The sequence below is a fragment of the Magnolia sinica genome, chromosome 14, assembly GCF_029962835.1.
Source record: "Magnolia sinica isolate HGM2019 chromosome 14, MsV1, whole genome shotgun sequence".
Classification (NCBI taxonomy): domain Eukaryota; kingdom Viridiplantae; phylum Streptophyta; class Magnoliopsida; order Magnoliales; family Magnoliaceae; genus Magnolia; species Magnolia sinica.
In genome coordinates this window covers 54931755-55075933 of record NC_080586.1, presented here as the reverse complement: position 1 = coordinate 55075933, position 144179 = coordinate 54931755, and the positions used below count along the sequence as shown (strand labels likewise).

At 40.3% G+C, this 144179-nt stretch overlaps 2 long non-coding RNA genes across 2 annotated transcripts; both read left to right on the top strand.

Annotated features, from left to right (window-relative positions):
* The first annotated feature begins 65567 nt into the window (after positions 1-65567).
* Positions 65568-68506, top strand: LOC131225601 (uncharacterized). Its single transcript, XR_009161407.1, has 3 exons — positions 65568-65964; positions 66072-66649; positions 68011-68506. It is a non-coding gene; the product is annotated as an uncharacterized LOC131225601 (long non-coding RNA).
* Positions 68507-68621: 115 nt separating this feature from the next.
* Positions 68622-69521, top strand: LOC131225767 (uncharacterized). The gene is made up of 3 exons (XR_009161516.1): positions 68622-68724; positions 69124-69211; positions 69399-69521. It is a non-coding gene; the product is annotated as an uncharacterized LOC131225767 (long non-coding RNA).
* Positions 69522-144179: the final 74658 nt, after the last annotated feature.

The window sequence follows — 144179 nt, the reverse complement described above, 5'->3', positions numbered from 1 at the left end:
GGAGAAGGGATGGAGTGATGGATGAGGGATGGGTGAAAGGTGATGGGTGTACTTTGGTTGTAAGAGAAAGTTGACTTTAGGGTTGCTTGGGGATGGGGTGTGAGGTGATGTGTACTTGACATGAGATGTGATTGATGTGATTAATTTGAAAGCTCTCTCTTAGGTTTTGCAACTGCACGACATTTTTTCTCGAATTGAACATGGGCTCACATCTCTTGGCCTAGGTATCGCCTCGGCGTGTAATATATAGCGTCGGAATCGTGACGACGACACGGTTGGTAGGGTATAAGTCTCGGGCAGAGCCGACTCTGAAATATGGGATACAACTTAAGATCGCGTGCAACTGCTATCTACGCGTCGCGGGTCGTCCGAATTAAACCGGGAGGATCGCGGAAGCCTACGAAACGGTATGGGCTAGGATACAGGCCTTATATAAAGAGTTCACTTTCTTGTAACTACTCTTAGTTTGCTTGCCAATCTAACATGTGCCACAGATCTTTTCTATCTTTTTCAATTTGGGTAAGCCACTAATATGATTTCTTTTGATCAATCTGTAAATATTTCTAAAGTTAACATGTCCAAGACATTTATGCCATAGTTCTATTTCGTCTGTTTAGACCATGTAATATGAAAAGTTAGAAGAGCATGATTCATTGATAATGTAGCAATTCTCAGAAGTTCTACGACCATTTAATATCACACATCCCTTTTCATTTGAAATCTTGCATCTGTGATTTGTAAATTTTATGCCATGTTTGTTATCACAGATTTGAGAAATACTTAGGAGATTGTGTTTAAGACCTTCAACATACAAAACATTCTCAAAAGGAGGAAGATTAGAGAGTTGAATAGTACCTTGGCCTATGATTCTACAATTGCTTTCATCACTAAAAGTAATTGATCCGTCATTTACTTCCTTTAAGTTAGTGAATATCATTTTGTCACCTATCATATGTCTTGAACATCCACTATCCAGGTACCATTTTGAATGGCTAGTGGCTTTGAAGGCTATGTGGGCAACAGGACATGTAACCTTTGGAACCCATTTCATTATGGTTCTAGGTTTAGGAGTTCCATTACCTTTTCTTTGTTTCAAGGAGTTGGAATTTCTTCCCTTTCTATTAACTCCGATTCCATTTAAATTAGATTTTAGAAGCTCTTTTAGTAAGTCCACTATTTTTTCAACTAAAGGAGGTTTGTTATATCTTTGATTTCTATAGCTAATGGCATTAGAATTAATCTTAGAAACTTGAGAAGATTTTGGAATTTTGAAATCTTTTTTTGCTATAGATTCTCAAATTCTTACCTTTTGAATTTGAGGATTCTCCTTTTACAAATATAGGCGATGCATTTTTATTTTTTAGAGAATTATCTTTGATATAGCCTAGACCTAATTTGTCGCCACATTTTCTGGATGCAGTTAATAGTTTTTCCAACTTAGGTTCTCCATGGGCATATCTTCAAGTATCCTTAGAACTCAAAAGAGAAGAAACTTCTAGTTTTAGGTTCTCATTTTCTATTCTGAGTTTTTCTAACTCAGAGGTTTTAAAATTTAAATCAATTTTTGTTTTTTCAAAACAATCTGAAAGATTGGATTTTTCCAATATACTGTTTTCAAGTTCTTCTTTTAATTTAAAATATTTTTTCTTTTGAATTTTTAGTTTGACAGCAATTTTACAACTTTCCTTGTATAGGGCATTGTGGGCGTGTTGAAAATCATCTTCATTTTCATTTTCTGGGTCACTCTTGAGATTTTCATAGTCAGATAAGTTACAGCTATCTGAGGAGGTGACTCTGGCTATAGTCATTAGGGCTTTTACATCATTTGAATTTTCTTGTTTTGATTCATCAGACTCAAATGAACTTTCAGATCCGGATGATTCATCCCAAGTAGCCAACATGCCCTTTCTTTTTTACTTATCCTTTTTAGGACATTTATTCGCCAAGTGCTCGTATTCATGGCAGTTGAAACATTGAATGTCCTTTACCAATTTCTAAGATTTAGATTTTTCCTTTTCTTTTTATCAAAAGGTTTTTAAAATTCTTATCTTTTCTTCTCTTTAAAAATTCTGTAAAATTTCTTAGCAAGTAAAGCCATATCATCTTCAGTATCTTCAATATCAGAATTAAGACTATTTTCTTTTAAAATAGATTTAGATGACTTAAGCACTATGGACTTACCTCTAGGAGCTTTAAAATTTAACTCATATGTTTGAAGAGAACCAACTAACTCCTTAACCTTCATGTAATCAGTATCTCTTAATTCCTGAATGGTGGTTACTTTAGAATTGACTCTCTTAGGAAGATATCGCAGTATTTTTGCACAGACGTTTTCTTTTGGGATTCCATCTCCTAGACCCTACATGGAATTTACTAGATCATTTAGTTTTGTATTGAAGTCTATGAAAGTTTCATTCTCTTCCATACAAATTTTCTCAAATTTTGTATTGAGGATTTGAACTTTAGATTTCTTAACTATAGAAGTTCCTTTATGTGTCATTTCAAGAATATCCCAGGCTTGTTTAGCTGTACATGAAATGATTCTTTTGAATTCATCAGGTGATAGAGCACAAGTTATGACATTTAAGGCCTTAACATTAACACTGCTTTTACTTTTCTGAGCTGTAGTCCATAAAACGTATGCAGTTTCTCTCATAGTTTTAGTTTCATCATTGCCTAATACTTCAGACATAGGTAGTTTCCATTTGGTTATAGTTGCTTGCCACACGCTTTCATCTAAGGATTTTAGAAAAATCCTCATTCCGGCTTTCCAGTATCCATAGTTAGAGCCATCAAAAGGTGGTGGCCTAGTAATAGACAAACTATTGAAATTTGATATAATGAAAGCTCTAGATCTTTTAACTCAAGAAAATCAATCCAAAAAATGAGTAACTAAGCTCTGATACCACTTGAAAAGGGTAAGCTTAACAGTCCTAGATGGGGGGTGAATAGGATTATGCCAAATAAAAATAAACTTGCTGAAATAATAAATAAATCAGGAAATAAACTCTCACTAGTATTGAAAAATTGATTCAAATTTAGTTCGTAGGACAACCTACACCCAAAATAAAGTTTAGGCAGGACAACCTTATTTCACGAATAGTCATAAGGATCAAGATCTCAAACTAAAGCAAGATCCAATAAAGCTGTCTATTACAAGCATTCACCACATTTGCATAAATAAAATTACAATCATTCTCCACATATGCAACAAGTAAACATTCACCACAAACAACAAGAATTATAGTGGTTCAGTGTGTACACCAACTGTTCTCAAACAGCCACACCTACTCCTCTCCCAATAATCATAAACCAGGTGATATTGGCTTTCACTATAAACAAGGTTTTCACATGGTCACACAAACAGAAACCTCACACTGAGATTTTCTGGCTATCTCAATTAAAACTAACACATGAGATTTTTTGGCTATCTTAAAGAAACCAAAATACAAAGAATAGAAATGTACTTATCTTCTCCTTGAAGACGTTCTTGATGTAGCTTGTAGAACCTCTTCACTTAAAGTAGAATGTTCAATGTCCAGTAACACAAAAAGGGGTTTTAGGTTCTAGATTGATTTTAAATTAATTCAAACTAAAGGCTATTTGTTTTAATTCCTCAAATCTTAAAGAAGAGTGATTACTCTCTCGAAAAAAAATAAGATTCATGAAAAGAGATCAAGGAATTAAAACAAAAATCTGTATAAATAAAATATTAAAATACCATGCAATATCTTGAAGATAGTGGGGACTTCTCTCTCTTGGTGAAGGCTTTTACTAGCTTGGATGAGTAATTTTGGATTGAGAGAAGGCCTCTATTTATAAGCTAAAAAGTTGTTGCTTTGACTCGTCTAAGGTCTCATTCAACTCATTTAAGATCTAACCAAATTTCAAATTTTGGGCGCAATCGGATAAAACTGTTCTTCGACTGGTCGAGGGTGACTGATTGTAGTTGCTGGACTTCGAGCCGAGCAACCCTCGATTGGTCAAAGGTCCCTCTTCGGCTGGTCGAGAAAGCAATAAAAATATCCATTTTTTAGAATTTCAACTTGGACTGGTCGAAGATTTTATTAGACTGGTCGAGCCACAACTTAGACTAGTTGAACTTAAGCCTAACCAAAGTATAAAAACCCATATAAGTTGTCTTTTGAAAGCACCTAAGTCTAAGGTCTTTTTAGGGTCTGTTATACCTGAGAAGACTGGACATTGAAGTTTAAAGCTTGTTCTTCTTCTTGAATCTTCAATAGAGCATAGTAGATCTTCTGCTTGAAGTGTATTGAAGGTAGAGCTTGATCTTCTACTTGAAGTATAGTAGAACTTGAACTCATTTTAGCTTGAACTTTCTAACTTCATGACTTGTACTTAAGCTTGAACTTTCCAACTTCATGATTTGTATTTCAATAAGGTGACTGACTTCATGACTTGAACTTTCCATCTTGATCCACATTATGTGGACTACAATACAAGCTGTTTTGTCTAAACAAAATTTGACAAACAATGGTGTGCTTTATACAATAACACTTACAGATATGCTTCGCTCACTCTCCTAATTTAGATGATGATTAAGGAGATAAATGCCTTGCTTGATGCTACGCCAGTACTTAAAGTTAACCGGTGAAGGCCATAATTTGAGAAATCGCCCCAAACCGTGTAGTGCCTCTACTGTCTAGCCTCAAAGCACCGAAGCTTCACCTAAAATCGTTGTCTGCTGATCTTAAATATGTCTACTTAGGTCAAGATGAGACATACCTGATGGTGATTTCTTTTCACCTAGAGAAAGAACAAGAGAGTATGCTTATTTCTACTCTCATTGAGCATAAAGGAGCCTGTGGATGGTCAATTGCGGACCTCAAGGGAATTGATCCTTTGATTTGTACTCACCACATTCATCTTGAGGATAATGTGAAAACCTCCTGACAACCACAACGTCGACTTAGTCCAAATATGAAAGAAGTAGTTAAGGCCGAGGTACTTAAGTTGTTGGACATGGATACAATATACCATATATCTGACAGTTAATGGGTGAGTCCAACTCAGGTGGTTCCTAAGAAGTTTGGAATTACCATCGTAGCTAATGCTAACAATGAACTCGTACCAACTAGAGTTACTACTGGTTGAAGAATGTGCATTGACTGCAGAAAATTGAATATCGTCACAAGGAAGGACCACTTTCCCTTACCCTTTATTGATCAAATTTCGAAAAGGCTAACTAGTCACTCTTACCATTGCTCCCTTGACGGCTATTCGGGCTATAACTAGATTAAGATAACCCTTGAAGATAAAAAAAAGACAACGTTCACATGTTCATTTGGCACATTTTCTTATCGAAGGATGCCATTCAGACTGTGTAATGCCCCTGCCACTTTTTAGCAATGCATGTTAAGTATTTTTTCTGACATGGTAGAGAAATATTTAGAGGTCTCCATGGACGACTTCTCTATCTTTGGTCCATCCTTCAGTGAGTGTTTGGGAAATCTTAAATGTGTGCTGAAGTAATGCAAGGAAAAGAATTGGTTCTGAATTGGGAGAAATGTCATTTCATGGTTCCTAAGGGAATTGTTCTTAGACACATAATTTCGTCCAAGGGAATTGAGGTCGAAAGGCTAAATTGATCTTATCTCTAACTTACCTCCACCCAAGAGTGTACGTGACGTGCGATCCTTTCTAAGACACGTTGAATTCTATAGACGATTCATAAAGGACTTTAGTCATCTCTCTTATCCTTTATGCAATCTACTTCAAAAGGATGTACATATAAGTGGACTGAACATTGCTAAGAAGCTTTCACTAAGGTCAAGGGCATGTTAACTACCGCATGTATCATGCAGCACCCGATTGAAGCATCCCTTTTGAGATTATGTGCGATGCATCTGACTATGATATTGGGGTAGTGTTAGGCCAGAGAAAAGAAAAGAAGCCCTACGTTATTCACTATGCAAGTAGAACTCTAAATTCTACCCAAGTGAACTATTCTACCAGGGAGAAGGAACTCTTAGCCGTAGGTGTTCACTTTAGACAATTTTAGGTCCTAATTGATCGGATCCAACATCATCATTTACATGGACCATGCGGCACTAAAGTATCTTCTTTCTATGACGGATGTCAAGCCTCACCTGATAAGATGGATCATCTTACTCCAAGAATTTGATATTGAAATACAAGACAAAAAAGGACTAGAAAATGAAGTGGCCAACCACCTTTCTCGACTTAAGATGACACCGCTAAATGATGTGTTCCCTGATGAATAATTATTTAAACTCTTCTAATTACCTTGGTTTGCTAACATTGCGAATTATCTTGTTATAAGTTTCACACCAACATATTGGACTACGCAAGATAAGAAAAAATTCTTCGTCGAGGTACGTAAGTTTTTCTGTGATGATCCTTATTTGTTTAAATATTGCCTAGATAAGATTCTAAGTAGATGTATGCCAGATAATAAACATCAATGTCATCTCCTTTTGTCATTCTCAGGCCTGTGGTGGTCACTTTCTGTTAAAAAGACCACGACCAAAATTCTGCAATGTAGCTTTTACTAGCCCACGATGTTTAGAGATACTCGTGAGTTTTACAGAGCTTGTGAGCATTATTAGAAATTAGGAAGGTTGTTGTAAGGCCCGTATCGTAGTCTGTACCGTTCCATAGACTTCCGCGATCCTCCCTGTCAAATTTTGGTAACTCGTGACCTGTAATTGCTATTTACGCGTGACCCTAAGTCGCATCCTATATATCTGAGTCAGCTAAACTCGAGACTTGTATCCTAGCGACTGTGCTGTCGCCACAGTTCCAACACCGTATCTCAAGCATCAATGCGCTACCCAGGTCAGGAGTTGTGGGTTCGCGTTCATCTCGAGGAAAACACCGCACGTTACAAATTTCGAGAGAATCTCTCCCACCTTTCATATCAATCAAGTCAAGTACACAACCCATCCCTCTCTTACACAAGCCTTACCTAAGTCAATGTGGGTGTTGGTGGAGCTAATGTCACAAATAAAGAAGAAAGTGATTTACCTCCAGATGACATTAACATGGATGATATTTTTGATGAGATCGAATCCGATTCAGCAGATGATCCTGATTATCAGCCATCTGACTTTGATACGCAGTTGCACTCACTTGGGGAGAAGGTAAAAAACATGAATGTGTCCCATGATTTGCAGTTCAAATATATACGCAAATATCTTAGTTTCCTTGATAAGGGACTTCATCAACTTGATCCTACCATACATGCTCCTTCTTCGAGTTCTGATTAGTATTTTCTCATGTGGTTTGTAATAACTTTAATGATACTTGGATTTCTTTTATTTTCTGGGTTGAACTTGGTTGATCATGCTTGAACAATGCTTGCTTATGGAATTAATATCTTGACTATCTTGATCATTTATTCCTCATCACTCTTCTTATTCTTCCTTGTTTATCTACGTCTTATTCCATTTATTTCTTCCTTTGTCATATTGTGACAAAAAGGGGGAGAATTTTGTCATGCTTGTGATATATGACGTGAGGATTGCTTTTGATATATGGCATGTGGATTGTGGATAGGTAAATGGCATGTGGATTGTGGATAGGTAGCCTTTTTTTTGTTAAGGGGGAGTAAGGGGAAGTTTTGTAGTTTTGTTTTTGACACGAATTTTTGACCTGTTTATAACTGGTGCATGATTCTTTGTGCATATAATGCTTATGTTATTATGAAGTGTGTTTTGTCACAAATTTGACAAAGGGGGAGATTGTAAGTGCTATGGTATCTAGCTCCTATGATTGTCAAATTTTGTAGTGCCAAAACCTCTTGGAATCTATGTCTTGTGTAACGCATCTATATATACTAGACAGGGTATCTCATGTATAAGGACAAAGGTCTTTACTTCAAGAACTTCAAATGCAAGATTACATGTTCATGTTCAAGTACAACATTAAGTGTGAATTCGATCTTTCAAGCTTCAATAGTTCAAGTTTTCAAAGCTTCGTTCAAGTCAAGACAAAGTTCTTATACTTTAAATCTCAAGCTCAAGCTTCAATGTTAGTCAAATTCAAGCTTCAGAAGTCTCAAGTTCAAGCTTCATCATATGACAAGATATCAAGCTTCGTGACCTTCAAAGTTTAACTATCAACTGAAGCAAAAGAAGATTCAATGTTCATACATCATGTATAAGGTATGAATGACCTTAAATTGACCATAGGGTAGGTCATTTTGAATACATAATTTAAATTAGGTCACGTTATAAGTGTATAGACTATTTCTCGATTAGTCTTGGACTAAGTTCGACTAGTCCTATCACTGGCTCAACCAGTCTATGAATTCCTCGACCAGTCCTAAGTTTGTTACTTATTTTCGAGAATTTTTGTTAAAGCCTCGACCAGTCCTGGAGACTGCTCGACCGGTCGTATGAACAGTGCTTGACCTGAGCTCGATTAGTCCGGCAGGCTCGACTTAAAGTCCAGCAATTAAATTGGGTTACACACGACCAGTCGTGGACAGGACTCGACTGGTCGCGGAGGCCACTTGATCGGTCAAGCAGGTCCTTCGACCAGTCGTGAAACGACCTTATCTTATCGCGCCCAAATTTTCAAAAGTTTTTTGATCCCTCAACTAGTCATGCCGACCTCAGGACCAGTCGAGAGTATGATTTCTGCACTTATAAATAGAGCACGAATTTCAGAGTTTGGTATCCAATTCAAGCAAAATTAATACACCACTCTGAGAGATAGTGATATTCTTAAGCTATTCAGTGCTCATTTTATATTCTCTTTAATTAGCTTTCTTTGCATTTGATTTTGTATTCCGCATTCTAATTTTATTTGAAAGAGCGATTGAAGTATTCCCATTTTTTAGAATCAAAATCAAATCAAGCTAGCCCAAGGTGATTTAATTTAAAATCAATTTAGAACCTATAACCATTTCACAAGTGAGCGTGAACATTGAACTTCTACGTTGAACTTCTACTCTGAATTAGTTCTTCCGGGCTGCATCAAAAGGAGAATATCAGATAAGTATTTTACAGTTTTGTAAATTCTTTAGTTTGGTTTCATTGAGATTATGCCAAAAAAATTTCTTTATTTTGGTTTGTCTGAGGTGATCCAAAAAACTCGGAGTGTGGGGTTTTTGAATTGTGTAAGCCCACTTAAATGACATAATTGTGAGGGTTTTAGGTGAACCTTAAGAAACCTATTTTCATAGTGAACGCTAATATCTATTGTGTGAGGATATTAGGAGTGGAGTAATTGTGTGGTTATTTTACTAAACAATTGGTGTACACACAAGAGAACCACTATAATTTCTAGTCTTGTGGTGATTAATTGTTTATTTTATTTTATGAATGTTGAAATTTCCCTTTATGCAATTGTGGAGAATGTTGTAATTTCTTTTATGTAAGTGTGAGAATGTTGTAATAGCTTAGTTATTTCCTTTGTTATTTATTTCTTTATTCCTCTGTATCAGTTTGAGTTTTTGATACACAGACCGTTCTGAGAATCAGTTTGTCCTACCATAAACCTTTGGTTTTTGGTGCAAGGCTGTCTTTAGAACAACATTTGTATCAACCTTTCAATACTTATACTCTTGAGGTTGTTTTACATTTCTGCATTGTGGGATTGTTTATTGCTATCAGTATTTATATTTGTTCATATTCCACTTTTATTTTTTAATTTGGTATAGTCCTATTCACCCCCCCTTTAGGACTCTTAGTTCGGCCTTTTTAAGTACTCTGTTAACACAATCATACATCGCATTGCATTAGTTAGGAGGTGTGTTTTGCAAGGAAGGGCACTTGAGGGAGGTTGTCATGCGCAAATCAGGTTAACGGAGTTACTTGTGAGGGAGTTTGTGCGAGGGCATACATCATTACTTGCACACCATTCCTGCCTTAACAAGAGTAGTTAGGAAGTGATTGTTGTATTGCTTTGTCATTACTGCTTGATTAACTTGATAACATGTTAACCTTTACCTTATAGTACTACTTAGTTGATCACCCACTCCCACCCTGGGACGGTGTTTTAAAACACCAACCAGACTATGGTTTAAATGCAGGTGTAGTTGATAATTGTGTTATGGAGTAGGATTTCATGGATGAGGAGGAAGAATTCTCCTATTTTCAATTATCAGGTGGGTCGATGTAGACTTCGTGCTGATACGCAGGGACACTAGGATTATTGGCTTAGTTGAACACTTTACATTTCCCCATTTTGTATATTTTGAAACAATACTTGTACATGTTCAACCTAGATACATACTTATACTCTGGAGTTGGTAAAATACATGTATATTTTGATTACACATTTCAGTCTTTCGCTTGCTTAATTTTAATTATATCCGGAGTTGATATGCTGTTTTAGTATAATCTCACTCATGTTTGACTCATTAATATGGACGAAATCTAAACATTATTATCTATGTTGCATAAGTGATGTGCCGGATCTCGGGAGTAGAGCTTTGCTTGACCCTCAAAATCTGGGGCGTTACACAATTTGCAATGGGGAATTCATGAATAAAAATGTCGATGATGTGTGGGACTACTTAGATAGACTTGCTGAAAATGCACAATCATGGGACACTTACCTAAAATCAAGCACCACTTCTAGGCCCACTCAATCAAAGGAGAGAGGTGAATTATACCTTCTAAAAGAGGATGATGATATCAATGCTAAAGTGTCTAATCTCATAAGAAAATTGGAGGCCATGGAATTAAAGAAGGATAAGGTTAAGGAAACTGTTTTCGGTATTTGTGCTTGCAATGTTCACACAATTGAAATTGTCCAATAATACCTGCCTTTCAAGAAGTGTTGAATGAGCAATCTAATGCCGTGAACAATTACCAAAGACCTTTTAATGGATCTACCTCCAATACATACAATCCTAATTGGAGAAATCATCTGAACTTCAGTTGAAGGAATGGACAAACTGCTACTCCTCAAGGTTTCTTTAATCAAATTCCAAATCAAGTGAAACCTTAAGAGGGTCCGGTTCTAAAACATATTCAAAACCAAGAGCTTATCACTTAGGGTATATTACAAACCTTTCAAGGCATTTCAAAGACCATACAAGGGCGTGAGATAAAAAATTCAATTGGGGAAAAAGGGATTCTTCCAACCCAACCTTTCCCCAATCCTAAACTGCAATACGAACAAGGGATCCAAGCTCTTCAAATCAATTGGAGCAAGCTAAGTCTATCACCACTCTTAAGAGTGGGAAGATAATTGAAAAATCTATTTTGGTAAGGGCTGAAAAGCCTAAGGATCCAGAAGAGGACAATGATGATAGACCTAGCACTGCTCCATAAGAGTTAGAACCTAAAATTTAAGGCAAGCCGGTTGCCCCATTTCCCTAATGGTTGGTTGCACCGAAACCTCTCTCTAACTCTCAAGACATTCTAAAGGTGTTGAAATAAGTGAAGGTCAATATTCCTCTACTAGATGCGGTTAAATAAATACCTTCATATGCCAATTTTCTGAAAGACTTGTGTATGACCAAAAGATGAAAAAATATTTAAAAGAAAATCTTCTTAACTAAGAAAGTGAGTGTCATCCTAAAGCAAGATGTGCCACAGAAATTCAAAGATCCCGGTAACCCAACCATACCTTGTGTAATCGGGAATTACCGAATTCAACACGCACTTTTTAACTTAGGAGCGAGCGTAAATCTGATCCCTTACTCGGTGTATAAACAGTTAGGTTTGGGTGAATTAAAACCCACCTTAACCACATTACAACTCGCCGATCACTCTGTTCATGTGCCGAGAGGGATAATTGAGGATGTTTTGGTACAGGTTGATAGATTCTACTACCCTATAGATTTTATTGTCCTGGATATCGAACCCATTAGTAACATGAACACTCAGATTCTCGTCATTCTTAGTCGCCCATTCCTTGCCACTTCAAGCACAATCATCAATTACAGGAATGGAGTCATGAGTATGTCTTTCAGGAATATGACATTAGAGTTGAATATCTTTTTCAACACAGGCAGATAATTAGAGGATGATGATGATTTTCATAACATTAACATGATTGACTATTTCGTAGAAGATAGAACACCTTTAACCTTATCCTCTAACCCTCTAGAGACGTGCCTGGCCCACTCCCATGATTTTGATGATGACATGATTAGGGAGATGGGAGCCATGCTTGATACTATGCCGGTACTTGAAGTTAACCGGTGGAGGCCACAATTTGAAGAGTTGCCCCAAACTGATGAAGTGCCTCTACCATTCAACCTCAAGGCACCGAAGCTTGACCTAAAACCTTTGCTCTCTGATTTGAAATATGTCTATTTAAGTTAAGATGAGACATACACGGTGGTGATTTCATCCCACCTTGAGCAAGAACATGAGAGTATGCTCATATCTACTCTCATTGAGCATAATGGAGCCCTTGGATGGATGATTGCGGACCTCAAGGAAATTGACACTTTGATTTGTACTCACCGTATTTATCTTAAGGATAATGTGAAGACCTCTCAGCAATCACAACGTAGACTAAATTCAAACATGAAAAAAGTAGTTAAGGTTGAGGTTTTTAAACTATTGGATGTGGGTATCATATACTCTGTATCTGATAGTCAATGGGTGAGTCCAACTCAGGTGGTTCCTAAGAAGTCCGGAATCACCATCATAGCCAATGCCAATAATGAACTTGTGCCAACTAGAGTTGCTACTGGTTGGAAAATGTGCATTGACTACAAGAAGTTGAATATCATCACGAGGAAGGACCACTTTCCTTTGCCCTTCATCGATTGAATTTTAGAAAGGCTAGCAGGTCATTCCTATTACTGTTTTCTTGACGGGTATTCGGGCTACAACCAGATAGAAATAGCTCCTGAAGATCAGGAAAAGACCACGTTTACATGTCCCTACGGCACCTTTGCTTACCGAAGGATACCATTCGGACTATGTAATGCCCCTGCCACTTTTTAGCGATGCATGATGAGTATTTTTTCTAACATGGTGGGGTAATATCTAGAGGACTTCATGGATGACTTCTCTGTCTTCGGTACATCTTTCAGCGATTGCTTAAAAAATCTTAAATGTGTGCTAAAAATATGCGAAGAAAAGAATTTTGGTACTCAACCAGGAAAAGCGTCATTTCATGGTTCATAAGGGAATTGTCTTGGACGTATCATCTTATCCAAAGGAATCGAGGTAGATAAGGCAAAAATTGACCTTATCTCTAACCTACCTCCATCCAAGAACATATGAGACATGCGATCTTTCTTAGGATATACCAGTTTTTACAGACGATTCATAAAGGACTTTAGTCTCCTCTCTCGTCTTTTATGTAATCTACTTCAAAATGATGCACTATACGAGTGGACTGAACAATGTCAAGAAGCTTTTACTAAGCTCAAAGGCATGTTGACTACTGCACCTATCATGTAGCCACCCGACTGGAGCTTTCCTTTTAAACTTATGTGCGACGCATCTAACTATGCTCTTAGGGTGAATTTAGGCCAGAGAAAAGAAAAGAAGCCTTACGTTATTCATTATGCAAGTAGAACTCTAAATTCTGCCCAAGTGAACTACTCGACTACAGAAAAGGAACTCTTAGTCGTAGTGTTCGCTTTGGACAAATTTAGGTCCTACTTGATTGGATCCAAGATAGTCGTTTACACAAATCATGCGATGCTTAAGTATCTTCTTTCTAAGAATGATGTTAAGCCCCACCTAATAAGATGGATCATCCTACTTCAAGGATTTGATTTAGAAATAAAATATAAAAAGGGAGTAGAAAACATAGTGGCTGACCATCTTTCTCACCTTGATCTCCCTAATTCCCCTGAGATGACACATATCAATGACATGTTCCCTAACGAACAACTGTTCAAAGTCTCCCATTTACCTTGGTTTGCTAATATTGCTAATTATCTTATCATAGGTTTTACGCCAACATATTGGACTGCGCAAGATAAGAAGTAATTTTCACCAAGGTACGTAAATTCTTCTGGGATTATCCATATTTGTTTAAATATTACCCAGACCAAATCTTAAGGAGATGTGTGCCAGATGATGAACATCAGATTGTCATATCCTTCTACCACTCACAGGCTCGTGGTGGTCACTTTTCTGCTAAAAAGACCACGACCAAGATTCTGCAGTGTGGCTTTTATTTGCCCACTATGTTCAAGGACACTCATGAGTTTTGCAAAGCTTGTTAGCATTGTCAGAAATTGGGAGCATTATCCCGTTAAAATATGATGCCTTTGAACCCTATGCTTATCGTAGAAGCATTTGATTACTGGGGCATCAATTTCATGGGACCATTCTCCCAATACTTTAGAAATTTATATATTTTGCTTGTTGTGGACTATGTCACTAAATGGGTTGAAGCGATTCCGTGCCGAAACAATGACCATCAAACAGTCGTTAAGTTTTTAAAAGAGAACATCCTTTCGTGGTTCGGAACGCCTCAAGCTATCGTTAGTGATGGAGGCTTACATTTTCGTAACAAACCATTCAAGAATTTAATGAAGAAATATGGTATCTCTCATAAGGTGAGCACTCTATACCACTCACAAACAAGTGGGCAAGTTAAGATTTTCAGTAGGAAAATTAAACATATCTTGGAAAAGATGGTTAACCTTGACCATAAGGATTGGTCAATTCAATTGACCGATGCCTTATGGGCTTACCGTACCACATTTAAGACTCCCATTGGAATGTCTCCCTTTAAACTTGTCTATGGGAAAGCTTGCCACTTGCCTGTGGAGTTAGAACATAAAGCCTACTGGGCGACCAAAAATCTGAACTTTAATCTAGATAATGCTGGCTCGCTACATAAACTTCAATTAAATGAACTCAAAGAAATCTAGAATGATGCGTACGAAAACTCAAGAATTTACAAGGACAGGATGAAAGCGTTCCATGACCAACATATTCTGCGAAAATCATTCACGACAGGTCAGAAAGTCCTTTTGTATAATTCTCGATTACATCTCTTTCCGAGTAAGCTCTGATCTCGTTGGACCGGCCCTTTCACTGTTAAGCTCTGATCTCGTTGGACCGGCCCTTTCACCATTACCAATGTTTATCCTCATGGGGTTGTCGAGATTCAAAATCCAGACAATGGCAATGAGTTTAAAGTAAATGGACATCGATTAAAGCCATTGTCAAGAAATTTGATTCAAAGGACATGTCCATACCTCTGACGGATCCCGTGTACTAAGATTGATCTCCTAGTCTGATGGAGGTATAGGTATGTTACTGCTTTCATAGGACTAGGGTAGTTTGCTTTATGTCGTTCTAGGATAGTCGGCTTTATGCCGTTAAGATAGTTTGCTTTCCAGTTATTCTAGGATATGTTGCTTTTTGTTGGTTTAACTCTTGTGCTGATCCACCTTCACGCTAAGATCCTTTTAAAAAAGCCGTTCAATTCCTTCATCAGGTACTATCTTTCCATCACTTCTCCTTTACGTTCGTTGTCTCATGTGCATTGCATGCTTATATCTTTTACAATGAGGACAATGTAAATTTTAGGTTGGGGATGAGAGATTAGGTTACCTAATCAGTGTTTTCTTAATCTTGAGCAAAAATTGTGAATTTTTTTTTAAATTAGTGTTTTCTCGGTCTTGAGCAAAATTTGTGAAAATTTTTGAATTTTTTCTGAAAATTTTGTGAATTTGAGTGATTTTGAAGAATATTCTTGATGTAAGAAGTATAAGATATGTAATGTTAGAGATTTTTGACTCTTGGATTCAGTTACCTGTTAAACTTCATAATTAAGTTTGGATTATTACTCCATGATTAGAAGTTTCAAACATTGATTGAGTCATGATTTCACATGTCACATCTAGCTTACACATTAAGGTTTCAGTTCGATATTGAAGGGTTAACTTGGTAATCACTAAGCATAGAAGGAACCAACCTGGGAAATTTGTCCATCATGTTCACTGGAAAAAAAATACCCAGCTAAAAAGTAGTTGTCATCGAAAATGGCTACTTATTAAAGATCTTTAAAAAGGTTGACACAGAGTGAAGCCATTGATGGAAAGATTAAAAGCTAGAAGAATAAAAAGGCTAAACTGAAAGGCAAGTTTTGGTTTAGGTTGGGTTATCCGGAATGCTCTTTTTGGTTACCAATGTTATCATGAAAGTTGACGATTGGATCTTTAATTGTGATAAGTCGAGGTTGCACTATACACCCATGGAACTCAATGTTTAGAATTTTTCTAATTGATGGATTAATACTTTGAACTTGACTATGAAGTTTACCATGTGCTCGAGTCTAGGAGAAAGTAATGTACAACATTCATGAATCTTAGAATTCTAATATCTGGATAGGTTTTTAAAAATCACTTGAGTTTATAGAAATTTTCCCATAATTCTCAAAATATTTTCCGCATACTTTACTCAAGACTAGTGAAATGCTGGTTAGGGATTGTGTTAAGGGTCAAATATTGCATATTAGATCCCAGTTATTACTTGATTTTATGCACATGACAATGTTTAACACCAACCAAGGCAAGGGACAAAACTTAGGGGGACCGAGATTAAAGAATTCGCTTGCCAAAGATCTGAGAAAATCAAGTGATTAAAGTTAAAGGGGCCTGAAAATCATCTCGAATGCAAGATCACAGGGTCCCCACCATCCGTTTGTCTTGACACTTTATATCTGGCCCGAGGACCCTAAATTAACAGTACACTTCGAAATTCAACCCTTGGTTCTTTATGGAAGTGGCCCAACGAACAGATCAGCCACTAAATCACTAATTTAGGGCTTACTTAATATCTGGATATGCTTCAATTTTGGTCTCAACCCCTCAAATTAGATGATAAAATGGATGGATGGAGCTGATTTCTCATGAACATCACAGCGGACCCCACTTTGGGGTGCGTGCACATACAGTGCACGTAGTCTCGTATTGCACCGAACTGGAAGACCGATCAAAAGTCGGTTGATCCTACCCCATCTTCTCTTACGCACAGCGTCCACACGTCCAGACGCTGTGACGTGTAGTGGGCCACCACCATCGTCCCAATGGATAATCTGAACCATCTATTCAATCCAGGGGGCACCGACCATACCCATGAAGTCCTTTTGCTCCCATGCACGTGTACACACATAGATCACTGTCAAATGTAAGATGAACGACAGCGTGATTTGAAAAAGTGGGCCTCACCAAAACTTGACCAAAACCACCCATTTTCGACCGAAATCATGCCCGGAATCCAATGGACGGGGTGGATTTCTCCGAAAACATCATTGTGGGGCCCACTGATCATCACAGTGCACGAAGATTGTATATGGCTTGCGTCTGGGAAAATCGAATTTTCACGATCGTTCTGCGATCAAGATCACGACCGGATCTATGATTCGGACCATCCATATCACTTCCATGGGGTTACCAACTGCCACTAAGGAGCCTGAACGAGTCAGATGGCCGAAACGGATTGGCTATCTGCTCCAAAACGGGTCCAATGCAAGTCATTCTGGGTTTCGTTACGCATGGTGCGAAAGCTGCTACGCACGCCTTGTTCATCGACTGCAGCATCCACCGACTAACTCCAGCCTCCCAACCGACTTCCTTTATCTATAAAAGGAGAAGAAAGAAAGAGGGAGTGGAATTCATTGGACGTGTGAAGAAGAGAGAGAGAGAGATCATGAGACATGTGGCCGACGAAGCTCCATCCAGCGTGGAGTTTTCCTCTCCTTCCTCTTCTTTTCCTGTAGTTTTCTTCATTAATGTTTGTTAAGCGATTTTAGTTTCATCATGTTTATAAAGAGTTAAACCTCTTAGCTATGGCTAAGAGGTGAAGCTTGTAGTGTGATGGGAATATTTTCTATGGTTTTGATTCATGTTTAAGTTGAATTATCTTTGATTTTAGTTTGATTATAAGAGATACTTTTAGCTTTTAATGGTTTGTTGTGACTTAAATTACAATAGATTTGCGATAGTTTTGAGTATGCTCGTTGCATTATAGGGATAGTGAACTTAGGAATCCCGTTGCCCACCATCGTCCCATGGGCATGGTTGGATGATGGAATCCTTCCTAACGTTCATAACTCTCTCAGATTGGTTGTGGATTGGTTAAATTTTGTTGTTTACTTTGTCTCATGGGCATGGTTTTGTGATGGAATCCATTCCAGTTCTCATTCCTCTCTTCCATTGAAAATTAGATCAACGGAAGTTCAGAATTGGTTTTTAGTGAAATATCTTCCAACTGGATGAAGATGGGACTTTGATTCCAGTTGTATTCGTGAATCAAGCATAGATCTTCCTGATCTCTACAAGTGAATCCTTGAAAACCCTAGTTTCCCACCTTTGAATTTTACAAGTTTTAGTTTAATAATTCACTATTATTCTCTTACATTCTCCTAATTTAGATTACATCTTCTTCTAGTTCTAGTTATAGTTACTTTCAGAATACGTACAAGGTTCAGTCCCTATGGATTCAACCTCGGTCTTACAGAGATTATTACCACAATGCGACCCTATACTTGGGGTGGTGAACAATAGCTAATAATAAAAATGAATTTAACACCTTTAAATAACCCTAAACAAACCCTAAAAATGTAATGAAAGAGTTCTAATCAAAATAGGAAACAAATTTAGAAAATCACTCAAATTTCCCACATCCATTGACCTGTCATCTATAGGTTGAAACAACCAAAAAGTGTGCAAAGATTTAAATAAAAAATTCTATGATTTTCGACTTGTTGACCTAATCTTTCAACCTATCGAATAGTTTTTTGACCAGTCTGAACTAGCAGAAATTAGCTAACAAGCAATCTAAAATTTCTAGCAGAATTTTGACCTGTCAACCACATAGATCATCGACCTATCGAAACTATGCTGAATTTTGTCAATTTCTCCTTGGGCTTCTTCCAGTCCATGTGTGTTAGGAATGTGTTTGATCCTTATCCTACATTAGACCCCTCAACTTGAAAAAAAAAAACTCGTCCTTGAGTTTGGTTCACGGTATGTGTTCAACTTCCTCGAGTTCTTTAACGGATTCGGTTCACAATACTTACACCAGACTTCTACATTGAAAGTCCTCAAGATCTTCATTCCCTCCAGAAGATTAAGAACAAAGGCGTTATCATTGATTTTCGTAAGGATCAGAACAGGGATTATCTTTTTATTCACCAACTCCTTATACTTCACGATCAAAAACTTTTCCTTGCGTAAGTAAACTAGCACATTATCATCCACTTGAAACACCTTCTCGCACTAATGTTTGTTAGCATCTTCCTTGTTTTTAACGTTAGACTCCTGAGCTAGCACTGAACTTACACTCATGCTCTCCTTAACTTGACCCTTATGGATCGGTTCCTCCACTTGTGCCTACCAGATCTCACATTCTTTCTGATAATGCATACAATTAGGCAAACTTGTCCCTGAGACAAGATCAATGTGGTTTTATAGATCTCGTCTAGAAGGCAATTCCTTAGGAGGTTCATCGAGCACAATTACATTGAACTCCTGCAACATTGATTTCAAATTCTCTGGGATGTTCATGAGCTCCACATCTTTGTCCTTTTCAATTAATACATTTACATCCCTTGTTTGCTCAGATTGTTTGACGAAATCATGTTCAGTTACGAGAGACTGTCCCTCCACCTTAGAAGCCTTGGGTTGGTTCTCCGTTTCCACAGGGGTCACACTTATGCTACTGATGAATCCGACGGCCTGTCGTGACTCCTCAACCAGGTCACCTCTCACCGAAAAATAATTAGATTGCTTTGTGTAACCCCTTACCGATTGGGTATCTTCACCTCTCGCCGACAAATAATAGGATTGCTATAAATAATTTATCACCGATCTGCTATTCTGCCAACAATTGTGGTATTAGAACAATGCTTAATCGTAATCGCTGGGGAGGAATCGTGTGCGTAACAATTGCTTCATCCGAGGCCACGTACGGATTAGTGCCTTCATTTGTCTCGTCATCTTGAGTTGAAGTTGTTCCCACCAAGTTGAAGCTCGGCCCTTCAACTTGAATGCCACAAATTTAGCTTTATTCTCCTAAGGGATTTCCATGTAGTTGAAGAAGCGTTCGACTTCAAGTAGCCAATCAAAGAAGTCCTTGTGTGGAGTTAGCCATTGAAACAAGAAAGATCGATTTTCATCCTGAATTCTTGATCCATCCGATCTGCCTGATCGATGCCTTATCTGGATGTTGGGGAATCATATTGCTGGATCTTACCTTCTCGGGTGCAATTCTGCGATTCACCATCGGCATCGCCCTACGATCAGCGTGATTATAAATTTCAATGCCTACCGGGGGCGGATCACAACCACGAACACGGAGTTACCCCAAAGACTCCATCATGCTATCGATGGTAGCCTGCAACCCTTACAAGAGCTACCGATTCTCTCATTGCACAACCTTGAAAGCCGCCACCATTAAAGGATAATTCCCTAGAGCACTATAACGTTTCGGAAGAATCCTTACAAAGATCCGAGTACCACCTCAGGCAGAAATCACTCAGGACCAAATCCTTTAGAAATTAGATGAAATTAACTAAGTGTTAAACTAGATTATCCATGAAATTAGCTTGAAACACTTTAAATATGAACTGCAAGACCCAAAATGTGTAGAATCGTTGACGCTATATTACCCTGAAATCTAGGATCAATCTCTAAAACCAGTTGCCCTCGGGAGCACACAGAAACTCCGTATCAGACCTGGACCGCGCATCAAAAGTCTGATTACTGCGAATCCATATGGTTAGGACCGCCTTACTAGACTTGACAAACCACCTCGAAAATCAAGTCCTAATAATACCTAGAAACACACAACTTGAGCCCGGAGTGAAGTGTGTGAGAAATGTGAATATCTTTAGAAAACGAAGTGAAACTTAAGTGAATTGAGTCGTTCACTTGGAGGCTAAATCTAAGGATTCAGACCATCGGAATCTGACCCAACTACACCCTCTGATCAAGAAAAATTTCCAACACATGTCAGTGCACTCGTGGCCCTGATCCGTTGAACTGAAACTGGTCCTCCATGGTCGATCTGTAAATCTGATCAGACCAAAAACTTAACTCAACCTAGATCTAATGACAGGAAGCTTAAGTCCGATCGTATGCAGAAAGGGGCCTCCAGATGTGCTCTGTTGGACCGAAACGGCCAGTCTTTGGCTATAACCTAAGTATATCATGGCCCTGGGCCATTCCCATCTGTTCTGGGCCTATATAAGGGCCTTAAACCCTCTCTCTCTCATTTCATACGAATTTGGAAAAACCTAAGAGAGAGAAGAGAGAAAAGAGAAGGAAACAGAGAGAAAGTGAGGGAGAGAGAGAGTTGGCGATTGTTCCTAGGATTCAATCCTGACACTCCATGTATTTAACTACCACTTCTATATCATTATTTTGGTGATTCCGACTCCATTCTTGGGTAAGAAATCCTAATCCTAATCTATTTTAGGGTTTCAAATGGATTAAATGATGATGTGGCTAACCTATTTCATACTATAGGTTACTGTTGTGCTGTAGACGAGGACTTAGTGTTTAAACTGAGTTCATTACGAGTTTACTGGCAAAAAGTATGGACTATAAATGTTTAGTTTATAGTTTTTAAGGCTTTCTATGTCAGCAATGATTTATGTCTGACTTGATTACTATCTCACATGCTTAGATACGATGTTTTTCATACACACACATACCTGTAAACTATGTTGATTTTGAAATGCATTCCATGTGTTTGTTGAAATGCCTGAACGAATATGAAATCTAGATTTGTTCTTGCGATGATTATAAATTGTCATTATATGATGGTTGTATGTTTGACAACTCCTTTGTGAAAGGACTTGTCAAAAATAAATGTTATAACTAGTATATTACATATATATGGGTATGCATAGTCTAAGTGTTTGATAAAATGCCCAAGTGAGAAAATGTTTGTTTCAATGCATGTAATGAGGGTGTTGAGATGGTATTCTTAATCCCTTCAGCCATGGTTATAGTTTCCTTTATGTGACCTATCTTGCTACTATGCGATATATGGATGGAATGCCCATGTTTGGTTTCATGTGTAGCATGTGTATATTGAAATGCTCAAATAAGATTTTTTTATCTAGATCTAGTTGTCGTATGCTATCTTGACTATCACATGTGAATGAAATTGTTTTGAAGTGTGATTGGGGCTATAATGTAGTCCAGGTGATCGGTAATGGTTTACGATCAGTGTCCGAACTATTTTAGCCACGACGGATGCGTTCGACGAATTTAAGTCGCACGTCATTTGACAACAGTGGTTAGGCCACGCAGAATGCTTATACACTCTATGTCGATTAAATCAACGTGCGCTCATACTATTTGAGCTTATCAAGTAACTCGGTTGACCTGATGTATGTTCACCATGTATGGACGCCACTATTTGAATCTAAGATACCAACTTACCAGTGCCACAACCTGTTTAACCTTGGTACCTCGATCTGCTAAGACTCATGAGGTGAGCATGGTGGTATGGGACATCGTGGTCTAGCTGTCGGCCTACGCTGGGGCGACAAGCCTCCCCATGTGTCCAGTGAACAAATCAACTCGTGAACCGAATACGATGGTATGAGACACTGTATTCGAGCTATTAGCCTACGATCAGGTGACGAGCCCGTAGTGACCTTGAGTATACACTAGGACTACGTTAAGGCGACGGGCCTTTCCGTAGTAACCTTGAGTATAAACCAAGCCTATGCTGATGGTGACAAGCCTCTCCATAGCAACCTGGAAACCATCTATCGTATGTGACTACTAGGATTGATGACCCTAGATGGATCAATGTTTGGTTATGATATAAAGGGAGGTGCCTTAGATTCCCAATCCCATTGTATGAATATGTCTAATTAAGAACTTGGCTAACACAACCCTGCATCACATTACACGATGCTTTGGTGAGGAAGTGAACAGAGGAAGGGGTGCATGCCGCGATTGTAAGACGTTGTCGTAAGAGGGAGTGTAGGTGAGGGCATGCATCATTAATACACATCATGTTCGCATTAACCAAAGTACTTAGGAATGTTTGATTGTATAGCTTTTTCATTATTGCTTAGTTGAATTGATAACATGTTAACCTTTGCTTTATAGTTTCACTGAGTTGATCACTCACTCCCACGTTCTGGGATGGTGCTTAAAAACACTAACCAAACCCTGTTGTAGATGCATATGATGGTGATGCTCACCAAGCGGACCCGGACTTTTTCGATGACGAGGACGAATTCTCCTGCATGCAGTTATCAGGTGGGTCTATGTAGACCGTGTTCTGATTGATGGGGCTTACAGGGATCTGACTAGATATCATTACAGTCGTCATAATTATATTTTGGAGCACAAATGTATATTCATTTTGTACATTTGAGGAGTATACATGTATATGTTTAACCTGGTAACATGATCACACTTCGGAGACTTACTGCAGTTCATATATCTTTAATATCTATTACAGTCTTCTGCTAGCAAAATTCACTTGTCTCTGGAGTATAATATGCTGTTTTGGTAAAATCCCATTCATGTTTAATGCACTAATATGGACAACATTTAATCATCATTATCCATGTTGCATAAGTGATGTGTTGGAACTCGGGAGTCGAGTTTATACTCGACCCCCAATTTTTCGGGCGTTACAAGTTGGTATCAAAGCATGATTTGGATTAAACTGGACCTGTTGTATGGTCACACAATGTACACTGATGTACTTTGACTTAGGAGGGAGCGTTAAAACGTAAAAACTAGCACAGGATTCCTAGTTTCGCCAATTGGCGAAACCAGGCAAGATTGACCATTGAATTCGGGCCCGTAGGCCTCTGTGACCATGTGAGAGGGTCTCCATTCATTTCTAGACCATCAATCAATGGGTTTAGACCCTAATCCAATCTATTCCACACTCAAACAAACCAAAAAGTGTGAAAGTACGCGAATTGGGACCCGAAACGACTCAAACGGAGTGGGAGGCCTACACGGTGCAATTCGGGGGGACCCAAAGTGGACCTGCATGTTTTTGGCACCCCCCGGGGGGGGGGGGGGGGGATGACACCGCCTCTGGGGTGAGCCATCACCGGGGAGTTTAGGGACTTGCGATGGCATCGCCTGATCGGCGAGGCCTCGCCTGTCGGGCCGGGCGGGCTGACGCCTGTGGGATGCTGTGGGGCCCACGAAATCATGTGGGACCCCCTCTATTTCTTTCATTTGCTCCTCTCTGCCCTCTTACACATGTCCAAGCTCTCCCTTTCTTAAAAAAACCCTTTTTTCCTTCTAAAATCTCCCTTCCATTCCCAAAAATTTCTCTTTTTCCTTCATTTCATACAACTCTCTACCGTTTTCATCAAAACCCACCTCCCATCTCTCTCTTTTCCTTCCATTTGAAGGCACAAATCCTTCTTGGTGTCCCAAAAACCTCAAGTCCAACAATCCCTTTTATCTCCCCTTTCCATTTCACTCTCATGGCTCTTTTTGAGCTTATGGCGGCGATTTTCTCAATTTCTACACTTTTTTCTCATATGGGGAAGAAGATGACTTCCACGGATGAAGCCGGGCCTAGCCGCCCTACTCGTTCAAGGAGACCAAAAAGCATCATCGCGGGTACAAGCATCAATCGAGAGATTAGGACAAAGGGGGACCTCGATCCCCAAGCACCCCTCAAGAGAGCTCTACTGGTGGATCTGTCCCATGAAAGATTCGAGGGCCGTAGGGTCCTTTTTGAAGCGCACGTGGATGAGAAGCTCTTTAGAGAATATCTAGTGATGGACCACCTGGTGGATGCCGGGTGGGGTCCCATATTTGAGGAAAAGTCTCGTGTGAATGTGGGCACTGTCCGAGCCTTCTATGCCCATATTTGAGATCTGACGCTGGAGCCTTTGCAATTTGAAATCCCCATGGGAAGGCGGGAAGTCACAGTTGATGTGGGCTTAATAGCCCGACTCCTGAGAATGTCGCTTGGCAAAGTCCATGCTAGCGAGAAGAGTCTTCGGAGTGCACGTGAAAGGGATTGTCGCACACAATTCCTTTATGGCCAACTAGCCCATTGGAATCCAAACAATAGCTTCCTAGCATCTAATATGACCGACGACTTCTGCCTGCTCCACCACATCTTCACGTACAACTTGTACCCTAGGTGGGCAATTATAGCGAGTGCATGCGCCTGATGGTGGACTTTTTGTACCGAGCTAAGCAGGGAGAGAAGTTTTGCGTGCCTACGTATGTACTACTACAAATAGTGCAGACTACGCGCTCTTCTAAGACATCTATTTCGCTCCCCTTCGGTCGACTTATATGCAAGCTTGCGTGTGAATTTGCTTACAGACTTGGCACAGAACTTCCTGTACTGATCCATTTCATCAACGACACCACTCTTAACATCATGGAGATTGGGCCACGACAACGTCAAGCTCGACTCGACGAGAGTGAGGATGAGACGGAGAGCGAAGAAGAGGAGAGTGATGAAGAAGGAGATAAGATAAGGGAAGAAGGAGAGTAGGAAGAAGAAGAGGAGGCCCAGGACACTGATGAGGGCTCTCCTCCTGCTACACACGAGCTGATAGTGATCGGGCTACATCAGAAGCCCACTGGGCTCGAATCAAGGAGGGCTAAGCCTCCCTGCGACAGGAGGTCGGCCAGGTCCGGGCTGAACTTAGAGAGACTCGAGCTAAGCTTGAAGAGAACGAGGCCTTCATGAAATGAAAATTCAAGAAGGTGTCTCACACCTTGAGGGCTATCCTGTGCTATGTACAGGACATGGGTGCACCTCCACTATCGTCGGATTCTGACGACTAGTCATGCATGTAGTTGTCTTCTGGTTGTTTTGTTGTTTGTTTACTTGTATCTATGTATAGCCTTGATAGGCTTAGTTGTTTAGTTGTATGGTAGGGTTAGTGGTGTGTTTTAGTGTTTAAAGCTAGTTTAAATTAGCTCACATGCATCTTTTGTCATGATTCATGTAATACTATATCTCATGTATTGTAATAAATTTTGGTAAATGAAAAGCATGAAGCTTCTTGAATTTGAATGCGAGTGATGTGTGGTTGCGTGTATGATCATGTGCTGAATCTGACACGGGTTGCACTCTATGTTGTATTTAGGGAATGCCACCTAAGAGTACGCGCACCTCGGCACGTCTCACCTTTGGCGACTCGATTAACGGGGCTCCTCCCTTAAGCGATAGCTACATGGACCCCAGTTCAAGCCCACCTCACGAGACTATGCCAGATACTCAGCCGGCCACTGGCCCCACTAATGGGCCGACACCTGTTGCACCACCAGTTCCTGAGCAGAACCGCACGTCTACCTTGATGCCACACACACCTCAGTCAGCTCCTACTGATAGGTTGGAGCAGATGATGCTCTTGATGCAGTAACATCAACAACAGCAGCAACATCAACACTAACAGTTATTAACCACCATTGCGGGGGTCTTTGCCTAGAGTATGGGTGTGGCTACACCTACACCACCTGTGCACCCTGCTGGGAACGCGAGTGCCAACGGCACATTCGAGTGATTCCATCGCTTGCAGCCTCCTACTTTCGTAGGTAGTCTTAGATGTTAAACCCAAGGAGGTCGAGTATTGGCTTGACCGCATCTCTAAGATGTTAAACCCATTACACTGCACTGAGGCAGAGCAGGTTGAGCTGGTCACCTTCATGTTTGAGAAAGAGGCCAACTTATGGTGGGACAACGTCCTGCGGACCATTGCAGTTGGTTACGTGTGGATGTGGAAGGCCTTTGAGACGTGCTTCCATGAGAAGTATTTCCCTCTCACATACCGCCATGAGAAGGAGAGTGAGTTCCTTTGCCTCTAATAGGGAGGCATGTCAGTGGCAGAGTACGAGAATAGATTCACAGAGTTGGATAGGTATGCTCCTTTGATTCCCGCCGATCAGCCGATGAGGATACGACGCTTCTCTGAGGGCTTGCGGCCTGAGATACGCTCTAAGATGTGTTGCGCTAGCATATCCACTTATGCTGAGCTAGTGGGCATGTCTTTGTGAGTGGAGTAGGATGGGAATTGTTTATCTCGCACACGTGCACCCATGGGTCAGAGGCCTCGACCAGATCTACTGAGTCGGCCATTCCTTGGCAAGAGGCCCCGCACAGACTCGCCTCCCAGGATCGCGGCTCCACCAGCCCCTATGATCGACCAGACTTGTGGTGCACATACTGCAAGCATGTGGGCCATGCAGATACTTATTGCTTTACCAAGATGAGGGACAACGACTTCTCGCCACCTCAGAGGATCAATCGCCAGCCCCCACATGTTATTACAGCTCCACCACTACGGTCAGCACCAGCTCATCCATCTTTCCGGCCACCAACACCTCGCTTTAGGCCCCCTCAGCGACCCATGGTACATCAGCCGAACCGTCCTCAGTAGGCACGAGTACATGCGCTTGCAGCTGAAGCACCTAAGACATCAGCTGTAGCACGATGGCTTTGAAGTCACGGCTCATGTTCAAGGTACACCCGTCTTCTTATTGGTGGACACCGGGTCCACTATCTCGATCATATCATGCACAGCAGTCAAGCGACTGGGATTGGGTACTGGTCCTACGAAGGGAGTGAGAATCCTTACCATTATAGGGACCTTTTCAGATGTTACCCGGATTTGTGAGGCTTACTCAGTAGATTTGGGAAGCAGGACAGTGCTCGTCGACCTTATTGTCGCCCCACTATGGCACTACGACGTTATCCTCGATATAGACTGGCTCACCGAGATGAAGGCAGAGATTGATTGCGATACCCGGGTAGTGATAGCCTACGGGCCTGAGGGCACGGTCTTTACTTTTCCAGTGTAGGTCAGTTGGCCCTGCCATGTTGGTTATTACTCTACCATGTTAGAGCAGGATGATGGCCTAACATCAGGGTGCACGCCAGTAGTTCAGGATTTTCATGTTGTGTTCAGGACGATTCCTGGACTACCTCCTCAACGCGAGATCAATTTTACTATTGATTTAGTGCCTGGTGTGACACCCATTTCACTGCCGACATATCGCATGCCTCCATGTGAGATGGAGGAATTGAGGAAACAGATCGATGATCTGTTGGATGTAGGCTTCATACGATCGAGTGTGTCTCCTTGGGGAGCACCTGTGTTATTTGTGAAAAAGAAGGATGGATCACTGCGGTTGTGTATTGATTACCGCAGGTTGAACCAAGTGATGGTGAAGAACAAGTATCCTCTGCCCAGGATAGATGATCTGTTCGATCAGTTGAAAGGGGCACATTATTTTTCAAAAATTGATTTACAGACAGGGTATCATCAGTTGCGCATCAGAGATGAGGACGTGCAGAAGACATCATTTAGGACTAGCTTTGGGCACTGTGAGTTCCTTATGATGTTATTTGGACTCACGAATGCACTGGCTGTGTTCATGGACCTGATGAACTGGGTGTTTTGACCATACTTGTACTGATTCGTCATTGTATTTATTGATGGCATTTTGATATACTCCAAGAGTCGGGAGGAGCATGAGGAGCACCTGCGAGCAGTCTTTAATACTCTCAGGGAGAACCAGATGTTCGCACAGTACAAGAAGTGCGACTTCTGGAAAAAAGTCAAGCTTTTAGGACATGTGGTGTCCAAGGAAGGGATAGCTGTGGACCTCGCTAAGGTAACCGCAATTTAGGACTGGGAGCAGCCTAGTTCGGTTACTGAAGTAAGGAGCTTTCTTGGTCTAGCAGGTTACTACCGTCGATTCATTAGGGACTTTTCCAAGATTGCCAGGCCGTTATCACAGCTGACTCGGAAAGATCTGAAGTTTGCCTGAAATGAAAAGGCAGAAGCACTTTTTAGGAACTGAAGGACAAGCTGACATCCACCAATATGCTAGTATTTTCAGAGTAAGGGGTTAAGTATACAATATATATACTGACGCATCTCGTGTTGGTTTGGGTTGTGTTCTGATGCAAAAGGACAGGGTTATTACCCTACACACGACCTCGAGTTAACGACCGTCATATTTACACTGAAGCTCTAGAGACATTACCTCTATGGAGAGGAGTTCGAGGTCTTTTGCAACCATAAGAGCCTTAGATACATATTCACCCAAAGAGACCTGACTATGAGGCAGCGGCAGTGGATGGAAACCTTGAAGGATTTCAAGTTCGAGGTCTCCTACCATCCTGGCAAGGCCAACCTTGTGGCTGACGCGTTGAGTCGCAAGAAGGCGTTAGCATTTGCAGCTCCGTTAATGATAGTAGAGTGGGATATGGTAGAGTTTGTGCGAGACTTTGAGCAGAAACTTATGGTAGAACAACCGTTCGAGAGCATCATACATATTCGGGTTCAGCCACTTATTGATGATAGGATCATCGCGGCTCAAAAAGAGGATGAGCTATTGGTGAAGACGAGAGAGCAGGTCAGTGACAGTGAGGACTCGGAATGGAGAGTTGGTATGGATGGGGGCTTAGGTTACCGTGGCCGCCTATGCGTTCTAAATCTTCATGACCTGAGAAAGGAAGTTCTCAAGGTTGCTCACAATTTGAGGATGGCAATGCATCCTCGCAATACGAAGATGTACCACGACATGAAGCGTTCGTATTGATGGGACAACATGAAGGCCCACATAGTAGGTATGTGTCACGTTGTCTCACGTGCCAGTAGGTCAAGGCCGAACATCGCCGACCTCCTGGACTACTTCGGCCCATGCCTATAGCTGAATGGAAGTGGAATTTCATCTCAGGGCTGCCGAAGACAAGGAAGGGACGTGATTCCATTTGGGTGATTATGGACCGGTTGACGAAATTGGCCCATTTTCTTCCTATTAGAGTTTCGAACTCGGCAGACGATTTAGCCAGGCTATGCATTAAGGAGATAGTACGTCTACATGGAGTTCCTATAGAGATCGTGTCGGATCGAGACACGCGATTCACATCTATATTTGGACTTGTATCTAGGAAGCAATGGGTGTGAAGTTGAAGTTCAGTACCGTGTTCCACCTATAGACTGAGGGGCAGACGGAACGGGTAAATCAGGTGTTCGAAGATATGATGTAAGCTTGTGTACTAGATTTACAGGACGGTTCGGACAACTGTCTTCCTTATGCTGAGTTCGCCTATAACAACAACTTTCAGGCAAGTATTGGTATGGCCCCCTATGAGGCATTGTATGGGCGCCCCTGTCGAGCACTGCATTGCTGGGCAGAGGTTGGCGAGAAGAGCTTGATTGGCCCAGAGTTAGTTCAGGCGACCTCAAAGAAGATCGATATTATCAGGCGTCGACTTCTTGCAACGCAGAGCAAATAGAAGAGTTACGACGATACGAGGCGATGACAGTTAGAGTTCGAGATTGGGGACCATGTGTTTTTGAAAGTTTTCCCCATGAAGGGAGTACTTTGGTTTAGAAAGAAAGGGAAGCTCACGGTGAGATTCATTGGCCCATTCCAGATACTAGATCAAGTGGATGTGGTAGCATACCACCTTGCTTTGCCCACACCAATATATTTCATATATCTATGCTGAATAAATACGTTCATGATCCTTCCCACATTATCAAGTGGGAGCAGGTGCAGTTGAGTGAAGATGCTACTTATATACTGCAACCGACGCGTATTCTATATAGGAAGGAGAAGGTGTCACGTAGTAAAGTGATTCCACTTGTGAAGGTTCTATGGACGCACCACACCTAGGAGGAGGTTACTTGGGAAACAGAAGCCGATGTTCGCAAGAACTACCCTCAGATTCTCGAGGAGTACGAAAAGGTACTAAATTCGAAGATGAAATTTTTCTTTAAGGGGGGTAGATTATAACGTCTCAGAAAAATCCGTACAAAGACCTGAGTACCACCTCAGGTAGAAATCACTCAGGACCAAATCCTTTAGAAATTAGACAAAATTAACTAAGTGTTAAACTAGATTATCTGTAAAATTAGCTTGAATTACTTTAAATACGAACTGCAAGGCCTAAAACGTGTAGAATCGTTGATGCTACATTACCTTGAAATCTAGGATCAATCTCTAAACCCGGTTGCCCTCGGGAGCACACCAAAACTCCGTATCGGACCTGGACTACGTGTTGAAAGTCTGATTACTACGAAAACATACAGCTAGGACCGCCTTACTGAACTTGACAACCACCTCGGAAATCAAGTCCTAATAATACGTAAAAACACATAACTTGAGCCCGAAGCGAAGTGTGTGGGAAACGTGAATATCTTTAGAAAATGAACTGGAACTTAAGTGAATTGAGTCGTTCACTTACAAGCTAAATCTAAGGATTCAGACCGTCAAAATCTGACCCAATTACACCCTCGGATCAGGGAAAATTTCCAACACATGTCAGAGCACTCGTGGCCTTGATCGAGTACCGGTGACCGTTGAATTGAAACTGGTCCTCCGCGGTCGATCTGTAAATCTGATTGGACCAAGAACTTAACTCGACCCAGATTCAATGAAAGGAAGCTTAAGTCTGACCGCATGCAGAAAAGGGGCCTCCAGATGTACTCCATTGGACCGAAACGGCCAGTCTTTGCCTATAACCTAAGTATACCATGGCCCTGGGGCCATTCCCATTAGTTCTAAGCCTATATAAGGGCCTTAAACCCTCTCTCTCTCTCTCTCATTCCATACGAATTTGGAAAACTCTAAGAGAGAAGAGAGAAAAGAGAAGGAAAGAGAGAGAAAGTGAGAGAGAGAGTTGGTGATTGTTCCTGGGATTCAATCCCGCCACTCCACGTACTTAACTACCTCTTTTATATCGCTATTCTAGCGATTCCGACTCCATTCATGGGTAAGAAATCCTAACCCTAATCTGTTTTAGGGTTTTAAATGGAGTAAATGATGATGTGGCTAACCTTTTTCATACTATAGGTTGTCGTTATCCCGTAGACGAGGACTTAGTGTTTAAACTGAGTTCATTACGAGTTTAGCAGTGAAAGGTGTGGACTATAAATGTTTAGGTTATGGTTTTCAAGGCTTTCAATGTCAACAATGATTTATGTCTGACTTGATTGCTATCTCACATGCCTAGATACGATGTTTTCCGTACATACACATACATGTAAACTATGTTGATTTTGAAATGCATTCCATGTGTTTGTTGAAATGCCTGAATGAATATGAAATCTGGATTTGTGCTTGCCATGATCATAAATTGTCATTTTATGATGGTTGTATGTTCGACAACTCCTTTGTGAAAGGTCTTGTCAAAAATATATGTTATAACTAGTACATTACATATATATGGGTATGCGTAGTCTAAGTGTTTGATAAAATGCCCGAGTGAGAAAATGTTTGTTTCAATGCATGTAATGGGGGTGTTGAGATGGTATTCTCAATCCCTTTAGCTACAGTTATAGTTTCCTTTATGTGACCTATCTTGCTAGTATGCGATATATGGATGGAATGCCCATGTTTGGTTTCATGTGTAGCATGTGTTTATTAAAATACTCAAATAAGATGTTTTATCTAGATTTGGTTGTCGTATGATATCTTGACTATGATATGTGAATGAACTTATTTTAAAATGTGATTGGAGCTATAATGTAGTCTAGGCGATCAGTAATGGTTTACGATTGGTAGCCGAACTATTTTAGTCACGACGGAGGCGTTCAACGAATCCGAGTCGTATTTCGTTTGACGATAGTGGTTAGGCCACGTGGAATGCTTATGCACTCCATGTCGATTAAATCAACGTGCACTCGTACTAGTCAAGCTTGTCAAGTAATCCGGTTGACCCGATGTATGTTCACCATGTATGGACGCTACTGTTTGAATCTAAGGTACCAACTTACGAGTGCCAAAACCTGTTTAACCTTGGTACCTCAATCCGCTAAGACTCATGAGTCGGGCATGGTGGTATGGGACACCATAGTCGAGTTGTCAGCATATGTTGGGGTGACAAGCCTCCTCATAGTATCCAGTGAGCAAATCAACTCGTGAGCCGAATACAGTGGTATGGGACACTGTATTCGAGCTATCGGCCTACGATCAGGTGACGAGCTCGTAGTGACCTCGAGTATACGCTAGGACTACGTTAAAGCGACGAGCTTTTCCGTAGTAACCTTAAGTATAAACCAGGCCTATGCTGACAGTGATGAGCCTCTCCGTAGCAACCTGGAAACGATCTATCGTATGTGACTATAAGGATTGACGACCCTAGATAGATCATGTTTGGGTTATGATATAAAAGAAGGTGCCTTAGATTTCCAATCCTACTATATGAATATGTCTAATTAAGAACTTGGCTAACACGACCATGCATTGCATTGCACGGTGCTTTGGCGAGGAAGTGCACAGAGGAAGGGTTGTATGCCGTGATCGTAGGATGTTGTCGTAAGAGGGAGTGTAGGCGATGGCATGCATCATTAATATATATCATGTTCACATTAACCAGAGTACTTAGGGATGTTTGATTATATTGCTTAATCATTACTGCTTGGTTGAATTGATAACATGTTAACCTTTGCTTTATAATTTCACTGAGTTGATCACTCACTCCCACATTCTGGGATGGTATTATAAACACCAACCAGACCTTGTTGTAGATGCAGATTATGGCGATGCTCACGAAGCGGAGCCGGACTTTTTCGATGACGAGGAGGAATTCTCCTACATGCAGTTATCAAGCAGGTCTATGTAGACCGTGTTCTGATCGACGGGGCTTACAGGGATGCTGACTAAATATCATTACACTCGTTATAATTGTATTTTGGAGCACACATGTATATTCATTTTGTACATTTGAGGAGTATACATATATATGTTTATCCTGGTAACATGATCACACTTCGGAGACTTACTACAGTTCATATATCTTATACATCTATTATAGTCTTCCGCTTGTAAAATTCACTTGTCTCTGGAGTATGATATGCGGTTTTGGTATAATCTCATTCATGTTTAATGCACTAATATGGACAACATTTAATCATCATTATCTATGTTGCATAAGTGATGTATTGGAACTCGGGAGTCGAGTTTATGCTCGACCTGCGATTTTCAGGGCGTTACAAGCACCGTCAATGGAATTGTAACCAACCCATCATTAGAAGCCACTGATCCAAGGAAGAGCCTCACTTTAATACCAATTGACACAAGGGAGACAGTGATGAGGTCGATCGCTATCTTCCTCGATTGATAAATACCTTGAATCCACAACATAAAATCTCGAATTCACGAGTTTTAATTGATAGTTGATAATAAAACAAGTTTAACACCTTTAAATAACCCTAAATGAACCATTAAAATGTAATCAAAGAATTCTAATCAAACTAGGAATCAATTTCAGAAAATTAAGCAAATTTCTTGCGTCAGTCAAGCTATCGTCGACAGGTCAAAACAACCAAAAAGTGTACAAAGATTTAAATAAAAAATTTTATGATTTTTGACCTGTTGAACAGTATTTTGACATGTCTAAACTAGCAAAAATCATCCAGCAAGTCATTTGGAATTTCTAGCGAAAGTCAACCACAATGGTCAACCTGTCGAAACTATGTTGAATTTTGTCGACTTCTCCTTGGGCTTTTTCTGATTCTTAGGAATGTGCTTGATCTAGGAACATGTTTGATCCTTATCCTATATCAGAACTCCAATGGCTCTCTCTCTCTCTCTCTCACACACACACACACACACACACATAACAACAACAACAACAACAACAACAGATCTTGATACCGGCCTTAGAAAAGAGTATTTGATTCGTGGGCCCACTTCTATGGCTCACCTATTGCTCAGTTTTATGTGAGGATCAACCCTAAGCTTTAGTGAGATGGCTTAATACTAAGATCCACTCTTATATGCCGACCATTTGAATGTTTTTTTAATGAATTACTTCTCTAAATTGTTTCAGGTGTGAATACACAATTACAGGATATAAACCATTTGGAAGTTATCCAAGCACTGTAAATCATTTACTAGTAAATCATTTACAATTTAAAGACAAATAGAAAGGTTGTAAATCATTTACAACTTAAACCATGTACCAACATCCAAATGACCCCTTCTTCATTAAAGAAATTAGCAACATAGGATGACCATGGATAAGGCATAGATGAAGCACCATTATTTTTTGTCATTCCCTCTTGATTGAACTGAGTGGACATTCACAATTCATGAGCATCCAAACGCAATTCAAATCAATGCATATTTGATTCATCTTAAATAGAAGTTTGTGGTTGCCATAAAGAAGAACAGAACTAAATTCTAGCACGTTAGTGCCTTAAATTTCAAGGAAACCATGTGACTCCCTCTCTCTCTTTATCACCTAGTCACCAATGACAGGAACCTCTCCCTCTCCCTCATGAAGATTGAGTGCTTTCACTTCGCCAGAGTTTTTAAGCTCGAAGAAATCAGAAACAGCAGAAGCATCAGAAGAACGAGTAAAAGATGGAGAGAAGATGAGAGAAGATGTTGCAGTGAGGATCGAAAAGGCTCTCCTTGTAGCATTACTGGTAGTAGCAGTAGTGGTATAAGAAGAAGAAGAAGAACAACAACAACAACAAGAAGATGAAGAGAAAGGAGAAGAGAATTTATAAAGGTCTTAGCGAAGGAAAAGAAGGTTTGGCTGAAAGGAGACGGAAGATGGTGAGAATGGATTACAGAAGCTCATCTCCACAACTTTACAACAAGGGGAATACGAAGGGCCATACCGTGTATGTTGAAGCTTCAAATTAGCGGGTACCACTTAGGGGCCGTATGGATCGTGAGTTACTTTGGATAAGCTACTTATGTGCAGCTTATCTTGGTTTCTACATATTCAGCTCATGAGTATGGTTGGTAAGCAATGTACTTGTAAGTTAAAAAGTAAAAAAGCATGGTTGGTTTCTAACATAATGAGGAGTTATCCCTCAAGCCTTTTTGGTCCCCCTCACATCTACCATCCATCATGTGGGGCGAACCTTTGATGTGGACCATTCATTTGTGTGGGCCCCATCAGAGGGTCGTCCATCATACACGGCACGCCTTGGATACGGGCCATTCATCATTATGGTATGACTTTTGATGTGGACTGTCTAACATGTGGGACTTACCTTGATGTGGATCATCCATCATGTGGGGCCCACCATTGTTAATTACCCATCATGCGGAGCCCACCTTTGATGTGGACTGTCCATCATGTGAGCCCAACCTTCAATGTTGGATGCCTATCATGTTGGGCTGACCTTGGATGTGGGTCATTCATCATTAGATGTCGACCTTTGATGTGGATCGTCCATAATGAGGGGCCAGCTTCAATGTCCATGGACCTTGTCCATCATATAGGCCCCACCTTTAAAGTGGGCTGTCCATCATTCCAACCCATTTGGATGTGTGTGTGTGTGGTTTTTTTTTTTCCCATTATGGGCCAACCTTTGATATTAACCATTCATATGTCGGCCCACATTAATATGGGGTCATCCATCATGTGGGGCCCCACCTTTTATTTAGACCATCCATCATGTGAACCCCACCTTCAATGTGGACGGTCCAACATGTGAGGCATACTTTGATATGGACCATGAGAGAAAGCCTCCTTTGACATGGACCATGAGGGAGATAAGTAGAAAAGTCATAAGTTAAAAGGTAAAAATAAAAAATAAAAAATGCTTATTAAGATAAGTAGCTTTAAGCACTTAAGTTACTTTTACAATAATACCTACCGAATTAACTTAAGTGAAAAAAGTAACTTAATTACTTAACAAAAGTTTTTTTTAAGTAACTTATTTGGTGGTATCCAAACGCGCCCTTAAGATAAGTTACTTATGCCTATAGTAGTATATATTGGTTTCTACTAGGGGTGCACCTAGACCGAACCGTTCCTATCGGTTCCAGGAAAACTAGAATGAAATTGGACCGTATTCATCCTAGAACCAAATTGGAACCTGACCGTAAAAAACTGGTTTGGTTTCGATTTAATTCTATGGTTCTAAGCTTGTTATAATCCAGTCGAATTACATGGTTTGTTTTTATAATCCAGTCCAATTACATGGTTTTTTTCATAATCCAGCCCAAGCTCCTCTACTAAAAATTTTCACAGAGAGTAATCTTGTCATTGTTTGTTTTTATGACCCTTTCGTGTTCCCAAAATGATTTTACTACCAATGTCTATTCGTGTTGTAATCCATTTTATGAATGGTCGAATTTTTTATATTTTAAAAAATAAATATTTATTGACCAAGGGGTCCAATTCCAAGGTTTGGTTCTATAGAACCTCAAATCGAGAATCGAACCAAACTAACCGGTTCTTTGATTTTCTGAACCGAAATCTATGCACTTCATAACCGGACTAAATTGTGTGGTCTGGTTGGTTCCAGTCCAGTTTACTGATTCTATCGGTTCCGTGTGCACCCCTAGTCTCTACTTTATTTAAGCTGAAGTGATTAACTTTAAGTAAAAGAAGTTGCTTATAATTGATCTTAAACCAAACTTATGTCAAATAAGTTATTTATATAATGTTGTCATTATAAAAAAGTAACTTACTTGGTGGTATCCAAACAACCCATGGGCGTAGTTTGGTTGGTGACCTAAACGCCAACCAGCTAGTTGGTGTCAAAGTTGTGGGCCCCACGATGACGTACATGCTTTATCCATGCCGTCCATCCATTTTTCTAGCTCATTTTAGAGCATGGACCCAAAAATCAGGCAGATCTAAAGGTCAAGTGGAGCACACCACAAGAAATAATGGGGAGAATGATGCCAACCTATGAAAACTTCTTATGGTCCGTGGTGATGTTTAATTATCATCCAACTTCTTCATAAGGTAACAACAATGTAGATGAGGGCAAAACACAAATTCCAGCTTGATCCAAAACTTTTGCGGCCCAAATAAGTTTTCAATAGTAAGCATTCAATTCCCACTATTTCCTATGTTGTGGTCCACTTAAGGTTTGGATCTGCCTCATTTTTTGGCTTATGCCTTAAAATTATATGAAGAAAATGGATGGACAGTGTGGATAAAACACATACATTACAGATTTTTGACACTAGCTATCTGGCGGGTGCTAGGTCACCATGTTGCATCCCATTTAGTAATTCGTTGAGTGACAAATCTGCAAATTTACTGCAAGACATTTAGATTTTAACATTTTTCTCATGATATTATAAGAAAATGTCATTGAAATAAAATGCCATTTTTTTTACTATAAATTACTAAATAAAATAAGTTGAATATTATTTGAAATATTTTAGTTTATAAATAACCTTACCATTAAAAATGTTAATGCAAAAATCTGGTCGTCCTCCTTAAACCACTTACGACCTGCAAGATAAGACAAAGATGGTGACCCTGGCTGCTGTAAGGGATCCTCCGATGCCAAAGTCAGGTAGGTAAGCTAGGTTTAATAGAACATAAGGTTTTTGAGTGTGAGATTGTGCGTACCTTTCACCATTGATGGTGTCCCTATTTATAGTTGAATAGGAGTGGTGGCATAGGGGGTGTTTTCCCTATTTAGTAGGTGTGAATTGTAGAGGGTTTCGAATCCTGAACATGTCGTGAGAATCTTCCTAGATCCTCGGCTGAGATCTCGGCCAGATCTGTGTCGTAGTCGTCTCCTAAGATCCTCGGCTAGGATATTGGGTAGATTCCGTCAAGACCAGGTTAGCACTAATAGAAGCGCGTAGTAGTCGAGCTTTACCATTGATGGATAGTTGTTTCGAAGAGAGGTTACGCTGGCCTAGATCCCTTAACGAGTAGTAGTCGAGTTTTACCATGGTGTCGAACAAGTTACTGACCTGCCTTTGGGGTATGTGGCCGAGCACTAGGGTCGAGCTCTTTTCCTTAGTAGGATACAGATGGAATATCGGGGATGACCATCCTCTTCATCTTTTCGTACGACAGAGGTCGTACTTTAGGCCTCTTTTCTAAGGGATGTTCCAATCATCAGCTCAGAAATATATGGGTCTATGGAATGGCTCAATGTTTGGGAAGGCTCAATGTCGGTTGGAGGAGGGATTCTTTCTACCGATGGGCGAGTTCCTCGTACTGTGCATATATGTCTGAGTTGGTTTTTCCTTAGTTGCTGGTCCATTTTTACCCATAACAGTAAGCCCTCTACTTTTGAGCTCACATAGTGAGGTCAGAAAGTAAGTTATCTTTGGTGAGGTTAGACATTCTTACACCTAGGGCATCAGGTTTGCTTGTCATTATTGTAAAGTAAGGCGGTGTGCATGGGAGTCGGGGCATATCTGCAATCATGATATGCCACAATCGAGGTGGCTTGCTTTATTAGGGCACCTGTTCGGTCCTCGGCATACGGGGTGGTGATGCGTGGAGTGCTTTTAAGAGTCAAGCTATGCAATGAGTGGTAACTCTCCACGTGTCTGGGCGCGGGCATGGAGGGGCCATTTTGGCTAGAGGTGGGCATCGAGTCCAGTCGAACTGATTTAGGTCCAACTTAACTCGATCCGATTTTTCCAACCACCTGACCCGAACTCAATCCGACTTAGGAACGAGTCTAGTAGGGCTGACTCGATCCGAATCGATTCCTGGCTGGCCTGACCCGAACCGAGTTTAACTCGATCAGGGAAACCAAGTCGGATCAAGTTGGGTATGATTCAGATCAAGTTTTTTTATTTTAATTTTTTTAAAAAAAAAATTTAAAAAAAAAAAAAATATATGGAAAATTTTAAAAAAATTGTTAAAATAGAGAAGAAATTAAGGGTAACTTCCTGAGACAGGGCGAGCCACCAGTAGCTTAAATTACTGAACTCAAGGTCTCGAGCCAGGGTGAGCCACAGGCGGCCTACACGGCTGCACCCGAGGTCCCGAGCTCTAATCAACACAGAAAAAATATATAATTAACATACCTGATGAATGGACAAGGATGACCGGTGAAGATAGGGTACTGGGCTACTGATTGGCCTGGATTCAGATCGAGTTCGGTGCGACGCCGACTCGAATAGGGTTAGGGTTCGGATCGGATCGAGTTGCTACGTGACTTGAACTTGACTTGGTTGGGCTTCAGATCTAAGTGGGTCTTCTCGATTCGACCTGACCCTGGCTTTCAGTTTAGGTCGAGTCGGATCCAACCAGTTCGATAGAGTCGGATCCAATGAGTCGAGTCAGATCCTGCCCACCTCTAATTTTAGCAATGCATTAAGTGCGAGCATTAAATGTCATACAAGTGAGTTTGCTATAAAAGGGGGGAAGCCCTAATTGTGGAAGGGCTATTTGCATTGTTGCTCCTCTCTGCCCATTTCTCTACTCACCCCATACTTAGATGATTTTGGAGCAATCTCTTAAATGTTTTCTTCTCTGATGAGCTCCATTTTCGTCTTCCTCTCCCCGCTCCCCCTTTTGTATTCTTTCTCTTGGGTTCCTAGCTTACGACGGTCTTTCCATCTAAACGATATTTTAAGATCGTCAGACCAGTCAGGGGAGTCATCTTGGTGTGATAGTGGGTTAGATGATCTTCACCCCATGTCAAACCCACCCTCACCGTTGGTGATGATGAATGACAGGGACTTCCAAGCATCCCATGAGTCGAGGATCGCTGCCCGATCCTCGGTCGAGTGGCTAAGGATGCTAAGAATGTTGTCCCGACTACAGAGGATACTAGTGGATCCTTGTCGAAGGTAGATGTCATGCCTTAAATTCGAAAATCGGGCTCACAAAATTTTCGATCACCGAATCTGGCACCGACAGCCTCCGTAGAACCCCATTCTCGGCTCCCAGCACCCATTTACCAGGTTCCAATCCTGAGATCCTACAAGGAGGGTTTCTAATATCAATTGAATTCATAATGAGCATAACTATAAGCATAACCCACGAACAATAACCACAAGAACACCATCACAAAATCCACTATGATAAAAAACTTTTAAGAACAATGTGTAAAAAGGGAAATACAAGATGCAAATAACGGAAACTCCAAAAGCTCGACTGCACGCTCCAACTCTAACGAGGCTACGGCTGCGTCCTGGCATCACCTGCACGCATCAATCATGCATAAGCTTATATAAAGCTTAAAGGGTGGTGTAAGTGTGTCCGCAATACGAGCATGCTCAGAATGCAAGGTTAGGGTGATGCGAAATCATGCTGATAAGTTCTTAGATGCAATCAGCCACACCAAGGCTATGCGATGCAAGATATGAATGCTATCGGTCATGTCAAGACCATGCGATGCAAGATGGAGCTCAAGCATGCCAATCCTCATCATATATCAGTACAGTTCTCATTCAGGATAATCACTGGGGTTTAGTATACTCCAAATCGCACTACCGCTCTCCTAGCCGCACAGTCCAAGTAAGCATAAGAAACCTTACTATTTGCCTAGCCAATAGTCTGCCAATACCTATCCGGCACGTCAATAGCGGACCCATTTACGAGCTGGTCAAACTCAGCTTAATATTGCCCCCCACCCTCGGGTGAGTAAGGCCACACCCCTTTCCAACCGACCACGACATAGTGAGAGACGTGGCCTCCTGGTATTCAGCCCTCATGCGCTCATATATCTACTCAGTCTCAATGCTGGAGTCATCCTCTTGTACCATTGGGTTTAGGAATTTTTACCTAGGGACATCTATGGCGCCCCGATGCTTAATAATAATATTTCCAGTATCCAATCCAACCACTCACGATGTATTTGTGGAGGCTATGACCATAATGTCACTAAGGCATACAATAATCACAATCACACAAATGTAAGTGCATGAATCATGCTATCAGACATGCAACAATCTTGCACGTACCGAGCGCTTATGTGGGGCAACTCCGCCTATCAAGGAGCCCATAAACGATCTGCCCAAAGGCATATGCTATGATCAGTCACTTCTTATATCAGGCATACATATGATGCGTATGATCATGAATCATGGATCTATACTATACATGTTATGTGATGATGGGCTCTGATCAAAATGAAGATAGGCCTACGGCCTATACACTACAGGTATGGGCCTATTAATGGGCCCTAGGGAGAGAGTGATAATGTGGACATTTAACCAATATCATCCTTACAATGTGGACATCAAACCATCATTGCTCCCAAGGCATGGCCTGCTATTGAGATCGTCACCTAAACCATGGTAGAAACACAATATGATGGGCCTTATGTACATCCTGTTGGGCCTCGAACCATGGGCCTCCAATACATCAAATGGGCCTCAAACCATGGTCTCATATATATCAAAGTGGGCCTTAGTGGGTGGCCACAAATACATTAAGATGGGCCTCAACAAATGGCCTTATACAAATCAAAGTGGGCCTCAATGGACGGCCCACAAATACACTAAGATGGGCCTCAACACATGGCCTTATACAAATTAAAGTGGGCCTCAATGGACGACTCACAAATACACCAAGATGGGCCTCAACACATGGCCTTAAAATAATCTCCAAAATGGTTAAATAGTTTGGATGAAACTCATGCATCATGGTAGGTCCCATACGGATGGAAGGCATAGATAAATCACATACTTCATGGTGGAAGTCCACACTGATGAAAGGTGTGGACACAATACATTCATAAGTGGGGCCCACTTTAATGTTTATGCACCATCCAAACTGTTCATAAGGTCACTTGGACCTTGGGCCCACTGTACTGTTTATTTGCATCCAATCTGTTCATAAGGTCGCGTGGACCTGGGGGCCCACTGAAATGTTTACTTTCTATCTAACCTGGGGCCCACCATAATGTTTATGCGCAATCCAAACTATTGACAGGGGCCCATGGACTAGGGGCTACCGTAATGTTTATTTATCATCCAATCTGTTGACGAGACCACATAAGCATGGGGCCCACCGTAATATTTACCTGCCATCCAACAGTTCATAAGGTCACGTGGACCTTGGATTGAGGAAAAACAAATTTCATATTGATACAAAACTTCCATGACCCATAAAAGGTTTCAATGGTAGGCGTCCAATCCTACTGTTTCCAGTGGTGTGGGCCACCTGAGCCTCGAATGAGGCTGATATTTGGAGTGGGGCTCACAGTGAAAGGGGCCCACCCAATGGACGAAGTGGATATCCCATATACATCATGGTGGGGCCTACGGCTGGGACCGTGGGTCCTTGCCAATTCGTCCGCCCGTCCTTGTCAGCGGTAGTAGCAGATACTGCTGCCTTTGTTATTTTTTTGAAATCACAATTCCTGTGGTTTTTGGTAGGTGGGGCCCTCCTCAGACAAATCCAACCCAGCCAATGGTCCCTATGGCTCGATACAAACGTATCAAGACCAATATTGGATGGTTTTTGATGTACAGGAACATCAGGGAGTATATCAATGGTAGGAACATTGTTTTCTTCACCATCGCCCGCCAGGAAACCAGACCAGCCTCACTTTTTAGCTCAACGCCTAAAATGATCTGAGGAAGAGGATGGATGGCTAGGATTATAAACATTCATCAAGATGGGGCCTGACAAAAGAAAGGTTAAATGTTTTTTTTGTTAGCCGTTAGTACACATCCATGTCAGTATACACACTCCATATTAGCCACGCCCGTCCATCATCCAGAGACGCTGGGGCATGGATATAAAACAAGCACCATAATGGGCTTCGCACACTACCATGTTGGGGTCCACGTGACAGCCCACCAAGGTTTGGATTAGCTGATGTTTGTGTTTTCCTTCATCCAAGTTTGGACAACAAGGTGGGCTCCACCAGAAGGTTATAGTGTGGTCCACTAAATGGACAGCATGGATATAATATATATATCATCAGGTGGGCTAACAATGGAAGTGTGTGTGTGTGTGTGAGAGAGAGTAATAAAAATAGATCGGTGGAGTGGAGGGACCCCGCCACTATGGGCCTCTCTTTAATCACAAACACATACATCAAGTGGGTCCTATCATAAGTGGGCCCTTAATGAAAATTAATGGTGGATCACCCACCTTTAGGCCTTCTCCTTGCTTTCTTAGGCTCCTAAGCTCCTTGCCTTCAACTTTGATGGAGGTTGATGGGGTTTTGATGGTGGGGATGAGAGATGAGAGGGTGGGCCACACTTAGCATTTGGGAGAGAGTTTGGGGAGGCTTGGACATGTAGATTTTCTTGTTGCTTGAGAGAGAGTTTTTAAGAAATGAGAGAAATGGAGAATTAATGGATGGAAGGGATGGATGGAGTGGTGGGTGTAAGGAAAAGAGATGGATGGGTATGGTTTGGTTTGAAAATTGGTAAAAGAGGGATGAGTAGGGAGAGAGAGAGTTGACTTATGGAAAAGAGAGAGATGGGTTGCATGTACTTGACTTGTACGTGAGGTTTGAAGTGTACTTGATTGATTGATGGGACATGTGGTAGAGATTCCCTTGATAATCGCAACGCACGGCGTTTCTTCAGAATGAACGCAGGCCCACATCTCCTAGCTTGGGTATCGGTTCGGTGCGCGAGTCACGGCATTGGAATTGCGGCGACGGCGCTGTCGCTAAGATACAAGTTTTAGGTCGAGCCGACTTTGGTATACAGGACTTGGCTTAAGATCGCGCACAAATGTCGGATACGGGTAGAGGATTGCCGAAATTCGACCGGGAGAACCGCGGAAGCATACGAAATGGTACAGACTAGGATTTGGGTCTTACAGCAGAAGAAAATGGGCTAGTTGAGTCAACACTGATAGAAGTTGACCTGGTACAGATTAGGTCGGGGTACCATATCCCAGACTCTGTGGTACTCTGAGCTCCCACACTTGGTGAGCTTATAGGTGAGCCCCAAGCCGACGAAGTGACCATGTTCCTGGTCACCCTCCAGTGCGGCTTAAGGCTTCCTCTTCAACGTATAGTGAGAAAAGTCCTCTCATGTCTGGAGTTGGCTCCTGGGCAAATAATCTCAAATGCATGGAGGGCGTTGGTGGTGTCATTCATTCTCTGGTTTGAGCTCAACTAACCCGAGTTGATTGTGAATGAGTTTCTGCACCTATACCAGGTGAAGTCCAACCCCTTCCATGAGGGTTGGTATTATTTTTCCGCTTGGCCGAAGACTGGCAAGGCCTTAATCACAGACACCTCGACCTCGAACAAGAATTGGAAGAGTAAGTGGTTTTGGGCATCGTGAGATTGGGAGGCTCAAGGAGCTTCCGGGCTGCATTATCGGGTTCCGACCCGCTTCTCTAAACCAGGTCGATATGTCCAAATTGCATTTTCCTTAACTCATTTTGTTGTCATCTCTAATTGTGATCACTTTTAGCAGTTCTGCCCAAGTACCCTACTGGAGTGGGCGAGGAGGAGCGCACTCAAATAGTTGGGGTGAGGTTGGCAGATGCTGAATCAATGTCTTGGAGATGACTGATCATGCCCGTGCTGCTTCTTAAATCAAGTCTTGCCTTATTCATATTAAACATATCCTTAGGAGATAGTAAAAAAAAAAAAAAACTATTTCGTTCTCATCCGCTTACTGACCATTTCTTTTTTTTGTGTAGAGTTGCCTAAGCAAAGCCGGTCTAAGCGCAAAGCTCCCTTTACGGCCGAGCTAGCCTAGAAGAAGTAGAGGTTGGCTTCGAAGAAGAGGGTTGTTGCCCCCTCTATGGCCGGTCAGTCGGGCGTGACTACCGACCCCGCTGTTGTTCCTGCCACTACTCCTCTAGACCTGCTAATGATCTCCATTGTTCAGGCCCAACCTTCCGCAGTTCCAGTGACTTCTGGCTGTGAGGCCCAATCCCTATCACCTCAGGTGGGTAGTGTGGCCGGTGGCCAAGGTGATGAGGCTTGGGGGTCCCTCAAATCGATCACTGCCATGACAGAGGGTCTCCTGTCCTGGATAGCTTAACACATTTCAGATGTTGAGTTTACTAAGGTGATGGACTTGCCTCCGATAGCTGTTACAGGCTAGTTGGTGGAACTTTTCTATAGGGTAGGTCGTTTCTTCTGCAATGGTCATCCTTTATCACTTAACAAATTTATTTATTTTTGTCTTGCTAACGTAGATCTATTTTTAGTTTGCTCCCTCCCTTTTGAACGTACATCGCAAGATATTGTGTGGCGAGACGAAGTGCAAAGAGGCGGAGGCGGCTCTACTACAAAAAAGTTTCGAATCCTAGCAGCTTCACTCCAAGGTCGCCACTTTGAAGGCCCAGGCAGAGGAGGCGAGGACCGAGCTGGAAGCATCAAAATCACTTCTTAAGGATTCTTGGGAGAAGGGTACTCAATGGAAATACGAGCTGGGCGATGTGAAGTACAGCTTCCGAGTGAAGCTGAAAGAAGTTGAGGCAGCTATTTCGGTGGCTCAGGTAGCAGCCGTGAAGGATTTCAAGCCCTCCAAGGAGTGGGAGGAAGAGAGGGATGTGCTCTAAGAGTCGAGTATGACAAGTGCCTTGAGGACGTTAAGGAGACATACCCCGAGCTCGACTTGTCCTCTTTCGAGGATTACTTTGCTGAAGATCTGACTCCACCAGAGGTTAAGGACTTGCCTTCCAAGCAGCCAACCTCATCAAAATCCTAAACTCCCTTTCTCTTTTTATATTTTTGACTTCTTTTTCATTTGCTTTCATTATGTACTCCTTTCATATCAATGAAAAACAAAGTACTTTTTGTGGCAACTGTGCAGGTTTTTAAGTAGATTTTTCATATCAGCTTATCGCTTACTAGTAGGTCGGTCAAATGGGAGCTTGGGGGTTAGCTATTGAGCCCTTTCCTTTATCAAGGGATTTTTACTTTTGAATGTTGAATGGTCAAGCTGCAATGGTCCCTCCATATAGGGCTTAACAGTTTACTTAGGAGGGTTGTTTTCCCTTGTACTAAGGGGATACCTTAGTAGACCATGGAGTAAAATAAATTAGTGGTTTGATCTCTTCTTTAAGGGTCTGACAACTGGTGAGGACCACTTTTCCCTTGTTCTAAGGGAGGTCCTCGGTAGACTATGTAGTTCGGCTATTTGTTGATAAGTAGAATGCAAAAATTTTCCAGCTTCGGGATTTTTATTAAAAAATCCGATCAGTAGACATGTAGATTATGACCCAATAGGTCAGTTGTTTGTAGATTTTGAACTATAGATACTTAGACTTCGACTTAAATCTTGGTCAGGCTTCATGGGTAGTAGATCTTCAGATGTTCAATGTTCTATGGATGTGTAGAGGTCTTCCCTCCATATCTTCGAGCCGATAGGTTTCGGGTCGGGTGGTGCCCATGATATTATAGGGTCCTTTCCAGTTCGATCCCAAAGTCCCCATGCTAGGTTCCTTAGTGTTTTGGAAGGTCTGTCGGAGGATTAGATCTCTAGCTCGAAACATTCTCATTTTTACTTTGGAATTGTAGAACCGGATGACTTGTTATTGCCGAGTTACGACTTTGAGCTGGGCATGTTCCTTTTTTCTTCAAGCAAATCGAGGTCTAGTGCCATCTGCTCGATGTTTTGATTTTCAGTCAATTCAATGTATTTCACTGTCAATTCCCTTCACTTCACGGTTAATTCCATGCATTTCACGGTCAATTCCATTCACTTCACGATCATTTCCATTCATTTCACGGTCAATTCCATGCATTTCACGGTCAATTCCCTTCACTTCATGGTCATTTCATGGTTAATTCCAGCGATTCCCCTTCACTTCACGATCAATTCCATGCATTTCAGGGTTAATCCCTTCACTTCACGGTCATTTCCTTTCATTTTACAGTCAATTCTGGCGATTCCCCTTCACTTCACGATCAATTCCATGCACTTTACAGTCAATTCCCTTCATTTCACGGTCATTTCCATTCATTTCACGGTCGATTCCCTTCACTTCACGGTCAAGTCCATGCATTTCACGATCAATCCCAACAATTCCCCTTCACTTCACGATCATTTCCATGCATTTCACGGTCAATCCCCTTCATTTCACAATCACCATAACATTTATTTTCCATCCAATCTATTCATAAGGTCACAAAGACCTAGGTGAAGAGGAAAAAAAAATTTCATAATGATCCAAAACTTCTATGACCCCTAAAAGGGTTTCAATGGTAGACGTTCAATCCTCCACTGCCTTTTACAGTGTGGTCCACTTGATAGCTAGATCTATCTTATTTTTCGTCTCAAGCCTTAATACGAGTTCGCCAAATAGATGGACGGTTTGGATATAACACATACCTCATAATGGGACCCACAAAAAGCGGTGGGAATTACAACAGGGGAAAAAAAATAGCTAGCAAGTCGAGGTCGACTGGGTCAGTGGTTAAGGATTATAACTGTAGCCATAACCGTAGTGCCACGGTAGTCTGTGCACTTTTTTTTAATACATGGAGAACTTTATTCTACCTACATTTTTCTCTAATACATATTTATATAAATATGTATATATAAGCATATAAAAAATAATTTCTCTTTTTTTTTTTTCATTTCTTTCTTTATTCATTTAACAAGAATATCTTCTAAACCAAAATTAGTTACTTGGCATACCATATATGATTTTGAGGTAGGAGAAGCTACTTTTGCCAACCAACCAGGTTATTTTCCAAGATTCCAATAGGTCAATGTTCGAAAATCCATTTATTTACTTCGCGGTCAATTTCAATCAGTTCGGGGTCAATTTCATTCACTTCACGATCAATTTCATTCACTTCGCGGTCAATTTCAATCAGTTCGCGGTGAATTTTGTTAACTTCACGGTCAATTTCATTCACTTCATGGTCAATTTCAATCACTTCACAGTCAATTCCCTTCACTTCACGGTCAATTCCATGCATTTCACGGTCAATTCCCTTCACTTCATGGTCATTTCATGGTTAATTCCAGCGATTCCCCTTCACTTCACAGTCAATTCTAGGCATTTCAGGGTCAATCCCTTCACTTCACGGTCATTTCCTTTCATTTTACGGTCAATTCTGGCGATTCCCCTTCACTTCACGATTAATTCCATGCATTTCACAGTCAATTCCCTTCACTTCACAGTCATTTCCATTCATTTCACGGTCAATTCCCTTCACTTCACGGTCAAGTCCATGCATTTCACGGTCAATCCCAACGATTCCCCTTCACTTCACGATCATTTTCATGCATTTCACGGTCAATCCCCTTCATTTCACAATCACCATAACATTTATTTTCCATCCAATCTATTCATAAGGTCACAAAGACCTAGGTGAAGAGGAAAAAAAAATTTCATAATGATCCAAAACTTCTATGACCCCTAAAAGGGTTTCAATGGTAGACGTTCAATCCTCCATTGCCTTTTACAGTGTGGTCCACTTCATAGCTAGATCTATCTTATTTTTCGTCTCAAGCCTTAATACGAGTTCGCCAAATAGATGGATGGTTTGGATATAACACATACCTCATAATGGGACCCACAAAAGTGGTGGGGGATTACACCAGCAAAAAAATTAAAAATTGATGGCAGACTGGGTCAGTGGTTACGGATTTAACCGTAGCCATAACTGTAGTGCCACGGTAGTCTGTGCACTTTTTTTTAATACATGGAGAACTTTATTCTACCTACATTTTTCTCTAATACATATTTATATAAATATGTATATATAAGCATATAAAAAATAATTTCTCTTTTTTTTTTTTTCATTTCTTTCTTTATTCATTTAACAAGAATATCTTCTAAACCAAAATTAGTTACTTGGCATACCATATATGACTTTGAGGTAGGAGAAGCTACTTTTGCCAACCAACCCGGTTATTTTCCAAGATTCCAATAGGTCGATGTTCGAAAATCCATTTCATTTACTCCGTTGTCAATTTCAATCAGTTCGGGGTCAATTTCATTCATTTCATTCACTTCACGATCAATTTCATTCACTTCGCGGTCAATTTCAATTAGCTCGCGGTCAATTTTGTTAACTTCACGGTCAATTTCATTCACTTCATGGTCAATTTCAATCACTTCACAGTCAATTCCCTTCATTTCTTGGTCAATTCCATGCATTTCAATGATGAGAATCATTACCACCACTGCTTCCTCTGGTGGGGTCCACTTGAGCCTTAGATTTATCCAACTTTGAGTAATACTTGATAAATTGGCACAAAGAAATGGATGGATGGTGTGGATAAAACCCACACATCATTGAGGCCACCAAAATCTCCTTCCCGTTCCCAGCTGCAAACTGGAGGTTGAGGAGGGGGTAGGACACAATCCGCGTTCCTCTCATCGCAGGCTTTCCATCTTTTAAAAAAATAATAAAAAGAGATAGAGTTGTCGCAATCGTAACCTCTCTTTCTACACGAAACAAAATGGTAAAATCCTCGCAATCGTAACGTCTCTCTCTACACAAAACAAAATAGTGAAAAATTTAAATTCCCTTCTCTCTCTCTCTCAAGAAACAAAACGGAAAACCCTCCGTCTCCGAAACCCACTACCTCCCTCACCACCCTCTCTAAGAAGTAAAAACCCCCTCTCTCTCTCTCAAAAACAAAATCTCTCTCTTTTTCTGAGAAACAAAACAGGAAACCCTCTCGATCTCGATCGATCGGTCGATTGCCCGTCGATCCCTCTCGCCACCCCAATCTCCCTGACATATGTCTCTCGGTCACTCTCCCCACTCCAATTTTCCTCACATCTGCCTCTCATTTGCTCTCCCCACCCAATTTCCATATCATCTATGTGGAATAAGGTTGCTTCTGGGAGATTGGAGGATAGGAGCATTTCATGAGGAAATGAGCATTTAATCTACTATCATGGTGTTGCCGCATAATCTGTTTGGGCTACAATTTCACATTATGTCATTTGAAATAACCTTAGAGACGTACAAAGAGAAATTGGAAGGGATGAAACCTGTTGTACCATCTGAGAGAATTTTGGATGGGATACCTTTAGACAATGATACATGTGAGGTAGATGGGAAGGTTTATCAGTCTCATGACAGAGCAGCAAGACAATACTATTGATAAAAGGATTCTTCCATGCTAGAGTTTGTGAAGGGTTGCATTACTTGAGACAGGTTTGAGGTTCTCAATCTGTTAGCTTGATCTTCTGCCACCCACGTCAAGAAGATGATTCTTTTGCTGATGAGGTGCAGATCGTTCCAAATTGATGGCTTTGTGGCCTGTCTCTAGAAATTGTTATTGCTGGTAAGCACCCTTTATGATGTGTATTACAATTCTTCTAGACTTCCAAAGGAATCTTGGTAAGCGTTTAAGGAAATGTGTTTACATTGGATTTCTGTAGGTATTTTCCCAGAATAAATCTATCTATTCATCTATTGAAGATGCATTCATCACAATTAATTTAATGAAAAACCTTACAGAAACTGTTGTGAGTCTGTTGAACCTTGATATAGAATTCAGTATCAGTGATCTAGCAGCTCTGGAATTTATAGTTGGTTCCTTGGCATCTAAAGGGGATATTTCTACTAGCATGGTATGTTTATTCGATTTTCATAATTTCAGGTTCTGCTTCTATCAATATGATTCACTCACTCTGCTAGAAGCTTTGCATCAATGTTCTTTTTGCATCCTTTCACATGCATGGTTAGACTAAGAACTAAGAGTGCCGATTTTTGCACACAGAGAATCACATTCATGCCTGTGAAAAATTTGAAAGTTGAACAATGTCTTATATCACATAAGAGAAGTACACCTAAACTGCATCAGGAAGCACATTAGGTATCGTGGAAAGAGCTTAAGCATCCTAGAATTCTGTATTTTGTCCTTAAATGAATTACATCTTTAAAGATGAATCACATGCTGAAGTTGTTTAAGTAAAGAGGTTGAGGACTTTTAAATTGAAAGGGACAACACACATATCAAGATCAAAACTCTTGGACGTTCTAAACTGGAGAAACAATGAAAGGTGATGTTAAATGTGTTTTCAAAGATTCCAATATCATGATGTTTTATAATAATAATTGGATGCCAATGTGCCAAAAATCGCTTGCATTGGAGGAATCTAGCAATTGAATATTGGATACCAAACCATTGATATGTTAAGGTCCATATTCATTAGTCTAGTGAGTTTGGGGGATTCAGCCCTTGAGGTATGTAGAATAACGACTTTGATTGGTCTAATACATCGATATGAATGGGCTCATTATATTAAATATAAACCATTCATATGGTTGGCTGGCCCATATTTAGCAGTCCAAATCTTTAATACGGTAGTGGTTGTTGTTGTTTTTCTTTTTTCTTTTTATTTTTTACAATGATGTCATCCCTTGATGTGATTCGGCTTATTTCTTGTGATCCAAACCTTTGACATGCTTGGTTCATTTAAGGGGATTGAAACCTTTTACATACTTGGGCCACTTTGGTGGGTCCAAACCATTCATGTGATTGTGCTTACTCGGTGATTCAAATGCTTCATATGATTGGAGACCCTTCAATGATCTGTATTCATCATATGATTAAGGTCGTTTTTAGTGACCCAAGTGACTAGGGTTCATATAAGATGCAGGACATGAAATTAAGCATGGAGTGCAAGAAATCAAGTTTGTGATTATGCCAATATTAAACAGTCACAAAATTCCATATCCTACATATTATCAAACATTCAAGAACGGGAATCTATGGGGGTCCAAGCCTACATAACCATTAGGGCTAGACTAAATAAAGTTACAAGCCAAACAAGCCCAAAGGAGTGTAAGAATCACCCATTCTTGCATAAGATTGTTCTCGACTTAAGAGATTCACTAAGTTTCAATTTGGTGGAAAATCTAGGGTTTAAAAATTAGGAAAAATTGAGATTTCGGACCCTTTTGGGTTATGGATTTCAGATTATAAGGTTTTCTAGATGATAGTTAGGGATCAGTCAAGGTATTTGAGGTTACAGGGACTGATTTAGCAATTTTCAAATTTAACAATTACGTTGTACCACATGTTAATCATGTTTAGGAGTGAATATTAGGGGTAGATCTAAGGGGGTTTAAGTAGAGGATTAATGGGGATCCTATGGGGAGGTTTTAAGCCAAAAAAATGAAAGAAACAGAGAGTAAAAGAGGACTTGGGATAGGCCACGCACATTGGACAACAAGTTGGCCTAGATGCACGTGTGTGACTGGACGTCCGTATGCGTGTAGGGCCCACAAAATCAAAAAAGGACTCCTAGTCTAGGATCGGCCAGGGGTGGGTTGTTTCCATACTAAAAATTACTTCGATCTGGCACATGGTTTGTGCATAGTACACAGCTGCAGTTTCAGCCCCAAAGACGTGCCAAAATCTGAAAACCTTTTTGTGCACCACTGTAGGAGAGGATTTTGATGCGAAAATTGGTGAATCTGATGGTGGATGGGGTGTTAAGGATGATGGATGGGATGCAGAAGAAGATGGTGATGATTTGGAGCAGGTGTGGCCAGTGTTTGAAATATCGGTATCACACAATGTATCGCACCCTTGGGATATATATACATATTGGTTATCGCACGGGATATATCGTTTGTATCGCATACTTTAACGCACTTTTTGGAAAATATGGGGAAACATTGAGAAAATGATTGAATTTTTCAATGAAACTTCAAGTATTGTTAAAAAATATCTTAATACATACTTTTAAATCATAACATTAAAAAAAAAAAAAAAACAAAGTGCACACAATAGGTTTACTTTATATAGGGTCCTAAGTTATGCGATGTCTGATTAAGCTAAGACAATTATATTAAAATATAATGCATAACATTTATAAATGTATTAAGACATGTATATTCACACCATCCATCTGTTTTACCACCTTAATTTACTGTACCATCCCAAAAATGAAGTAGATCCAATTATCTAGTGGACCATGCCATAGGAAATAATAAGAAACAGTGCTGATTGAAGACCCTACCATTAAAACCTTCTTAGGGGTCGCCTTAATGTTTTTATAGTGTTTAGTTACCATCCAATCTGTTGATAAGTTCATGTAAGCTTGGATGAAAGAAAAAAAAAAAAAATATATGATTGATCCAAAACTTTTGTGGCCCATTAATAATCAATCACCACTTTTTCCTTTCGTATGGTCTACTTGATAATTGGATGTGCTTCATTTTTTGGATAATACGCTAAAATGATTTGGATACACCATTAATTCATTTTGACAAATCATTTTAGGTATGGGCCAAAAAATGAAACAAATCCAAATCTTAGGTGGACCACACCACACAAAAAAGCGATCATTGAATGGCAACCATTAAAAAAAAATGGGGGCTACATAAGTTTTGGATCTAGCTAATATTCATGTTTTCCCTTCACCTAGGTCTATTAGACCTTATGAACAAATTGGATGGCAAATAAACTTCATGATGGGCCTTAGGAAAGCTTCAACGGTGGATATCATTCCCACCATAGCTTCCTGTGTTGTGGACCACTTGAGCCTCATATATGGCTACATTTTGAGCTCATTCCCTAGAATGACCTATCAAAATGGATGGATGGTGTAGATAAAACAAATATATCATGGTGGGCCTTACAGAGTTCTGACAGGACTATCCATATCTAGGCTCCCAATGCTCCATAACATAGCACCCTAATTACGGGGTTCTCCAAACATATCGTTGTTGATCCAAATTGAAAGCGGGGCCCGCCTCCTCCTTGAATATGTGCGTAGAGGGGGGCGTGTGCATGAGATCCCCATCAACTCTCCTCAGCTGTGAAGGTTTCACCACTAGTGAAACAAAGCTCCCGAATAGCTCTGAGATGTCTGAATCAAGTCTCTAAAGCTCCTCAATGAGCCACGTACTATCTAAAACTGGGTGTGACTTCCACTTGACAAGGAAATTTTGAAAACCACCATCAGCATTGATACAATCTGATGGTCTCAGGGTATCCCAAATCGGTTACGTTTTGGCCATAATGGCCGATACGTAACGGTAACGGCATTAACTGTTACGCGATTTGGCCTCGAAACGGGGCACCTCTATTTTTTTGGGTTCGTAAACGGCCGTTATGGTGTTGTTATAGCCGCGATATGCCTTTTTTCTCTTATTCAAAATTGTCATTCATAGAATCTTGTTCTTTCTTTGTTTCTTTCTTTGTTTGTTTGTTTCTTTCCTTCTTCTTCTTCTTCTTCTTCTTCTCTCTCTCTCTCTCTCTCTCTCTCTCTCTCTCTCTCTCGGTTCGGTCCCCTCTCTCTTCTTTCCCTCTTTTCTTTTTATTTCCCTCTCTCTTCTTTTCTTTTTCCAGAAAAAATGAATGGAATGGCATGGTTATTTCACAACCACGCAATTTTCTTTTATTTTTTTCATAACCTGCAGTGCATGTTGCATAGTGCACACTCACTATTTTATTACGTGGGGTGGAGCCCACCTTGATTTATCTATGGTAAATCCATGTCATCAATAAGTTTTCAAGTTCATTTTAAAGCATGATCCTTGAAATGAAGGGATCAAAATCTCAATTGGACCACGTAGTTGGGATTGAATGCCCACCGTTAAAATCTTCTTGAGGCCCATTTTGTGATCCACCTAAGATTTGGATCAGCCTCATTTTTTGGTCCATGCCCTGCAATAAGTCGGCAAAAAGGATGGACCACATGGATATTCAACAAATGCATTGAGGTGGGCCCCACTTTTAAAGGCATGCTCACTAGTGGTCCACTAAAGATTTAAATCTACTTGAATTTTTGGACCATTTCTTAAAATGAGTTGGCAAAATGGATTGATGGCATGGATATAGAAATATATTGAGGTGGCCCGCCTTGCCCACTAGTGGTCCACCTAAGATCTGGATTTACCTATTTTTTTCCAATACCCTTAAATGAGTTGACAAAATGGATGGATGGCATGTATATATAATACATAATCGAGTGAACGGCATGTACATGGCCCTAAAAATTTATACATGAGGTATATATCAACTCAAAATTAACCAATTAAATTTTGGGACCATTGTTGGTAAGTCACAATCCCAAAATTAAATTGTTTGAACAATTTTCACTATTAGTTTGCAAACACTTGTTTTTTGAAATAGGACAATTTGATATTTTTCATTTTTCATTGTCCAATAAATGTCCACCAATCTATTAGTGGGATAAGTGCCAATAGATTGCATTAATTTGAGGCTAGTTTAGGGCAGCAAACGGTCCCCTAATCAGCTCTGAATTGACAATACTATTTACCCCAAATTAATTAATTAATTTTTTTTAAAAGATCTATTGAGGAAAATGATATCAAATTGTTAGGTATATGAATTACATAATAGGATACAAAAGTCCCTAAATCTATATTTTGAATTGAAATGTATGTCAGTCACGAAGTATGTAATGCTAAAATTCTTTTATTGGTTTTAAGTTTTATTTAGGCAAAAAATACAAAATGAAAAACTAGGATATATATATTTTTTTTAAGGTGAAAAGGTAAGAACCTAAACAAAAGATGGTTCTTTAGCAAGATTTCCAAGTCGATGAAAATTAAATAATGCCCCATAAGTTTTGTTGGAGTGACTTTTATCAATCAATGTAACTCCATATACGAATTAACTTCTTGATCTCTGAAAAATAGATTATTTGAAAATTCCACTTATGAATGGTATTTTTGTTCGAGGCAAACTAATCTTCATGCTAAGGGTCTTTCATGTTTTAAGATACTCTTGATCTTAGTAAGCTTTGACAATTTACACATATAGCTAATTATGCCCTAAGTACACAATACAATACAACTTCACTAAATGTCAAATATTATTCAACTTCATTGACTTTTATCAATCAATGAAACTCCATATACATATTAACTTCTTAATCTCTAAAAAATATATTATTTGAAAATTGCACTCATGAATGGTATTTTTGTTTGAGGCGACCTAATCTTCATGCTAAGGGTCTTGATCTTAGTAAGGTTTAAACAATTTACACATATAGCTAATTACGCCCTAAGTACACAATACACAACTTCACTAAATGTCAAATATTATTCACTTCTAGGATAGTCAAATCCATACTCAAGGATGAGCCTACCCAAATCCTTTTTTCTCCTTTTACTTAGATCTAAGGATTTAAAAGATGTGAGGTTTCACTTCCCAAAACCCATTACGATTTTGGGCGAACGGTTTTGGTTTGCTCCCCACAGACATAAGTGAGATTCCCCTCCATGTGGATTACCTGTCATGAGTTTGGGTGAACCCCTTTGGTTGTGGGTTTGCTCCCCATAAATAAGAGTTAGATTCCCCTCCCCGTAGCTTACCCGTCATGAGTTTGGGTGATTGATTTTGGTCATGGGTTTGCTCCACACCGACACGAGTTCAATTCCCCACCTTGTGGATTACCCATCACAAGTTTGAGAGAATGGTTTTGGCCATGAGTCTTCTCCCCACAGACACAAGTTCGATTTCCCACCCCATGGATTACCCGTCATGAGTTTGGGCGAATGACTTTGGTTGCTGGTTTGCTCCCCACAAACACGAGTTTGATTCCCCTTCTCGTGGATTACCCATCATGACTTTGGATGAATGACTTTGGTCGTGGGTTTGTTCCCTACGGACACGAGTTCGATTCCCCTCCCCCTAGATTACCTGTCATGAGTTTGGGCAAACGGCTTTGGTTGTGGGTTTGCTCCCCATAGACACGAGTTCGTTTCCGCACCTCATGGATTACACATCATGAGTTTGGGCAAATGGCTTCAGTCTTGAGTTTGCTCCCCACAGACATGAGCTCGATTCCCCTTCCTGTGGATTACTTGATGCACGTGGTATATATATGTAAGTAATTCTTTCTTTGTATATTGATATGTATTCATTTCTCTTTATTTGCTTTTTTATTGTATTTATTAATTTATATGTCTATATTAATTTGTTTATGTATATACATATTGATATGTATTAATATATTTCTTTATTTATATTTTTACATATTGAGTTATATATATTGATATATGTTTATTTATATCTATTTCTTTTTGTGCTTGTTTATGTATTTGTATTTACCTATTTGTTTATATTAATGTATACATATATATATTTTTATATATTTATTTATACATATTAATGTATTTAGCTTCGTATATGTGTAAATATTTACTTATTTATATTTATTTAAGGATTCTTAATTCTCTTCTCTTTTCCTAAATTCTTTTTCCCCACTCTCTTTTTGTTTTCACTTTTTATTTTTTCTGCTCTTTTTCTTTTTATTTTTTTTTTTTATTTTTGTTGCTGACTCTCTTTTTTTGCACTCTTTTTCTATTCACTCTTCTTTTTTTTCCCCCTCCGTTCTTTCTTTTTTTTTCGATTTTTTCTTTTCTTTTTTTTTTTTTTCCTTTTTTGGTATTCTCGCTTTTTTTCCCTCGCCTTTTATTCACTTTCTTTTGGTGATCTTGATGGTGGGCAGTTTTCATGCTACCAATGCCTTACTCAAGTAGCATGGGGGACAATACGTTACCATGAGCTAGCCCTCAATTTTATGGGCTGGAACTGTCACACCCCAGACTCGGTAACCGGAATCATAAGGAACCTGATGGCCGGTTCTGGCCATACTAGCCTCCATAGTACCCCATTCTCGGCTCCTAAGGCAGGTTCTAATCTTGGGATCCTACGAGGAGAATTTTCATAATAGTATAATCATTTCCAGTACGAGCATACCCAAGATCACAGCAAGTACATCTGAGAAAAACAAAGGCACACATCACAAAATCCATTATAAATTTGAACTTTTACAATCATCCATAAGGTCCAAAAGGACATACATGAGAATGAAAGGAAAAGAGAAAGAAATCAGCAACACTGGAGTCCTCACTACTCAACTCTACTCCATGCTCTGCTGCTACGGCGCCTACCTAGAGTCTCCTGCACGCATCAATCGTGCATAAGCTTATAGAAGCTTATAGGGTGGTGAAAGTATGTGTTAATGGTGTACAGAAGAATAGTAGGAGGTATAAGGAGAGAAACATGATTAATGAGCATATCATTAGCCTTATCGAGGCTTACTATGAACGTGATGCAATGAGTAATGGGTATCATACCAAGGCAATGCATGAAGGGGCTTGTACAGCCAATGCTAATGGGATGTAAGTAATGCCAGTACCTATATCCAAACCATATATCGAGTACATTTCCAATCCTAAGAAAATCACCGGGGTCTATTACACTACTGAATGACTGCCGCTCTACAGACCCCGTGTAGTCAAACGAGCGTAAGAGACCTCACTACCCGCCTGTAGACAATCAATCACCAGCAAGGCCTGAAGGTAGCGGACCCATTTACAAGCTGATCAGACTCAGCCTAGAAATGCCTCCTCACACCAGGCAGGTAAGGCCACACCTCTATCCAACCGACTACACGATAGTGGGAGTCGTGGCCTAACAGTATAAGGCCCTCATGCGCTCATGTATTCTACCCGGTCACGGCGTTGGAGAAGATCCTTGGTACCATGGAAGTTTTGAGAATTTCACCCATGGGCATCCTATGCACCCGGTATGCTCAACTAATATTTTCGGTGTCCACACATACGGCCATCCATGAATATCCCTGTGGAGGCAAGGCCCTGATGAAGTAAGGGCGAATATCCACAAGCTATGCAATGCCAGATGCATGAATCACATAATCACCCATGGATCAATCCCAAGCATCCATCGCTAGGGGAGATACTAACATGTCCTACACAATGGCACAACCATGGCCAATCATACCTCAACCAAGCATACATATGATGCATATGAGAGTGGACCATGAAGATGAATAGGGGTGCTAATGAGGTGAAGATGAACTCTCTACCTAACCATGAAGGGTCTAGGTACTTAACCAATTCCTTATAAGGAATACAACCTTTAGTGGGGTCCATATACCTGGGGTAGCCCACGAGACTAAGGAGAATAATGGTATGGGCTTAAATAGATGAAACGGGCCTAGCAAGGGTCTATGGTGGGCCTTTAACCACCCATAGAAGCCCATGGGCCTACCTTAGGGCCACCAATGTGGACATCCAACCACAATTGGTCCCCAAGAGGTAGCCCATTTCTAATTGATCATGGATCATGGCCCAAGGCCTACACAACATCAGAAATAAGAAACGGGCAGCCATAATCATACCACAAACACTCATGTTGGGCTTCAGAAAGGCAGCCCAAGGCCTATCCAAAACATGGGTCCAAGGGAAACACACATAGCCCAACCCATATATACCACTATGGGCCCATAGGGGAAAGGTTAGGGCCCAACAGAAAGGCCACTAATCCCATATATTGTGGTGGCCTAGTGGGCAGCCCATTGCTTAAACCACATGGGCAAATGTCATGCTCTCAGTCAAGTAAGTTGGGCCTACAACCCAGCCTAAGTATTAAAGTTGATTTGGTGGGCAACCAAGGGCCCATCTACTTGTGTAATCCGGCCCACTAACCCAACACAATAGTATGGTAAAAATGGCCCAAGAGTTCAATGGGCCTATCTGGAAAGTTCCAGCCCAATTGGGTATAAAGAGTTCAACAACTAGCTACATTCATGGACCCAAATAAATTCAACTGTGGTGGGCCTCAAAAGTGTATTTATTAAGCCCAACATTTAAGGAACCAAAGGTATAAATTATTCTCTCTAAGCTATTCATAATATGGTGGGACCCACCACATAGGGTTACATTATATGACACAAGGGAGTAGGTGGGCCACACTGCTAGACCAAAGTCCAGCAAGTAGCCCACATAGGGCGTCCCATATGGGCCTGGGTATTTGGCCCAAACTAACCCAAATTTACAGGTTGTACCACGGTCAGCTCGAATGTTTGTTGGGCCTAAAAGTTTGTAGGGTGATACCTCCATTAGTGATCCATATTCCCACAAATTTTCAAAATTTTTAGACATTCATAAATATTTTAATTAATTTAAATGAAAAAGTCTATCCAGAAAATCAAACTGACCTAGACGTCCCAATGTGGTGGGCCACTCCGGCCTTTTCCATGGTGTGCACAGGGGTTCATTGGCCTTAAAAATTGGTAGGTGGGTCTCAAAATGGGTGGAACACCTACCTGTAAATTTTCATAATTTTAGGACACCCATAAGTATTTTAATTAATTTGAAGGATACAATTTGTACAGGGTTGAGTATTGCTGGCATATGACTATCCTGAATTTGGGCCATTCCAATGGGTGGGTCCTGGGCCTCCAAAATTCTGGAAATTGAGGGCCAAGGTCCCTTATCATGTATACAATAAGAAAAAACTAAAAAAGGTATCCCACCATCATCAAAATAATTTATGAATTTCAGTTTACAACAGTCTACATTGCTGGACTGCACAGCATAAAATCAAGCTGACCACCCCTTTTGGCCCACCCTTTTGGATAACCAAATGGAGTCAGTTGGGGCTGAAATTTGGCATACTTATAGGTGGGGTTCACACCTTTAAGAAACATATATTATGTGGGACCAAACACCCCTCTAAATGCCCAAATATCTGGCCTCAAGATTACCCAAAAATCTATCCAGACAGTTCTGGACAGCAACATATAACTGAAAATAAATAAATATAAACACTATTTAAAAGGAGATTTAATCCCAGAAAATCATGGTATGGAACACCCCAGTGGGCCCCACAAACATCCAGACCCTTCCTATTACAAAACACCCCTTACATGTGCCTCATATAGGTGGATTAGGGGGCTCCAACGTCCAAGGGTGGACTGTCATGGACGTCCACCCTCCATGGATGGTCTGGATATTTTTAGTCCACAAAGTGGGCCACACACTCATGATCAAAAGGTTATTAATAAAGAAAAATAAGGATTTAGCTACAAAGGAAGGGTCTCTGCCACATTAAGGCCCTTCCCCTCATCACTCATGCACACACATTCCATTATCACAAGATATAGAAGATCTATATGATCATAGGATTTCTACTTGAGATCTATGATGGAGATGCAATCTCCACCAAGGATCAAGGGTCTAAATGACCCAAAGATCCCTGATCAAAGAAGGAAAAGCCATGTAGGAGTCCATGAAGAATGACCCCTTGCATGGAACATGCATGTAAGTAAGATGGGCTATGAGCCTCATCCATGAAATCTTGGGGGCCACCACAATCATTTGATGGGCCCCACAAGCTTCAACATAAAAAAAGGGAAGAACAAGTAAGAAATGGAAGAAATCTGAATTTTCAATTGCATGCATACCCACCTTAAGATCTCTATCAAAACTTCACTCCAAGCTTTTAACTATCCAAGGAAGCAAGATGAAGGGTTGAGATGGGTTTTCAATGGAGGGATTAAGGGGAAAAAGGAGGAGAAGAGGCTGAAAAAGAGGGAAAATGGGGCTGGATTTATTTTTTTTGCAAGAGAGAAAGAAAGAGAGAAGAGAGTGGAGAGAAATGAGAGGGAGAGTATGGAAATTTACTATAAGAGAGAGAGAGGGAGAGTCATCATCACTCTCTCTCCTAGATAAGAGAAAAATCATCATAGCCTATGGTGATATAAACTATGTTGCTAGGTTAGAGTAGGGATGGGTAGTGTGTGGGTGGTGGGTGGTGTAGGATATGGGGGGTTTAGGTAGTGTATGGGTGGTGTGTGTTGGAATTTTCATAAAAGAGGGTGGCTACCTTGAAAAATGTGCCCTCCACACTAGGTGGGCCACATGATCAAGCTCAAAGGCTATAAATGAGATGCACACAACTTATGATCCACACATCGGATGGACGCACAAGACGCATTGTTGGAATCGTGGCGACGATGTGGTCACAATGGCATAGGTCTTAACTTGATCCGAGTCGGGTCTTCGTGACTGGGCTCATGGATGACCGCAAACACAATCCAAGGGTCACGGGTCACCGGGATTCGACTGGTAGGACGGCAGGACCAAGATGGATGGAATACATACTTACACCCACATGCACACAAGCAAACTCGGGTCAGGTCTCATAGGAAATTTCCAAGATTATCCACTTGTAGGTTGCAACTTCTTTCATGCTTGATTTTCAGCCTTTCTTTTACCCCTGTATTCTTTATAATGATATATCCCCTGTTAGTTGTTTTCTTCAATTTTCCAGGTTGGGCTATAGTTGATGCTTTCTTTGTATAATAACAAACCAAATGGGATACTGGCAGATGCTTGGCAAGATTGCACAAGTCACTTTCTCTTCTTAGTTTCATAGCTCAACTAATTACGTTGCTTGTATGGTCTTTTCTTATTTAACATTGACTGAATAAAAATCATCAGAAAAAAGGTTTACATTTTTGTGCCCCTATTCTGTTAGTTGTAGTTTTGTTGTGGAATGAACCAAGTTGCTAGCTGATCTCCTATTAGTCTTGGTGAAATCCAAGTCGTAACATTTTGGCAACTAGGAGCGACACTCCAAAACCAAGTTGGAATTTACTACAAACTATAGCTAAGGGTATGTTTGGGTAGGGAATCCCACATAATTGGGATTAAGTGTGATCCTAGTTATGACAAGCTCATGCCCTCCACATCAAATTTTACGCGTATGGAACCTGGAGCTTACTAAAATTAGAATTATGCTTAATCTCGATTTTGTAAGATCCTCTCCAGAAATAGACTCCAAGGTATTATAGTATTTGTATTTCGATATAGAATGCATAGCTCCATTATATTTTCAATAGAGTAGCTAGTTGACATGCCCAACTTCTTTAGGAGGAGCTTTGATGACTATATAGTAGTACTTGAATAGAATTATATAAAGAAAAACTAACAAAAATTTGTCCCAGTAGGTCATGGCATTGATAGCTTATTTATTGGGAGTTGAAGGGGAATTATGGAGCCCATCTTATACTTGTTCGCAGTGCTGTTATGGTTAATTGGAAGGTTAGAATCTTGGTCAACATTCATGCTTTTTCTCTTTTTAACAACTAACTGTATTTTCTAGACTGAGCTTATATACTCAAATGCTAGCCTGCATCATGTATATTTTAGAGGATGATCTTGCAGGGAAAGATTGTTATATGGGGTCTAATTGACAGCCTCATACGAAATAACATTCAACAATATAAGATAGAAATGACAGATGAGGTTATAACTACAAGGTGTTTTGACTAGCGAACAATGCATAAAGAAAGGTGAATAACCTTGGAGACATTGTTGCATGGCAATATTTGTTAGGTGGTGCAATGAAGAGGAAATGAGAAGGCTACCTATCCTCCAACTTACATGTCCAATCCATCCAATAGGTTGGCCACATCATGAGGATCACCTAAAAATCAGTCACATCCACACACATATTTTGCTATTTATGAATGGTGGAATATTGTTTTCTATGGTGTAGATTAGATTTTTTTTTTAACGATGAAAGGGTTATATTTTGTATCCATATGACCCGTAACTTGTGGTCCAACAACCTTGTGAATAAATTTGTGAATAACTTCTTATGTTCCATGCTATGGTTGAACCTAGTGGATAACTTCCAACTTTTCATGTGTGCGAGACATAACCTGTCCATTAGCTTCACTGCATCATGAGGTCCCTTTGTGCAAAAATTAGCCTCCTCCAATCATTGAGTGGACCAAACTTTTTTTTTTCTATTTATCAATGCCTGGACATTGTTTTCCATGGTGTGACCCACCTGATGGACGTAGATTGCGTCCTACCCCCTCCCGCCTCTAACTGGGAACGAGCAGGAGCTTTGAGCGGCCACTATGATGTGTGGGTCATCATATCCACACCGTCCATCCATTTTTTCATATCATTTTAGGGTATAAGCCCAAAAATGAGGCAAATCTAGAGCTGGGCATCGGACCGAGTCGAATTGGATTGGGTCCAACTCGACTTAGTCCGAGTTCTGCATGGCCTGACCCGAACTGGATCCGATCCGGGACCGAGTCTGGGTTATCTGACTCGATCCGATCCTAACCCATGCTGGCCTGAACTGATCCGAGTTCAACTCGGTCAGGAAAACTGAGTCGGATTGGATTGGGCTAGGTTCGGATCAGAATGAAAAAAAGAAAGAAAAAAATGTTCATATATCCTCTCATCTAACGATATGAAATTATCAAGAATTTTCGAAACAAGGCCACAACAAGAGAAAAAAGAGAATAGGAAAAGAAAAAAGGATGGAGTTTTTACCTAAAGCAACATACCCAATGGATCCCTTCACCGCAATGGAGTTGGTTTTGTTTGTGGAGTTATCATCAACAACCACGGAAAGGAACCTTGCAATGCCAAAATCACTCACATGGGCCACCATGTCATTGTCTAGAAGAACATTACTTGGCTTCAGATCACAGTGAGAAATAAGCATTTGGCAATGGTGATGAAGATAATCCAGAGCATAAGCCACATTAATGGCTATGTTTAGCCTCTGAAGAGCGAAGCACAACAATAATGAAATCAAACACAAAATAACAATGATGACTGGTATGATTACTTTCAGGCTTATGACCTGAGTGAGTGGCCTAAGGCTGGTGAGCTGTCGGCCTGCCTACGTTAGGGTAGAGAGGGTTTGGGGATTTAGGGTTCGGTGCGGCGGGCATTCATGTAGAGAGGGAGGGTAGGGTAAAAGGTAAAAATAAAATAAGTTAATATATATAGGTTAGGGTAAAATAGTAATTATACATACTTATTATAGATCTGGTCCAGTCCGGTCCGAATCGGATCGGTTCCAAATGGATTGGATTTCGAATCGATGCAGTCCGATTTAACTTTGACCTACCCTGACCAAATTAACGGTCGGATCTACTTGATCCTACTCGAACCTGAATGATCTAGGCCATCGGTTTGGCTCGAATCAGGTCAGATCCACCGGATTGGGTTAGGTTTGCCCAGCTCTAGGCAAATCAAGGACTGAAGTGGACCACACCATAGGAAGCAGCGATGATAACGATTCTCGACGTTGAAATTTTTTTAGAGTCCACCGTGATGTTTATTTGCCATCCAACATATTCATAAAGTATGGAGAGAAACACAAATATATGATTCATCCAAAACTTCTGTGGCCCCCAAGAAGTTTTCAACGGTAAGAGTTTAATCCCCATTGTGTTGTAATCCACTTGAGCCTTGTATTTGCCTCATTTTTGGGCATATACCCTAAAATGTTATAAAAAGTGGATGGACGTTGTGGATAAGACACACACATCACGGTGGCCACTCAAAGCTCCTGCCCGTTCCTAGCTAGAGATGAGCGGGGGTAGGACACAATCCACGTCTCCACCTGATGAGTAGATCGAGTTGACTTTTGCATTTGGAGATCCTTATGGTAGAATCAACCTATTGGAAAGTTTGGATGTGACTTAAACATTATAGGTTGGAAGTTATTCGCCAGGTAGACCTCAACAACTTGTGTTCAACTGATTGGACATGAGACCTTTATATTAATTCTGTACTAAGAATATATTTTTTAAATTTTTAAATCATTTTTTAATAGTTCGTTAAATAAGAATGCTTGAGTACTGCTCAGAGAAGGAAGCTGTTGCTACACAGATTCCAAGAGAAGCATGCATCACTAAAGTTCAAGTGATTTTTAGCCTAGTACTATACTATCATATTCCTATTTGATCTTTAAGCTAATGTGCTTAATGTCCCATTACTATGTGATCTATTAGCCAATTTGCTTCTCATTGTTGCTATTTCTCTAGGTGCTATTATGCTACTTTGCTTCTGCTTTTGTAAGTGAGTTCGAAGCCGTTAAACAAGAATGCGTGAGTCCTGCTCAAAGAAGGAAGTTGCTGCTACACAGATTCCAAGAGAAGTATGCATTACTGTCCCATTACTATTTGATTTATTAGACAATATGCTTCTCATCGTTGCTATTTCTCTAGGTTTTATTATTCTTTTGTAAGGGAGATTTAAGCAAATGATGATATACAAGCTGAAATTAACAAGTAACAATGAAGTATTAGAGATGGGACTGTAAACTTGAAAATTTTTGTTTCAAATCTCAGGAATGATTGGAGAAACATGATTCATAAAGCTAACCCAAATAGTTGTGACAAAGCTAAGATGATGATACACACATGTAACGTGCAAGAATTTGAAAATAACTTTTGGAGAGAATGGAATGCAAAATTAGAAGAGCAGAAGCTTGAAAAAGTGGTTCACACAGCATTTGTGGCCCACCAGATGCCTAGACTGCCCTAATTTTCAAGCCATGGGACACCACCTGAACTTCCTGGATCTTACATAGCATGGGAGAATGATTTGAAATCCTACTCATGTAAGTCACTATAGCAATTCTTGTTTTAATTTCTTCTCTTTTAATTTTATAAAAATATATGTTATTGTCTTTATCAATGTCAAAAAATTACTTTGATAGAATCTTTCTTTTATAAAGATAAATTTGAACAGGTCATGACATATTTCCTTTTTTTCTTTTTTCTTCCGCTTTTTTTTTTTAATTTTTATTTTTTTAACAATTAGACAGGCAGTGTAACATAACATGTTCTATTGGTATTGTCAATAATTATGACTTACTTTTTTTTTCATGTTGGGGCTCAATTGTTAATTAGAAGGGTAGGAATGCAAATTGCATGTGGCATTCCACATGAACACAGGGCGCATATATTTTAAGGGTTTCTAGAACTTATTAAACCTAACCAGTTTATCAGATTAAAGAGTGGAGGAAACAGGTTATTCCCCTCCAAACTTTCATAAAAACAACAAAACAAAAAACTGAAAGAGGAAGATGGTTCAAATGTAGTTGGGCTATGGATGTCCTGACTACTTTGTTCAGGCAAGTAGATGTGGATTGGATGGTTTTTCTTTTTACAATTCTTCTTGACTACTTTAAACTTGAGACTGTGAACAATATTTTCATTTTGAATTGCAAGCATGACATAAAAAGAGCTTAATATGTTTACAGTTGAGTGCATGATTTTCTTTTCAGATCTTATCTAATAAGTTATTTTGATTTTTACAACCAATGTGGTTTAGCTGTTTCCAGCACAATGAAATTGGCTTCTTGGGAATATTCTTCAGATAAAATGGTATCCCCCTATCAACTTTGTTTTTAACAGTATTTCCAATCTTCCTTTAGAGTCTTAGATTCTGCTCAATTTTTATCCTTGGATTCAAGTCTTAGCATAGGGAAGAAAATGTCGATCTTTTCTCCTTTGCTATGGAACACTTCCTAACATTCATGTGCCCGAACATGCACAAGAGAGGTATGCACAACCACATTCAGTCACAGGCATGCACATGCACAACCACATTCAGTCACAGGCATACATGTGCCCACACATGCATAAGAGAGGCATGCACAACCACATTCAGCCACCGGCATGCATGTGTCGTGCATGCAACCACCCATTTTCTTAACCAATTTGGCTGTACACACACAACACATGGATAAATAACAGTTAAGCCCTCAAAAGTTATCGAGATTTTCCTTTAAAATGCTTGTATGTGGTGCGATGGATAGGGATTGCATGATGCAAGTGGCAAACATGGGCTAATCAGGATTGTTGATCTAGTGGGCCATTGTGTGGATCAACTCTGCTAAAAATCTCAGTGATTGAAGGCTTTGACCATCCAATTGTTGTGAGTTTTAATCCAATGTTCTAACTGTTCCTTCTGCAGGTCACTTGCTAGATGGATTCAACAGTGCACTCTCATTGTGAAGGATCCATAAAAGGCAACCTCTAAGGCCGAAAAGAAAGTCCATATGCCAAGCTCTTGCTAACTTTGAAACCTTAACAAAAAGGATCCATAAATGTAACCATGATTGTCAACGATGGGAAGGAAGGTTAACTGCAATCTAGCATTTTTATTTATTTATTTATTTTTAAAATATAAAAATCTCTCCTTGTTGATCTATTAAGGGTTTGATTAGAAACTGGTATATCTTTCTAAAATTTGCCCCTTACCTCTCCTTTGAAACTATTCAATACATTGTTAAGGCCTGGTTTCATTAGAATTCCCCTCACTACAAGAAAGTGGAGAATATCCAGTGAATTTTTACCAGTGGCCATCACCAACCGCCGGATGCTCGGACGACTTAAAATGAAAAGCCCTATCTCTCTGTCTCTCTTTACTTCTCACTATCTCTCTCTCTCTCTCCCTCTCCCTCTCCCTCTCCCTCTCCCTCTCCGTTGTCTTGTCTCTCCCTCTCCCATCCTCGATCTTTCTCCCTCATACTCTCTCGATCTCCTCCCTTCCTCTCCTTCCCCCTCTCAATCTCCCTCTCCTCCTCTCTCTTGATCTCTCTTTCCCTCATTTTCTTCAACTTGTTGTTCCTTCTTCGATCTCTCTCCAACAATCGAAGAAAATAGAAGAAAGAAGAGAAAATCGAAGGTACTCTCTCTCGATCTCTCTCCCTTCATCTCTGTCGCTCTCACTTCTCCTTTCGATTATCAAAATTTGGGCAGCAACCATCGCAAAGGCAGCCATATTTGCTGCTGTCCATGGCCGCCGACATCTGCATGCTAGTTGTTTGAAGAAATACTTCAACCGATAACGTGTACCATTGTTGTACATTTAATCTCTCTATTTCTTTCATCCTTTTTTGGTCCATCCATGAGTGGACTAGCCTGATATATGGGAGGGGAACAATCAACATTGATCCACCTCATTAGAGGCAGTGATCCCACACATATACCACTTTAGACCATGTGTTTGTGCGGATAGGGCATTCCTCCTCTGTTTATTCACTTCGATGAATGTAACTAAGAAATACAGATGGGAACATTACAGGTACAAATTCCAAATGTAGTATGGATTGATCGGATGGTCAGTGGGAGCGACACTGGGTTATGCACAGACTGCAAAGATCAACCGTTGGGTTTGTATTATTCCATTACATTCTATTGTTTGTGCATTCTTTCATCGGTCAATAAAGTTTGGATGTTCCCAACACTTAAGTGTTTAAAATTATTATCCTTTGTTGTGTTAACTTTGAATGTAAATCTTAGTGCTGCTTTTTTTATTATTTAAATTATTATTAACTTTTCGAACAACTAGTGCTACAGATGGACTTTGCCTTTCATAGTAGTACCAACAGCTATTGGAGCTTCCCTAGATATAAATCTGAGCAATGTGTCCCTTTTTTTCATATTTGTGACATTTGCCACCATGGTTGGTCTGTTATTCCCTCTATTTTTATGTTCTTATGAATCATTATCTTCTGATTTTGAATTGAATACTAACTAGTTCGCAAACGGGACAACGAGATTTCTAATGTAGAACGATATTCTTCTATCACATTCTTTCTTTGCAGTGTAAATCCACGTCTCCAATATTTCTTCTATTTGCTTTTGCTTTTAAGTGAGTTTTTAATAGATTGACCTTTATTTTTTATGTAACCTTGCCCTTGCATTCTGGTTTAGAATAATATATTATATAAAGCTGTTTTTCTTTCTTTTTCTCTACATTACTAACATCTCTTTGTACAGGTGTTGGCATTGGATTTACTTAAGTGTATGTATGTGGTGGGCCCCACAGTGGCGAGGCCCCACCACTTACATGATCTCTCTCTCTCTCTCTCTCTCTCTCTCCATCTCCCTTTGCTTCAATCCTTGCCCATCTCTTTCTCTGAAATATAGGGCCCACAAAGTGGGCCACGATGAGAGACAACATGCACCCCAACTTGTGGGGTCCACCATGAATTTTTATATGGTCTGACCTATTTATTAGGTCAGTCAAATATGGAAGAAGAGAAAGTGCATATGTCAGCATGATCAAGAACTTCTGTGGGCCCACACCGTGGGGGCTAACATAATGTTATTTGTTATTATTCTCAGATAGTTGGATGAACAGAAAACACAAATATCAACTTAGTTCTCAAATTCTGTGGGCCTCAAATTTTGTTAAAAAACTATGGGATCTGGACATCCCCGGTCAACCTGGGGGCCAGGGTTAAAATCCATGCCATACATCAGGTTTTGGCACGGGACTCATACTATCCAATGTGGACACCCCACCTTATTGTTAGTGTATGTATGCAGTGGGCCCCAGAGTGACGAGGGCCCACCACTGACACGATCTCTCTCTCTCTCTCTCTCTCTCTCTCTCTCCCTCTCCCTGCCTCTCTCTCTCTCTCTAAAATATAGGGACCCACAAAGTGGGCCACGATGTGAGACAGTGTACACCCCACCATGTGGGGTCCACCATGATATTTTTATGTCATCTGACCTATTCATTAGGTCACTTAGATCTGGAAGAAGGGAAAGTTCATATATCAGCATGATCTAGAACTTTTGTGGGCCCACGCCATGGGGGCCCACATAAGTTGTTTATTATTCTATGGGCCTAAGCTGTGAGGCCCATCGTAATGTTGTTTGTTAACGAACTTGTTGATGAGGTCTCACATACATGTGGATGAACGGAAAACACATATATCAACTTGATTCTCAAATTATGTGGGCCCTAATTTTTGTCAGAAAACTGTGGGATCTGGACATCCCCTTGTCAGCCTAGGGGTCGAGTTCAAATCCATGCCTTACATCAAGTTTTAAGGCGGGACCCATACTGCGCAATGTGGATAGTGGGGACAACCCACCTTATTATTAGTGTATGTATGTGCAGTGGGCCCCATAGTGGCGAGGGCCCACCACTGACACGATCTCTCTCTCTCTCTGTGTTTCTATTCCTGTCTCTCTCTCTGAAATATAGGTGCCCACAAAGTAGGCCACGATGTGATATAGTGTGCACCCCACCTTGTGGGGTCCATTGTGATATTTTTATGTCATCTGACCTATTCATAAGGTCACTCAAATCTAGAAGAAAGGAAAGTACATATGTCTGCATGATCTAGAACTTATGTGGACCCATGGTGTAGGCCACCCACCATAGTAATGTTATTTGTTATCCAACTTGTTGATGAGGTCTCACATACTGGATGAATAGAAAACACAGATATCAGCTTGATTCTCAAATTCTGTGGGCCCTAATTCTTATCAGAAAACTATTGGATCTAGACGTCCCTGCCAACCTGGGGGTCAGGTTCAAATCCACACCATACATCAGGTTTTGGTACGCGACCCAAACTATCCAACATGGAGAATGGAGACACCCCCACCTTATTGTTAGTGTATGTATGCAGTGGGCCCCATCATGGCGAGGGCCCACCACTAACATGATCTCTCTCTCTTTCTCTCTCTCTCTCTCTGTGTTTCTACCCCTGCCTCTCTCCCTCTCTGAAATATAGGGTCTCACAAAGTGGGCCATGATGTGAGATCGTGTACACCTCACCTTGTGGGGTCCACGGATATTTTTTTTATGTCATCTGACCTGTTCATTAGGTCACTCAAATCTGGAAGAAGAGAAAGCATGATGCAAAACTTCTGTGTGCCCACGCCGTGGGGCCCCATCGTAATGTTATTTGTTATCCAACTTGTTAATGAGGTCTCACATGGATGAACTGAAAACACATATATCAGCTTTATTTTTTTCCACACAAGCACACATGCCACCACACACTCACACCGTAGTGGGATTTCACCACCTATGGGTACTCGAACCCTCAACCAAGTGTTGAAACTCCTGAGTGTCTACCACCAGAGTAAGAGCAAGGACCCAACACATATATCAGCTTGATTCTTAAGAAATTGGATTGCGTACTGAGTTAGTATTCTCTCATCGTACTGAGTAAACTCAGTTGGGCTCACCTTGAATGTATGTGATCTATCCACATCATCCATCCGTTTTCCATCTAATTTAAGGGGCTGAGCCCAAAATTGAAGCATATCCAAAGATCAAATGGATCATACCACTGGAAACAGTGGTATAATGATTTCCACTGTTGAAGCCTTTCTAGGCCCCATAATGATGTTTATTTGTCAATTGTCATCCAACCTATTCATAAGATAATACAGACATGGATGAAGGAAAACACAAATATAAGCTTGATCCAAAACTTCTGTGGCCCCCAAGAATTTTTCAACGGTAGATGTGCATTCAATTCAATTGTTTCCTGTGGTGTGATCCATTTTAACATTTGATATGCTTCGCTTTTGGGCTCAGGCCCTAAAATTATCTGGTAAAATGGATGAATAGAGCGGATAAAACACATAAATTATAGTGGACCTCATAGAATTTTCTTGGTACTCTGAGGGTAACACATAAACCACAGTGGACCTCACAGAATTTACTCAATACACGTAATGAGTAACTCACTACAATCCGCTTCCGATTCTCAAATTCTGTGGGCCCCAAATTTTGTCAAAAAACTGTGGGATCTGGACATCCCCTTTCAACCTTGTGGTCGGGCTCAAATCCATGCATACATTAGGTTTTGGGGCATGACCCGTACTGTCCAACGTGGAGAGTGGGGACACCCCACCTTATTATATGTGGTGGACCCCATAGTGGCAAGGGCCCACCACTAACATGATCTCTCTCTCTCTCTCTCTCTCTCTCTCTCTCTCTCTCTCTCCTATCCCTGCCTCCTCTCTCTTTCTCTGAGGGGCCTATGGCCACGATGTGAGACAGCCTGCACCCCAACTTGTGGGGTCCACCGTGATATTTTTATGTCATCTGACCTATTCATTAGGTCACTCAGATCTGGAAGAAGGGAAAGTACATATGCCAGCATGATCTAGAACTTCCCTAGAGCCCCACCATAATGTTATTTGTTATCCAACTTGTTGATGAGGTCTCACATACTTAATGGAAAACACAAATATCAGTTTGATTCTCAAATTCTGTGGGCCCCGCCGTGGGGGCCTACCGTAATGTTATTTGTTATCCAACTTGTTGACGAGATCTCACATACTTGGATGAACGGATCAAATTCTATGGGCCCCCAAATTTTGTCAGAAAACTGTGGGATCTGGACATCCCCTATCAACCTAGGGCCCACTGTGATCATTCTATGATCTGGCAAGTAGATGATATTAAGGTTGACTTGCGATTCAGGTGTGCCACACCAAAGTAAAAAAAGTTAAGAGAGGGATGTCCAATCCATGAGTTATGTGTGGTGTGGAGGGTAGGTGTCTCGCACACATTTTTTACTTGTGTGGTCCACTTGAATCATAGATGGAGCTGATTTTTGGGCCTTGGGCCATTTGACGTGTCTAATGGTCACATAGATGCACATGTACTATAGTGTAGTCTAGCCCAGCTCGGTTTGTTCACATGTACTATGTCATGAGGCAGGAGACCACCAAAATCTCTCTCACTGACCAACAGAGAAAAATTGGAGGGCCAGTGTCCCCCTATATACTTGTAGCCCAGTTGATTCAAGATTTTGTTGACTTTCGACTTCTATGTCTACTCCATGTTTGGAGTAGATTTAAAAAATACAAGACAGTGTACCACCCGATTATATCTTTTGGTTAAATAACCTTTAGGTCATTTGACCAAAACTTTCTAAGACAGTGATGCCCCTTAGCATTGGGGCACCTTAATATATGTACTCTATATCTAATTTTTCAAATCATTTTATGGCCTGAGACCAAAAATGACGATCCAAATCTCAGGTTAACCATAGTATAGGAAACAGTGGTAATTGAAAGCATTACTACAAAAACTTCCTCCTAAGGGCCATCTCTATCTGATTGTAGCCCAAATATCTGCCAAGGAAATAGTAGTAAGAATGACCAGCTAGCCTTTCCAAAATTTGATCAATGAAGGGCAAAGGAAAGTGGTCCTTGTGACGGTATTCAACTTTCTGTAGTCAATGCACATTCTCCAACTAGTAGTGACTCTAGTTGGCATGAGTTCGTTGTCAGCATTGACTATGATGGTGATTCCGGACTTCTTAGGAACCATCTGAGTTGGATTCACCCATTGACTATCGGATATAGGGTATATGATGCCTACATCCAACAACTTCAGCACTTCTCCCTGAACCACCTCTTTCATGTTTGGATTTAATCGACATTGTGAGTGTTGGGAGGTTTTTTGCATTATCCTCTAAATGAATGCGATGAGTACAAATTAAAGGATCAATTCCCTTAAGATCCACAACCATCCAATGATTCCTTTATGCTCAATGAGAGGAGAAATAAGTATATTCTCTTGTTCTTTATCAAGGTGGGAAGAAATCACCACCGGGTATGTCTTATCTTAGCCTAAGTAGACATATTTGATATTAGCGTGCAAGAGTTTTTAGTCAAGCTTCGGTAATTTGAGGCTAGACGATAGAGGCACTACATTGGTTTAGAGCAATGTAAGTATTGTGATGTATAAAGCACTCTTATTTGTCAAATTTCGATGGGACAAAACAACTTATGATGTGGTTCACACAAGTGATGGAAATTTCACCTTCAAGTGAATCAAGATGGAAAGTTCACCTTTAAGTGAATCAAGATGGAAAGTTCACCTTCAAGATCAATGCATGAAGTTGGAAAGTGCAAGTTTAAGAGCAAGAAATGAAGATGGTTACTTTAAGTTCAATTTATTCAAGCTCTACTTCACTTCAAGTTCAAGATCAAGCTACAACTACAAGTTTACTTCAAGTAGAAGATCCACTGAACACTAGTAAAGATTCAAGTAGAAGTTTCAAGGTATATACTTCAATGTCCAATAATTTCAAGTGTAATTGACTGTAGAGAGACCTTAGACTTAGGTTCTTTCATATGCTAAACATATATGGGTTTTTATACTTTAGTTATGCTTTAGTTTGACTAGTCTAAGCCTTAGTTCGACTAGTCCAAGCTTTGGTTCAACCAGACTAGGGAAAGTTTCTACCAATCCAAGATTTGAACTGAAAAATGGATTTTTTCTGTCAATTCCTCGACCAGTCGAGAAGGGTGCTCGACCAGTCAAAGGGTACTCGACTTGAAGTCTAGTAACCATTTTAAGGCAACCTCGACTAGTCGAAGGCTATGCTCGATCGGTCGAATAGGGCCCTAGACCAATCGAGCAGGGCCTTCAACTAGTTAAAGGACAGTTTTATCTAATCGTGCCCAAAATTTGAAATTTAGTTGATTCTTAGACAAGTAGAAGGAGACCTTAGACTAGTCGAACCAACAAATTTTCAGCCTATAAATACAGGCCTTTTCTTACTCCACAGTTACTAATTCAAGCAATGGAAAGCCTTCACATTGAGAGAGAAAAGTCTTCATCTTCTTCAAGCTATTGCATAGTATTTTAAATCCTTTTTAATATAACTTTTTATTTTTGTAATTCCTTGATCTCTTTTATGAATCTTGTGTTATAAAGGGAGTTTATACTCTTCTTTATGAGATTTAAGAAATTTAAAACAAGTCACCTAAGGTTTGAATTAATTTAAAATTAATTTAGAACCTTGAACCCTTGATTATGTTATTAGACATTGAACATTTCTACATCAAGTGAAGCGATTCTACGGGCTACATCAAAGAGCATCTTTAGAAGAAGATAAGAATTATTCTTTATTCATTTTTAGTTTATTTAAGATATCCAGGAAATCTCATGTATTAGTTTTGACTGAGATAGCCAGAAAATCTTAGCGTGGGGTTTTGATTGTGATAGCCCTTCTAAAATCACAACTGTATAAGGTAAACCCGAGAAAACTTTGATTATTAGTGAACGCCAATATCACGTGGGTTGTGATTATTAGGAGAGGAGTAGGTGTGGCTATTTGAGAACAGTTGGTGCACACACCGAACCACTATAACTCCTGGTGTTTTGTGGTGAATGATGTATGTGATGTATATGTGGTGAATGATTGTAATTTTTTTATGTACTTGTGGTGAATGGTTGTAATAGATAGCTTTCTTTCCTTTTTCTCTTATTTTAGTTTGTGATCTTGATCCTTACTAAGTTCATGAAATCAAGTTGTCCTACCTAAAACCTTGGTTTTTGGTGTTAGGTTGTCTTATGAATATAGTTTAAATCAATTTCTCAATACTATTACAATTGAGATCTATGATTAGTCTTGATTTATTTAATCTTTCAGTTCTTACATGTGGTATCAGAGCCAAGTTGGTCAATTTTTTATTTTTTTTGGATTAGGTTCCTTGAGTTCAAAGATCTAGAGCTTTCATTATGTCAAATTTCGATAGCTTATCTACTACCAGGGCATCACCCTTTGATGGCTCAAATTATGCTTATTGGAAAGCCAAAATAAGGATTTTCTTAAAATCCATATATGAAAGTGTGTGGCAAGCCATGGTAACTAAATGGAAACCACCTGTGTCTGAGGTTCTAGGCTGTGATGGAACCAAGTCCATTAAAGAAGCTCCATTTTACTTATGGACTACACCTCAAAAAAATGAAAGCAGTGCAAATGCTAAGGCCTTAAATGCCATTAATTGTACTCTATCACCTAATGAATTCAAGAGAATTATTTCATGTGATACAGCTAAACAAGCCCGGCACATTCTTGAAATGATGCATGAAGGAACTACTATAGTCAAGAAATCTAAAGTTCAAATCCTCACTACAATGTTGGAGGAAATTCGTATGGAAGAAAATGAAACTTTCAAAGACTTCTATACGAAATTAAATGATGTAGTAAATTCCATGTGGGGTCTAGGAGATGGAATCCCAGAAAGTAAGGTCTGTGCTAAGATACTGCAATCACTTCCTAAGAGGTTTAATTCCAAAGTAACTGTCATTCAGGAACTAAGAGACACTGATCTAATGAAGGTTGAGGAGTTAGTTGGTTCGCTCCAAACATGCGAGTTAAATTTCAAAGCTCCTAAAGGTAAGTTCATTGCTCTTAAGTCATCCAGATCTATTTCAAAAGATAACAATGTTAATTCTGATATTGAAGATACAGAGGATAATATGGCTTTACTTGCTAAAAAGTTTTATAGGATTTTGAAAATAAGAAAAGATCCGATTTTCAAAAACCTTCTGATCACAAGAGAAAGAGAAAATCTAAAACTTGAAAATCTATAAAAGACAGTCAATGTTTCAACTGCCATAAATATGGGCATTTAACGAATAAATGTCCCAAAAGGGATAAGTAAAAAAGAAAGGGCATAATAGCTACTGGGGATGAATCATCCGGCTCTAAATGTTCTTCTCAGTCAGATGAATTAGAACAACAAACTTCAAATGAGGTGAAAGCCCTAATGACTATAGCTAGAGTCACCTCCTCAGATAGTTGTAACTTATCTGATTATGAGAATCTCAGGAGTGACCCTGAAAATGAAAATGAAGATGATCTTCAAGATGCATATAATGCCCTATACAGGGAAAGTTGCAAAATAGCTGTCAAGTTAAAGATTCAAAAAGAAAAATTTCTTAAACTAAAAGAAGAACTTGAAAATATTGTTTTGGAAAAATTAAAAATTGATTTAAGTTTCAAAACTTCTGAATTTGAAAAACACAGAATAGAAAATGAGAATTTAAAACTCGAAGTTTATTCTCTATTGAGTTCCAAGGATACTTAGAGATACGCCCATGGAGACCCTAAGCTAGAAAAATTATTAATCACATCAAGAAAGTGTGGCGATAAATCGGGTCTGGGCTATATATCAAAGATACTCTCCTGAAAAATAAGAATGCATCTCCTATATTTGTAAAAGGAGAATCCTTAAACTCGAAAGGTAAGAATTTGAGAAATAACAACCAAAACAATTTTAAAAATTCAAAACCTTTTCAAGCTTCTAAAGTTAATTTTAATAACATTAGCTTTAGAAATCAAAGATATAACTCCTTAGCTGAAAAAATAGAAGACTTACTCAATGAGCTTCTCAAATCTAACTTTAATGTTATCAGAGTTGATAGACAGAGAAATTCCAACTCTCACAAGCCTAGAAAAACCAATGGTACTCCTAAACCCAGAACTATAATAAAATGAGTTCCAAAAGTCACTTGTCTTGTTGCCCACACTGCCTTCAAAGCTTCTAGCCATTTAAAATGGTACCTAGACAGTGGATGTTCTAGACATATGATAGGTGACAAAGATATATTCACCAACTACAAAGAAATGAATGATGTTCCAATTACTTTTGGTGATGGAAGCAACTACAGAATTATAGGCCAAGGTATTGTTCAACTCTCTAACCTTCCTCCTTTTGAAAACGTTTTATATGTTAAAGGTCTTAAACACAATCTTCTAAGTATATCTCAAATCTACGATAATAAAGATAGCGTAAATTTTACTAATCAAGGATGCGAACGATTTCAAATGAGAAAGGTTGTGTGATATTAAATGGTCGTAGGACTTCTGAAAATTGATATATTATCAATGAATCATGCTCCTCTAAATTTTCATGTTACATGGTCCAAACAGATAAAACAGAATTATGGCATAAATGTCTTGGACATGTTAATTACTGAAACCTCTTTAGACTGAGCAAAATTGATCTTATTCGAGGTCTACCCAAATTAAAAAAGTTGATAAAATATGTGGCGCATGCCAAATCGGCAAATAAACTAGGAGTAATCATAAGAAAGTGAACTCCTTAGCCACAACCAAACCTCTTGAACTTCTCCAAATGAATTTAGTTGGACCAACCAGAATGGAGAGTAGAGGCGGAAAGTACTTTCTAGTTATTATTGATGACTTTACCAGATTTACATGAGTAGCATTCATGAGAGAAAAATCTAAGACTCTCGATGAAGTCAAAAGAATACTAAAACGAATTCAGACTGAAAAAGAAATGAATATTATCAAGATCAGAAGCGATCATGGTACTGAATTTGAAAATAGCAATTTTGAGAAATACTGTACAGATCATGGCATATTGCATGAATTTTTTACACCTAAAACAACTTAACAAAATGGGATTGTTGAATGGAAGAATAGAGTGCTACATGAGATGGCTAATGTTATGCTAAATAACGTGAACTTGCCTAAAAACTTACGGGCTAAAGCTATAAATACTATATGTTATATTATAAACCATGTGTATATAAGAAAATCAAAAGATAAAACAGCTTATGAGTTATGGTTCAATAAGAAACCAACTGTCAAGTACTTTCAGATTTTTGGAAGTAAGTGCTTCATGTTACGTAACCATGAAAACTTACGAAAGTTTGAAGTTAAATGTGATGAAAGAATTTTCTTGGGGTATGCTCTAAATAGTCAAGCATATCGTGTTCTTAATAAAAGAACAGGAGTGATCCTAGAATTCATTAATGTTATAATTGATGATCAGTTGATCACACCCACACCTAGTCTAGAAGATGATGAGGTTAATTTAATTGAGAAACCTAACTCTTCATCTAGTCTAGTTAGTACTGAACTAAGATCAGTCAAAAACCATCCTACTGATCTGATATTAGGTAATCCTCTCACTGGTGTGCGAATAAGAAAAAAATTAGAGAATATTTGTAATTATGTTTACTTTGTAAGTGCTATGTTTTCTAGCTCCTATAATTGTCAAATTTTGTAGTGTTAAAATCTCTTGGAATCTATGTCTTGTGTAGCTCATCTACATGTTCAGGACTGTGCATCTCATGTACAAGAACAAAGGTCTTTACCTCAAGAACTTCAAATGCAAGATCAAGAGATATACATGTTCAAGTACAACACCATGTAATAGTTCACTCCTTCAAGCTTCAATTCAAGGTTTCAAAGCTTCATTTAAGGCAAGACAATAGTCTTTACTTTGGTACTTAAAGGTCAAGGTGAAGTACAACTCAAGTACCTCAAGCTCAAGCTTCAATGTACTTCAAATTCAAGCTTAAAAAAGTCTCAAGTTCAAGCTTAATCATATGTCAAGATATCAAGCTTTGTGAACTTTAAAGAACAACTATCAACTGAAAGAAAAGAACATTTAATGTTCATATATTGCTTATAAGGTATGAATGACCCTAGATTGACCATAGGTTCGGTCATTTTGAATACATAATTTAATTAGATCACTTTATAAGTGCATGGATTATTTTTCAACTAGTCTTAGACTATGTTCGACTAGTCCTAGTACTGGCTCGACCAGTCCAAGAAATTTTCAACCAATCCTGAGTTTGTTACTAATTTTTGGGATTTTATGTTATTGCCTCGACTAGTCTTGGAGCCTGCTCGACTAGTCCAGTGAACAGTGCTCGACCGGTCCAGCAAGCTCGACTCAAAGTCCCACAACTAAATTGGGTCCTACACAACCAGTCGTGGACAGGACTTGACTGGTCGTGGAGGCCACTCGACAGGTCGAGCAGGCCATTCGAGTAGTTGTGGAACAACCTGATCTTATCGCACCTAAATTTTTAAAAGTTTGTTGGTCCTTTGAACAGTCGAGTTGTCCTTTGGGCCAGTCGAAGGAGCAATTTCTACACTTATAAATAGAGCACGTTTCTCAGAGTTTTTCATCCAATTCAAGCAAAATCAAGACACCACTCTGAGAGATAAGTTAGTGATATTCTTAAGCTATTTAATGCTCATTTTATATTCTCTTTAATTAGCCTTTTTTACATTTGATTTTGTATTCTATATTCTAATCTTATTTGAAGAAGGGATTGAAGTTTTCCCATTTCCTGGAATCAAAATCAAATCAAGCTAGCCCAAGGTGATTTAAATCTAAAATCCATTTAGAACTTAGAACCATTTCATAAGTGAGTATGAACATTAAAACATCTAGGTTCAACTTCTACTCCGAATTGATTCTACCAGGCTGCATCAAAGGAGAATATCCAGATCAGTATTTTACAGTTTTGTAAATCTGTTCTTTTGGTTTCTTTAAGATTGTGCTAGAAAAATCTTTCTTCTGGTTTGTCTAAGGTGATCCGGAAAACTCAGAGTGTGAGGTTTTTAAATTGTGTAAGCCCACTTGAAAGACACAATTGTGAGGGTTTTATGTGAACCTTGAAAAACCCTATTTCATAGTGAATGTTAATATCCACTGTGTGAAGATATTAGGAGTGGAGTAGTTCTGTGGCTGTTTTTCTAATCAGTTGGTCTACGCACAAGCGAACCATTATAACTTCTAGTCTTGTGGTGATTATTTAATTGTGTCATTGTGTGGATGTTGTAATTTCCCTTTATGCATTTGTGGAGAATGTTGTAATTCATTTTATGCAAGTGTGGGAATGTTGTAATAACTTAGTTTCTTTCTTTGCTATTTTATTCTTTATTCCTCTGTATCGATTTGAGATTTTAATACACAAACCATTCTAGGAATCAGGTTGTCCTACCATAAGCCATTAGTTTTTGGTGTAAGCTTGTCCTTAGAATAACATCTGTATCAACCTCTCAATACCTGTACAATTGAGGTTGTTATTCATTTCTGCATTGTGAGATTGTTTAATTGTTATCTTTATTTATATTTTTTTAAATTTTGCATTTAATTTTTAATTTGGCATAGTCCTATTCACCCTCCTCGCCCCCTTTAGGACTCTTAGCTCGGCCTTTTCATGCTTTACTTCTCAAATTGAATCAGCCAACATAAAAGAAGCACTTACCGATGAAAATTGGATTGTAGCCATGCAAGAAGAGTTAAATCAATTTGTAAGAAATGATTTCTGGTATTTGGTTCCAAGACTAACTGATAAACATATAATTGGAACTAAATGGATTTTTAAAAATAAATCTGATGAAATGGGAAATATAATTAGAAACAAGGCTAGACTGGTTGTACAAGGGTACACTCAGATAGAAGGAATCGATTATGATGAAACTTTTGCGCCAATAGCTCACCTTGAACCCATCATATTGTTTATATCCATTGCTTGCTTTAAAACATTCAAGATATATCAAACGGATGTTAAAAGTTCATTCTTAAACGGTCATCTACACGGCGAGGTCTATGTTGAACAAGCTAAGGGTTTTAAGGACCCTAAACGCTCAAATCATGCATATCACCTTAAAATGACACTTTACGATCTAAAACAAGCTTCCAGGGCATGGTATAAAAAGCTGACCAAGCTCTTACTCGGTCACAATTTTATCATGGGAAGTGTTGATAAAACTTTATTTGTTAAAAAATACAATGGACACATACTGATTATACAAGTCTATGTTGATGATATTATTTATGGTTCTACAAGCACCACCTGTCCATTGAGTTTGCAGAGCTTATGAAATCCAAGTTTGAAATGCGTATGGTTGGAGAATTGAATTACTTTTTATGCTTACAAGTTAAATAGCAAGAAGATGGTATCTTCATTTCTCAAACCAAATATACCTTAAATTTGGTTAAGAAGTTTTGATTCAAGAACGGTAAGAAATTTGATAGGCCTATGAGTACAACTCTTAAACTTTTAAATGATGAAACTCATGCCCCAGACTCAATAACCGGACTCACAAAGAACCCGATGGTCAGTTCTGCCCACAACAGCCTCCGTAGTACCCCATTCTCGGCTCCTTAGATAGGTTCCGATCCTAGGATCCTACAAGGAGGATTTTCATAATAATATAATCATTCCAATATGAGCATACCTAAGATTACAACAAGTACATTTGAGAATAACAACGAGCACACATCACAAAATCCACTAAGAATTTGAACTTTTACAAGCTTACATCAAGTCTGAAAGGACATACATAAGATAATGGGAAAAGAGAGAAAGGTCAGCAACATTGGAATCCTCAAATCAACTCTATTCCACACTCTGTTGCTACAATGCCTGCGTAAAGTCTCTTGCACGCATCAATCGTGCATAAGCTTATAGAAGCTTAGAGGGTGGTGTAAGTGTGTGACCAAGGTTCACAGAAGAATAGCAAGATGTACAAGGAAAGAAACGTGCTCAATGAGAATATCACTAGCCTTACCAAGTCTTATCATAAATACGATGCAATGAGTGCTGGACGCCATACCAAGGCAATGCATGAAGGGGCTTACACAGCCAATGCTAATGCGATGCAAGTAATGCTAGTGCTCATATCCAAACCACATATCAAGTACATTTTCAATCATAAGGAAATCACCGGGGTCCATTAAACTGCTAAATGACTGCCGCTCGACAGACCCCTCATAGTCAAACAAGCGTAAGAGACCTCACTACCCACTTATGGACAGCTAATCACTGATAACGCCTGAAGGTAGCGGACCCATCTACGAGCTAGTCAGACTTAGCCTAGCAACACCTCCTCACACCAGGCAGGTAAGGCCAGACCCCTATCTAACCGACTACACGACTGTGGGAGTCGCGTCATAATGGTATAAGGCCCTCGCGCGCTCATAGTTTCCACTCGATCATGGCGTTGGAGCAAATCCTTGGTACCATGGAAGTTTTGAAAATTCACTCATGGGCATCCTATGAACCCGGTATGCTCATGTAATATTTCCATTGTCCACACATACGACCATCCATGAATGTCGCTATGGAGGCAAGGCCCTGATGAAGCATGGGAGGTATCATCATGAAATGCGATGCCAATGCTTGAGTCACACACACATATTATGCACAAGCTTCAAACACTCAATGTGCACAAAGGGAGAAACTTCATCCCTCAATGACCACCACACAATGCAATCAATTCATATAGATGATGCATATGGGTTATAAGAATGTAAGTGTGCTTCCTATGGAACATGGAATCCTCCGTCCTAAGGAGGGATAAGGTTTAGGCATATAGATAGGTGTTCTACAGAGAAGAGAAGTACTCTGGTGGGGGCCCAGTACTTTGGGATGACCCACAAGCTAAAAGAGTCATAACCCTAAGGAGGAACGGTCCTAATCCGACCCAAGGTGGGCCTTCAACCACCTATAACGGCCTCTATGAGCCTACCTCTTAGGTCCGCCAAGGAGGACATTTAACCTCAACTGGGTCCCAAAAGGTAGCTCGCTATGCATATAATGTAAGGTCTAAGGCCTAAGCAATGTATGTTCTAATGGGCCATACACCAAGCCCAATCTCATTGACCATATAGTGGGCCCTCAAGTGAGGTTTGGGCCCAACCGTAAGGGTCATAAACCCATATGTTGTGGTGGGCTTCATAGGCAGCCTGGTAGTTCATTTACATGAGCAATTCTCATATTTAATACAAGTGAGTTGGGCCTCACTTTTTAGCACAAGTATAGGGTCAATTTTAATGGGTGGCCAAGGGCCCAACTTCTTGCATATTCTTGTCCCTAAGCCCATCACAATAGATGGAAGAGTATAGGCCCAAGATCAATGGGCCTATCCAAAAGGACTTAGTCTACAATGCCTAGTTACCAACACAAAAGGGCAGCCATGCATATATATATATATATAATATATATATATATATATATATATATATATATATATATATATATATATATATATATATATATAATATCACATAATGGGCCTTGAGGAAATAGCCCAAAAATAAAAGCCATTCATTTCATGCTTTATGGTGGACTTAGAGGGCAGCCCATAAACCCAAAAATATACATGGGCAGGGCCTAAACCGATAGTGTGGGCCTTGCCATATTAGCCCAAAGACTTAACAAGACCCTCTACAATATGCATCAATGTGGGCCTTGAAAGTCAGTACATAATTAAGTACTTCATGAGGGCATCAAGGCCCATATTACATGATCGGTTTATAGATAGCCCATTGGGCTTGCAATTCAATAAGGTCAGCCATTCCACAATGTTGGGCTCATGGAAGAGGTTTAAAGTCCATTGGGCCTATAAAACTACGTTAAAAATCTAGTTAAGGTTACCCTACAATATCACCACAAAGGTGGGCCTTAAGAGGCACTAATTAAGCCCAAAAATGTCTAAGGAAAGAAGGTAAAGAGTGTGTTCAACACTCCCTTAAATTTGGTGGGCCACAACATCTCCAAAACAATCAACCATGCAGCAAATTTGGGCCCCTTGCTGGGATTCCAGCCCACCCATTTCCTGGGTCTGCTGGAGTCTTGAAATTTATTTAATCTAGATGGGTTACTGACCCATGATGACCCACACATATCATAGCGGGCCCCACTAGATAAGAAGGGGGGATATACAACACTTTCTTCAAGTGGGCCATGCCTTTGGAATGCAGGCCCAACAACCCAAGCTAGGGGTGTCCCATGGTGGTTAGTCCTATGGGCCTAGGTATTTGGCCCAAAACTGAACCATATTACAGGCCACACCACGGTCGGTACAGGGGCCCGATGGCCCTAAAAATTTGTAAGGTTTCTGTTCCATGGGTGGGTCACACCTCTAAAAAATTTTATGATTTTTAGATAACTAGAAGTATTTTAATTAATTTATAGAAATTAATCTATCCAGAAAATTAGACTGACCTGGATGTCCCAACATGGTGGACCAGTCCGGCCCTTGCTACGAAGTTCACAGGGGTCCATTGGACCTTAAATTTTGTAGGTGGGTCATAAAATGGATGGGTCACATCCCTGTAAATTTTCATAATTTTTTAGTACTCAAAAGTATTTTAATAAATTTTAGAATTCCAACCTGTCCAAGGTGGAATGGTGCTGGAAATATAGCTGTCCACTATTCTGAATTTGGGTCATCCAAATGGGTAGGTTCTAGGCCTCCAAAATTCTTAAAATTTGGGCCCAAGGTCCCTCATCAAGCCTTAAACAAGGTCAAATATGGCCCACCTTTTGAGAAAATATTTTTAAATTTTTGTTTTTATGGAACTATGCTGCTGGACTGCATAGCAGAAATTTCTGGCTGCCCACGATTTTAGCCCACCCTTTTGGATGGCCAAATGGGGTCCATTGGCCCTGTATTCATATACTACTGAATTTTAGAATTCATATAAAATATGGACAGCGAGGTTCAGAAATAATTCTTGTTGAAACTTGCTGCCCTTGACTTGTGCACCCCATTTGAGTGGGCCCAGATGTATGTAAATTTGGAAAAATGTAAGGCCCATCTACCTATACAAGTATACAGTAAGGTGAGGTCCCCAAAGGTGGCCCACCATTTCAAGATCAGGCTGATATTTATGTTTTTCCAGCAAACAGTGTGGCTGGACAATCCATAAAAATCTGGACTGTCCACCCTCCTTGGCCCACCCTTTTAGGTGATCAAACAGGGACATTTGAAGGTGAGGTTTAACATGATTTCAGGTGGGGTCCATACCTCAAATAAAAGTTTAGGAAATCAGGGAAAAAGAAGCCACAAACAAAGCCTACAACCCATACATTACAACGTAAAAAAAAAATCCAGCAATCTGGACAGCAACATGTTGTTGTCTAGATCAGCCCATAAAATTACTAAAAGGGAAATAAATTACAGATCCCATAAGGGGGTCCACCCTAATGTGTCACACAATCCTCAGGCCCAAATCCCTTCCAAAATAATCCTTAAAATCAGGCCCAAAGGCCTTCCAATATCTAGCAACAAAACTAGGCAGCACAGTTGGGCCTGGGCGTTCAGCAACTTAGGCCTGGAAGTCCCAAAAATCTAAAAATCCTAGTTGCATGGCACATCAGGTGGACCACACAATCATCACATCCAAACCATAAAAGGGGGAGAAGAGAAGAAGAAATGAAACATGCCGGCCATAGGGAGGGCTTCGCTACTACGAACCCTCCACAATGAAGGAAACAACATGTACATGCATGATCAAAGAGGATCCCATACATGCATGGGCCCTATAGCTAGGAATCTAAGGTCTAGATGACCCATGATGCATAGATGAAAGGAAATCTCATCAAGATGGGGTCCATGGAGAATGGCCCCATCAAGATCACGTGCATGTAAGTGGTGGCTAAAGACTACATCCAAGAAATGGTGTAGGACCTCCACCATTGAGGTGGTGAGTCCTACACTCTCCATATGAAACAATAAAAGATCTATGAAGAAAAACAATGTAATCTATTATACATGCTCACCCACATGATGGATCTTCAAGATTCTTCAACCACCATACTCCTCAAGCTTCAAGGAAGAGGATTTTATGGTGATGATGTGATTTAGAGGGTTGGATTAAGGGGGAAGAGAGAGGAAAGAGGGCTGGAAATTTCAACAATGGTGGATGTCCAAAGCTTAGCAAGGAGAAGAAGAGAGAAATAAAGAAAGAGGGAGAGAGATGGGAGAGTTGTAGCCATGGGAGGAAATGAATGGTTAAAAGAAATGATGGGTTTTGAGAAGAGCAAAATACTCATTGCTCATGGGTAGGGTGAGTCATAATTGCCTTGAAAAAAACATAACTCATGATTATTTGTTGGAGAAAGAATTCTCATGCTTGCTTAGTGGCTATATGTCCATAGACTAGGCCATAGGTCATCATGGAAATGGTGATGTCATCACCATTAGCAAAGGTGCACATGGGGAAATGTGTAAATTATGTGGGTCCCACCAAAAATGTGATCAATGGTACAAATGATGCATGACCCATAACTTTTGATGGACATATCGGATTTACGCATAAGATGTGGCATTGGAACCTCGGCGACGATGCGGTCGCAATGGCATAGGTCTTGGGTCAATCCGAATCAGGTCTACATGTCTGAACTCAAGGGTGACTGCAATCACTATCCGAAGGTCACGGGTCACCGAAATTTGACCGGTAGGACCATGGGACCAAAAATAAATAAAATGCATAGTCACACACACACGCACACATGCAAACTCGGGTCAGGTCTCACATAAAAGTATAAACTCTCGCTTATATCGCAACATGATTGGTAGTCTCTTAATTGTTAATAGACCAGATATTACTTTTAGGATTGGAATCTACTAGGTATTAATATGATCCAAAAGAATCACATCTTATTGCTGTTAAGCGCATAATTAGATATGTCACAAGTACTGCTAACTTAGGCCTTTGGTATCTGCATGATACAAATATACAACTAGCTAGATATATAGATGCTAACTGGGCAGGGAACATTGATGATAGAATGTCTACAAGTGGTGGATGTTTCTATGTTGGAAATTATTTAGTTTCCTAGCATAGTAAGAAAAAGAGTTCGGTATCTTTATCTACAGCTGAGGTTGAATACATCGCAGCTGGTAATGCATGTACCCAGCTGGTTTGAATGAAAAGAATGTTAACCGATTATGGAATTGCACAAGATACAATGATCTTGTATTGCAATAACTCTAGCGCAATCAATATTTCAAAGAATCCCATCCAACATTCTCATATAAAGCATATAGACATTTGTTATCATTATATTCGAGAATTGGTTGAAGATAAAAACATTTCTTTAAAATATATCTAGACCGAAAATCAGCTTACTGACATTATTAATAAACCACTTAACAAGAATAAATATTCCAAATTAAAACATGATATTGGTATGTGTATTTCAAATTAATTAAATCATGTTATTTCTGCATTTTTTTGTTTATAATTTTTATGCAAAAATTTTGAAAAATTATAAAAACTATTTGAACTTTTTAGTGTAGCACGACCGGTCGAGCACATCCTCGACCAGTCGAGCCTTAACAGGTCAAGCATGTACTCGACCAGTCGAGGTGCATGGGTGGGCTTATCTAAAAGAAGGAAAAACCACTTTTTCCTCATTTTTTTATCTCCCGCAACAAGCTCTTGCTTGACTCGTCGAACCCATCTCCATAAAGTCATTGTAAGTGCCACCTTTTCGATTTCCTTTTAAATTTGGGTTCTTGTATGCATCGTAAGCTTCATTTTGTTGTCGATTTGAGATTTTCACTCTTATCATAGAAGGTTTCTGGGCAAAAACTCTTGCTTGACTCGTCGAACCCATCTCCATAAAGTCATTGTAAGTGCCACCTTTTCGATTTCCTTTTAAATTTGGGTTCTTGTATGCATCGTAAGCTTCATTTTGTTGTCGATTTGAGATTTTCACTCTTATCATAGAAGGTTTCTGGGCAAAAATATGATATTAGCCAAACCCATCTTTTCTATTCTCTTATGCATTCTCTACATGGAGCATCGGTCTAAGAGGAAGGCTTCACATAAGATCTCTAGTGGCTCCTCCTCCTGGATGACTCCAATTAGGGTGAGAACCCTGAGAGCTCCTGAAGAAGATTTGGAACATGTAAGGGATTTCCTCACAAGAGATAAAATAAAAAAAGATAGCTAATCTCGATCACATTGATCTATTTAAACTGTTGCCCATCTTGTCTGCCGTTGGTTGGAAAAATATTCTAGGTTGGGGTAAAATAGCTTACCACTCCATTGCTCAAGGTATGTATGCATCAACTAGAGAGTTGTCCCTTGAAAATCTCACATTTTCTATCAACTTTAGAGAAGGGATAATTCCTGTAGATAGGCACCTGATTTCAAGTTTGCTTTATATAAATGTTAATGATGATGGCATACCGATTCATCCATTTACTAATAGGATGTTTGAGTCTGAGCATCAGGAGATTACATAAAATTATGTCGGTTTAATGCCGAATGGAGTGGCAGTAATGCTCTACGTGCCACCCAGATGATTCCTCATTTCTGTGTATTTCATCGATATTTACATCAAATGTATATCCACGATTTAGGAATAAGTCTGAGCTTACTCCTTTCATGGCTCGTATTCTTCATGCCGCTGCATCCGACATCTTTATTTGCCTCACTTCTTTAATTTACTACTTAATCATCTAATTTCGCATTCATCCGGGTCATGGTTCCATTCCATTTGCCTAGTTTATGATGACACTTGCCATCCATTGCAATGTTGTCATTCCTTCCACTGAGGCTCCTGAGGCAGTCCTTCCGTTTGACAACTTTAACATTCATAAGATGAATCTAGACTATCTCCCCAGTCAACGAGACGAGGATGATGTTGAAGAAGAGGAAGTGCCAATGCCTGCAGATACATTTATGGACGATATATTTGCAAAGTTAGAATCAGATGATGAGGCGGATCTTAACTTTCAACCATCTCAATTTGATGATCGTCTTCGATCTTTAGAGGAGAAGTTGGTTGAATAGAAAGTTTCACGGGGCAATCTGGCTGAAAGTCATAGGTCTTCGATGAAGTACATGCAAAAATATTTTCATTGCATTACTAAAGGATTTCACCAGATTGACCTATCTATCCCACCTCCTTCCTTTGGTTCAAACTAGCTTGATTTGATTTTATTTGGGAATGTATAAATTTACCTTGTGCTTGGGTTGTATAACTTGGATCATACTCTTAGATATTGCTTTCTTTATCTTCTCATAATATTATCCATATTCCTGATTTTCTCTTAATCATATTGATTATCTTTGAAAGTGCCCTAGTTTGTCAATTAGCATGATTGTTGAGTCAGCTAGACAGAGGAGCCCCATAGGAAGATCGATCGAGCGTCTGCCTCAACTGGATGTGAGCCCGAACTCATCACAGGTAAATCTTAGCCTGACATCCCATGTCCCAAAACAGCAAGTAATTAAATCCCTTAAAATTGATTAGAATATCATAGGGTTTTTGGGTTAGAAAACTTTTTCATACTTCAGGAAAATTTATAAGTTTTCTACCGTTGTCAATTTATTGATAGACTGATCAATATAATCAAATAGTGTTGTCAATGTCCTTGAAATTCAATCGATATTATCAAAATGAGGACATAAGATGTCCAACAACCGCATATGCCTCTAGACAGAATTATCGATGTATCGATAGCCATATCGACATCATCGAAATTTGAATCTTGAGTCTATTGAAGTTGACTTGATAAAAGTGACATCATATATGTTGTGTCCAAAGTTCTGCTAAGGCAAATCATGTAAACTTCGATATATTGAAGTGCTCCTCGATATCCTTGAAATTCAAATTTTGATGATATCAAAAGCCCTTCGATGATATCGATTTGGACTCACATTTATCCAGCAATATTTTCAGGTTGTTTTATCTTGGATCGAGGGTCACTAGATAGAATCGATATTTAAATTTTAATGATATCGAGGCTGGGTCGATTACATCAAAAATGGACATAACTGTTCAGCAAGCTTAACTGAAAAATCCTTTGGATTTATCGATGCATTGACACGTCTATCGATACCATTGACATTCAAATTCCAATGATATCGAGTTTGCCTCGATCATTCTTTTAACCTAAAATATTTCAAATGCAAGTCTCTCTCATTTTCAAATGTCGAGGAATCGAACCTCATGTCGATGAAATCAGAGTTTGAAATCTGATGACATCGACGCATGTTCTATTTCCTCGACCAGCTGGCAAAAGGTTTCAAAAGCGTTTGACATTTGAATTCATGTCATCGAGCAGTCAGTCGATGTTATCGAGAGTATATGCTCGATGATATCGACCCTACTCGATGATATCGAACTCTGTAAAAAATGTGACCATTTTATATCTGTTGGCACTTTCTGCCTATTTATAGAGAGCTTGTCCTTAGTTGCTAGTAGAGAAAAAGAGAGAGTGCTTTTGTGTGTTTAACCCTAGATCATTTACCCTAAGCCTTTTTCTCTCATGGGAATTCATCCTTCAATCCACCCTCATCATTGACATTCAATAGAGTGAATTAGGGAATGAACTTCCGCATTCAAGGATCCTACAGCTACCACCTTAATGGCAAATCATTATGTTGGGATGCCTTGAATGCATAGATGATTGGAATCACTCTATATCCCTTATAGGAAAACATTTAAGAGAGTAGGATTCCATCATAACCACCCAACCCATCGCCATATATTGGTACATCTTCTGAGTTGCCGTTTAAGGAAGCAGAAGATTCTTCATCAACAAAGGAGGAGATCTTCAACAACACATTGAACAGGGCTCATCTACTTATCTATAAGTCGTTAAAGTTCAAAGGACCCTTGTGATCATTCCTTCTGTAGGATTGGGTCTAAGGTGTTTCTCACCCCTTCCAAGCCCTCATAGGAGGCCTCTAGCTGGAGTGTACATGGTGGGTGCTTTATGTTGACCCTTGCTCTGTGGAGAGCATAAAATTTTAGATCCTTGTAGTAGGTCCTTAACCAGGGTGGTCTAAAAGTTGGGTGCTTTGTGTTGACCCTTGCTCATGGGAGCATAAACTTGTGAGGTTCCTTGAGTGGATCCTTGGCTAGTGTGCCTAAAATCGGTGCTATGTTTTGAACCTTGCTCATGGGAGCATAAACTGTGTCATGTGGACACGCTATGTCAGCCTAGGTGTAGGTTGTACTAGTTAGAGGTGAACCTGATTTAAAACCTCCAATTTGAGGTGAACCTGTTATGAAACCTACTTAGTGAAATTCGGTACACTCAAGGGTTGAGTGCGTTTGCCGGGAGTGGAGTAGACAAGTAGTCGAACCACTATAAAAATGACTGTGTTTGTAATTGCTATTATATTTCATTCCTTATGTGATTATATGCTTTCATATTTAATTATCTGAGATTACATTTCACACACAGTCACATCCATCATAAACTCTGATTCACATCTTGTTTATCTTTCAAAGTAGTTTTGCGATTAAATCATCTATTTGGCTTGGAAGCCATTAGAGTTACTCTAAAAGAATCCTGATACATGCTTACTTACTCATGATAAGATTGATAGGATTTTAAAGAACCATAAAATATTTAAAAAGTCCTATTCACCCCCTCTAGGACATATTGGCACATTCCTACTTCAACTGAAGCGGTCATTACCATAATTTCAATATTGTCATTCAATTATCTATTTATATCGTCGTTCTACCTTCCTTTGTCAACTTGTGACAAAAAGGGGGAGAGATTTATGGTTATAATTGAATGAAATGTTGTTGTAATGGATTGTGTGGATTGTATGTTTGGAAATGTTTGTTAATACAGGTATTCTACACAAGGCCAAGCTCAGATTGAGGGGGAGTAGATTTTGTCCTCATAGTGAGGGAGAGTATGTGAATTTTGTAGCATTGCAAGCAAGGAAGAAATTTTGTATTTATATTTTGTTCTAAGTATGTTTTGTCATGAATTTGACAAAGGGGGAGATTTTAAGTGAAATTGTGGTAAAGACCACTATAGTAGAAGTAGGAATAGGTTAAAGTGTCCTAGAGGGGGGTAAAGAGGACTTTACAGACTTTTATGACAATTTAAAATCCTATTAACCTAATCTTGATCTAATGTGCAATTATCAAGATATACTCATTTTAACTCTACAGGCTTCTAAGCTAAGTAGAGGATCCAATCACAAGACTAGTCAATATTTAAACAAGATATGGCACTTAGTCTATGATGGATGAACTATGTGAATGTGTGTGGGATGTGAGTCTTGTTATTTCCAGATATTCATATTGTCATGCTTTCATATGATCATTCAAACTAAACACAATAAGTGAATATGCAAATATCAATCCCAAATACAGTCGTTTATAGTGGTTCGGATATGTGCCTACTCCAATCCCGGCAAATGCACTCAACCCTTGAGTGTACCAGTTTTCACTAACAGAGGTTTCAAATCAGGTTTACCTCAAACCTTTACAACCTACACAAGGTTGACTCTAGGACCTGCACAAGGTACCTAAACATGCCTACACAAGGAAAACGTTTATGCCCTACATAAGAGCAAAGGTCCTACACAAAGCACCTAAGTTTTATGCCCTAAACAAGAGCAAAGGATCCACACAAGGAACCTAGGTTTTATGCCCTACAAAAGAGCAAAGGATCCACATAAGGAACCTAGGTTTAGACCACACAAGCCAAGGATCCATACAAGGAACCTAGTTTAGGCCACACAGGCCAAGGATCCATATAAGGAACCTAGTTTAGGCCACACGGGCCAAGGATCCACACAAGGACCCTAATTTAGGCCCCACAAGCCAAGGACCTATATAAGGGACTTGAGTTTATGCCCTATACAAGAGCAAAGGTCCTACACTAAGAACCTAAACGTACTCTCCCGGCGGAGGCCTCCTATGACAGCTTGTAAGGGGTGAGATGTACCTGTGACTCAATCTTAAACAAGGAATGATCAACAGGGTCTCAAGACTCCAATGACTTATAGATAAGTAGATGAGCCCCGTTCTGTACATTGATGAAGATGATCTCCCTTGATGACGGAGATTCTTTAACTCCCTTGATCTGCAACACTTATGATGCTCCAATGTAAGGTGATGAGTTAGGTCAAGGTTATGTTGGAATCTACTCTAATAAATATTACTCATTTGAGAGACGAAGTAATTCCAAGCTCTTAATCATTCAAAGGATCCTAGCTCAATGATTTGTCATTAAGTTGGTAGCTGGATGATCCTTGAATGAGGAAGTTCATTCACCAATCCACTCTATTTAATATCAATGATGAGGGTGGATTGAAAGATGAAATCCCATGAGAAAAAAAGGGCTTAGGGTAGGTGGTATGCAATTACTCTCTCAAAGCTCTCTCTTTTTTCTCAATACAGCAACGAAGAACAAACTCTCCTTATAAAGGCAAAAAGCCCCAACGGAAATAAAACTATCAGTTTCTGATTGTGTTCGATGTCATCGAACTTGATTCATGTCATCGGACATATACTTTCGATCGCATTAAATATCAGTTTGATGATACAAACTCAACTAAAAAACATTCTGGGGACCTTTTTGAAAGAAGATCGATGTTATCGAACTTGATTCAATCTCGTCGAATTTTAAATTTCGATGTCATTGATTCCTAGTTCGATTCATCAATCTTTTCAGAATATATTCCTTGAAAGCTCACTGGACACTTCTTTATCCTATTTCGATGTCGTCGAGGTTTCCTCGATGTCATTGAAGTTTAAATTTCGATGATATCAAGTATATTGCAATTCCTCGAGCATTTGCATTTGATTTTTCTTTCAAGCTTACTGGACACAGACTTGTCCAGATTCAAAGTTATTGAACCTTGCTAGATGTTATTGAAATTTGAATTTAGATGACATTGAAACTAGTTCGATTCCTCAAGCAAAGTCAGAATATTTTCCAAGAATTTTTGCTGGACAATGCTCTAAGTTTTGCGATGTCATCGACTCACATTTGATGTCATTGATTACTGATGTTCGATGTTATCGAAGGTATGTCTAATTCATCGAATATTCTGTCCAGATATTATGTGGTTGGTGGACATAAAAGGTCTCATTTCAATGTTATCAAAGTTTATTCGATGTCGTCGAACATGAGTGTTTGTTATTGATGTAAACTCGATGTCATCGAACTAAGAAGAAAACTTAGAAAATTTTCCTGTTTGAAAACAACTTTTCATACATTTAACTCATATGTTGTTCTAAGGCTTCTAAGGATTTATTTACCTAGGTGTTTCGGGATATGTGATGTGAGGCTTAATTTACTTGTGACAAGCTTAGAACACACATCCGGTTGAGGCAATAGCTTGCATGATCTTCATATGGGGCTCACTTGACTCATCGACTCAACCCTCATGTTAATTGATAAACCAGAGCACTTTCAATCTCCCCCTTTGTCAATTACATGACGAAACAAAAAACACCTAGAACAACTCCCTAAATTGTGTGTACATGAACTTTACATAATTTTATAAATATTCTATTGAGTTCATACACAACATTGAGTCTTCATGTAGCTGTTCCCCCTATCTCCTTGCAGGTGCTCCCCTTATCACCTGTATCACCATGCATATAAACCATACACACAATTGTTCTAATGGTGGGATTTGTTCTCCCCATTATTGTCAGTCATTGGCAAAGGTTATTATATACCAATCGTAAGTATATTGACTGAAGTTGAATTTGAAGAAACTAGGAGAATCAATATGACAGGAGGGACATGTGGGGATCAATTCACTGCAGGGAAGCTATCAATAGTTCATAAGTTGTTAAGCATATATCTCCAAAATGTATAAACAATTAACATTCCATAGATGGCATTGTATACACAAATATGCATTTGAATATAAAGCACTAAGATCATTATTCCTCAACTGAATTAAACACTTCCATAACATATCATTCATCCCACAGTCAGTTAATATAAAGCTTAGAAGGATCATCGTTAAATAATAGGAGCAATCGCCCTAACTGCCCAAGCTTGGTAGTAATTTAAGTGGTTAAACCATAAAAAAAAATGTCATCAGGACCATCCATGTCCATATGTCACCACAAAAAGGAATATCCAACCACTTTGCCCATCCAAGGCACACAACAAAACAATGTCAACACAGACTGACCAACCCAGCACATAGGCACCGATTATGGTGCCCTAGTCTCACCATCTATCAACAAGTCAATAACTTGTTGCATAGTATGTTGTGATTAGTGAGAGTCTCCTCGATCCTGGTCAGGCGCGACTCGCAACGTTGAAGACATTCTTCAATGTCGGCTTGTCCATTCAGCAAATGTCTCCCAAGCTCATTCTGACTACACCTTCGCCGATTGCTAACGGACTCTGGATTATTGAGCAGCGTGCGATTAGAACCCCATGGCGTCGAGCGCTGACTATCTTTTGTGCCACGGGTCGGAGGATGAGGACTGTCCCGTTAGTAGGAGGTGGTCAGATACAAGTGCTGAAGTGAAGCATCATCAAACCAAACTTTCAGTTGCATTGTATTAGATGTGGGTGGCAATCCCATAAAGTGTGCTAGCTTGCATGTGAGGGATGGGAAAGGGAGTGTATCAAGGTGTTTCCCATTGACTATTCAAGTCAACTGCCCTAGAATTAGGTTGGCAAGCACACGGGAACCTCTTGGTAGATGTTGTACAAGACATTCAGCATAAGAGGAGAGCGATCCTTTCCCATTACATCACAGGGATACACATTTCTACTGAAAATATCATTGATAATCTTAAATGTGATTTCAAGATACTTAACATGAAGTACATTCCCTTTATTCCAAGGAATAGTGGCCCCTTTGCACAGTGCGCGTGTCACTTCCCCCCATACTCCTAGTGCATTCAGATTTCGCTCAGTGATAGGTATCCGTGTAACCTCCACACCCAAGAGACGCCCAAGCAACACTAGATTGATGAGTTTGGTTTGATGCATAAACTCTAGGCTAATACACGGTGGATCTTCACGGACTGTGTGACAACAATTGAAGAACTGGTGAATCAAATCATATTGGTATGGACCACCAAGATTGAGTATATTTTGCCATCTAATTGTCTCCAGCATGAGGTCCACCCCATATGGATCAACAACATTGTTAAGGACAACACAGTCGCCTACGATGACTTGCTCCCAATCTGGGCGTTTGGGAGGATAACCACATGTCACTGGTTTGTAACTTCTAGATTTCTTTGTTTTAGAAGATTTAGCATAAAGTAGTTCCTTACCTTTGCCCTTTACCATGCTTCCTTCCTTAGATGAGAAGTATCAAGATAGAAGGATTGAAGGAAGTCAGAATTCAGAGAAGATGAGAGGAAACAGTTTTGGATTTCTCACACTCTCATTGTCCTTTTATAACACAGATCATCGATGACATCAAATCTGATTCGATGTCATCAAATACAGACTTGTAGTGGCATCGAAGTCTATTTCGATGACCGTTGGAAAGAACTAATGGATATTCTCAGGATACAATGTTTCATATACACGAGAATCTTCAATGTCATCGAGTGGTTTCAATGTCATCGAAGCGTGCATCTGAACGTTTCATTTTCCATAGTGACGGTTCATGTTCCAGACGACTTCGATGACATCGAGATTGACTCGATGTCATCGAATATGTCAAAAAAAATTTAAAAAAAATTGAATTTTGATCTTCTTTGACATACCAAGTGGGCATTGGTTAGTACATGAAAATATGCCTATTTTGCATATGTACATTTAACCAAGACCAAGGCAACTTCAATGTTCCCCTTTTTCAAAAAGGAGGACCTTAGTCCTCATATGTGCCTATTTGGTTCATTTTGACCATGCGTTCTATCAAATTGCACATAATCCAATGTATTTTTGGAGATCACCAAATATATTCACATCAAGAGCTTTTGTAAGGATGTCAGCAAGTTGTCCTTTTATAGACACATAATCTAGTACAATGATTTTGTCTTCAACAAGCTCTCGAATAAAATGGTGTCATTTGTCAATATGCTCAGTCCTTGAATGTTGAACTGGATTTTTTAAAATATTGATGGCGCTTGTATTATCACGGAAAAGAGTAATTATGGATTGCTCAATCTTGTAATCCAGCAACATTTGTTTCATCCAGAGGAGTTGTGCACAACAACTACCTGCTGCGATGTATTCGGCCTCGACAGTGGATAGGAATATCGAGTTTTGTTTCTTGCTCTGCCAAGATACCAAATAATTTTCGATATAAAAATAGCCACCACTGGTTGATTTGTGATCATCTAAATTACCAGCCCAATCAGCATCGGAGTATCCGACAATGATGGTAGATGTTTCGAATGGGTACCATAACCTAAAGGTGGTTGTTCCAACCCCATATTTGATGATTCTTTTAACTGTTGATAGGTGTGATTCCTTTGGATCTGCCTGATATTGCGCACATGCACCCATGCTAAATGATATGTCTGGACGGCTGGCTGTGAGATATAGTAGGCTCCCTATCATGCTTCGGTATAGATGTTGATCCACACTCTTGCCATTTATATCTTTGGAAAGTTTGAGTGTAGTACTCATGGGGGTATGATAAGTACAACCCGATTCAAGTTCAAATCTCTTTACTAAATCTTTTGCGTACTTGGACTAACATATAAATATTTCATTGTGCATTTGCTTCACCTATAGTCCCAAAAAGAAATTCAACCCACCGACCATACTCATTTCAAATTCAGATTTCATGAGTTCGACAAAGCTATGAGCAGTATCTTCACATGTAGAGCCAAAGACTATATCATCCACATAGATCTAAGCAATAAGAAATGAATTCTTTGTCTTTTATGTGAATAGTATTTTATTGACACTACCCCTATAGAATTTATGATCCAAAAGAAATTACGTTAAACGTTCATACTAAGTACGAGGTGTTTGTTTGAGGCCATAAAGTGCTTTCCTCAACCAATAGACATGCTGAGAATACTTAAGGTCTAAAAATCCCTTAGGTTGTTCTACATATACTTCTTCCTTAAGTACCCCATTGAGAAATACACTTTTGACATCCATTTGAAATAGTTTAAATTTTAATGCACATGCAATAGACATGAGAATCCTAATTAACTCGTGGCGAGCTACATGAGCAAAGGTTTCATCGAATTCAATGCCCTCTATTTGTGAATATCCTTGTGCTACCAATCTTGCCTTATTTCTAACACATTCCCTAATTCATCAGATTTATTTTGGTAGATCCAATTGGTTCCAATGATATTTGTATCAAGTGGTCTAGGAACAAGTTGTCACACCTCATTTTTTGTAAATTGTTGAAGCTCTTCTTGTATAACATTGATCCAATATTCATCTTGAAGTGCTTTTGCAATATTTTTGGGCTCAATCTTTAAGGTGAAGCAGAAATGGCTATAAATGCTTTCTATCTGACGTTGAGTTCTTACACCATCATTAAGAGCTCCAATGATTTGATTAAGGGGATGATCCTTAATGATGGGTATGTTAGTTGATAGTTGAAGTTCATTAGAGGAGGGGATTTTGTTATTTGATTTACATAGAATGCATGAATCCACATCATCCTCTAATTCATTCAAAGGACTTTCTCCTTCACATGAACAGATTCTTGAATGGTGAGTCCTTAGATTGTATACTTTATAAGCACGACTATTCAGGGCATACCTTAGAAAAATGTCGTTGTCACTTTTATATTCAAATTTTCCTAAATGTTCTTTGTCTTTCAGGTTATAACATTTACTACCAAAGACACGGAAGTATTTCACACTAGGTTGTTTTCTGTACCATAGCTCATACGACGTTTTATTTAAACTTGCTCTTAGATATACTCTATTTAGTATATAGCAGGCAGTATTGACTGCTTCGGCCTAGAAGCTTTTGGCCATATCTTTTCCATTTAACATAACTGAGCCCATTTCCTGTAGTACTCGATTCTTTCTTTCAACAACTCCATTTTGCTATGGAGTTTTTAGGGCTAAGAATTCATGTCGAATTCCATTCTCATCACAGTATCTTTGAAACCGATCATTTTCAAATTCACCACCATGATCACTCCTGATATGATTTATGCAATATCCTTTCTCATTTTGGAGTCATTTTGCTATAACTACAAATTCATCAAAAGCATCAGATTTTTCTCGAAGGAAGGCAACCCACGTAAATCTGGAGTAATCATCTACTACCACCAGGAAATATCTTTTTTCTACCATGGCTTTCAACTTTGGTGGGGCCCACCAAGTCCATGTGTAGCAAATCCAATGGCTTAAATGTTGCTATGGTGGTTGTCTTTTTGTGTCCAACTTTTATCTGTTTGCCTTTTAGACAGTCACCACATACAATCTTCTCTTCCTTTCTAATCTTGGGAAGTCCTCTCACCAAATTCCTTGAACTTAGCTTGGCTAAGTTTCGATAGTGGAGATGTCCTAGCCTTTAGTGCCACAGTTTAAACTTGCTCTTCATGGCCATATGGCATTTTGTGGATAGTACATTCTCCCTACTAATTTCAATAACGTAGCAATTGTCATTAGTGCATAGACCCTTCATGATAGGTTTTCCTATATGATCTAAGATTCTACACACATCTTTTGAGAAAATGACTAGGTGTTTTGTCACAGATCTGAGAAATACTAGAAGATTTTGTTTTAAACCATCTACACAAAGAACATTTTTTATTCTGGGAAGACCTAGGCCGACTATTGTTCCATGCACAATTATTTTGGCAGAGTTCCCATCTCCAAATGTGACTAACCCACCATCAAACTCTGAATACTCACAAAAGTGAGTTTGGTCACTGGTCATGTGTCTGCAGCACCCACTGTTAAGATACCACTTCGAACTATTGCCATCCTTAAGATTAGTATGGATCACTAGGAAATTGTTCTGACTATTTCTACTTTTAATACTACCTAGTAGTTTAAGAGTTTCAGTGTGTAGTTGGTTTTGGATATTTGCAGTGTTATCTTTTGCACCCTCTAGTCCCACACTATTGGCCATAGTTTCACAACTTCAGTCAAGATCACTCTTAAGGCGATTAAACCCTTAAGAGAGACCCGCTTTGATACTAATTGAAATTGCGGTAAAGACCACTATTGTGGAAGTAGAAATAGGTCAAAGTGTCCTAGAGGGGGATGAATAGGACTTTACAAACTTTTATGGCAATTTAAAATCCTATTAACCTAATCTTGATCCAATGTGCAATTATCAAGATATACTCATTTTAACTCTACAGGCTTCCAAGCCAAGTAGAGGATCCAATCACAAGACTACTCAATATTTAAACAAGATATGACACTTAGTCTATGATGGATGAACTATGTGAATGTGTGTGGGATATGAGTCTTGTTAGTTCCAGATATTCATATTGTCATGCTTTCATGTGATCATTCAAAGTAAACATAATAAGAGAATATGCAAATATCAATCCCAAACACAGTCGTTTATAATGGTTCGGCTATGTGCCTACTCCACTCCCGGCGGATGCACTCAACCCTTGAGTGTACTGGATTTCACTAACAGAGGTTTCAAATTAGGTTCACCTCAAACCTTTACAACCTACACGAAGTTAACTCTAAGACCTACACAAGGTACCTAAACATGCCTACACAAGCAAACATTTATGCCCTACACAAGAGCAAAGGTCCTACACAAAGCACCTAGGTTTTATGCCCTACACAAGAGCAAAGGATTCACACAAGGAACCTAGGTTTTATGCCCTACATAAGAGTAAAGGATCCACACAAGGAACCTAGGTTTAGGCCATTTAGGCTAAGCATCCACACAAAGAACCTAGTTTAGGCCACGCAGGCCAAGGATCCAGACAAGGAACCTAGTTTAGGCCACACAGGCTGTGGGATCCCGATCTTTTGCAGTATCGCTCATGTGCACACGTGTCCCAACTCGCACCATTGATAAACCATACATTTCACCCTAGTGCACTTAGAAAACACAACCAAGTGATTTGTTCCAGATGATCTTGAGACCTTTATTATGTGGATCATGTCGTCGTTGCGATCGCAATGGTGTAAACCGCACATCAATCCGATGCTCCGTTAGTGAGATATGACTCATTGAATGGAAGGCCCAAATTATGTATCCAATAACACAAGCAACCTTTATTATGCTAGGCCCATTGGACTTGAGCTCATGTGGGCCTAAAGCCCACTTTTAGAACATGGAAATTACTAACAAATAGAAAAATTGCTACATGACAAAATAAGAAGCTAACACATATAAGACAAAATTGGATTCTATCCCAAAACTCATCATTAGCTCTCTCCCCATGCCTTAGAAACTAATCATGGCACATGTACACCTCATCATATACATGCATCCAATGTATGACTTGATTTGTGTCACATCACTTCAAACAACCAATTACAACACTCCACTTAATCATCCATCATGCATTATCGACAACCCATAACCCTTATCCATCCGTTAGCTAATGCATGTCTACATTTCTTCCACCTTAGCTAATACATGCTTAGCACTATCCACCTCATCCATCCACTACTCATACTATACATCACATTCCACCTCACTTTTAATACCAATAAGATCTCATAAACTTGTCACATCATCTTGCCACTTCAACCCCCAATTCCCTATATAAGAGTAGGAGCTCTCTTACACTTATTCTTTTCCTATACTTAGAAAATTTTTAAGATTTTTAGAGAGAGTGAGAGAGAGTGGGGCCAAGGTGTAGCCCACCATTGATCAATAGGGAGTGGACCACACATCATCATCCAACCATCCATCCATTAAGGTGAGTCTACACCCCTCCTCCCATCCTCCTCATCCACCTCTTTCTTCCTCTTTTTATTTTTTTAATATGTGTCGCCCCATTAGTGTGGAGTTCTTATGTGCATGTATTTATGGCTATGGTGGTCAGTAAAGTGGCCCATGTCAGTATGCTCTACCATGATGCATATTGCATCCATACCCTTCACATGTAATCCCATTTTTATATCTGGACAACAACTTGTAAAATTCATATAAAATTGATCATGTTAAGATCAGAGTTGAAACTTGGCAATAATATGAAATACAATATGAACTAACTCTAGACCAAATTTCGTAGCCATCTAATGGTCCAATCATCCATAACATCAAGTTCACTTGGCTGCTATCCAGCAGCACATGCAGGATTCCAATTTGCCTAAAACGAACCCATTTTTAATTCTTTTAATAATTGTATTAAATACGTATATTCTATTGGATTCGTAAAAATTCAAACTAACTTTCCAATAGTATATAATAAACCTCAATCAGAGTTCAAACAGCTAAGATCTTGGCCTTATATGAAAGATGTATTTGAGAACTTGTTATGACCATTCTTGTGTGGGCCATATCTGTAATTCCAACAGTCAGATGCATTTGATATTTGTTCTTAACTTACTTGAAATATTAAATAATCATATGTATGGTCCCTATGATTAGATTCTTTCATAATAAAATTTAGAAAATTTTGAACCGACAAATACTTCCATAAGGATAAATCTTAAATTATTTTGTATGGTCCAGATGGATCCAAGGCTCTGTATGGTTGAAAACCTATATATAGCATAAATGATGTATTACTGAGCCATCCATTGGATCAAATTTTCCAATAGAGAATTTGATCATAGAGATTTCATCAATATATTTCATGTGCTACTTGATGAATATGTTGGATCTATGTTATACATAACAATTATCCTTTCATTGACCCACTTGGGTGTGGGATCACTTGTGATTTATACATTTTAAATGGACACCCATGCACATTGCTGTGTGTTCCTTATTTATACTTCATTAGCGTGTGGACCCCACTTGCCATTGGATCTATTTAATTCCCTTTATACTTTCTGTTTGTTGAAAATTTTCTAAGTACTTGACTATATTGCATGTAGGCCTCTTTGACACCCTGTAGTGGGCCCCACACTCTGTAGTTAAGGGTCCCACTTTGGGGGATGTTTAATCTTTATAAAAATGAGCTGGGATGTCTCACCTTTTTGTCAGGAATGATCCATAAGTGTTTGGAAATTGGGCCCTAATTTGTGACAGACCCCATTTCTGAAAGTTGTCTGATTATTTGTGTTTTGTACTAACTTTGGGCCTCTGTAGTGGACCAGATGCTAAAGATATGAGTAGGCCACCTGTAACGTCCTGAATTTCGAGGGTCAAGCAAGGCTCTACTCCCGAGATCTAAAACATCACTTATGCAATATGGGTAATGATGTTCAGATTTCGCCCATAATAATAAGTTAAGCATGAGTAGAATTATACTAAAACAATATATCATACTTCGGATATAATTAAATTAGGCAAGCAGAAGTCTGAAACATATTTATTTAAGCATGGAAGTGTTTCACAAACCTCTAGAGTATGAATATATAACCGAGCTCGATATATACATGTATTGCTTCTAAATAAACAAAATGTGGAAAAGTAGATGTGTCCAATTAAGCCAAAAAAATTCCCAATGATCCCCACGTATTAGCATGACGTTTACATCGACCCGCCCGATAACTGAAAGTAGGAGAATTCCTCCTCCTCATTCATAAAGTCCTGCTCCATCGCATGGACTTCATCAGCACATGCATCTAAATCAGAGTCTGGTTGGTGTTTTAAAATACCGTCCCATAGTGGGAGTGAGTGGCCAACTCAGTGGTACTATAAGGCAAAAGTTAACATGTTATCAAGTCAATCAAGCAGTAATGATAACGCAATCATAACAATCACTTCCTAACTACTCTTTTTAATGCAGAAATGGAGTGCAAGTAATGATGTATGCCCTCACATCGAAGCTCTCTAACAAGTGACTTCGACAACCTATTTCGCATATGACATCACTGCCTCCGGTGCAACTTCATCGCCTTTAATGCACATCCTAACTAATGCAGTGCGATGCATGGTCATGTTAGCCAAGTAATTAATTAATCTTATTCATACAATAGATTTGGGAAGCTAGGGTACCTCCCTTTATATCATTAACCCAAACCGAAGGATCCATCTAGGGTCGTCACTCCTAGTTAAGCACATGTGACAGGCAAGTTGTAGGGTCATCACTCCTAATGAAAAGCAGTCGATAGGCAAATTCAAGAATTTATAGTTGTGGTCACTACAGGAGGCTCGTCACCTCAGCATAGGCCAACAGCACGAACACAGTGTCCCATACCACCATATCTGGCTCACAAGTCTTGGTTGCTTACTGGTCACTACGGGGAGGCTCGTCACCCCGACGTAGGCCGATAGCTCGAACACGGTGTCCCATACTACCATGTCAGGATCATGAGTCTTAGCGGATCGTGGTACCATGGTTAACGTGAGCATTTACATTGGTGAGGGGTACCTTAGATTCAAGCAGTATTGTTCATACATGGTAAACACACAATAAACCAATCGATTTATTAGGTAAGTTTGATTGGTACAGGCACATGCTGACTTAATGGACATGGAGCGCATAAGCACCCCTTATGGCCTAACCACTGTTGACAATCGTCATGTGACCCAGATTCGTCAAGTTTACCCAATGTGGCAAGACTAATTCGGCTACCCGAACAGGGACTGTTACTGATTGCCTAGGCCAAATTGTAGCCCCAATCTTACTCAGATGTAGTAAATAAACACATGTGATAATCATTTCAACAATTAACAAACAATCCAAGTAAATTCCTTATTTGATCATTTCATCTAACACATTAATCATGTTACCAAATACTTGCATTTTATCCATAAATTGCGTAGAGACAAATATGATTATATGAACGAAACTATACATATGAATAAGGTAATTAAGAATCCTATCTTAATACTCATAATAAATACAAATCATCAACAATTTCTCATTCAGACAGTACATCAAACACTTGAACTACACTTCACCAAATATATAGACTAGGTTAGTTACAACATATATGTTAGCAATTCCTTATACAGAGAGATCAACATGCATATGACGATGATGAATCCTAGATCAGTAATCATGGCAAGCACAAATCATGTTTAAATGTTCATTCAAACATTTCAACAAACACATGGGATGCATCTTTTGCTCAACATAGTTCATACATCACTACAAGAAAACCCACTTTTACCAACGAAAATTTTTGTTGCTAAAAGCAATTTTTTTGTAGGTAAAAAGTTTTACCGATGAAAATTTTCATCAGTAAATTCGTCGGTAAAAGACCGATGGAAAAAACTTTTCGACGGCAAAGGTAAGACTTTTACCTTTACCGACGCTTTTTTTCGTAGGTAGTACGTAAATCCATCCAAACATAAACTACATTCATCCAAACATAAACTAAATCCATCCACATCACATTCATTCACGCATAAATACATATAAGTTTAACATCATAAATAAAATACAAAAAATCACAAAGATGAAGGCGGAGGTGGTGGGGCATCGGTGGGTAAGTGTGCAGGGAGAGCCTGAAACATCTCCGTCATCCATCACTCATACTCCACCCACATGTCCTCCATCCTCCTCTCCTGTTCCTCCCTCTACCTCGCCTGCTCCTCCACCTCCTCCTCTCCTGCTCCTCCCTCTGCCTCGCCAGCTCCTCCATCCTCCTCTCCTGCTCCTCCCTCTGCCTCGCCAGCTCCTCCATCCTCCTCTCCTGCTCCTCCCTCTACCTCTCTAGCTGCTCTCTAATGTCCTCTAGCTGCTCTCTGATGTCATGGATGATGACTCTAGCTGTTAAACTCTCTCTCTCTGCGATATCAGCTCTGCGTATGACGTTCTCCCCAACAACGATGGATCGGGTGGAGGCAACTCTAGTGGGTGTCATGGGCTTGGCACCATGGCCAAGCCCACACACATATCCAAAATGTGTACCAAGTACCTAACTCAGGATCTCTGGCTCACTTCGCTGAGTACCATCAGGAGTGGGCTGACTGCGTAAAGTGTCCATCGCCACCTGTAATGAAAACATATGAATTTTCTCTACAAAATGACATTATTATAATTCAATGTAATTAAATTTTATAATGTAAGGATTTTTACCCAAATCTCGCAGGCTTTAGGATGTACCCAAGATCCCGTCGCCTGCCGATAGTGAGTCCCTATGTAGAGGTCTACTAGTCCGAGCTCCCGGCTAGTGACGGAATCTCGCTGCGCAATCGAAAGGACAATAGAGTTAATATAAATGCATGGAAAGAATATGTCAACTTAATAATTACCGGTAATTTCTTACCATGTCGTGACAAAGTTGTACAAATGACTTTGAACCGGCTATGTGGTTCACTTCTAACTTTTCCCTGTTGTCAAAATTTATTTTACTCTTCTTTTAAACACATTTTTCATAATACAATGTTGTTAATTGTGAATTTAATTGTTACCTTAAGATATCGTAAATAAGTAAATATTACCTGAAAAGAATCAGACAATAATCTATCACAAAGTATCCGCCAGTTGTCATGGGTCACGTGCGATAACGCGGACAGTGTACCCTCCTCGTGGCTCATGCACCGCTTGTACCGCTTGTGTAACAAGGAGCGGCCTTGAACCGCTCCTTGATCATGTCGTCGACGGCATACGAAATGTGCGGAATACTCAAATTCAAGTCAAATTTATCCTACAATTTCGTAAATAATAGATTAAGGCAACAAACTTATTAAGAAAATAACTTAACCGTAAATGAACTTTTATAAAATAAATTTTAATTTACTAAAATTTACCTGAAGGCGCTGACGGATAAGCTGCCGCACATCATCTGTCACGTCTACCCAACGAGGGGTGGTGGGGGGATTAGAGATCAGCATAAGACACCGTCCTCCGACGTAAACAACCTGGCATTGTTCCCAACAGGTCTAATGCAGTCCTGTGGGAACTCTACCGTCACCCTACCCACACGCGTAAGTCACTCTAAAAGCAACCCATGCATGGGTCCATGTCCTTGTCAGCTGGTCGACGATGCTGTTGCAAAAGAAATATGTAAGTCTAAACATAAACAGAAGTCATTAAAAGAAATATATGTCTAGACTTACATGCAGTGCCTGGTGTATGCGCGACTAAGGGATCAGATGCCTGTAATGCAACATGTGACGACGATGCTATCTTCGTCGCATCACGGGTAGAAGGGAAAGATCTTGTGTGCGAATGATGTGGTCTCCCACCTGGTGCCATCACTGAGTATGTTCGATCTATGAACTTAGAAATTTAAATAATATCAATACAAGTGGAATATACTAAAACATTATACAAGTAGCATTGATGGTACAATGCATTTGTGCTTATGCTTAGAGAGATTATTAAAATATGATTAGCCCATTACACTATAATGTAAGAAGAATATAATAAAACTGCAAACTTTAATCTATAACCCTTGAAAATTCCACTACACATTTTTATTTTATATTAAAGACACGTATTTCATTGTAATACTAAACAACTTTGAGGTAAACTATCCAAAGTACTGCCTGCGTAAGTTATCATATGCTTCAGAAGCATATGTCATGCTGTGTAAGTTATCATAGGTTTAGGTTTAGGTTAGGGAGTTGAGATTAGGATTAGGTGTAGGTTTAGGTTTAGGGATTTGATAATACATTTAGGTTTCAGGTTTAGGTTTAGGAAATCGGGTTAAGGTTTAGGGAATTAAGTGTAGGTTATAGGTTTAGGTTTAGGTTAGGTTATAGGTTAAGGTTTAGGAAATTGAGTTTAGGTTATAGGTTATAGGTTTAGGTTATAGGTTATAGGTTATAGGTTATAGGTTAAAGTTTAGGTTATAAGTTAAGGTTATAGGTTTAGGTTATACGTTTATGTTTAGGTTAGGTAGGTTAAGGTTTAGGGACTTAAGTTTAGGTTATAGGTTATAGGTTTAGGTTATAGGTTATAGGTTATAGGTTAAGGTTTAGGTTTTAGGTTAAGGTTAAGGTTTAGGTTATAGTAGGGAATTGAGAATACATTTATGGTTTAGGTTTAGGTATAGGTTATAGGTTTAGGTTTAAGTTAAGGTTATATGTTTAAGATATAGGTTTAGGTTATAGGTTAAGGTTATAGATTTAGGTTTAGGTTATAGGTTTTGGGCTTTGAGAATAGATTTAGGTTAAGGTTTAGGTTTTAGGTTTAGGTTAAGGTTATAGGTTTAGGTTAGGTTTAAGTTTAGGTTATAGGTTATAGCTTTAGGGAATTGAGAATAGGTTAATGTTTAGGTTTGGGAAATCGGGTTCGAGTTCGAGATCGGGTTTAGGTTTGGATTTTCAAGTTTAGGTTTAGGTTTAGGTTAGGGAGTTAAGATTAGGATTAGGTGTGGGTTTAGGTTTAGGGATTTGAGAATACATTTAGGTTTTAGATTTAGATTTAGGAAATCGGGTTAAGGTTTAGGGAATTAAGTGTAGGTTATAAGTTTAGGTTTAGGTTAGGTTATAAGTTAAGGTTTAGGGAATTGAGTTTAGGTTATAGGTTATAGGTTATAGGTTAAAGTTTAGGTTATAGGTTAAGGTTGTAGGTTTAGGTTATAGGTTTAGGTTTAGGTTAGGTTATAGGCTAAGGTTTAGGGAATTGAGTTTTGGTTATAGGTTATAGGTTTTGGTTATAGGTTATAGGTTTAGGTTATAGGTTATAGGTTATAGGTTAAGGTTTAGGTTTTAGGTTAAGGTTTAGGTTATAGTAGGGAATTAAGAATACATTTATGGTTTAGGTTTAGGTTTAGGTTTTAGGTTTAGGTTATAGGTTTAGGTTTAGTTTAGGTTAAGGTTTAGGTTAGGGGTTAAGGTTTAGGTTATAGGTTAAGGGTATAGGTTTAGGTTTAGGTTATAGGTTTTGGGATTTGAGAATAGGTTTAGGTTAAGGTTTAGGTTTTAGGTTTAGGTTTAGGTTTTAGGTTTAGGTTAAGGTTATAGGTTAGGTTTAAGTTTTGGTTATAAGTTATAGGTTATAGCTTTAGGGAATTGAGAATAGGTTAATGTTTAGGTTTAGGAAATCAAGTTTGAGTTCGAGATCGGGTTTAAGTTTGGGTTTTCATGTTTAGGTTTAGGTTTAGGTTAAGGAGTTGAGATTCGGATTAGGTGTAGGTTTAGGTTTAAGGATTTGAGAATACATTTAGGTTTTAGGTTTAGGTTTAGAAAATCGGGTTAAGGTTTAGGGAATTAAGTGCAGGTAATAGGTTTATGTTTAGGTTAGGTTATAGGTTTAAGTTTAGGGAATTTAGCTTAGGTTATAGGTTATAGGTTTAGGTTCTAGGTTAAGGTTTAGGTTTAGGTTAAGATCTAGGTTATAGTAGGGAACTAAGAATACATTTATGGTTTAGGTTTAGGTTTAGGTTTAAGGTTTAGGTTTAGGTTATAGGTTTAGGTTTAGGTTAAGGTTAAAGGTTTAGGTTTTAGGTTTAGGTTATAAGTTAAGGTTTAGGTAATAGGTTAAGGTTATAGGTTTAGGTTTAACTTGTAACGCCCTGAAATTCGGGGGTCGAGCATAACTCACCTCCCGAGTTCCAAAACATCACTTATGCAACATATTTAATGATGAATGTATGTTGTCTGTATTAGTGCATAAAACATGGAATAGATTAAGTCAAAACACAGATATAATTCAGGGATAAGTGAAGAAAGCAAGCGGAAGACTTATAGAAAAATATGTGTACAAGTGTGAATCCCTGAAGTACATACACAAACCAGGTCATAATGAAAGTGTTATTATCAAAATTACAAGTATTAAATTACATCATTTAATTCCCAAAAATAATCCCAGCATCCCGCGCATCAGAACAAGCTCGCTAGAACCCGTCTGAAAACTGCATATAAGAGAAAGCAGCCTCATCATCATCCATCTCCCGCTCTGCCTCAGAAGTTGCATCCACATCTGCAATGAGAAATGAGAGAAAGAGAGAAATAGGAAGATGGTGAAGCTTCCACACACTTGAGAGCCCAAAAAGGAATGTGAGGCTCAAATGAGAAGGAAAAGGAGTGAAATCAGTAATGGGGGTGAGGGTTTTGAGATGGGGTGATGGGGTTTGCACGAAAATGGAAGAAGAAGAGGATTTGGAAGGGATTTGGAAGGGTTTGGAGAAGGTTTTCAAGAGAAAAGAGAGCTTGAGAGGGATATTTGTGAAGGAAGTAGGTTAGAGAAGGAGTTTAAATCGACGAACCATGGAGGGGTGGGCCACACTAGGCCTAAAAAGCATCGGCCCACGCCGGCCCGGCCCGCCTGGCCCGCTAATCGGTGAGCCCTCGCCAAACCGGCAATGGCATCGCCGGTCTCTGGACTGACCGACGATGCCTCGCCGTTTGGGAGAGGTCCTCCTGGTCCCCCATGGTAAAAAAGGTGTGGTTCCCCCCTGGGCCCCACAGGAAATGCCCCGATCGGCCCCTTGCATGATTTGATGCCTATCGGGCCATTCTGGCAGAAATCTGATTCAAATAAAGATTTCTTAAAAATTAAAGGGTTAAGAAGGGAAGATAGACCATCTAAACTCATTAATAAATGGTCTAGGAAAGGTTTCAGGTCGCTGTGTGTGATCAGGAGAGAGCACAGACTCGATGTCGGTGAACGTTTTCAAGAAACCTTCGCCGATAGAAGCTACGGAGCACAAACACACAATCTACGATAAACCCGCACCCAAATACACTAAAGTGGCGACAACGTGCGGTGTGTGACCATCACCCAGGCCCGGTTTAATCCAGATCATGCTCTGATACCAACTTGTAACGCCCTGAAATTTGGGGGTCGAGCATAACTCAGCTCCCGAGTTCCAAAACATCACTTATGCAACATATTTAATGATGGATGTATGTTATCTGTATTAGTGCATAAAACATGGAATAGATTAAGCTAAAATACAGATATAATTCAGGGATAAGTGAATAAAGCAAGCGAAAGACTTATAGAAAAATATGTGTACAAGTGTGAATCCCTGAAGTACATACACAAATCAGGTCGTAATGAAAGTGTTATTATCAAAATTACAAGTATTAAATTACATCATTTAATTTCCAAAAATAATCCCAGCATCCCGCGCATCAGAACAAGCTCGCTAGAACCTGTCTGAAAACTGCATATAAGAGAAAGCAGCCTCATCATCATCCATCTCCCACTCTGCCTAAGAAGTCGTATCCACATCTGCAACATCAGAACCTAAGACAGAGTCTGGTGGGTGTTTAACACCGCCCCAGAACGTGGGATTGAGTGATCAACTCAGTGGAACAATAAGGCACTGGTTAACATGTTATCAGTTCAATCAAGCAGTAATGATAAAGCAGAACAATTAAACAAGTTCTAAGTACTCTTATTAATGCAAGGATGAATGCGGAATGATGCGTGCCCTCACGCGTACACCCTCAGCGTCTTCATCTTACGTTACGCATGACACCACCTCAAAGTGTGCCACATCTACAAAGCACATGCAAATGCGGTGCATGAACATGATTATCAAGTTGTTATTAGTCCTTTTCATACAGCAATATTAGGAAGCTAAAGTACCTTCCTCATATCACCATCCAAACAGTGATCCATTCTAGGGTCGTCAATCCTAAACATCTCATACGATCATATGGTTTTAGGTCATTACAAAGGGCTCGTCACCAACCAATGCACGCCTTTCATACCTTTATTACCACAGTTCGGCTCGTCACCTCATTGCGGTATCCAGGCATGCTCGAGGTCACTACAAAGGGCTCGTCACCAATCAATGTAGGCCGACAGCACGAATATAGTGTCCCATACCACCATAATCGGCTCACGAGTTTAGTTGCTCACTGGTCACTACGGGGAGGCTCATCACCCCAACGTAGGCCGACAGCTCGATCACGCTGTCCCATACCACCATGTCCGGCTCATGAGTCTTAGCGGATCAAGGTACCAAGGTTAATAGGATTTCATTGGTAAGTTCGGTACCCTAGATTCAAACAGTAGCGTCCATACATGGTGAACATACATCGGACAATCGGGTTACTTGACGAACTCAACTAGCACGAGCGCACGTTGAGTTGAATGACATAGAGTGCGCAAACACTCCGCGTGGCCAAACCACTGCCGACAACTCTAATACGACTCGGGTTCGTCTAATCACGTCCTTTGTGGCGAAAGCAATCTCAGCCACAACCTTAAAGCAAATTACCGATTTCCTGGACTATTCATAGTCCCAAACACATTACACTATGACAGATATTCGTATTAAATGTAGAACAGTAATGGAACAACAACTTCAATCACGTGGTACTCAAGCATTTGAAGAATATCAACTTAACATAAATGTAAGCATAAGTAATGCTTGAAATTTAAATAACAAGGAATGTAACTTACATGAAGGAAATCGTACACACTAGTCGGAGAGTCGAGAATCGCTTCTCAATGCCCATACTAGGTTGAAATATCACACTTTAGATCATTCAGACATTTCTACAAACACTTAGAATACACAACACAACATATATGACATATGTTGAAATACACACATTTAGACAATTCCTTTTACTAAGGAGTTGTCATACATACATCTAGCATACATACATGACAAATAATCATGGCAAACACAAGTGCATACTTTATACGCATACGGTACTTTATACATACACATAGAATACACAAATCTCAATATAACACATGCATATCAGGAACGCAACATAAACACAACATTTGGCATGTGAAATCTCATCCATAGCAAGAATAAATCATTAACTGGCATTGAAAGCCTTGAAAACCATAACCTATACACTTAAAGTCCGCACCTTAAGCCAGAAAAGAACACCGAATTGATTTCAGACGAGTTGTCTTCGTCAACAGCGATAGAATAACCTAAGACAAGAATAGAAATGAGATACAACGACACCAAGACTATTCTAAGCTCCAACACAAATTAGGGTTAGGTTAACTTACCCAAAGATGAACTCAGAATCGTCAGAATAACGATTCAAAGTGAAGGTTCAAGGATGAAGAAGATCCGAAAAGAATCCAAGATGATTCACCAACTTCTCTCTCACTTTCTCTCTCTTTTCCACTCTCTCTCCAAGCTAGGGTTAGAGAAAATTCGTATGGAAAAGAGAGCTAGGGTTTAAGGACTATAAATAGGCCTCAAATTGATGAAAATAACCCCAGGGCCAAGGTATACTTAGGGTATAACCAAAACCTGACTCTCGCGATCCAACGAAGCACTTCTGGTGGGCCAAATACCACGAAAGGTCGGACTTAAGCTCCTCAACCATGGATCTAGGTCAAGCTGAGTTTTCGTACCGACCAGCTCTTCAGATCAGCCGTGGCGGACCACACTCAATTCAACGGTCACAGAATCTCGATCAGGTCCACAAACACAAGGACATGCCTAGGCCACCTTCCCTGATCAGAGGGTGAAATTGGGTTAGAATCCAACGGTCAGATACCTTAAAATCATCGCGCAAGCGACACGACTCAGATTTCATAAAAGCTTAATAAATTTCCAACCGTTCTCACACTCTTCACTCCGAACTCAAACAAATCGACCTAAAACATCACATGAACTTGATTTTTGAGGTGATGGTCAAGCCCAACATGGTGACTGCAACAGCCTAAGATCATCGCTATCGGACTTTCGATGTGCGGTCTAGGTCCAATTCAGAACTTCCAAAAATTCCCCAGAACAACTGGATTTAGCGATGGATCTCAGATTTCAGAGTAACATAGCGCTAACTAATCTACAAGTTTTGAGTCATGCAGATACAATTTAAAGTGATTGATGCGAATTTCACAAGCAATTGAGTATAACGCTAATTACCCCAAAAACAACTACTAAGGAAAGATAAGCACAAAATTTTCCAGGGTCATTACAATCTACCCCCCTTAAAGAAAATTTCGTCCTCGAAATTCATACCTTCTCATAATCTTCAAGGATCTGAGGGTAGCTTTTCCTGACCTCAGCTTCCGATTCCCAAGTAGCCTCTTCCACACCATGATGCGTCCATAGCACCTTCACAAGAGGGATAACCTTGCTACGCAATACCTGCTCCTTCCTGTCGAGAATACGCGTCGGTCGCAGTACATAAGTGGCATCCTCACTCAACTGCACTTGCTCCCAACTGATAATATGCGAAGGATCAGGAACGTACTTCTTCAGCATAGAAACATGAAATACATTATGCACGCCCGCAAGAGGTGTGGGCAAAGCAAGGCGGTATGCTACCGCTCCCACTCGATCCAGAACTTGAAATGGACCAATAAATCTCGGCGTCAGCTTCCCCTTCTTACCAAACCGCAGAACTCCCTTCATAGGAGAGACCTTCAGAAATACATGGTCTCCAACCTCAAACTCAAGCGGTCGACGCCTCGTATCAGCATAACTCTTCTGCCTACTCTGGGCTATCAGGAGTCGACGTCGAATGATGTCAACTTTCTCTGAAGTCACCTGCACCAATTCCGAGCCAAGCAAACTACGCTCACCAATTTCTGCCCAACAATGTGGTGCTCTGCATGGGCGACCATACAACGCCTCATAGGGAGCCATGCCGATACTCGCCTGGAAACTGTTATTATACGCGAACTCTGCATACTGAAGACAATCATCCCAATTGTCCTTGAAATCCAAAACACAAGCTCCCAACATGTCTTCCAGGACTTGATTCACGCACTCCGTCTGCCCATCTGTTTACGGATGAAACGCGGTGCTGAACTTCAGTTTCACACCCATCGCTTCCTGGATACGAGTCCAGAAGATAGATGTAAAACGAGTGTCTCTATCAGACGCAATCTCCAGGGGAACTCCATGCAGACGTACTATCTCCTTAATATACAACCTAGCCAACTCGTCTGCAGAGTTAGTGACTCTGATCAGTAAGAAATGCGCCGACTTCGTTAATCGGTCGATGATCACCCAAATAGAATCATATCCCTTTCTCGTCCTCGGCAACCCAGAAATAAAATCTATAGAGATGAAGTCCCACTTCCATTCAGCTATGGGCATGGGCTGCAGCAACTTAGGAGGTCGGCGATGCTCTGCCTTGACCTGCTGGCACGTGAGATAACGAGAAACAAAGTCAGCAATCTGGACCTTCATATTGTCCCACCAATAAGACCTCTTCATATCCTGATACATCTTCGTACTACCTGGATGCATCGCAAGCTTAGAACTATGGGCTAACTCGAGAACCTCCTGTCTCAAGACAGGGATGTCAGGAACACATAACCGGCTACGAAAACGTAAGCCCCCGTCAGAACTAATACTCCAGTCGGAGTTCTCATCTGTACCAACCCGCTTCCTCATCTTCACCGAAAGCTCATCATCTGCCTGAGCTGCAACGATCCTCTCGTCGATAAGGGGTTGTACACGAACGTGTGCGATAACCTCATACGGCTCAACCACCGAAAGCTTTTGCTCAAAATCTCGCACGAACTCCAACATATCCCACTCTGCTATCATCAGCAGAGCCGCAAACTCAATAGTCTTCTTGCGACTCAACGCATCTGCCACAAGGTTCGCCTTGCCCGGATGGTAAAAAACATCAAACTTAAAGTCCTTCAATGTTTCCATCCATCTGCGCTGCCTCATATTCAAATCACGCTACGTGAAAATATACTTAAGGCTCTTGTGGTCGCAAAAGAGATCGAACTCCTCACCATAGAGGTAATGTCTCCAAAGCTTTAATGCGAATATGACAGCTGCTAATTTTAGGTCGTGCGTAGGGTAATTCTCTTCGTATTTCCTCAACTGACGCGAAGCATAAGCAATCACCCTATCCTTCTGCATAAGGACACAACCCAGGCCAACGCGAGAGGCGTCAGTATATATAATATACTTAACCCCTTGCTCTGGCAATACTAGCACAGGGGCGGACGTTAACTTCTCCTTCAGCTCCTGAAAAGCTAACTCTGCCTGCTTATTCCAAGCAAACTTCAAATCCTTCCGTGTCAGCTGCGACAACGGTCTGGCAATCTTCAAGAAGTCTTGAATGAAGTGTCGATAATAGCCTGCAAGACCTAGAAAACTCCTTACCTCAGTAACTGAACCAGGCTGCTTTCAGTCCTGCACTGCAGCTACCTTAGCAAGATCGACGGCTATCCCTTCCTTGGACACCACATGTCCCAGGAACTTGACTTCCTCTTTCTAGAAATCACACTTCTTGAACTACACGAAAAACTGATTCTTCCTAAGAGTATCCAAAACCGCTCTTAAGTGCTCCTCGTGTTCTTCCCGGCTCGCCGAATATATCAAGATGTCATCGATAAAGACAATGACGAATCGGAACAGGAATGGCCGAAACACCCTGTTCATCAGATCCATGAACATGGCCGGTGCGTTCGTAAGACCGAACGACATCACAAGGAACTCATAATGACCGAAGCTAGTCCTGAAAGCGGTCTTCTGCACATCCCCATCCTTGACGCGCAACTGATGATACCGTGACTACAGATCAACCTTCGAAAAGTACTGTGCCCCCTTCAACTGATTAAACAGATCATCAATCCTAGGCAAAGGGTACTTATTCTTTATAGTTACTAAATTCAACCTGCGATAATCAATACACAATCGCAAGGAACCATCCTTCTTCTTCACAAACAAAACAAGTGCTCCCCAAGGAGACACACTAGGCCGAATAAAACCAAAATCCAGCAAACCATCTATCTTCTTCCTCAACTCCTCCATTTCACTCGAAGGCATACGATAGGTGGGTAATGAAATGGGCGCCGCACCAGGCATAAGATCGATAGCAAAATCAATCTCACGCTGAGGAGGTAATCCAGGAATCGACTCAAACACATCTTCAAACTCCTGAACTATCGGCGTACTAACTAACGCCGATTCAGTCATACTCTCCAACAGAGAAGAATAATAATCAATGCGAAGCGGGTAACTGACCTGAACTGGGAAAGTAATAGTCTCGCCCTCAGGCCCATGGATCGTCACTGATCTAGCTTCACAATCAATCTCAGCTCGCATCCTCGTGAGCTAATCCATACCCATAATAATATCGTAATAATAAAGCGGTGCGACTAAGAAATCAACACGGATCGATCCACTTCCAAGATCGACCAAACAATCCATACAACGCTTGCCCAAAGCAGTGAAAATCCCCATAGCGGTAGTAAGCGTCACTCCTTACATAGGAACAGATCTCAAACCCAAACGCCTAACTGCCGCATAAGATATAAGAGAAGTAGTGGACCCTGTATCCACTAACATAGAAACGGGAATACCTTCAATGTGCGCTGTCACCTCGAAGGACCTCGGCACCAAGTCAGACATAGGCGCTTCAGCTGAAAGCGCATGAATTCGAGCATGCTGCTGACGATTTGGCAGAGGAACCATGGGCTACTGAGGTGGCCTAAAGCTAGGAACTGTAGGTCTGAAGGATGGATGAGCCGGTGCTGATCGAAGAGGTAGAGGAGAGATAACCTGAGGCATCGGACGGCTAATCCTCTGCGGTGGAGTAAAACAACTGGCTCGCATACGGGAGAAGCAAAAACGGTCCAAATGCCCTGTCTTCCCACAATAAGAACAGCGAACATCAGCTCTCATCTGCTGAGCGGGCGGTGCTGAACGCCTAGGAGGAGAATCTGCTCGCGGCCTCTTGCCGATAAAAGGTGCACCCTGAAAGTCCGGTCGCGGCCTAGGAACCATCGGTGCTCGCATGCGGGACGACCTATCCCCGTCCTGCTCTGCTCGCAAGGACATGCTCACCAGCTCTGCATAAGAAGAAATGCTAGCACAACAAATCTTCGATCGGATCTCAGGTCTCAATCCCTCAGAGAAACGCCGCATCCTCATCAGCTGATCGCCTAGGATCAAAGGAACATACCGACCCAACTCAGTGAACCGGTTCTCATACTCCGTCACCGACAACCCTCCCTAGCGGAGGCGAATGAACTCACTCTCCTTCTCATGTCGGTACGTAACACTTAGAGTACATAAAACAACATACATGACACGCCTGCCACGACCACTCAAAACCTTCCTCGACAGTGTGAAGAACACTGTCCCATCACAGACTGGCCTCCTTCTCAAACATGAAGGAGGCAAGCTCAACCTACTCAACCTCAGAGCAGTGCAGCAGTCTTAGCATCTTAGAGATGCGGTCGATCCAATGCTCGGCCTCCTCGGGTCTATGAGAACCCGCAAACGTAGGAGATTACAAGCATTGGAACCGCTCAAAAGTGCCGCTGGCACTGGCGCTCCCAGATGGAGGCATAGGTGAAACAGGTGGAGTCGCCCCCACTGACTGAGCAAAGATGCCAGCCATGGAAGAGAGGAACTCCTGCTGCTGCTGCTGCTGCTAAATCTACTGCTGCTACATCAACAGCATCATCTGCTCAAACCTATCAGTAGGCGGAGTAGATGAAGGTGCACGGCTCGGCTCAGGAACCGAAGGCGTGACTGGAGGAGCCATAGGTGTCGGCCCAACACCGGCATGAGACGGACCCGCTTGTGGATCTGACTAGCTATCACTCAAGGGAGGAACCCCAGCAAGCGACTCAATCAAGGAGAGACGAGCCAAAGACTTCGAACCCTTAGGAGGCATCCCTACATTTAACAGAGGATGCAACCTGTCAGATTCTACGTCACATAATCCATCCATACAGCAATCACAGCACAACTCCAAAGATAAACAACATGCATTTCATTAAACAAAATCGTCGCAATACAAGTAGTGCAGCATTACATGAATCACGACTAGGAAAGCATGAGAACAACAACATCTAACACTTCAAGCAACAACCAACAACAACTACAACAACTCCAACAACAAAGCCAACAACAGCTACACAGAAAGAAAACAACAAACAAAGTAAAGGACGGCCACACCGACACCTACTCGTAGGAATCAGGAGATGGAGGCGGGGCACCCTTATCCTGCAAGCAACACAGGATAGACTTCAGAGTTCGAGTCACCTTCTTAAACTTATGCTTAACAAGGCCTCGAAGATCAACAATATCCTGGCGTAAAACAGCCTGCCCTTCTTCAAGCCGTGCGAGACGGGCATCTCTGGCAGTCTGCTCTGCGCTCTGCTCTGGCACCACAGGAGGAGAGCTATCACTCGTATCCTGTGTCTCATCCTCTTCCTCATCCTGCTCTGTTTATTCCTCAATCTCAGCACCACCTTCAGCATAACTCTCTTCATCATCGCTCTTTAACTCAGCCTCACTCTCTGAGGCATGCCGACCAGAACCGATCTCCATCTGCTTAAGAGTCCTCAGATTAATATGACGAACAGGAACCGGCTTCTCTGCTCCAAGCCTATAGCCAAACTCATGTGCAAGCTTGCAAATGAGGCTGCCAAATGAAAGCGACTCGCTCCTCCTACTTGAACGAGCGATGAGAATAATCTGGCGCAGGATGTACGTCGGCACACACAACTTCGCTTCTTGCCCCATCTGATACAGGAAATCTACCATCAGGCGCGTACACTCACTGCGGTTGCTCCACCTTGGGTATACATTGAACGTACACATGAGATGAAGCAAACAGAAGTTATCCATCATGTAGGTAGCCAAAAGACTCCTATTCGGCTGCCATTCGACCAAACGACCACACAAGGATCGGGTGCGACGATCCCTCTCGCGCACACTATTCACATTCTTCTCGCTGGCATGTACTTCACCAAGTGGCACATTCAGGAGTCGGGATATCAAAGCAACATTGACAATACCCACTCGACTACTACCACAAGGAATCTTGAACTGCAGACGCTCCAGCGAAGGATCACGAATATTGGCATAAAAGGCTCGAACAGTGCTAGCATTAGCGCGATACTCACCTTCAAATAAGGGACACCAACCAGCCCCTTCCAGGCTCTCCAACAACAAAAACTCACCATACAGCCGCGGATCAACATGAGCCTCAAAAAGGACTCTATGGCCTTCATAGACTCCAAGCGACAACTTCGCCAACAAGGTCCTACCAATAGGAGCTCGAGGATCGAGGTCCCGCTTGGTCTGGAATTCATGAGTGGGGGACGTGCTAGCGGCGGCACCTCTCGGCCTCCGTGCACGGGTTGGACGGCTAGGCCCAGCTTTATCCACGGGCTCTCTCTTCTTCCCCATCAAAGAAAGAAGAGTATAAATGGAAAATATGGCCATGATGAACTCAAAGAGGGCCATGAGAAATAAGAGAAAGAGAAAAATAGGAAGATGGTGAAGCTTCCACAAACTTGAGAGCCCAAAAAGGAATGTGAGGCTCAAATGAGAAGGAAAAGGAGTGAAATCAATAATGGGGGTGAGGGTTTTGAGATGGGGTGATGGGGTTTGCATGAAAATGGAAGAAGAAGAGGATTTGGAATGGATTTGGAAGGGTTTGGAGAAGGTTTTCAAGAGAAAAGAGAGCTTGGGAGGGATATTTGTGAAGGAAGTAGGTTAGAGAAGGAGTTTAAATCGACGAACCGTGGAGGGGTGGGCCACACTAGGCCTAAAAAGCATCGGCCCGCGCCGGCCCGGCCCGCCTGGCCAGCTGATCGGCGAGCCCTCGCCGAACCGGCGATGGCATCGCCGGTCTCTGGACTGACCGACGATGCCTCGCCGTTTGGGCGAGGTCCTCCTGGTCCCCCATGGTCAAAAAGGTGTGGTTCCCCCTGGGCCCCACAAGAAATGCCCCGATCGGCCCCTTGCATGATTTGACACCTATCGGGCCATTCTGGCAGAAATCTGATTCAAATAAAGATTTCTTAAAAATTAAAGGGTTAAGAAGGAAAGATAGACCATCTAAACTCATTAATAAATGGTCTAGGAAAGGTTTTCGGTTGCTGTGTGTGATCAGGAGAGAGCACAGACTCGATGTCGGTGAACGTTTTTAAGAAACTTTCTCCGATAGAAGCTACGGAGCACAAACACACAATCTACAATAAACCCGCACCCAAATACACTTAAGTGGCAACAACGTGCGGTGTGTGACCATAACCCAGGTCCGGTTTAATCCAGATCATGCTCTAATACCAACTTGTAACGCCCTAAAATTCGGGGGTCGAGCATAACTCAGCTCCCAAGTTCCAAAACATCACTTATGCAACATATTTAATGATGGATGTATGTTGTCTGTATTAATGTATAAAACATGGAATAGATTAAGCCAAAACACAGATATAATTCACGGATAAGTGAAGAAAGCAAGTGGAAGACTTATAGAAAAATATGTGTACAAGTGTGAATCCCTGAAGTACATACACAAACCAGGTCGTAATGAAAGTGTTATTATCAAAATTACAAGTATTAAATTACATCATTTAATTCCCAAAAATAATCCCAGCATCCCGCGCATCAGAACAAGCTCGCTAGAACCCGTCTGGAAACTGTAAATAAGAGAAAGCAGCCTCATCATCATCCATCTCCCACTCTGCCTCAGAAGTCGCATCCACATCTGCAACATCAGAACCTAAGACAGAGTCTGGTGGGTGTTTAACACCGCCCCAGAACGTGGGATTGAGTGATCAACTCAGTGGAATAATAAGGCACTGGTTAACATATTATCAGTTCAATCAAGCAGTAATGATAAAGCAGAACAATTAAACAAGTCCTAAGTACTCTTATTAATGCAAGGATGAATGTGGAATGATGCGTGCCCTCACGCGTACACCCTCAGCGTCTTCATCTTACGTTACGCATGACACCACCTCAAAGTGTGCCACATCTACAAAGCACATGCAAATGCGGTGCATGAACATGATTATCAAGTTGTTATTAGTCCTTTTCATACAGCAGGATTGGGAAGCTAAAGTACCTTCCTCATATCACCATCCAAACAGTGATCCATTCTAGGGTCGTCAATCCTAGACATCTCATACGATCATATGGTTTTAGGTCGTTGCAAAGGGCTCGTCACCAATCAATGCACGCCTTTCATACCTTTATTACCACAGTTCGGCTCGTCACCTCATTGCGGTATCCAGGCATGCTCGAGGTCACTACAAAGGGCTCGTCACCAATCAATGTAGGCCGACAGCACGAATATAGTGTCCCATACCACCATAATCGGCTCACGAGTTTAATTGCTCACTGGTCACTACGGGGAGGCTCGTCACCCCAGCGTAGGCCGACAGCTCGACCACGCTGTCCCATACCACCATGTCCAGCTCATGAGTCTTAGCGGATCAAGGTACCAAGGTTAATAGGATTTCATTGGTAAGTTCAGTACCCTAGATTCAAACGGTAGCGTCCATACATGGTTAACATACATCGGACAATCGGGTTACTTGACGAACTCAACTAGCACAAGCGCACGTTGAGTTGAATGACATAGAGTGCGCAAACACTCCGCGTGGCCAAACCACTGCCGACAACTCTAATACGACTCGGGTTCGTCTAATCACGTCCTTTGTGGCGAAAGCAATCTCAGCCACAACCTTAAAGCAGATTACCGATTTCCTGGACTATTCATAGTCCCAAACACATTACACTACAACAGATATTCGTATTAAATGTAGAACAGTAATGGAACAACAACTTCAATCATGTTGTACTTAAGCATTTGAAGAATATCAACTTAACATAAATGTAAGCATAAGTAATGCTTGAAATTTAAATAACAAGGAATGTAACTTACATGAAGGAAATCGTACACACTAGTCGGAGAGTCGAGAATCAATTCTCAACGCCCATACTAGGTTGAAATATCACACTTTAGATCATTCAGACGTTTCTACAAACACTTAGAATACACAACACAACATATATGACATATGTTGAAATACACACATTTAGACAATTCCTTTTACCAAGGAGTTGTCATACATACATCTAGCATACATACATGACAAATAATCATGGCAAACACAAGTGCATATTTTATACGCATACAGTACTTTATACATACACAGAATACACAAATCTCAATATAACACATGCATATCAGGAACGCAACATAAACACAACATTTGGCATGTGAAATCTCATCCATAGTAAGAATAAATCATTAACTGGCATTGAAAGCCTTGAAAACCATAACCTATACACTTAAAGTCCGCACCTTAAGCCAGAAAAGAACACCGAATTGATTTCAGACGAGTTGTCTTCGTCAACGGCGATAGAATAACCTAAGACAAGAATAGAAATGAGATACAACGAAACCAAGACTATTCTAAGCTCCAACATAGATTAGGGTTAGGTTAACTTATCCAAAGATGAACTCAAAATCGTCAGAATAACGATTCAAAGTGAAGGTTCAAGGATGAAGAAGATCCAGAAAGAATCCAAGATGATTCACCAACTTCTCTCTCACTTTCTCTCTCTTTTCCACTCTCTCTCCAAGCTAGGGTTAGAGAAAATTCGTATGAAAAAGAGAGCTAGGGTTTAAGGACTATAAATAGGCCTCAAATTGATGAAAATGACCCCAGGGCTAAGGTATACTTAGGGTATAACCAAAACCTAACTCTCGCGATCCAACGAAGCACTTCTGGTGGGCCAAATACCACAAAAGGTCGGACTTAAGCTCCTCAACCATGGATCTAGGTCAAGCTGAGTTTTCGTACCGATCGGCTCTTCAAATCAGCCGTGGCGGACAACACTCAATTCAAAGGTCACGGAATCTCGATCAGGTCCACAAGCACAAGGACATGCCTGAGCCACCTTCCCTGATCAGAGGGTGAAATTGGGTCAGAATCCAATAGTCAGATAGCTTAAAATCATCGCGCAAGCGACACGACTCAGATTTCATAAAAGCTTAATAAATTTCCAGCCGTTCTCACACTCTTCACTCCGAACTCAAACAAATCGACCTAGAACATCACATGGACTTGATTTTTGAGGTGATGGTCAAGCCCAACATGGTGACCACAACAGCCTAAGATCATCGCTATCGGACTTTCGATGCGCGGTCCAAGTCTGATCCAGAATTCCAAAAATTCCCCAGAACAACTGGATTTAGCGATGGATCCCAGATTTCAGAGTAACATACCGCTAACTAATCTACAAGTTTTAAGTCATGCAGATACAATTTAAAGTGATTGATGCAAATTTCACAAGCAATCGAGTATAGCGTTAATTACCCCAAAAACAACTATTAAGGAAAGATAAGCACAAAATTTTCCAGGGTCATTACAAGGTTATAGGTTTTGGGATTTGAGAATAGGTTTAGGTTAAGGTTTAGGTTTTAGGTTTAGGTTTTGGTTTTAGATTTAGGTTAAGGTTATTGGTTTAGGTTATAGGTTTAGGTTAGGTTTGAGTTTAAGTTATAGGTTATAACTTTAGGGAATTGAGAATATGTTAATGTTTAGGTTTTGGAAATCGGGTTCGAGTTCGGGATCGGGTTTTGGTTTGGGGTTTCAAGTTTAGGTTTAGGTTTAGGTTAGGGTGTTGAGATGAGGATTAGGTGTAGGTTTAAGTTTAGGGATTTGATAATACATTTAGGTTTTAGGTTTAGGTTTAGGAAATCGGGTTAAGGTTTAGGAAATTAAGTGTAGGTTATAGGTTCAGGTTTAGGTTAGGTTATAGGTTAAGGTTTAGGGAATTGAATTTAGGTTATAGGTTATAGGTTATAGGTTATATGTTAAAGTTTAGGTTATAGGTTAAGGTTATAGGTTTATAGGTTTACTTATAGGTTAGGTTATAGGTTAAGGTTTAAGGAATTGAGTTTAGGTTATAGGTTATAGGTTTGGGTTATAAGTTATAGGTTATAGGTTAAGGTTTAGGTTTATGTTAAGGTTTAGGTTATAGTAGGGAATTGAGAATACATTTATGGTTTAGGTTTAGGTTTAGGTTTTCGGTTTAGGTTTTAGTTTTAGGTTTAGGTTAAGGTTATAGATTTAGGTTATGGGTTAAGGTTTAGGTTATAGGTTGAGGTTATAGGTTTAGGTTTAGGTTATAGGTTTTGAGATTTGAGAATAAGTTTAGGTTAAGGATTAGGTTTAGGCTTTAGGTTTAGGTTAAGGTTATAGGTTTAGGTTATAGGTTTAGGTTTAGGTTATTGGTTATTGGTTATAGGTTATAGGTTATAGCTTTAGGGAACTGAGAATAGGTTAATGTTTAGGTTTAGAAAATCGGGTTCGAGTTTGGGATCGGGTTTAAGTTTGGGTTTTCAAGCTTAGGTTTAGGTTTAGGTTAGGGAGTCGAGATTAGGATTAGGTGTAGGTTTAGGTTTAGGGATTTGAGAATACATTTAGGTTTTAGGTTTAGGTAATTAAATGTAGGTTATACGTTTAGGTTTAGGTTAGGTTATAGGTTTAAGTTTAAGGAATTCAGTTTAGGTTATAGGTTATAGGTTTAGGTTATAGGTTATAGGTTTAGGTTTAGGTTAAGGTTTAGGTTATAGTAGGGAATTGAGAATACGTTTATGGTTTAGGTTTAGGTTTAGGTTATAGGTTTAGGTTATAGGTTTAGGTTTAGGTTAAGATTATAGGTTTAGCTTATAGGTTTAGGTTTAGGTTAAGGTTATAGGTTTAGGTTATAGGTTTAGGTTATAGGTTTTGGGATTTGAGAATAGGTTTAGGTTAAGGTTTAGGTTTTACGTTTAGGTTCAGCTTAAGGTTATAGGTTTAGGTTATATGTTTAGGTTAGGTTTAAGTTTAGGTTATAGGTTATAGCTTTAGGGAATTGAGAACAGGTTAATGTTTAGGTTTAGGAAATCGGGTTCGAGTTCGAGATCAAGTTTAGGTTTGGGTTTTCACGTTTAGGTTTAAGTTTAGGTTAGGGAGTTGAGAATAGGATTAAGTGTAGGTTTAAGTTTAGGGATTTGAGATTACATTTAGGTTTTAGGTTTAGGTTTAGGAAATCGGGTTAAGGTTTAGGGAATTAAGTGTAGGTTATAGGTTTAGGTTTAGGTTTGGTTATAGGTTAAGGTTTATGAAGTTGAGTTTAGGTTATAAGTTATAGGTTTAGGTTATAGGTTATAGGTTATAGGTTATAGGTTAAAGTTTAGGTTATAGGTGTGAGACCCGTATCCTAGCCTGTACCGTTCTGTAGGCTTCCACGGTCCTCCCCATCGAATTTCGATAACTTGCAACCTATAATTGGCAGTTGCGCTTGACCCTGAGTTGTATCCCGTATTCTCGAGTCGGCTTGACCTGAGACTTGTACCAGTGCGATCGCGCCGTCGCCACGGTTCCAACACTGCGTATCGCGCACCGAGGCGATACCCATACCAGCAGATGTGGACCCGCGTTCAGTTTAAGGAAAACGCCATGCATTGCAAAACCTAAGAGAATCTCTACCTAAATGTCACATCCATCAATCAATCAATCTCATCAAGGGTCAAGTACATGTCAAGTACGCACATCACTCAACCCATCACTCAACCTATCACAACCCATACCCTTCTTATACAAGCTACCCCAAAAGTCAACAATCCCTTACATAACCCATCCCACTCTCCCATCCATCACTCCATCCCATCTTCTCTCTCTCTTATTTCTCCCTTCTTTTCCAAGCAACCCAAAACATAAAGAATTCCAACGTCCAAGCTCTCCCAACCTCCATGAGAGAATTTTGTGTGTGGCCCACTTCCTAAACCTCTCATCTCCCATCTCAACCCTTCATTCTCCATCATCTTCCATTGGAATCGAAGCTAAGGAGTAAAGGAAGCCAAGGGAGCAAGAAGACTAGCAATCGGTGGGTGATCTTATGTCTTGATTTGTGATTTAAGGGCCCACTCATGGTGGGACCCATCTTAATGTATACAATGTGTAGGGAGGGCCCATAGTGGCGGGGTCCCTCCCCTCTTCCGTTCTCTCTCTCTCTCTACTTCTCTCTCTTCTCTTCATGTATGATGGCCCACCATGATGTATGCTTTGATCCACACCGTCTGCACCGTCCAAATGGCTGGATGGTGGGGCTCTATTGTGATGTATATGTGTTGTGTGTCCACACAATCTAAGGTCTGGATGTGGGACACACATGATGCATGTGTTGTATACACACTGACTATACTGTATGTGGGCCCCACCTTACATGTGTTACACGTACAGGTGGTGGGATCCACCAAGGTATGGATTTAAAACCACACAATTCATCCAGACGCTAGACTATTTTAAGTGTTGAATATAATAATATAATATAATATTATATATAATATATATACTGTATAGTATGTGGTGATGGCCCTACGTGGGACCCACCTCTCTCTCTATGCACCATCTTCCGTGGATTTCATCCACGTGGCACCATTGAGGAATGGGTTTTATCCAACCGTCCATCTATGTGGGGTGCATTGTGATGTATGGTGTACATCCACGCTGTTCATATCTCGATGGACCTCACCATGTTTGTACGTGTGGATCCCCACCGTCCATTGCTTGGACGGTGGGCCACACCAATGTATGTATTCCATCTAGCGGTCCATCTGTCTGGACGCTAGTGGGATTTGTTTTAAAATAATAATAATAATAATAATAATAAATATATTATATATCTATATATGTTGAGGTGGTTGTCTGTACATGTGGGCCCCATGTGGGACCCACCTTTTTAAGAATTTGGATAGCTGGCGTGAGTCGATCAGTAGCCAGCCATGTGGCTATTGAATTTATAGTGGGCCATTACTTGGCACTCACCTTGATGGTGTGTTGCATCCACCATCCAGCTCATAGACGGTGGATCCCCATTATAATGCACGTGTATTATCTATGTCGTCCAACCGTTTTGTTGGGAGACCCACCTACTGTTGACGTCAGCACATTCTGTGGGTCCTACATGATGTATATATGCATCCAAGCCGTTCTGATTGTGGGACCCCCTGCTGGACTGACGTCAGCACATTCCATAGGTCCCATGTGATGTATATATGCATCCAAGTTGTTCTGATGGTGGGACCCCCTGCTGGACTGACATCAGCACATTCCATGGGTCCCACGTGATGTAATGGTGGGACCCCCTACTGGACTGACTTAAGCACATTCCATGGGTCCTACATGATGTATATGTGCATCCCAGCCGTCCTGATAGTGGGACCCGCTGCTAGATAAAGTTTGGATGGTTCTGATACACATAGACAATGTTTAGATGGTACTAATGCACCTGGACAAAATTTGGATGGTGCCGATTTATATGGACAATGTTTGGGCAGTGCTAGTCCTCATTGATGGGCTATGAGCCCCATGGATTGATAGTGTACAATGATACACATGTTACACCTACAATTATTGAATTGACTTTGGTATGGTCCAAGCCACTTGAGGACCATTGGTACGGCCCATCCATGAGGCCCATCATGATGCATTTACGGCCCATGGGTGGGGCCCACCTGTTTGTATTGTTGGGCCCAGATACGTCGCCCATTTGGTGCATACGAGGCCCAAGTAGTGTGGCCCACTTATTGTATATGAGGCCCACGTGTGAGGCCCATGATAATGCATTTACGGCCCATTGTGATAGGTTGGAGACCCATAGGGCGAGGCCCATTGTGATATATCTGAGGCCCATGGGCGCGGCCCATTGAAATGCATTTATGACCCATGGGCGAGGCCCAATATGATGTATTCGAGGCCTAAGGGCAAGGCCCATTGTGATATGTATTAGGCCCATGATGTGTGGCTCACTTGATGTATTTGAGGCCCATGGGTCGTAGCCCATTGAGATGTATTTCTAGCCCATATGTCATGGCCCATGTGAGGTGGCCCATTGTGATGTATTTGAGGGTCATGTACAAGGCCCACTTGTTATGTATTTGTGTCCCATTTGGTAAGACCCATTATGATATATTTTTGACCCATATGATGAAGCCCGACTTGATGTATACAAGGCCCATTACGATTTATATTAGGCCTTTGTGTGAGGCCATGGGCCCATTTTATGTTTGGCCCTATGTGGGCCACTGCTTGGGAGTGATGTTAGTTGAATGTCCACATTAATGGGCAATGATGGTTGGATGTCCACATTGTAACATTCCATTAGGCCTTGTCAGGACACTCTCATCGATGTCAATTGTCGATTCTGATCATTGAGGCCGATTATTGATCGATTCTGATTGTTGTGGCCAATTGTTTATTTTGATTATCGAGGTCAATTCTGATTGTCAATATCGATTTTGATTGTCGAGGCCGATTGTATAGGCCGATTCCGATTGTTGAGGCTAATTCTGATTTCGATTGTTAAGGCCGATTATCGAGGCCGATTTTGATTTTTGATATCGATTCTGATTTTTGATACCGATTTCGATTTCAAGGTCGATTTCGATTCTGATTGTCGATACTGATTTTGATTGTCGAGGCCGATTGTTGAAGCTGATTCCGATTCCAATTGTTGAGGCCGATTGTTGAGGCCGATTCCGATTATGATTTCTCGAGGCTGATTATCAAGGCCAATTTCGATTGTCGAGGCCGATTCCGATTGTCGAGGCCGATTATCGAAGCCGATTTCGATTGTCGATTTTGATTCAAATTATCGAGGCCGATTGTTGAGGTCGATTTTGATTCCGATTGTCGAGGCTGATTATCGAGGCCGATTCCGATTGTCGATACCGATTTTGATTGTCAAGGCCGATTCCGATTGTCGAGGCTGATTGGATAGGCCAATTCCGATTGTTGAGGTCGAGTATCGATTCTGATTTATCGAGGCTGATTGTATAGGCCGATAACGATTGTCAAGGCCGATTTCGATTATCGAGGCCGATTGTATAGGTTGATTCTGATTGTCGAGGCCGAGTATCGATTCCAATTTGTTGAGGCCGATTCGGATTGTCAAGGCCGATTCCGATTGTCAAGGCTGATTGTATAGGTCGATTTTGATTGTCGGGGCCGAGTATCGAGGCTGATTTTAAGTGTCGATTCCGATTGTTGAGTCCGATTTCGATTGCCGAGGCTGATTGTCGAGACCCATATGATGTATATGCGACCTGTGTTTGAGGTCCAATGTGATGCGGCCCGTATTTGAGGCCCAACGTGATGTGTATTAGGCCCTTGTGTGAGGCCATGGGTCCACTATATGTTAGGCTCTATGTGGGCCACTCCTTGGGGGCAATGTTGGTTAAATGTCCACATTGTCGAGGCCAATTGTCGATGTCGATTGTTGGTGCCAGTTATTGATACCGATTATGAGTATGTGATAGCATAACATCACAATACATACCCATACACATCATTTATATGTTTGTTATGAGATGTGGTTGACCATTGCATATGTCATTGGGCATGTTGTTATGAGACTCCCTGATAGGCGAAGATTGTCTCACATGAGTACACGGTATGTGCAGGATTAATGCATGACTGATTTGTATGACTTATGCATCTTGCATTGTGTGTTGTGATTACTATACGCCCCAGTGACATCAGGGTCGTAGCCTCTACAAGTATTTCGTGGATGGCCATATGGGACACCAGAAATCTACATGGGGTGCTATAGATATCCCTAGGTGAAAGTCCCTAAACCCTCTTGGTTCCAAAGATTACTCCAATGTCTAGACCGATTGGATGCATGAGCGCATGAGGACCGCATACCGTTAGGCCGCGTCTCCCACTGTGTCGTGGTCAGTTGGAAGGGGGTACGGCCTTACCTGCCCAAGAGGAGGGAGCAATGATAAGCTGAGTCTGACCAGCTCGAGGAATGGGTCTGCTATCGACAAGTTGGGCCCGATATTGGCAGGTAGATAGTGAGGTCTCTTCGACTCACCTCATTGCATGCGATGGGACAGCAATCTGGTTTGGAGTGTAATAGACCCCGGTGATTTCCTAGAGAGGAACCGTACTGATATGTGGACTTATTGAGTAAGAGTTGCATACTCATGCATTCATTTCATTCACTATCCACTCAGGCTGGTGGTGTAGAACTAATTGTAATGTACCTTCGCATGGCCAGGATTTCGGTTGGGCGTGCGACTAACCCGAGATCATGAGTTTACCACATTGAGTCCGCGATCCAAATTTAGGTATGGGACTAGTTTGGATAGAAGTCCCTTGTGTTGGACCCTAGAGCCTACTATACTACGTACTATCATCCCGACTTCACACTTCAGCTTGGTCATTTCATTCGCATTGCATATTGCATTGTATCCTCAGCTCATAGTATTTGGCTTACTATCTTCGTATTGCATAGCTAATCTACATTGCTTCTTCAGTATATGATATTAGTTATTATATTTTTACATCGGATAACCTGGATAAGGTTAATGGTATTTATGAGTCTATCAGCATGTTTTCGTATTATTCTGATATTGTATGATTTATGGGCCTGTCAATATTTCCGCTTACTCTGATTATTCTGATATTGCTTACTTGGCACTTACCTTGTGCACACACTTTCACCACCCACTAAGCTTTCTATAAGCTTATGCACGATAGATGTGTGCAGGTGGCACTAAGTTGCAATAGCATTGAGCTTGGAGCGTACAATGGACTTATGGAGCTTTGATTTTTGACATATGTATTTCCCTTTCAGCACTGTATTCAACTATTTATATTAGTGGATATGTGATGATGATGTTGCCTTTATGATTTGGGTATACTTGTAGTTATGCTTCTCCGAGATAAATGTACATTGAAAAATCATCCTTCTAGGATCTCAGGATCAGAACCTGACGTATGGACGCTGGGAGCTGAGAATGGGGTACTACGGAGGCTGTCGACACCGGATTCGGCAATCGAAAATTTTGCGAGCCGATTTCCAGGTTTGGGATGTGACAATGGTTATAGGTTATAGGTTAAAGTTTAGGTTATAGGTTTAGGTTATAGGTGAACTAAGTTTAGGTTATAGGTTTAGGTTAAGGTTTAGGTTTAGGTTAAGGTTTAGGTTATAGTAGGGAATTAAGAATACATATATGGTTTAGGTTTAGGTTAAGGTTATAGGTTTAGGTTATGGGTTAAGGTTTAGGTTACAGGTTAAGGTTTTAGGTTTAGGTTTAGGTTATAGGTTTTGGGATTTGAGAATAGGTTTAGGTTAAGGTTCAGGTTTTAGGTTTAGGTTTAGGTTTTAGGTTTAGGTTAAGGTTATAGGTTTAGGTTAGGTTTAAGTTTAGGTTATAGGTTATAGCTTTACAGAATTGAGAATAGGTTAATGTTTAGGTTTAGGAATTCGGGTTCGTGTTCAGGATCGGGTTTAGGTTTGGGTTTTCAGGTTTAGGTTAGGGAGTTGAGATTAGGATTAGGTGTAGATTTAGGTTTAGGGATTTGAGAATACATTTAGCTTTTAGGTTTAGGTTTAGGAAATCAGGTTAAGGTTTATGGAATTAAGTGTAGGTTATAGGTTTAGGTTAAGGTTAGGTTATAGGTTTAAGTTTAAGGAATTGATTTTTGGTTATAGGTTATAGGTTTAAGTTATTGGTTTAGGTTATAGGTTAAGGTTTGGGTTTAGGTTAAGGTTTAGATTATAGTAGGGAATTGAGAATACATTTATAGTTTAGGTTTAGGTTTAGGTTTTAGGTTTTGTTTATACGTTTATGTTTAAGTTAATGTTATAGGTTTAGGTTATAGGTTTTAGGTTTAGGTTTAAGTTATGGTTGGATTCGGCAGATTGAATGTGAACTATTGAAATGGTTTTCAATGATTTGTTCAATGGAGTGGAAATGACCAAATTGTAATTACATTCCCTTCATGTCAACCTGAAAAAGACGTGTAATATCAATTTGGAGTTCAGGCTTTCAGTGTGCACAGTGAGGTAATTACTAATTGGTTGTTTTCACCTTACTGAATAATTATTGCAATTTGATTGAATGCTCAGTATGCTTCAAAGCAAAGCCTGGAATTATTTGCAACACTTAAAAAGTGTTTGGATGTATTCCAATCAACATCTCAACTTATATTTAATGGGAACAGATACATGTCCTAGCTCTGCACTTGTGGTGTAACAGAAAATGGTAACTACCTTAGGTAGGATATCGTGTCACCCCAAATCAACATATGTTATTATAGATTGGTCTAGACTAAAACATGTGTTTGCCACAGTTGACTAAATTGTGTCAGCCCATCCACCATATGCGTGGTGTACCAATAAAGATCTTCCAAATTGTAAGCACATTGTGGATGGAGTACAGTCCAAAAAATCACAGTTATTGGACAATCATAACCATCTATTTTTCTCATCAAATATTGACCGCTAGACATTTTCTTTTCAGTAGTCCCATCTTTCAAAAAAAAAAAGGAGTACCATGGATGAGTTGTACTGATGGCACTATATCACTGATGCTTAAAAATGAATTATCTGGTGTTGTGCATGTTCCTTTAATTGGTTAAATAGGCATGTTTTGGAAATGACATGAGTTGTATTGTGTTCTTGAGGGCTATCGATCTGAATAGAATTGCATTTTTTTACATTAGTTAAGTAAACAAATGGGTTATTTCTATTACGGATTGAGGAGTTTTGGGGTATTTATTACAACTTTCCTCCGTATGTTTTGGCCCTAAATGCTAGAAGATTCTGCAGTAGTATGTGTAAATTTAAGTATTAGTATCTTCAATGGGGCATTTAATTTTTGGGGTATTTATTACAACTTTCGTATCATTTATTACAACTTTCGTATCATTTAATTTTTTCTGTAATATTCTACTAAAAATAGAAGTGTTGATATTATGAAAAAAAATGTTTGTGTATGTAATGGATCTATGATATCAATCATAGATCAGTATTGAATTTATTCATGAATCATGACTCGAGGAATTGCCCAAACATTTTGGGAGCCACCCTTTGCATCCACTCTTGCTGCTAGATGCCCCCATCATTTCTACTTCTGATTATAAAATAGTAAAGTTGTCCAACCAAAAGTAGAAAGGATGGGCATATTTAGCAGTTAGACTATTAGATTGGGTTCCAACGGGCTTCCTTACATTTAACTGACATGAACTGACAATTGGAGTGTTTCATTAAATTATGAGGTCTCTTTAGTTTATCCCTTCAAATTCTAGATGAAAATTTTTTATTCTCATTCTAGATTACTTTCTAGTCTAGTGTTTATGTTTACTTTATATATAGTGACCGTGTACATAACTTTGTAGTCTATGAATGTATAGGCTGTCCTTGTATAAAATTTGGTGTAAGTTGATGGGTTTGAGTTTGACAAAATGTCACAATTCCTTTTTGTTTCTTAAAGTTCTCCATTTATCTAATTCTTTTCAAAAAAATAAATAAATAAGACTTAAATCTTATGCACACCTAATATATCATAAGGTTTGAATACCTAATCTTGCATTTATGGTTACAAACTCCCCACCCTTGGGTTGGTTTCGACCCATCACACAATACTAGGTGAAATGGGTAATCTAAAAAATGTTAGTTGTTCATTATAATTCATTCTTACTCTTCATTGTTTTTCTCTCTAGTTTTGCATAATAGATATTTGGCATAAAACCCATTGGTGAAAAGCTTTTTACCTCTTAACATGCTCGTCTATAGCCAGGGATAGAAAACCTTTAGGAAATCCTAAAAAAACATACTTTCTCTAACTTTCAAGGTACTTGTAGGCCTACTAACATGACGAACTTTTTCATCTCTTGGCGATGGGCATCCTTGTCTTCATTTTACATTTATACATGAGGACTTTCTCATCTTCCAATACTATGGACAAGGCCTATGTAAGGCTTGCTTTAGCAAAAGTTGTCCTGCACCCATCAAAGTACTGGGATAACGAAATATCAATTGAAGTCTTTTATTTGACTTTAAGATATTACATTCAAGAGCTTTTCTTTCATGTAAAAGTTCGTTAGAAATGTTTGTTTACTTAGCATTGTATTTTTGTTCTCAGTATGAAGATAAAATGTGTATATTGTTCCATTGCCTTCTGTTGCCTAAAATGGTCCTTGTAAACCTTATGGACAGACCTGAATGTGTGTCGGAGCTATCTGGATGTAAAGCGGAAGTCCCTGGAAGGTGGGAACTGCCGTTATGATGAAGCTGTTCATTTCTTATGAACAACATTGGAGTGGCCTGGCCATTTGGATAGGCCCATGTTTATGTATTACCTCATAATTAAAAAAGCAGACCCCGATGTGCGTCGAAGCTATCCGGATGTTGAGCGGGGTTCCCTAGAAAGTGGGAACTACTGTTATGACCATGATGAAGCTGTCCATTTCCTATGGACAACATTGGAGTGGCCTGGCCATTTGGACAGGCCCGTGTTTATGTTTTAGCTCGAAATTGATGGAGCGGACCCTAGTAAAACCCTAAACCTAAACCTACACCAAAAACTAAAGATCATGGTGGGGACAATGCTCCCGACTGTTGATTCCTTCCTAGGACCCACCATGGTGGTTATTTGAGATCTAACCTGTTGGTAAGTTCACACAGACATAGACCTGAAGAAGGAATCACACAAATATCAGCTTGATCGAAGACTTTTGTGGCCCCAATTCATTTCGAGGTCCACTTGAGCTTTGGATCTACCCAAAAACCTAAACTTAAACCAATACCTATTCTCAAATCCCAAAACCTATAGCCTAAACCTAAACCTTAACATAAACCTAAACCTATAACCTTAACCTAAACCAAAACTTATAACCTAAACCTTAACCTATAACCTATAACCTATAACCTATAACTTAAACTTATAACCCATAAACTAACCTTAACTTAAACCTAAAACCTAAACCTAAACCTACAACTTAAAACCTAAACCTAAACCTAAAACCTAAATGTATTAGTAAATCCCTAAACCTAAACCTACACTTAATCCTAACCTCAATGAGCTAACCTAAACCTAAACCTAAACTTGAAAACCCAAACCTAAACTCAATCCCGAACCCGAACGCGATTTCCTAAACCTAAACCTTAACCTATTCTCAATTCCCTAAAGCTGTAACCTATAACCTATAACCTATAACCTATGACCTAAACCTAAACCTGAACTTAAACCTAAACCTATAACCTAATCCTATAACCTAAACCTAAACCTAAAACCTAAACCAAAACCTAAAACCTAAATGTATTCTCAAATCCCTAAAGCTAAACCTACACCTAATACTAATCTCAACTCCCTAACCTAAACCTAAACCTAAACTTGAAAACCCAAACCTAAACCCGATCCTGAGCCTGAACCCGATTTCCTAAACCTAAACCTTAACCTATTCTCAATTCCCTAAAGCTGTAACCTATAACCTAAACCTAAACCATAACTGAAATCTGAACATAAACCTATAACCTTAACCTAAACCAAAACCTATAACCTATAACCTATAACATAAACTTATAACCTTTAACCTAACCTTAACCTAAACATAAAACCTAAACTTAAACCTATAACCTAAAACCTAAACCTATAACTTAAAACCTAAACCTAAACTGAAAACCTAAATGTATTCTCAAATCCCTAAACCTAAACCTACACCTAATCCTAATCTTAACTCCTTAACCTAAACCTAAACTGGAAAACCCAAACCTAAACCTGAACCTAAACCCGATTTCCTAAACCTTAACCTTAACCTATTCTCAATTCCCTAAACCTTAACCTATAACCTAACCTAAACCTAAACCTGTAACCTACACTTATAACCTAAACGTAAACCTATAACCTAAACTTGTAACCTTAACCTAAACATAAAACCTAAACCTAAACCTAAAATCTAAATATATTCTCAAATCTCTAAACCTAAACCTAAACCTAAACATATAACCTAAACCTATAACCTACAACATTAACATAAACTAATAACCTAAACATATAACGTACAACATTAACCTAAACCTATTCTTAAATCCCAAAACCTATAACCTAAACCTTAACCTACAACCTAAACCTTAACATATAACCAATAACCTACAACCTAAACCTAAATGTATTCTCAAATCCCTAAACCTAAACCTACACCTAATCCTAATCTCAACTCCCTAACCTATACCTAAACCTAAACTTGAAAACCCAAACCTAAACCCCATCCCGAACCTGAACCCGATTCCTAAACCTTAACCTATTCTCAATTCCCTAAAGCTATAACATATAACCTATAACCTATAACCTAAACTTATAACCTATAACCTAACCTTAACCTAAACGTAAAACCTAAACCTAAACCTATAACCTAAACTTATAACCTATAACCTAAACCTAAACTGAAAACCTAAATGTATTCTCAAATCCCTAAACCTAAACCTACACCTAATCCTAATCTCAATTCCTTAACCTAAACCTAAACTTGAAAACCCAAACCTAAACCCGAACTCGAACCCGAACCGGATTTCCTAAACCTAAACCTTAACATATAACCTAACCTAAACCTAAACCTATAACCTACACTTATAACCTAAACCTAAACCTATAACCTTAACCTAAACGTAAAACCTAAGCCTAAACCTAAAATCTAAATGTATTCTCAAATCCCTAAACCAAAACCTAAACCTAAACCTATAACCTACAACATTAACATAAACTTATAACCTAAACCAATAACGTACAAAATTAACTTAAACCTATACTTATAACCTAAACCAATTCTCAAATCCCAAAACCTATAACCTAAACCTAAACCTAAACATATAACCTAAACCTTAACCTACAACCTAAACCTTAACCTATAACCTATAACCTAAACTGAATTCCCTAAACCTTAACCTATAATGTCACGCCCCAAACCTGAAAATCGGATTCACAGGAATCCTGATGGCCGAATCCGGTGCAGACAGCCTTCGTAGTACCCCATTCTCAGCTCCCAATGCTCATATGCTAGGTTCCGATCCTGAGATCCTATAAGGAGGATTTTTCCAACGTACATTTATCTCGTAAGAAGCATAACTGTAAGTTTACCCAAATCACAAAAATAAAATCATCATCATCACATATCCAATAATATAATCATTTGAGTACAATGCTGAAAAGGAAATACATATGTAAAAAAATAAATAAATAAATCAAAGCTCTAGAAGACCGCTGCATGCTCTAGGCTCAATGCTGCTACAACCTAACATCACCTGCACGCATCTATCGTGCATAAGCTTATAGAAAGCTTAGTGGGTGGTGTAAGTGTGTGCACAAGGTAAGTGTCAAGTAAGAAATATCAGAGTACTCAGAGTAAGCGGAAATACTAATAGGCCTATAATCATACAATATCATAAATACTGGCAAGATTATAAATCATACGATATCAGAGTAATACGAAAACATGCTGATAGGCTCATAAATATCATCAACCTTATCCAGGCTATGCGATGCAAAAATGTAATAAGAACAATATCATATACTGATGAAGCAATGTAGATCAACTATGCAAATGAGGACTCATAGAGAGCCAAATATCAGATGTTGAGGGTACAATGCAATATGTAAATCATGTTGAGTCCGTCTAGGCCTTATAAGTGCAGAAACATAACAAATCTTAAAATGCCATATGCGTGCGGATGTAATGCAATATGCGATGTGAATGAAATGACCAACCTGGAGTGTGAAGTTGGGATGATAGTACAAAGTATCACAGGATACGGGGTCCACCACAAGGGACTTCTATCCAAACCAGTCCAATACCTAAATTTGGATAGTCAGACTCAATGTGGTAAACTCCTGATCTCATATTGTCGCGTGCCTAACAGAAATTCTGGCCATGCGAAGATACACAACAATTAGTTACGCACCACTAACCCAAGTGGATAGTGAATGAAATGAATGAATGAGTATGCAACTCCTACTCAATAAGTCTACATATCAGTACAGTTCCTCTCTAGAAAATCACCGGAGTCTATTACACTCTAAACCAGGTTGTCGCCATATCGCGCGCAATAAGGTGAGTGGAAGAGACCTCACTATCCACCTGCCAATATCGGGCCCGGCTTGTTGATAGCGGACCCATTCCTCAAGCTGGTCAGACACAGCCTAGCATTACCCCCTCCTCTCGGGCAGGTAAGGCCATACCCCCTTCCAACCGACCATGACAAAGTGGGAGACGCGGCCTAACGGTAGATGGCCCTCATGCGCTCATGCATCTACTCGGTCTAGACATTGGAGCAACCTCTAGAACCAAGAGGCTTTAGGGACTTTCACCCAGGGATATCTATAGCACCCCATGTAGAATAGATTTCTAGTGTCCCATCTGGTCATCCACAAAATACCTGTGGAGGCTACGACCCTGATATTGCTAGGGTGTACAGTAATCACAACACACAATGCAAGATGCATGAGTCATACAATCCAGTCATGCATCAATCCTGCGCATATCGTGTACTCATGTGAGACAATCTCCGCCTATCAGGGATCTCATAACAACATGCCCAATGTCATATGCAATGGTCAACTACATCTCATAACAAACATGCAGATGATGCCTATGGGCATGTATCGTAATGCTATGTTGTCATATACTCATAATCGGTATCAATAAGTGGCACTGACAATTGGCCTAGACAATGTGGACATTTAACCAACATTACCCCCAAGGAGTGGCCCACATAGAGCCTAACATAAGGTGGACCCATGGCCTCACAAAGGGCTTGATATACAACACCATGAGCCTTACTTAAGAGCTCAATACACATCACGATGGGCCTAACATACATCACAATGGGCTCCATCGCCTGGCCCTCAAATGCATCACAATGGGCCTCATCACATAGGCCTCGACAATCGGCCTCGGCAATCAAAATTAACCTCGACAAATGAAATCGGCCTCAACAATCGGAATTGACACTCGGAATCAACCTCGACACTCAGAATCAGCCTCGGCAATCAGAATCGGCCTCGATTATCAAAATTAATCGATAATCAGAATCGCCAAATCAGTCACGTCAATCAGAATCGGCAATCGGTCATGATAATCGAAATCGATCGATAATCAGAATTGACAAATTGGTCAAGTCAATCGGAATCGACAATCGCTCATGACAATCGAAATCGATCAATAATCAGAATCGGTAAATCGGTCAAGTCAATCGAAATCGGTAATCGGTCATGACAATCGGAACCGATCGATAATCAGAATCGGTAAATCGGTCACGTCAATCGGAATCAACGATTGGTCATGATAATTAGAATCGATCGATAATCAAAATCGGCAATCGGTCAAGTCAATCGGAATCGGCAATCGGTCATGACAATCGGAACTGATTAATAATCAGAATTGGCAAATCGGTCACATCAATCAAAATCGGCAGTCGGTCATGACAATCGGAACCGATCGATAATCAAAATCGACAAATCGGTCACGTCAATCGGAATCGGCGATTGGTCATGACAATCAACCTCGATCAATAATCAGAATCGGTAAGAATGAGCTTAACACGGCCTAAGGGAAGGTCACAATGAGGACATCTAACCATCATTACCTATCAATGTGGACATCTAACCAACATTGCTCCCAAGGAGTGGCCCACATAAGGGATTCATACGTAACATAATGGCCACACATACATCATATCGGGTCTTGCCCATGGGCCTTAAATACATCACAATGGGCCACAACCCATGGGCCTCGAATACACAATAGGTGGGCCCTACACATAGGTCTTGTACGCATCAAATGGGCCATGTATCTGGGTCTCAAATACATCAAATGGGCCATGCGTCATAGGCCTAATACACGTCACAATCGGCCGCACGATAAGGGCCTAATACACATCATAATGGGCCTCGTGTACATCAAGTCGGGCCTCATCATATGGACCTCATATACGCTAAGTGGGCCGCACTAATGGGCCTCAAACACATCAAGTGGGTTGCATCAATGGCCTGCACTAATGGGCCTCAAGTGGGCTTGGACCACACCAAAAATCATTTCAATAGTTGTAGGTGTAACATCTTTATCACTGTACACCATCATTCCATAGGGCAGGTGGCCCACTAACAATGATCAGTATTGTCCAAACGTAAGACAGCACCATCCAACATTGTCAAGCACTGTCCAACACTATCTGGACGGTGTGGATGAGACAAATACATCACGGTGTGGCTACAACGCCACCCAAACATTGTCCAGCACCGTCCAACACTTTCTGGACAGTGTGGATGAAACAAATACATCATGGAGGGTATCCATGTCCCTCACCAGGGATGGTGTGGATACAAATAGCTATATCATGGTGGGTTCCCACCATCTAGATGGAGGGTGAGGATAAAACACATCATTAAGGTGGTCCCGTATGTCATAGATTTCCACCTTCCAGAACATTACGGTGTGGATGTACAAATATACATCATGCTGGGGTCCACATGTATGTGGACTGGATGGTATGGATATATTAAATACATCAGGGTGGTGCCATGTGGTGGGCCACCCTTCCAAAACACAGGGCCCCACCGTATACAACTCATTCATCAATGGGTGGGGTCCACATCAGCGTGGCCCACCGTTTTGGATCAAAGTGATATTTATTCTTTCCTTTGTCCAAGCCTGTACTCAACAACAGCTAGGTGGATCCTGTCCACTAGACGACCAGGTGGGCCCTTCCTTGAAATGATCTAAACTGCATGGATGGTGTGGTTGCAGACCACATACAGCAAGGTGGGCCGTACATGGCACCATCCAAATGGATGCTGCAGTTGAAACATGCAGATCAAGGTGGGATCCACGAGCATGGCCCACCTAAAATGAGCACACCAATGGATGGGCGGTTTGGATGTACAGGGAGGTGGATCCCACAGATCCTACTAACGTCAATCCCCCAGTAGTGGAACTCACGGGGCTTACGGATTCGTTACAACAGCAGCTACAACTGCTAGTCCCAGCAGATGAATGGCTTAGATTTAAGGGACCCACAGCATGCTGACATTGCAGCAGCTAAGCTGGCCCACATGCAGATGCTACACACACCAGCGAGCCCCACCAGCAAAACAGATGAACAACGTGGTGCACAAACAAACGCATCATGGTAGCCTGACACCACCCAGCTAATCCAGGACCGTCCAAAGGCCTAGACGGTGTGGATGAAACAAAAACATCACAGTGGGTCCCACATACATCAGGGCCCACCATCATATATTATAATATATATATATATATATTATTTATTTATTAAATCTTAAAATTGTCTAGACTATGGATGTCTTTGAGGACGTGGGTATGAAATGCATCACCAGGTGGGTCCCACCTGCCATGTCTGGACGGTGGAGACCCTACACATGCACCTGGGTCCCACCGTCCAGCAATGGATGGACGGTGCAGTTTACATTACAAAATGACGTGGGCTCCACCATGCATAGTTGGATGGAATGCATACATCTGGTGGGTCCACATGTGTGGCCCACCAGCTTGTATCATGCTGATATTTTTTTTTCCACTTCACACGGTCCAGCAACAGTTGTTACTGGACGTCCTGAGGCTAGACGGTCTGGATGACCATCCTCAAAGTGGGCCCAAGAGTCTGGCCAAAATGGATGGATGGTTAGGACATAACGCACACCTTGTGATCCGACCACTGTCCAGAAATATGGACGTTGCGGATCTAAAGCATACAACATGGTGGTTCTCACAGCAGGACGGCATGGATTAATACCTCAAGGTGGGCCATGCAATCAACGAAAGAGAGAGAGAGAGAGAGAGAGAGAGAGATCGGTAAGAAGGGGAGGGACCCCACCACTATGGGCCCTTCCTAAATACAAAGCATACATCAAGATGGGACCCACCATATGTGGGCCCTTAAATCACAAAAAAAAGGGTAAAATAAAGATCACTCACCTTTGATCTCTTCTTCCTTCTTCCACCAACACGATCTAGAGCTCCAAGGGGACGATTTCAACAGTCGAGATGTTCTTTGGATGGTGGAGATGGGAGGTAGGAAGTGGGCCACACATGCTGTCTCTCACATGGAAGCTGGACGTGGGTTGCTTGGAGAATGAGGGAGAGAGAGATGAGAGAGAGTGGTTATAAGAGAGAGAGGGATGGGTGAGTGATGCGGTGATGGGTGAAGTGAATGATAGGTGTATTTTATGTAAGAGGGTGTTGACTTTAGGGGTTGCTTGGGGATGGGGTGATGTGTACTTGACATGAGGTGTGATTGGTAGGATTGATGGGACATGATTTGAAATCTTTCTCGGGTTTGCAAATGCACAGTGTTTTTCCTCGAACTGAACGTGGGCCCACATCTCCTTACCCGAGAATAGCCCCGGCGCGCGAGACGCGGCATCGGAACCGCAGCGACGGCATGGTCACTAAGGTATAGGTCTTGGATCAAGCCAACTCAGATCTATAGCATATGAATCAGGGTCATGTGCAACTGCCGACAACAGATCGCGAGTCACCGAAATTCAACTGGGAGGACCGCGGAGACCTACAGAACGGTATGGTTTAGGATACGGGTCTTACATATAACCTAACCTAAACCTAAACCTATAACTTACACTTATAACCTAAACCTAAATCTAAACCTAAACCTGTAACCTTAACCTAAAGGTAAAACCTAAACCTAAACCTAAAACCTAAATGTATTCTTAAATCCCTTAACCTAAACCTAAACCAAAACCTATAACCTAAACCTATAGCCTACAACATTAACATAAACTTATAACCTAAACCTATTACCTACAACATTAACCTAAACCTATACTTATAACCTAAACCTATTCTCAAATCCCAGAACTGAAAAACAAAACC